This window comes from Humulus lupulus, chromosome 2, assembly GCF_963169125.1.
Source record: "Humulus lupulus chromosome 2, drHumLupu1.1, whole genome shotgun sequence".
NCBI classification, from domain to species: domain Eukaryota; kingdom Viridiplantae; phylum Streptophyta; class Magnoliopsida; order Rosales; family Cannabaceae; genus Humulus; species Humulus lupulus.
The window spans coordinates 285,893,302-286,026,218 of record NC_084794.1 but is presented as its reverse complement, the minus strand read 5'-3'; the positions used below and the strand labels follow the sequence as shown (position 1 = coordinate 286,026,218).

At 35.3% G+C, this 132,917-nt stretch overlaps 7 protein-coding genes and 1 long non-coding RNA gene across 12 annotated transcripts; 2 read left to right on the top strand and 6 right to left on the bottom strand.

Annotated features, from left to right (window-relative positions):
• The first annotated feature begins 12,494 nt into the window (after window positions 1–12,494).
• On the top strand, window positions 12,495–25,204 carry LOC133819634 (kinesin-like protein KIN-12C). 2 transcript variants are annotated; one of them, XM_062252930.1, is made up of 33 exons: window positions 12,495–13,134; window positions 13,243–13,326; window positions 13,426–13,545; window positions 13,622–13,735; window positions 13,835–13,927; window positions 14,008–14,168; window positions 14,273–14,347; window positions 15,131–15,218; window positions 15,315–15,373; window positions 15,458–15,521; window positions 15,905–15,970; window positions 16,055–16,219; window positions 16,307–16,411; window positions 16,567–16,802; window positions 16,893–16,962; window positions 17,038–17,091; window positions 17,171–17,229; window positions 17,333–17,399; window positions 17,982–19,587; window positions 19,668–19,741; window positions 19,900–21,192; window positions 21,270–21,377; window positions 21,637–21,800; window positions 21,878–21,965; window positions 22,051–22,125; window positions 22,535–22,759; window positions 22,919–23,017; window positions 23,108–23,182; window positions 23,265–23,323; window positions 24,410–24,521; window positions 24,613–24,729; window positions 24,825–24,955; window positions 25,048–25,204. In XM_062252930.1, exons 1-33 carry the CDS (start codon window positions 12,634–12,636, stop codon window positions 25,070–25,072), a joined length of 6,432 nt encoding a protein of 2,143 aa, XP_062108914.1. In that variant the 5' UTR covers window positions 12,495–12,633; the 3' UTR covers window positions 25,073–25,204. The 2 variants fall into 2 exon arrangements, with proteins under 2 accessions (XP_062108914.1, XP_062108915.1); XM_062252931.1 differs by having other exon boundaries at window positions 12,498–13,134; window positions 24,828–24,955.
• Window positions 25,205–25,652: 448 nt separating this feature from the next.
• LOC133819635 (calmodulin-binding transcription activator 3-like) lies at window positions 25,653–32,985 on the bottom strand. Of its 2 annotated transcripts, XM_062252932.1 has the most exons (12): window positions 32,795–32,985; window positions 32,151–32,270; window positions 31,643–31,758; window positions 30,978–31,066; window positions 30,424–30,469; window positions 29,940–30,207; window positions 29,390–29,688; window positions 28,726–29,124; window positions 27,961–28,601; window positions 26,937–27,510; window positions 26,277–26,585; window positions 25,653–26,107 (listed from the first exon to the last, which is right to left on the bottom strand). In XM_062252932.1, exons 1-12 carry the CDS (start codon window positions 32,832–32,834, stop codon window positions 26,081–26,083), a joined length of 2,928 nt encoding a protein of 975 aa, XP_062108916.1. In that variant the 5' UTR covers window positions 32,835–32,985; the 3' UTR covers window positions 25,653–26,080. The 2 variants fall into 2 exon arrangements, with proteins under 2 accessions (XP_062108916.1, XP_062108917.1); XM_062252933.1 differs by lacking the exon at window positions 32,795–32,985 and having other exon boundaries at window positions 31,620–31,758; window positions 32,151–32,645.
• Window positions 32,986–33,267: 282 nt separating this feature from the next.
• LOC133819633 (squamosa promoter-binding-like protein 12) lies at window positions 33,268–38,153 on the bottom strand. Of its 2 annotated transcripts, XM_062252927.1 has the most exons (11): window positions 37,804–38,153; window positions 37,562–37,664; window positions 36,945–37,428; window positions 36,707–36,873; window positions 35,923–36,542; window positions 35,746–35,820; window positions 35,568–35,675; window positions 35,355–35,472; window positions 35,105–35,246; window positions 34,208–35,030; window positions 33,268–33,969 (listed from the first exon to the last, which is right to left on the bottom strand). In XM_062252927.1, exons 3-11 carry the CDS (start codon window positions 37,388–37,390, stop codon window positions 33,520–33,522), a joined length of 2,949 nt encoding a protein of 982 aa, XP_062108911.1. In that variant the 5' UTR covers window positions 37,391–37,428; window positions 37,562–37,664; window positions 37,804–38,153; the 3' UTR covers window positions 33,268–33,519. The 2 variants fall into 2 exon arrangements, with proteins under 2 accessions (XP_062108911.1, XP_062108912.1); XM_062252928.1 differs by having other exon boundaries at window positions 34,208–34,792; window positions 34,877–35,030; window positions 36,945–38,146.
• Window positions 38,154–50,429: 12,276 nt separating this feature from the next.
• On the bottom strand, window positions 50,430–52,431 carry LOC133819632 (pyruvate dehydrogenase (acetyl-transferring) kinase, mitochondrial). Its single transcript, XM_062252926.1, has 6 exons — window positions 52,010–52,431; window positions 51,619–51,880; window positions 51,359–51,539; window positions 51,109–51,256; window positions 50,798–51,014; window positions 50,430–50,695 (listed from the first exon to the last, which is right to left on the bottom strand). Exons 1-6 carry the CDS (start codon window positions 52,247–52,249, stop codon window positions 50,637–50,639), a joined length of 1,107 nt encoding a protein of 368 aa, XP_062108910.1. The 5' UTR covers window positions 52,250–52,431; the 3' UTR covers window positions 50,430–50,636.
• Window positions 52,432–63,097: 10,666 nt separating this feature from the next.
• On the bottom strand, window positions 63,098–63,820 carry LOC133815628 (uncharacterized). The gene has a single exon (XM_062248444.1). The coding sequence runs from the start codon at window positions 63,818–63,820 to the stop codon at window positions 63,098–63,100; it is 723 nt and encodes a 240-aa protein (XP_062104428.1).
• Window positions 63,821–86,141: 22,321 nt separating this feature from the next.
• On the top strand, window positions 86,142–89,826 carry LOC133819630 (novel plant SNARE 13). Its single transcript, XM_062252925.1, has 10 exons — window positions 86,142–86,535; window positions 86,833–86,925; window positions 87,001–87,094; window positions 87,260–87,297; window positions 87,413–87,513; window positions 87,898–87,977; window positions 88,062–88,118; window positions 88,200–88,292; window positions 88,380–88,454; window positions 89,264–89,826. The coding sequence occupies exons 1-10, from the start codon at window positions 86,459–86,461 to the stop codon at window positions 89,366–89,368; spliced, it is 813 nt and encodes a 270-aa protein (XP_062108909.1). The 5' UTR covers window positions 86,142–86,458; the 3' UTR covers window positions 89,369–89,826.
• Window positions 89,827–90,055: 229 nt separating this feature from the next.
• Window positions 90,056–93,792, bottom strand: LOC133819629 (probable sugar phosphate/phosphate translocator At3g17430). Of its 2 annotated transcripts, none has more exons than XM_062252923.1 (10): window positions 93,503–93,792; window positions 92,820–93,144; window positions 92,611–92,718; window positions 92,311–92,342; window positions 92,146–92,196; window positions 91,723–91,784; window positions 91,370–91,631; window positions 90,949–91,214; window positions 90,771–90,865; window positions 90,056–90,601 (listed from the first exon to the last, which is right to left on the bottom strand). In XM_062252923.1, the coding sequence occupies exons 2-10, from the start codon at window positions 92,910–92,912 to the stop codon at window positions 90,428–90,430; spliced, it is 1,143 nt and encodes a 380-aa protein (XP_062108907.1). In that variant the 5' UTR covers window positions 92,913–93,144; window positions 93,503–93,792; the 3' UTR covers window positions 90,056–90,427. The 2 variants fall into 2 exon arrangements, with proteins under 2 accessions (XP_062108907.1, XP_062108908.1); XM_062252924.1 differs by having other exon boundaries at window positions 92,820–93,122.
• A 4,462-nt stretch (window positions 93,793–98,254) lies between these two features.
• LOC133816760 (uncharacterized) lies at window positions 98,255–100,431 on the bottom strand. Its single transcript, XR_009885452.1, has 4 exons — window positions 99,829–100,431; window positions 99,673–99,748; window positions 99,143–99,204; window positions 98,255–98,424 (listed from the first exon to the last, which is right to left on the bottom strand). It is a non-coding gene; the product is annotated as an uncharacterized LOC133816760 (long non-coding RNA).
• Between the last annotated feature and the right edge of the window lie 32,486 nt (window positions 100,432–132,917).

Here is a 132,917-nt window from a genome sequence, read left to right as displayed (position 1 = left end):
TGATTCATCTATTCCCATTTCCCTGAGAGCACTTAAAAATAAAATGTTAGCTGAACTACCATTATCAATAAGTATACGTTTAGTAAGACAATTAGCAATGTAAAGTGCAATGACAAGAGCATCATGATGTGGGTTGAGGAGTCTGGTTGACTCTGTTGTTGAGAAACTGATGGTTTGGGCTGGTAGGTTGATGGTATTCTTCTCTGTCTCACTGGACTCTCCTTTGATCCAGTTGGTCTGTCTGGCATGTCTTTTGGCTGCTGAATGGGTGATTCCGCTTACCTCAGAGCCACCAGTTATTACGTTCACCGTCCGTTCATGAGTAGGTGGCTTCGGCGGGGTTACTTCTCTTCGGACGACTGACCTGTCTGCCTCCTGCTGGAATGTTCTTTTGCCTTTGTCTGTAAGTAAGTCAGTCAGGTGACCACGTTTTAATAGGTTGGATACTTCGAGTTTTAAGGCAATGCACTCATCCGTTCGGTGACCGTGGTCATTGTGGAATTCACACCATTTTGCTTTGTCTCGCTGGTCAGACAGAGTCCTCATCCTTTCCGGCCATTTCACTTTGTCTCCGAGTCCTTTCAGTACGCCAATGACTTCGGCTGGTGAAATTGAGAGATTGTATTCTGGTATCTTCGGTCCATCTCGCAGACGTGTCTCGGACGACCGGTTGTACTCCCTCCTTCTGCTCTCTGATCTGTTGGGATATGGGTATGGCTCGGATCGTCTATCACTCTGCCGTCTACCTGCCCTTGAGTCTCTTCGAGTGTCTTTCCTTGGAGAAGAGTGATAATAGTTAGCTTCATCCTCCTCCCACTTGATCTGTGCCCAGGCTTTGGCGAGAACGTCTTCCATCGTCTTGCAAGGATACTTGGTAAGTTCTTTGTATAGGTCTGAGTCGTACCGGAGTCCCTTGCGGAAGGCTGAGATGGCTGTGTCCTGATTACAATGGGTTATAGAAACCTTTTCTTTGTTGAAGCGGCCTACGTACTCTCGTAAAGGCTCACCCCGTCGTTGAACTATGATGTAGAGGTCTTCTGCAGACTTTTCAAGTTTCCTGCTACTAGTAAACTGCTCAACAAAAGTGTCAGTCAATTGTGCAAAAGTAGAAATAGAATTATTAGGTAAATTAGTATACCACTGGAGGGCTGGTCCAATTAGACTAGAACCAAACCCCTTACACATGCATGCTTCCCTCATATCGCGTGGGATGGCAACGGTGAACATCCTCTGCCTATACTGTGCGATGTGATCATCCGGGTCAGACGTCCCGTCAAACATCTTCATATTTGGGAAGTTGAACTTCTTTGGCATTTCCACTAGTGCAATGTCGTCTACGAATGGAGAGTCTGCATAATAGCTTGCTGCACTCTTCTTAATCGGAGCCGGCATCCCAGGAATCCGTTGAATGAGTGCCTCCATCTCAGCTAACTTTCGAGCCAACTCAGGATCTTGGATTGTAAATGAGCTTGTGGTTGCTTGGCGGATTGGCTCGCTCACGACTGGGTGATTTAATCCGATTACCTGCTGCTCAGGTATATTCTGACCAGCTCCAATGATGATCTGGCTGGCTCCAATGGTAGGCTGACTAGCACTTGGAACCTGCTGCTGTCCGAGTCCAGTGGCTGGCTGACTGGCTCCTGGAATCTGTTGCTGTCCGGGTCCAGTGGCTGGCTGACCGGCTCCTGGAATCTGTTGCTGTCCAGTTGCACCGGCTGGCTGGCTGACTACCGGAATCTGCTGTGATCCGGGCGCAGATGAATGTCCATGTTCAGTCATGGTTACCTGTTCGCCTGTATTGACAACATAATTTTGAATGTTAGACATGTTGGGTGGAGTTTGATAATTCCTTACCGAGGGTGATGGAACTGTCTGATTCGGTCCATCACTGTTAGAGATAGGAGTGAGGTCTCCCAGAGGTTGCATAGGGCTAACTGGGCCTCGGAAGCGGGATGGCTGAGCCTCGGTGGCTTGAGAGGACATGGCCTCCATTCGTACGAGCAGGTCAGCATTCTCAGCTTCAAGCCTCCTCATTTTCTCGCGTTCTTCATTCATTTGGGCAGTAAGAGCAGCGAGTTGAGCAGACAGATCGGGTGTCTCAGTCACGTCTGACATGGCTCTCAAGTGAACTTCTTGATCTCTTTGTCGATCGTCTGATTGCTAGGGCCCCACGGTGGGCGCCAAATTGTAGAGGTGATTTCCTACAATTGATTAGAGGGGCACCAGCAACCTGTCAATAACAAAAAGAAGAGAGACGGGAGTTCAATTGGGAGCACCGGTGTGGTGTCAGCCAAAGGGACTCCGACGCTCAAGTCAGTCGGGTTGTAACGAGAGCTAATAGAAAGTAATAAAATTAAGATATAAATAGTCGAAATGATGATGGATGGAGGAATCGTAAAATGGTCAGAGCGACGGTGGCGATGACGGAGGAGTCAAGCGACTAGGTCAGGTCCAATCAGACTGGCTAATTAGTCTTGCTTGACTGGATTGCTCAGAAATAGAGTAGCCTTCGTTTCAATTAGAGAGTAAAGAAAGTTCAGTGATTATTTTATGCCTTTTCTCAATCTCTGATGGTCTTATTTATTGTCCTCCTTCTCGTCCCGTCCTCCTCCGTCTTTCTCATTCGTTTGACTCGCTCCAAGTGGTTTTATTCCGAGATTCTTGGCGAACGTGATGGGAGTCTTGACTGTTTCAAGGTCCCTGGCTGACTGAGTATATCCGAATTCGGGTCCGGGTATGGTTTTGGGTAATTGGATGGTACTTTGTATATGCGAGCCTATTTTACATGGGCTTTGGGCCTTCTTGGCTAGTTAGATAGCTTATTGGGCTGACTGACTGCTTGTTGGACTATTATTTTTCAAGTATACGAATTTTGTCCACTACAACTGTCAGCACCCCAAGTCGCAGCCTATGATACTCTAGGTTGCAGTCATGAGTCTTGATTCCCAGGTCGCGGCCTGGTATACTCTAGGCCGCGGCTTGGAGTGTTTTGTAATCTCCCAATTTCGCATATTTTCACAGAAATATCTCAAAGATTTCTCAATTAATTTGTAACCCCCATATATTTAATGGCAATCAAAATCATATATTCAACAGCCATATCACATAATGGCTCATGAAATCCAATTTTTGTAATGCGTCACTCTTAATCTACACATTATTTGAGTGATTTTTTGGGAGTTACAAAATAGTTAATGATTTTGTAAGATATGTAACTCCTAAATCATGTTACAAACTTGGACACATACATTTATTCAATTTATTTGTAACTCTCAATATTATGTTACAAAGTATAACAAACTCATTTTGTCACATTATATTATATAAAATAATATAACAATCCTTACTCAACATGATTTTCATTCAATTTTAGCTCCATTTTCACGTAAATAACACTCATATACATAGTGAGATGCTTATAATATTTTTGTATGGTTTATAAATAAGATTGCAATACATTATAAATTATGATTAATGCATTATTTCTCGCATATTATAAACTCGTTTTTGTCAGTTCTAACTCTGAATAATGTGTATAATTTTTACTCATTTACTTTTTCTCATAATGAACACTTGGTGTATAATAATTAGCATCATTCATAAATAAATAAATGAATATTAATTTAAAAGAGAAACTTCACCTTCTTATTGTCGGCCATGAAGAACGATAGCTAGTATTAAATGCTTTCCTACTTTTTCGAGATATATATACATAAAAAATCAAGTTTAATATAAGTTTAGAAAATTTAAAATTATAATAAAATATTTACAAGGTCAAAATTTTGCATAGAAATTTTGATGAGAAGTTAGGATTTTTTATTGCTTTTTATGCTATGCAAAAAAAAAAAACAAGAATTTAAATAGAGCTACTAATCTATTTTAGAAAAGGGAAAACATTCATATTGAAATTAAATAATCTTTTTAAATTCTCAACATAAAAATTGTAACATTTCAAATTTGTTAATCAGGCTTAGTGCCTTGATTAGTGTGCCCGAGAGGACTTAAATAGATATTATGTGCATTTTATGATTATATGAATTATGTAATTTATATTATGATATGATTATTGTAGCATGTTTAGGTGTATTAAATATGTATGTGAGCTTGTTTCTTATTAGAATGTATATTTTCATAATTTTGACCCGTTGATGGTGTTTGTAAATATATGTGTTTTGTGATTTAGACCATATTATTATGTGGATATATTTGAGTTATTCGGCATGAGACAATCCTAGTGAGAAAATTAGTGAAAAAGTCACAACGAGGTTAAATACCCAGCTCGGGGTGAGCCTAGGGGGTATTTTGGTAATTTAGTACATTACCGGGATTTATTGGATAATGTGAATTATTTGGTGATTACTTGGGAAAATTGAAATTAAATGGGTATTATAAGTGGAATTTGAGGTTTAGCGGGAAAGTGGTGGCAAATGACTATTTTGCCCTTGAGGGCATTAAAGAGCTAAAATTTGGGCAATGGGTATTTTGGTCTTTTCCCTAGCCTTGGAATGACTTAGTCAACTAGAAGCCTTTAGAATAAATCATATAACACTTAAACAACTCTCTTTCTCTCTCTCTCGTTTTCCCTCTTTCTCTCTTTCTTTGAGGTTAAGTATTTTTTTTTTTTTTGTGGAAGGAAGACCTTGAATTAAAGGCTTAGAGTTGGGAATTGGATTATGGTGCATCTTAGAGTCGAATTGCTCAGCTGAAGTAAGAATGTATACTCTGTTTTTGGTGAATTTCTGGGTTAGTTTTATTGTTCTTGAGTTGTGAACTCAAGGTTTGAATTTTGAGTTATGGTAATGTTTTGGCTTGGTTTTTGGGGTTTATATGCTGTCTATGATGTGTTGATATGAGTTTAGAACTCAATTATGAGTTTGGTTGAGGTTTGGGGACTGATTTTAGGAGTTTTGGTTCGGAGAAAATAGCTAGAAAACGCTAGAATTCTAGGTTCATGGGGTTGCGCCGCTACGCAGTTCTTGGAGTGTCGCGACACGCATGAACTCAGAGGCGCTGGGGTTCTTCTGAACCACATTGGTGTCGCGGCATTTGTCCTGTGCCTTTGTGGTTCGGGGCTCTCTGTCTAGAGGCATGTCGCGACTCTAATTGGGGAAAATGATCAAATGAGATTCTGAGTTGCGGAGAATCAAACCTAAAGGCTCGGGAATGATTCTACTACCAGGTTTAGTAGAATTTGAGGTCCCGGAGGCTAGGACTCTGTCTGGAAGCCTTTATTCGCTCATTATTGATGGTTATTCGTTATTATGGTTGTGACTAGGGTTCATCAATTGGCTCATGAGGAAAGGGGTCGTGCTCAGGGTCGTGATACGTGTCTCGTTAAGGACCTAAGGTAAGAAAACTACACCTAGTATGTGGTTAGGGCTTGAGCCCAGTCATTGAACATGGTTATAACTATGGTTGAGATGTTTTATTAAACATGTCTGATTGTATTGAGCATATATGTGATAGATGATTTATGCTTGTCTGTATTATCTGATTGAAAGACTTGACTTATAAGTCAAGAGCGACAATAGCGTGCTGAGTGCAGGCCAGCATGGTTAGGCCTATCCAGGAGCGTGACATACGCTTGAACAACCTAATGGTCACTTGGAACACAAAGCGCCGGGTACGCTTGTCTAGCCCTATGGCTAGTTATTAGTAAATAGGGTTATAGGCCTCGATGTGACTCTGTAACGCCCTATTACTAAGGGACCTTTACACTGTGTATTTTAAATAGTGTTAAACTCGCTAAACGAGTCATTTGACCATAATCGTGTAGCTAAACATGATTAACAGTTTAGGCTTAAACATTTTGGTCAAAGATACAAACGTTTCACTAAAACGTTTACTATATACATGGGATCCCAAAATACATTTAAAAGGTTAATTACAATAAAAAGTTACAACCAGCCGTCCTAAGCGGAAAAATAGGGTTTAACCCTAGTTCCTCTTTAAACCCTCGGCCGTGGTGGTCGAGCAGCTGCATATGTACACATCGTCACCTAAGCTCTCCAACTCAAGGATGGTCCAATTTTCTTTTACTTTTACCTGCATCACATAGCACCCGTGAGCCGAGGCTCAGCAATAAAACTTAAACATGCTGATAAACAGTTAATAACATGTCACCAAATCATAATAAGCATGCGTAGCAGTAATAACCCTACTCATGCATGCACACAGGTGAAAATAAATGATTATGGAATCATTCTGGCTCAACGCCCTAAGACATGGGACTAATGAGTCACCATGGGGCTCTTTGCCCTATCCTCGGTATAACCAGCTTTCGAGCTGATCTAGTGTACTCGACGCTAGGTTGTCTTTGACCAATAGGTCGGTCAAGTGTATAATGCGTTCCTAGCTAGGCTAGATCATATGGATCAGCGTTTAGTGCACTATTGCCCTGCTTGACTAATAAGTCAATGCCTTACGACCAACATTCAGTGTGTTATTACCGACTTTGACTAATAAGTTAGTGTTTTACGACCAACACTCACCATGCTAATGTCGTTCTTGACTAATAAGTCAATGCTAGGATATGTGACTATTAAGTCACCTCAGGTCTCTTAGCCATATCCTCTATATAAGCGTACCTGGCGCTGACTAGCGCTCCACGTGCTAAGGTCGTTCTTGACTAATAAGTCAATGTTAGGATATGAGACTAATAAGTCACCTTGGGTCCCTTAGCCCTATCCTCTATGTAAGCGTACATGACGCTTTTGGTTCGCCTAACAACAACGACTAGCGCTCAGTGCTATTGTCGCTCTTAACTAATAAGTCAATGCTTTTCGACCAGCACTTAACACTATTTTCGAACTTAACTGATAAGTCAATGCTAGTATATGGGACTAATAAGTCATCCTGGGCCCCATTTCCCTATCCTCTGTATAACCAGCTTTGGAGCTGATCTAGCGTGTCTGGCGCTGAGTTTTCCTCGACCAATAGGTCGGTCAAGCGTATGATGCGCTCATGGTTAAGCATAACCATAACGACCAGCGCTTAGTGCGCTATTACCGTCTTTGACTAATAAGTCAAGCCTTTCTCGATATGATAATGCAAAAAGGCATATAACATATGTAAAATATTCAGATACAAAACATTCAACATGCTTAGTTAATGATCACAAGCATAATCATAATCATGCACATTTACAGAGACTCAAGCTCTGATCAATTCCATATTCAACATTCAGGCCATGCCATAATCACATGCATCACATACTGAGTGTAGTTTTCTTACCCTTGGTCCAAGCACAGGTTACCAATAAACGACCCTCAAGGACGATCTTGATTATGATTCCCTAGCAATCACCTAGTCACAACCATAGTATAAAATACCATAAAAAACGAGTAAATAAAGACTTCCGGGCTGAGTCCTAGCTTCCGGGACGTCGAATCCTACCAAACCGGATAGTAGGATCGATCTCGAGCCCTTAGGTTTAAGTTCCCGCACTCAAAACCTCCCTGAGGCCCAAAAGCCCTTAATCGCCGCGACCCCCAACCATTTGATCTGCGACCCGCTCAAGTCAGAGGCCTGAGCCTTTTCTCTGTCTGCCTAAGCATCGCGGCGCCCACTCACAGGTGCCGCGACTCAAAAGCCTCACAGCCACCTGCTTCTTCTTTGTCTGATTTGAGCCGCGACGCCCCAAGAACGGGACTGCAGCTCAACTTGAAAAACTCAGTTTTTCTCCGTTTCTCTCATGCCAAATCTTGCCATAAACCTATCCAAACATACCCAAATCTCAAAAACAAAGTTCCCAAACATCCCAATGGCCCAAAACCATCAAAGCTTAAGCTTCAAACAACTCAAAAACTCATCAAAACATAAAACTCAATCAAAGCTTAAAAACTCGAAAAATCAAAACTTAAAACTTGGATTACCTCTGATTGAGTCGTTTCCCAGTTAAATCCTCAAGCTAATAAGCTTATAATATTCCCTAGAATCGTTGTGACTTTAACCTTGCTTGAATCCGAGTCCTAAAACTCGAGTTTCCTTCGAAAATGCTAACGACGTCAAATGAACGAACGGGGTAGAGAGAACATACTGAACGTTCTTTTTATGTTTCTAACAAGTTACTTCAAGCTTAAGTAACCTCAAACAAATCTCAATGCTCGGGGTCCCAAAAAGTCATCCGGGGTAAAATAGTCAAAATTCCCATAATTCCCTCATGATCTCACTAACTACCAATATATCATAAAATAATCATTCTCATTGCCCAATATCTCGGTAATGTGCTAAACACCCAATATACCCCTTGGCTCACTTTGAGTCAAATATGGGTCCCGTTGTGACTTTCCTACTAGCTTGCTCCCTAGGATCATCTCGTGCCGAGTAACCCAAATATATATCCACATAATAATGTGGTCCCACACACATATATCACATATATGCAGAATATACCATAACGGGCCAAATTACAACAATTGCCCAATTAATTAGAAATGGGCCCACATGCATATTCAATACACCTAAGCATGCATATCAAGTCATATTATAATATAACTCACATAATCATATAATGATACACATATATATATCACATAATCACATAATTTCCATAATTTTCCATCCTAGCCCCCTAATCAAGGCCCTATGTCTTATTAGGTAATTTGAGACATTATAGACTCTATGGTCACTTAGTTGGATTGTATGCATATGAGACGAGTTATTACTGTTAGGCATGCCAGATAAGATTATGAAATATGTTATTAACTGCTTATGAGCATGTCTATGTCTAGGCCGGCATGTTTTGTATTCATCTTTTGAGTTGTAAATAACTTTTTAAATGAGTATTTTTGGGATCCAATGTACGAACTTAAACTTTTTAACGAAAGTAAATATACTTTTGACCAGAATTTTTAACCCTAGCTCGTTAATTATTTTTAATAATACGTTTATGTCCAAATGACTTGATGAGCGAGTCCAACATTATTTAAAGTACATAATATAATGGTCTTGGCTATACAAGACGTTACAAAAACTATGTATTGTCAACAAGTCTAGGAACGTTAATATATGCTAGTAAGTTTATGAATTAATTAAAAGCTTCCTTTGAACTTTTATTAGGGCACTATTGATGATTTTAATCTTATTTAAATCATGCTCCATTTGCAGTTCACATTGTCCCTACCCTTTAAGACTTCACATTATCTTAACTCTTGGCTAACTATTGAGCACATTAGACTACTGGTGGTGGTGGCAAAGAAATTGATTACCGAACATATGATATGAACAAGCTTATAAGTTGAGAAATGGATGTAACTGTACAGTACATATTGGAAATGAACCAAGTAGCTCATTTCCAATATATAGACGGGGAGAGTTGGGAATAAAAGTTTTCTATTTCTAAATTACATGCGTTTTTTTTTTCATCATTTAAAATTTAACAAATCAATTATTTTCTTAAATTTACTACCATATATATATATACTAGATAAAAACAACGTATAATATGCACGTTTGCTTAATTTTATTTATAGAATTTATTAATTATTTTTATTAAATTTATTTTAATGTCATATAAATTTCAAATAAATATCATATTTTAATTAAATAATTTATTTATTTATGTTTAAGTTTATATTTGTTATAGTTTTTAAATTTGGGAGTGACAATAATAGATTATATATTATATATTTAATGTAATATTAAATATTATACGTGGATTTTAAATTTAAGTTTCTTGCTATTTTAAAAAAAAAATTATTGCTAATTGACAATAAATTATATTATATGTTTAATATGATATTATTCTAATAAGTAAGTTTAAGTTTAATTAAATTTTATTTAATTCATAAAATATATGATTTTATTATTTTTGAATAATTATCATCATAAAATATATCAAAAATATATTATTTTAATTTGTTTAATTATTTATTATTTGTAAATGATTATCATTATAAAATATTTCAAAAATACCTTATTTTAATTTTTTAATTATTTTTTCTATTTTATTTAAGTTTAAGTGTTTACAAACTACCGTTAAATATAAGAATATTTTATTAAAATTAACATTAAAAAAATAAAAAATCGGTAAAACTAAAAAATTTCGTTATCTACACACTTATTATATAGAAAAGATGTATATATATATTTATATGATTTGTTAAATTTTGAGTGGTAGGACATAAAGAATACGTGTAATTTAGAGACAGTTTACTTCTATTATTCAGAATGAAACTTGCTTTTGAGAAAATTGGTACTATGCGTGTTTTTAAACCGTCTTCAATGAAAGATATATAATGTAAAATTTAGTACAAATACTATATTTTGCATAATATTTTAGCATTTTAATAGCAAAGTCCATGAAGTCAAATAAATTGACCAAAAACTCCTTGAAATCAATTAATTTTAGTAAAGTCTCTTAAAATTATATAAATAGTTTTTTTTCTTCCATAGTTTTGTATTTGTTTGAAATTATGTCATATTTTTCTTATTAGTTTAGTGTTTAGAATTTTGTATTAGTTTTGTTAATTCACACTATTTAATTAAGGATAATTGTATAATTCTACATATATATTTACATTTTATAATTTTTTATAATTTATTTTTTATTGCAGGAAAAAAAATTCAGTTGTTTTCTTCCATGTATTTTTTTTTTTAAAATTGCATAATGTCTTTCAGATAGTTCTTTTCTCTTTTTCCATATTGAGTTACCATGAGGGTAACCTATTATTATTAGAGCAACTTAACATGTGTGTTTGATTTATGGATAACCCGTTACTTATATCTAATACAAATTTAGATAACTGGTTACTATGTAATATAAAACTAAAAAAAAATGATAAAATATTACTTGTAGGGTATGTGTTTAATTTTTGGGTAACCACTTACCATACAATATTCTGATAAAATTTTAGGTAACTTGGCATATGTATTTGATTTATGGGTAACTTATTACTTATATTTGATACAATATAAAACGAAGAAAATAATAAGGTATTACTCTTAGCATATGTTTAAACTAGTAACCATTTACTATGTAGTATTTTTTAGGTATTGGCAACTTAGTAACAGGTTACTACTATAAAAATTGAACAAAAATAATGGAAATTTAATTAATATTAAGACAAAATTCATAGTAGATTTCTCTTTAAAACAGATTTAAGCAATTGAAACTATCCCCGTACAGAAAGGGTAGTCTCAATTTTAGTTTGGAGATGACAATTTTCTCTTCTCAAAGCTTTCATGGAAGAGAAGTTATTTGCTATTGAATGGTGTGTCACCTTTGAAAAATCACAATCATAAAAAAAAAGGAATATTGATGGCGATAATACCCAATTTTTTTCAAAAGTTGCACTTTATTATCCAATTTTTTTTTGCGGTAATAATAGTTAAATATATAATTTTGGTACATCGGTTAATACTCACCGTTAACTACTCGGTTAGTATCTACGTGACATATTTTTATTAGTCTAATTGGCGGTGATAATGCTTAATTTTTTTCAAAAGTTACACTTTAAAGCCCAATTTTTTTGGTAATATCTAAATCTACAATTTCGATGTAGTTGTTAGTACTCACCGTTAAGTATGCACATGACACATATGGATTTTTGGATGATTTTAGACTAAATTATTTAAATTCTTCAAATATTATAAAAATTATTTTAAATTTTTAAAAATCTAAAATATTATTAAAAACTAATTAATAATATGAATTTTGAGATGATTTTGAGTTTCAATGTTAATTTGGGCTGTTTCGAATTTGTATATTTTAATTTTATTAATTAGTTTCTAATAATTTTTTAGATTTTTTAAAATTATAATGATTTTTATAGTATTCAAAGAATTTAGGGATATTGACAGTAATAGTATCCAAATCATTTATAAAGTTATACTTTAATACCTAAATTTACGAGTATACAAATATGTCATGTGGATATTTAACAGACAGTTAATGGTGAGTACTAATGGTTGTAATAAAATTGCAGATTTATGTGTTATTACCGCAAAAAAAAAAAATTAGGTATTAAAGTGTAACTTTTGAAATTTTTTGAGTATAATCTCCACTAATATCCCTAAAAAAAACCTAAATTGGAATCATTACTCTTATTACAAACTCTCCCAAACACGATAAATGAACTCTTCTATATTATACTTTCTTAAATCAATGAATGAAATATGTATTCAAACTAATGATATTGATAGCAAAGATTGTAAAAGATAGGACAAAGTCTACTAACACTAAACACAAATAAACTAAGGCTAAATTACACAATACAACCACAAATCTAAACAAAAGCAAAGTTGTTGTTAATTCAAACAAAAGGAAAGGGTTACATTATTTGTTAGTGATTAGAAGGAGGCTTTAATTCAAAATTTGTTGCAGCCAAGCCAATATAATTCAAATATGCAATCATCCAAAGTTTTAGGTTGATCTCTAATTTATAGCTTTTCTAATTGCCTAGGCGTGGCGTGGGTAGCACAGGGCCCATTTCGATACGATAGGCCCGCATAACGGACCAATAATGAAACGACGTAGTTAGAGTGAGCTAAGCTAAGCTAGAGAGCCTCATAAGTGCAGTTCAAAATGAAAATGGGCGGGCGTCTTCTACATCATAATATCTTCTTCTAGTTTCTAATTCCAACACAGAAAACAAAAAAACAAAAAAGGGAAAAAGAAAACAAATTCTACTCATGACGAAAGAACGCTCCAATTTCCGATTGGAAGCGAACGAGAACGAATTCGAGACCGAGAACGAGGTTGGGATTCACTTTCCGCCTCCTCGAACGCCTCTCAACACCATCGCCGATCCAGCTCAGTTCCATTCCCGTCGACATTCCTATTCCGATAGAAAGCTCGATTACGGCAACGCCACTCCTCCAAGGCCTTCCGCTTCCGGTCGTGGAGCTGGAGCTGGACCGAAGGCGAAGACTGCCTCTAAAGTTGCGCTGTTATCATCATCGTCGTCGTCTTCTTCTTCATGTGAGGTCGAATTGCCGCATTTTGAGCTCCAACATGATTCTACTTTCTGGGCCGATCACAATGTGCAGGTTTTGATTCGAATTCGGCCTCTGAGTAGGGTGGAGAGCCACGCTACTTGTTTGAGGCAGGAATCGCCACACACTTTGGTTTGGCTTGGTCATCCCGAAACTCGATTTACCTTTGATCATGTTGCTTCCCCCACTATCTCACAGGTGCTTTTCTCTTATTGTTACATTTCTCCTAGCTCAACCATTTGTTAGTAGTACGGTACTTCACTTATTACTGTTCATAACGGTCTGTTTCATTCGCCTCCTGTTTAGGAAACCCTCTTCCGGGTTGCTGGCCTTCCCATGGTGGAGAATTGCTTGTCTGGTTACAATGCTTGTATGTTTGCTTACGGTCAGGTATAGCATAAATGAATAAATGAATGTTCTTGTATCAATAAACTATCTAATCTATTTATAAATATATATATATATTAATTGTATTTGATTCTTTCACAGACCGGCAGCGGAAAAACCTATACCATGATGGGGGAGATATCCCAGATTCAAGAAAACCTCAATCTAGATTCTGGTCTAACTCCCCGCATTTTCGAATATTTGTTTACAAGGATTTCTGCGGTAACATACTCACTTTTCTTCTCAACTCCTTGACCCTTGCTCACCTTCCTCTTACTCGAATCCATTCCATTTGTAGGAGGAAGAAAGCAGAAGAGAGGAACAGTTGAAGTACAGCTGTAAATGTTCCTTTCTCGAGATATACAACGAGCAAATTACTGATCTTTTGGAGCCTTCTTCAACTAATTTGCAAGTAATCAATGCTTTTCCATATACCTATCATTATCAGGTGAACTTGAACTAATATTTTTTGTTTGCTTGAAACTTATTCATATTTCCTTCATTTTTGTAGCTCAGAGAAGACTTGAACAAAGGTGTATATGTAGAAAACCTTACAGAGTACAATGTCAGGAACGTTAATGATGTGGTCAAGCTTTTGCTGCAGGTCTGATTTTTACTGTGAAGTTATTTTCCTCCACTTCTTGCTCACTACAAGTTACAAGTTTTATTCTTCTTTTGTTTTAGGGTGCTGCAAACAGAAAAGTGGCAGCCACACGTATGAACAGTGAGAGCAGCCGATCCCACAGTGTTTTCACTTGTACAATTGAGAGCCGCTGGACTAAGGATTCTTTGGCCCATTTTAGATTTGCCAGGTTGAATTTAGTAGATCTAGCTGGTTCTGAGAGGTAAGTTTCTTTTCTATAATTGATTAATTTTTGTTTTGTTTTGTTTGTTTTCCCATTTTTTTTCCTTCCCATGACTTTTAGCTTGGACCAACTTGTTAATCTAGGCAGAAAAGCTCTGGCGCAGAAGGAGATCGCTTAAAGGAGGCAGCAAACATCAACAAATCTTTATCAACACTTGGGTAACTTTAAGTTTCATCATGTTAACAAATCTATATCCATGCCTTTACTTAGTATCAACTTTTAGCATTTATAGCCTTCCTTATTTCTTTGTAGAAATATTCTTGCTCGTTTACTAATTAATGATCTGTTCAAAATTCAAATCATTAAAAAATGTTTTTACTCTCTTTGGAATCAGCGATCAGACTAAATTTGTATAAACATTCCTCCATACTTTTTTCTCCATTGAATCAGTTGTGCTCCAACTATGCTGTAGAGGTCATACTTGTAGATTTCAGGTCGCTATTTATTAGTTCACTTCTTCATGATAAATTGACGAATTTGTGTCATTACTCGTTACAAGAAATAGTATAATCAACGTTTTGTGAGAATTCTTGAAGTCAGAGTTCTACAAGCCAAAAAAAAAGAAAAACCAAGCAAACAAACATTGACAAAGTCATTCATGTTTATGTGTAAAGAGGCTAATGGTTGAAAAGTGACCAAAATGTTGCATGGATTGCTCAATTTGATTAACATTTTTGTAATGATTGATCAGTCAGCCATAGGGTTGAAACTCCTTTAATCTTAGTAGCTAGCACTTGACTATAGACACTAATTGTAGTGACTAAACTGATTATATATTGGCAACTTTTTTTCTTTCACCCTGAAAGAAATTTTATTTTTTTTCCTAATAATTTTCTCTTGTTAGAGTTCTTCTGAAAATGAGATACACAAAAAGGCTAAAAGGTCCATTCTATTGCTATTTGAGTTAGTGTTTTGATTAGCTTTCTTGTTCTTTTCTTTAGCTTGGTGATAATGTCTCTAGTGGATTTGGCACATGGGAAACATAGACATGTTCCCTACAGAGATTCAAGACTTACATTTCTACTTCAGGTAAGAAAAAAGTTATGAAACATGTAGTGGTTATAATTATTTTCTGCAGTCTCTCATTGTGATGACTCAAATACATAATAACTTCAATGGATGTAGGACTCTCTTGGTGGAAACTCCAAAACCACTATTATTGCAAATGTCAGCCCATCTATATGGTGCGCAAATGATTCTGGAATTCTGTAATTGTTCCAGTGTTTTTTTTCTTTATAAAAGAGAGATAATTTTTGCTTTTCATGCAGTTCGGCTAATGAAACACTTAGCACTCTAAAGTTTGCTCAGCGTGCCAAACTTATTCAGAATAATGTAAGTACTATGCGATTATGTGAAGCAATATTAAAGAAAAAATTGATGGAGATATTATCATCATTGAGTATGTGCCTACTGATAAAAAATTAGCTGATATACCTACAAATGACTTATAGAACGTGTTTGATTTTCTCTTGGGCAAGCTTGGTCTTTTGAATATCCACAGCCAAGCTTGAGAGAGAGTGTTGGCAGAAAATCAGTATTATTTATGTTTTCTTGATTCTACAGATAGTATTCCACATTGTTTTGTTCTATATCTATATGTGTGTAAACTTTCTATCAACCAATATACAAAAATTATTATTCAGTATTTTTTTACTCACAAATTCATAGAATGAATAAGCAGTTATTGTCATTTTTACACTCATTTTCCTCCCTAGGCTAAAGTGAACGAAGATGCTTCAGGTGACATAAATGCCCTTCAGCGGCAAATCCAACAGTTAAAGGTACGTGTGTAATGGCATGTTCATGAGAATTTTACTGTTGTTTTATACTAGCCTGGAACTAAGGGATTTTTAAAACTTTTATAGGGTCAGTTGTCCTTTCTAATGAAGGATAACCACATTTCAAAGTCTTTGCCAAGTTTTGTGCCAAGTGCTAAAGAATCTAGATTCAGTGACATGTCTGAGGAATATGATTCTCTAGGGGACAACACGGAGTCTTATAATCAAGTGATTCATCCTGTTGAAAACAAGGTAATGTTAGCTCTTACCTTTATACTGTTTCCTTCAATCTTATATAATGTAGGACATGTTTGGTATTAGCACTAACACTCATAGCAGATAAAAACTTTGGAAGCTAATTTATGTGGGGCGTTAAGGAGAGAAAAAATATCAGAGACTGCAATGCGAAAGTTAGAGGATGAACTTGAAAACATGAAATGTTTGGTATGTATCTCATAATAAGGACTTACTATATTCTTTTTTTTTTAAAAAAAGTTCTTGATCAGTTTGCACATTACACTCTTTTTCTATGCATAATTCATAATTGTAAAAGCAGTATGTTATTGCGGGGTTAATATGTTGATACTGCATCTCTGTAGGCACGCCAAAGAGAAGAGGATGCTCAACACAGCAAAATTATGTTAAGGTTTCGGGAAGAAGAAATTAAACGACTTGAATTATTGACAAATGGAAAGTTGTCTGCTGAGAAGTATCTTGTAGAAGAAAATAAGGTTTTAATGGAAGAGATTCAGCTGCTTCGAGCAGAAATGAATAGAAATCCAGAATCCACCCAGAACTCTGTTGAAAATAATAGACTTCGAGAGCAATTACAAACGTAATTTCTATGAATAGATATGTATGCTATGAATTGTCCTTTTTGCTCTTGTTGGATGCTATTGACAATTTGCATCATTCTTCATGTCAGTTTCCAAAACTTTTATGAACATGGAGAGCGAGAAACATTGATAGCTGAAGTGTCAGAATTACGCAATCAGGTTATATTCTTTTTTTTTTCTCCTTCTAGTCATCTTTAATATGAAACATTTATCTAAATAATTTTGAATATGCAGCTTCTTGGTATGTTGGAAGAAAAGGTTCCATTATGCAGATTTACTAAAAATCAGGTTAGAAAGAACTATTCTATTGGTTAAGTAGTTATACATTAAATTTTAGAGGTAACAATTGATGTTATCGAGAATGCAGGATGAGGATGCATCAAAGGAATTAGAAGCTTGCAGGATTATGAATTCCAAATTAATGAGGTACCTTTTTTATTTTAAAGAAGGAATATATTACAGAATTACAGATCACAATTGACTAGTTTAGTTGAACTAGTTTTACCATGTTTATGATTTATGTCTGCAGAGATGTTGAAGAACTACAAACAGAACTGAGAAAGAATCTGAATTGTAATCAAGCTGCCTCTGATTCTGTAAGGATAATTTACAAACTATTGCCAAAATGGCAATGTCATGAATCATTACTACTTTTGTTTACTAAATGGAGAAAAGATTTATTGATTGGAGGGATGATAGGACCCTAAATCTTGTTAGGACAATAGTGCAGATTCTGCAGAAACTTAGAGAGAGTGAGCAGATGAAGGAGAAGATAGTGATAGGACTGAATGACTTTCTGTAACGAATAGGTGAAAATCAGATACAAGTAGTGAAGGTAATTCAAGAGACCTTCCACTCTCCCCAATCCAAATTAATAAGGATCCAATTACTCAATACCCGAATGCCTACTCAATCGCATAGGGTTGTTAATTATACTCCTAAAGGTCTAGCTGGAATATAACTATCCTAATACAAAAATAGAATAGAATACATACATCAATTACTAGAGTTAGACTTTCTTATTTCGCTTTGCATATGTTGTATTTATTGAAGGCCTATTAAAGGAGTACTCCAACTGATATCTTAGACTTTATTAGTATCAAAGTGCATATGATTTTGTATTTTTTTTTAAATTTTAATAGTAGATTTGTGTAATTGTTAAATTACATGTTTCACAGGTTAAGAGCATATCAATGCAAAGTGATGTAAATGAGATGGCATCTTATATCCAAACAAATGACAAGGCTTTGCAAAATGAATTCTTGGGACTTAATGATTTAGATAGTAAAGACAATGGCCTGGTAAAAGAAAGCAACAAAGATACTGAAAGAATGGTGTTACAAGCTAAGTTGGACAGAATGACCAAGGATCTAGAAGAAGTTAGGCTACTAAATAACCATTTTCAAGAAGAGAAAATGTTGCAGTTTTCTTGCAACCAAACAGCTGAACTAGTTCGTGAACAAGTTGAGATGGAGACAGCGAGAACAATTCTTCAATTACAAGAAGAGGTTGATGCAATTCAATGCAAGCTTGATGAGAAATTATTTATTATGACTCAAGAAAATGCAAAGCTACGAAATATTATAGCAACTAAAGAGGAAGAAATTATGGTAGTGAATACAGAGTGGGAAAAGGCAACCTTAGAGCTAACAGGATTCCTTGCTGATGGTTCTAGATCCCTAAAAAGTGTCTCCAACCAAATAGAAAGTATTGCTCATTCATTTCCCCAAGCTAATCTTCATATTAGCGAACATGTCCAGACAGCTGCTAGAATTTACATTGAGAAGGAAGAATCAATTCTGCATCTGAAGAAGAGCTTGGAAGATGCACAAAACACAGTAATTGACATGGTGCAAAAGCTGAGTTCCTTAAAAGGTGCAACATTGGCTTTAACTGAATTCCCACAGTCAGATAATGATGCAATCTGTAAAGAACATGTCAGCATGTTGTTGAATGATAAGATCAACATGGTTAAGCTGTTAGAGGAAAAACTCAATTTCAAAGAGGCTCAGGTTAATGAAGCAGAAAAATGTGCTACTCTTGCTTCCATTGTAATGAGCTGGCTCTTTGAAAATGAAAAGGTTGCCCACAAAAATGAAGCAAAATGTATTAACCCTCCTGCCGAAATGGCCAATCTTGAAATATCAAAGGCTTTTGCAGTGGAAGATGTTATGGCCGAAGCTGAGTCGATGGGGTTAGAAATATTTGAATCTGAAAAGGCTACGATGGAACTGAAAGATCAATGCAAGAATTTCGACTATAGCACAGATGATACACCATCAATGAAAGCATACAATTATCAGAACTTCAACAATCAGTGCCACATACTGCATCAAATACAAGACGAACTTACTAAAGCAAACTACAGACTGAAAGTAATTGAAGATTTCGTTCATGCTGAAGTAAATGTACTTGAATCCTCTGCAACTTACGACGATGTTGTACATGCAGATGTGTGGAGTTCTGATTGTTCTTCATCAAGCTCTGATTTCTCAATTGAAAGTGTAGCTTCGGGAAACATGTCAGATGCCTCTTCACCTATTTCCTCCTCTACTTTACCCAATAAACAAACTGGGAAAATGATGTTGACAATTGAAGTCCCAACGCCCACATCTGATCATCAACATTTAGAAAGTTCAAATATGCCTTTGGAATTTGACGAAGCAACAAATTTACACCTTAAAAAAGAACTTATAGTGCTAATTGATGCTTTTGACCTGCTACATATTCGTGTAGTCACACTTTATAATAGTTTGGAGTTTGGAGTTTGTTCAGACCAAGAAGGTACATATTTCCTTAACTTAACTTGAAATAATAATTATGTTATTTAACAAGTGTCCTAAGCATCTCAGGATGAATGGCAGGTTTCAAACAGTTTATTCCTTCCTCTGAGTCGACATTGGAGAAAGCTAATGTGTATTCTGATTATACTAGAAAGGTAAAATCATTATCAAATTACTCTTGTTGCATGATTTATTGGATTTGCATGATCAACTATATTTTATTAGGACAATACAGTATTGGTATATCACCTATATGTTATAAACAAGTGAGAGATCACCGGGATTATACTTTCGTGACATTCTCTATGTGCAGGTACCGGCTGATGAAAAAAATGAGCATGCTAGAAGATTCATCACCAAATTTGAGGAAGCCCACGCTACAATAAAGGAAGCCGATTTTATGTTAAATGCTTTGGTGAAGGCAAATGAAAATGCAATACAGTTGACTGGTGTTTGGAAACACACAGGTGAGGAATTGATGATAGAGCGAGCAAATTTGATCAAAGAAGTTGAACATTTGAAATCTACAATACTTGTGAAAGAAAATGAGAATAAATTACTTCATGATGAAGCAAATTGTAGTTTGGTAGAGATTGCAAGCTCACTGTCTTCACTCGAAGAATGTTATATGCAATTGAAAAGTGATGAGGAGAAATTAACAGCAACATACTCTGATGTCTTTTCTATGGGAATGGAGATGTTAAACTTCATAAGCAACTCAAGATCATTTCTAGAAGATATAGGCCTTGAGATTGTGGGGAAGAATTTTGCTGCATTTGTCCTATATCAATGTTGTGTTGGAGGGCTAATCAACAAAATCCCATCTTTGAATGTAGAAACTGATCTCCATCTATTCTCTCATCAAGAAAGCAATGCGCTAGTGAACGAGCTGCAAAGTATTTGTTCAGATGATGGTAATAAAATTATGGTTACTAGTAATAAGCTTGTTGGCGAAGGGGTTCAGAGAGAAGTAAACAGCAGCATGGAAGGCAATGATATGTGCTCATCTAATGATTATATGATAAATGAGAATATAGCACTCAAGAAAGAATTGAAACGGAAAGAAGTTGTACTGGAGGGTTTGCTATTTGATTTTAGTTTGTTGCAGGAATTAACATCAGACAAAAAGGAGATCAAGGAAGAATCTGATAAAATTGTATGTTCTTTAAGTCAAGTTCAACTTGAACTAGAGGCTAAAACAAGACAACTTGATGAAATGTTGGTTCAGCATAGAAAACTTGAAGGTCGCCTAATTGGTACCGAAGAGGCTCTTGTTATGTTGAATTCCAATCTTGCTGATGCTAATGACATAATCGACAGCTTATCAGAGCAAAATGCTGAGTTGAAGATGATTCTAAAAGAACTCTATCTCAACAAATCAGAGGTTGAAAGACAACTGGAAGAACAGAAAGAGATAGTTAATAGTTTGGAAGAGGAGGTGCTTCAGCTCACTTCTTCAATAGACAAAAAAATTGAAGATAATTTAAGAAGGGTCACTAGTGAGAAAGATCAACTTCAAGACGAAGTTCAATCCTTGATCGATAAAGTTGAGATGGCCTATGCATTAGTTGATGAAAAAGAAGCTATGATAATTGAAGCTCGCCAGGTACACAATTTAACAATTCTTTTTCCAAAGACATCCTTAAAGGTAGACTGCACCTCTTACAAACTAAACTCTTTTAGGTGTCTGAAGCATGTAAGATATATGCTGAACAGAAGGAAGACGAGGTTAAAATTTTAGAACGTTCTATTGAGGAGCTTGAGTCTACCATAAATGTACTCGAAAAGAAGGTAAGTCATAATCATTCTTATTTGATTTTTTTAATCTCTTTCTAGACAATTCATGTTTTGTTATATATGTGTAAATATATGTATACAAACTAATATAAACATTTCTGACATGTAAGAAAGGAAAAATGTCTTATAGTCTAATCATAATAGACACAGAGAAAATCATGTGTTTGTTGAACATTTTACATGGTCTACTTGTTAAATGAAAAAATATTTATCATAGAAAATTAAAAACCATATCATATATTTGTGATTTTAGGTGTTTGAGATGGATGATGAGGTAGAACGGCATCGGTTGAGCAGAGACTCGTTGGAATTGGAACTCAAAGCTCTAAAGCAGAGATTACTAAACGTTGAAAACTTAACAGAAGATGTGGATTCAGAAAACTCAAATGTTGAACATTCTGAAAATCAGATATACAGGTGAGAAGTATACCTTGCTATCTTGATCAAATAAATACTTTCTTTCTTGTAGATTTAATAAGTTCGTTTTAATGCAGGCAACTACATAACAAAGCCTTGGAACTTCACCAAGCTCAAACTCGAATAAAGCTTCTTGAAGAGGAAAGAGCTGAACAAGATAAAGAGGTACCATCTTGTTATGTAGCGTTTGTTCCCCACAGTTTATTATTTGTTAATTTCTTTAACTTAAACAATTTTTAACTATTTGAAGATCAACCAACACAAGGAGTATATCAGTGAACTCATGTTGCATGCAGACGCCCAAGCTTCTCAATACCAACAAAAGGTACTATTACTAATTATTGGGTATATGTGCTAGTTTATTAAATAGTACTATGGTGGAGATTCTAAAACTGAAAGGTACATCAATGCATATTCCCAAAAGTCTCATTGTCTTTCAGAATTCACCTCTGAAGCCTTCGCTCAAGTGTTTTGCTAAAGAGACAATATATATATATATTCAAGTTGAGCTCAAGAAGTTAGCCTAAAAAATCTATGATGTTGCTACTTGGTTTCAAGAGGATCTGATCTGAGTTCCCTTAGTTGTTTGGCTGATATTATTTTTTGATATAGATTTAGGTTGACTTTTAGTATTTCAGAGTCTGTTCATTAAAAGCTGATCACACATGGTTTTACATTTCTATATCGGCATACCTATTCGAAGTTTTGTAATGTCATTTGCAACCTTCTGACAGTATAAGACATTGGAGGCCATGGTTCATGAAGTCAAAATAGATTCAATGAGTTCAACATTGAACAAAGCAGAGAAAAGCTCAGTAAGAACAAGGGGCTCCAGCTCACCATTCAAATGCATTTCGAGTATAGTTCAGCAGATGAATTCGGAGAGGGATCAGGAATTGTCAACAGCCAAGTTCCGTATTGAGGAGCTAGAGGCAATTGCTGCTAGTCGACAGAAAGAGGTAAGGAAGCTGTCATTATAAAATACATTTTTCTCTAAATATTTACACACAATCAAATACAATCAGTATATGCATTGCATAAAATGGGCATGTGCATGAGTGTTCATGGTTAAGAGTAACCATTACTAGAACAGTACTTACTCCATCGTACTGAATCAGGTGTGTATGCTGAATACAAGACTAGCTGCAGCAGAAAGCATGACACATGATGTGATTCGTGATTTGCTTGGTGTGAAATTGGACATGAGTAACTTTGCAGTAAGTTAAAGACTATTACTCTCAAAGAAAAACAAGTCATTAACAGCTGCATTTCTCACTTGTTTGCGTTTTGCTTTTGATGTATTCTAGAATTTGATGGACCATTACCAAATTAAGAAGCTTGTGGAGGATGTCCATCAGCAAACTGAAGACTTTATGGAAAAGGTGCTTTCTCTAAAAGCTTAATGTGCAATTTTTTATTTATTGTTGTGCGTGGTCCTAACATACAGTTTTTGTCATTTATTAGGAGGAAGAACTTGTCCGCTTAAGGAAGCAAATTAAAGATCTAAATGAGGAAAGAGAAAGGTAAGACCTATTCCATCAATTCCTTTCTAGCTATTCTAAGAACTGATTTCTACAAATAGATTTTTCATTAGGGTGTTCCACATAGCCTCTCATCACCAATACCTCATTATTATTAACATAGTATTGGAGTCCAATAAAATTTTAACAAACAAATACGATTTAAGTTGGTCCAATTAGTGAGGTCAATATGAAAAAAATTAATAAAAAAGAAAAGGCCGCTTGAAATCTACGTAGTGCAAAGTCATCTAAGATCCAAAAATAGTGAGCTAAGAAAGAGTTGTGATACAGCAGTTCAAGATTGGTCACCATCTTAAGTAGATATTTAAGTCCACGCTAAAAATATGAGAATATTAATCTATTTATAAAAGCACAAGTCATTCCACTCATAACTGACTGTTTCTGAGATGGAATAGCACTCTTTATATTGCTTAGTATCACAATAACCTTTTTTTTTTATTATTCCACAAAATATTATCCAACGCAACAATAAAAGAGAAGAATGACAAAGAAAAGTTGACACCACTTTTATGTAAAATTTTCTATCCATAAAACTTACTCCAACATATTTCACGTCTCGTTTATCTGTCTAATTAGAAAGTCACTAAAGCTAGCTCACAGGTGAGAGAGGGATGAGGTATAAGGTTCAGGGTTGAATTAGGGACCTCCTTGAAATTAATATTTTTATGAGGACCAAATATGCTAACCATACCCAAAAAAAAAATCTCTCTAATTAACCAGCTACATATCCAATTCATTCATAAACTAGACTGCTCCTCCAGGTAGGAGAAAAAATCACCTCCAAAATCCACTCCCTTTTCCCTCTTTGCCAAATCTTCGTTATTGAAACTTCTGTTGCTGTGTCGTGACTGAGTAATCGATCGTTTATATGGCAATGTATGTTGACATTGTCAGTGGCAAAGCAAGCAATCCTTAAGCAACAACTTCTTGTGTATCTACTACTCAATCAAATCAATGTTCTTAGGTTAGAATTTCATTAATGAAACAATCTTTTCAAGTAACACAAAGCAACGTTCTTGTCATTGTAAGAATTCTGGGCAAGTAATCAAGTTTCAAATTACAATGTAGCTGCAAACTGGAAATAAATATGAAGGAAGACGATTTACTTAGTGCCCAGATAACTGTTGAACAACTCCAAGAACGGGAAAGCTTTCTTTCCACTCAGAATGAGATGCTGAAGGTAGGGAATGAATATGCTTTTGAAGTTTTTTTGATTTCATTTCCTTGAATAAAAATATTGGGTCCGATCAATCTGCATATGTTATGTATAGAGAGACAAGAACAATCTGAAGACAACGATAGCAGAACTGGATGAAATGGTGAAGGCACTTCTTGGAACAAAATCTAAACAAGAGCCAACTCACACTCACCCAACGTCATTGACCAAGGTAGGCTTAGGGCTTTAGGCTTGACATCTTGAACGTATAAACAATTAATTTTCAATTTTGAGATTCAACTCATGCCTCTTTAATGATACTTGTAGCAGAAGAAATTGAAATCGGTTGATGGTGATTTTAGCAAGAGGCTAGAACAGTCTGAAAAGCTTCTTTCTCGTGTAAACGGTGAACTTGCTCAGTACTATAAATCTCATGGCGCAGGAACAAGTTACAACAGGTATGGTTGTAAAAGCTGAGCTTTAAATTAACTATAAATGGTAGCCTTGACTTCTTCTCTAAAAGCATTATTTTTCACTTTTTATATAACAGCAAGCAGAAGAATCAGATTGGTTGATTTGGAACCTTAGTGGAATGCGGGTGTGTTTCGTGGTGTGATTTAGAAGTAAGAAGTGGAGAATTACAGTTCAATTGTAATTAATAACAAGAACAGTTCACGAGTAAATAATTGTTTCCATTCTTTAGGAAATGCGTGGCCTTGCTATTTTTTTACCACAATAATCTGTTGTTTTACAATTCTACTTATTAGGATCTACTATACCACGCAACCACAAAAAAAAAAAAGAAAAAAGAAAAAACCATTCCCCTCTATTTCTCACTTTGCCTTCACATTGTCATTAAAAACTACCCCACAAATTTACTTGCCAACATCAAGTCTTTGTTTGAACTTTAGATTTTAGTAAGAAAAAAATTAATGAAATAAATATAGTAGAGAAAAAATATTGAAAAATATTTTCTAAGCCCTAAGTTTAAAAAAATTATCCCACATTTCATAATTGTCGTCCCAATTAATAATCACTTTTTTTCCGTTTAGGTATTCAACAGAATCTAACAATTTAACGAACTAATCCTAACAATTTGTAATCAGTTTGTTAGCTCTCATGAGATCTCCATTTCCTGACTTACTTATTAGGATCTACAACGCAAAATGTATATATATATATATAAATATTTTCTTCCTTAAAGATTTCCATCAGAAGAAAAATATAGTAGTGTAATATATTACAGTTAGCTTATGCTAGAAATTATCAAAATATAGTAGTGTAATATGGTCAAAGACTCATTTTTGGTGTAAGAGCTGCTCTATCTTCCTACATCCGTGTCATTAAAATCTAACTATTAGTTTGTAAAGAAATTAAGATGCATACAAATAAAAGAACAAACCATGTACAAAACTCTATCTTCTCCCTATGTACTTTGATGTAATTAACAGTCTTCCAAGTAAACCATGTCACCGGAATCAGTTAGCAGTAAGATTTTACCAGAGCTGATCAACAACAGAAATGGCGCTCCACTCCATTAGTTCCACTGGGCAATAACACTATTTTGAACTATCAACTTTCTGTCATGCACTGCTCTCATCCTCACCAATCTGCTTAAATGTAACACATTATACAATTGGCTTCAATAAGAAGGAATGGCACAGGAAATAACTTGACAAATACTTTTCCAAATTCCATGTTACAACAAGGTTGGAGGAAAAATACACCCAAAGTGGGAGTTTGCAATAGATGGTATTTGATAAAGAAAACAAAAATTACCTCAAACTTCTCAAAATTAGTAACTAGCCTCATATATTGTTCGCGTGCTTCGGGGTGACGAACCATTGACTTGACTCTTGCAAGAGCCTTGTCTACTGCATCATACTTCTGTTTTCTCCCAATTATAAGATATTCATAATCATCACTTCTTTTTGTACCTCTTGATTCATCTTCAGTTGACTTTTCCACCCGAAATCCCCGCAAACCAGATCCTTTGCGCCTCCAGCGGAGTATTACCTTTTCCAATATACTGACAGACCACACAAGCTTCTTATACTGTTTACGAACTTGATGCCCTCTGACATGAGCCTGAAAGTAGTATAAAAAGATACAAGAGATATAGAACTGCATACCATCATGTACTTGTAGTAAATTTTAAATGTAAATAACACCCCATTATCACTCTTAACTCGATTATGGTACACACTTTATCTCAATGGAAAGGACAGGGGAATGGGGTGTATCAGAAAAGTTAAATGATTGTTCTTCACTCACAATTTTCCAGTGCTGGCATAAAAGCTTATATGTCAGCAAATTATGCAAAATAGAAGAGTGAACCAAAGAAAGTCCAAAATACAAGAGCAAATTATGCAATATGAAATTCAATTTAGCATGCACACACGAGATAAACATAACAAAAAACTACATAATTATAAGCACCTGAATCTTAACAATACGGCTGCGTATATGCAAAAATTCTTTCCTCCCTTTCCAGCCACGATATTTCTTTTGAATCTTTTTAGCTGCAGAATGAAGGTAATCCTCAAAATGACTTGACTTCTGTACCTTGTTTAAAGAATCCAGAACAACAAGGTCAACTGAATCGTTGGAAACATCATCCCTGCTCTTTGTTAATTGTTTATGACATAATAAATGATTCCTAAAGGCAGCTTGAATTAAAGCGGCTGTATGAGCTGATTTCCGAAAAGCAGCTAGAGAACCTTCAAGGAAATGATTATCAATGCCTAACTCTGATGAGACAACTTTTGATTCAGTATCAATTGCACTTTCAGCAGAAACAATGGCATCATGAATATCTGCTACATTTTCGTTAATGTTCAATGAAGAAAGATGACTTGTCAAATCTGCTTCTGCCAAATATCCAGCAATCCCTTTATGTCCATTAATTGATGCTAGATCAGCTGCTGTTTGCCCTCCTGGAAAAGCTGGAGTTGGGTCATTAACTGCACCTGGGGCAGCACCCAATCTGACCAGTGCTACAACTGTTTCCTCTCTAGATAAAGGATGAGATACAATTGATTATAGATATCCAACATATATAAATTGAAAATAGAGGCACTTGAAAATGAAGCAACTTAAAGAAAATGATAAAGACCAGGGCAGCCTACATATGAGAAAAGTAGACGGCTATGGCATATATCTCCTATAAGCATGGCATCCCAATAAGGAATTGTTGAAACTAGAGTCTTTTATCAATATGTTGCTCTTTATGCACGAGACAATAAGTATTCAACTACCCCACAAAGTAGCGTGTACTCATACCATGGTTGATCTTATAGTCAGGGAGGACAAAACATTAGAAACTATACAACCAATTGTGTGTGATTTAAATTTACAGGACGCTGTTTCTAACGTGTTTCACGCAAGTCTTCCAGAAATGGTGAATAGGTTGATAAAACAAAGCATTTGAAATCATATCAAGTACAAAAGACAGCAACCTCACCTCCCAAAACATGATGCCCAATGAAGAGCTGTTTTTCCACGTGCATCTCTAAAATTGGGACTGACACCAGCAGCAATAATGGGACCGATAGCCCACTGATAACCAAGAGCAGCTGCTAAATGGATAACTCCTAGGCCTTCATCATCAAAGACATTAGGCCCTTTACCTTCTTCGTGAGTTTTGAAAACCAACCACTGATGAAGTCTATCCTTGAGCAAATTTTGAATCAAGATATCACTCGATGTCAAGTGGTTAGTTTTAATTCTCATTGAAGGTTTTTTCCCTATAAGATTACATTTATCACAATTAAGGCCAGAACAATTTAATGACTTCATTTCTGGGCTTAAATTTAACAATTTTCCTAGCCGTATCTGTAAGCGCAATTCATCTTCTGGTGCTCTGTTCTCAGCAATCACCTGAGGTTTCTCCCGATATTCAAATTCCCTCACCTCGCTGCAGGCTAATCTATTACTGCATGTCACATAGAACGGAACACGTCCAGGTGCATGTAAAGGAGTTTTGCATCGAATAACATTATCAATGACAACTTCAGCAGGAACCTCAATTTCACCAAACATGCATCCCCACTTGGTCTCAGAAGAATGCTTATTGCTACCCAAAAATCTACCTGCTATTAAAACCTGAAAGTATAGCAAAGACGGTAAATGTTTAAATGACACATTATTGGAATCTTAAATTATCTTGCATTTGGTAGATAAAAAAATTGCACTTGATTTTTCCTTGGATTTGCTACTGCATAAATACCTTTGTCTCAACACCAGGATAAGTCCAATCTGGTGAAATGTCACAAATACTGAATAGCTGTTCCTGGGAAAGAGATGGGCCAAGCGAATCAATCTCCAACTGCATATGGTGTGATAAACTGGATACTTCTTTGTCATCATTCTCAGCATCAAGTGTATTCCAATAATTTCCAGAGTCGGAAGCCATCAAGGAATCATCACAATCCACACCAATTTCTTTGTCCATCCATCTGCCAAAACTATCTAATTTTTTCAGCTCTGCTGATTCATTGTTACATACAGTAACAACTTTATCTTCCGATTTCTTCTCAACTTCATCAGTGAAAGTTGCTACCATCTGAGGGTCAGAATAACACTGAAAGGGGGGCCGAGTGGAATTAAAGCCAAGATCCTGTGACACCTGAAAAAACAAAGTAAATCACTTGGTAAACTTCTACACAGGAAAAGAAAAAAACAAAATTGAGAAATAAAAAAAAAAAAAACAGCTAACTAACCATAAGATACATCACATTACATAAGATTTTCTAGACAAAACACATGAATACGTGTTACTTGAAACCAAAACCTCTTAGCCATGGAAGAATACAGATCCACATATATTATAATTTAAATAAAAATACAATTTGTCAGGATCCTTAATATATGGCTGACAGCAAAAAACATACCTGAATGTCTCTCTTAGAAACCAATGATGCCACCAGGATGCCTGTGCTTGGTATCAATTTATCACTGTAAGAAACAATATCATGAATTTTACTATCAACATCCAACTTAGAATCAGTAAGCTTATGAATTATAAATTCAGCTCCACCAGGTTCTTCAACATCACATTTCTGATCATGCATGCTTTCTTCGCGTTTGGTTGAGCCGTGACTTCCAGCCCAGAGCGATGATCCAGCAGAATGATATAACTTAAATCCGGGATACCATGAATCAGTATGGTTCCTGGATAACTCTGCGACTCCTGAAATGCAGCATAGAACCAAGTTGAACACAACAGTTTTTATTCCTTACACTTATTGTTACAGAATAGAAACCAATAAGTGCAACATGTATAACTCAGAAGGCATGAGAGGTGGGGAACTTGAAACCCAACACTTGTAAATATAAATTGCAGTAACAACTTAATAAATGGCCCCAGGGTCCATCCTGACCAAATCCATTTATAATTGAAAAAAGTGTAAATAAAACCTAGCACATTGCCATCCACTTTACCAGTAACTCCATCTGAAAGCAGTGGTGCATTATGTGATATGGAACCAAAAGCAGTTTGAGTGAGAGATGCTCCAGAATTTTCACCGGAATCCACATCCTCAACTTCTAGTGATAATGTTGGTCCATTCCAATCAACTCTGTTTGCGTTTGTTGCAAAAGAATTTTGAATTGTAGGAACAGGTGAGTTTGCTTGTCCACAACTATTTTGAAAGCGTTCAAATGGCGGCCTGGGTGTTGCTTGCAAACGGGAGATGCCAGACTTGTAACCCTGGAATGCATAGGGGAAAACATAGTTGCAACCACCAAAAAAACAGGGGGTCGGGTGGAATCAATTTTGGGTTTGCCATTCAAAAGAAGTAAAAGAGTCCAATCTTAAAGAGAGCAGGATGTAATAGTTACTTTTATTCCCAATGTAACTGCAAATGCAAAATATAGCAAATCCAACCAAAAAGAGAATAAAATAACAAAGATTTTGACTGTGTACCTCTCTTACTTCTCTATAATGCACAAGAACAATGTTCTCTAATAGCCTGAAAAGGAACAAATAAACATGTCGGGAGTGAAAGTGAAATTTCAAAGAAACATAATATTTATAAAGATGAAGTCTCTAAGAGTTTTTCAAAGACAAAAGGCGATGTGGCATTTAAGACACAAAAGTTCTACAATGTCCACAACTAATGAAGTGTGTCATAAAAAAAATCCCTTCCAAATACAGATATTGATGTAGGAAAAAGGGAGAGAAAAAAAAAAAAGAGAGCATAAGAAGAATAGGTAGAGAAGAACAAGAAAATATGAAGTAGATAGAAAATAAAGCGAAAACTCAACAATTTATATTTTCAGAAATTATCTGACTAGTCATGAAAATATCTAAGCCTATCTATAAATAGAATCTTGGATTTAAAACATATTGAAACTCTTAGTTCTCCCAAGTTCACAACCAAATAAATATATAAATGAAATAATCCTAAGATATTCCATTTTTAAATAAGCATTTGAATCCTAGTAATCTGATACCTATTTTACATCAGATATACTCACCCATCAAGCATCCAATAACTCCGCCGCTGGAAGCCCTCATTCTCCTCTCCATGGGCATAATAACAGTGAAGAACATCCACACTGCCAGCCTGAAAAGGGAAGCAAAAAACTAATTTATTAAAAGCACATATAACAAACACAATCTTTCTAGGCCACAGAGAATAAATTTGCAGGAGAATCAAAGAGAAAACGGTAAGATGGTAACAGATAACCATTTGCAAAGAACTACTAGGTGTGGCCTATAGGCATGACACATACATATTAAGGATATTTGTTCAAGTAGGCGATATATATTTGATTACTACTATAAGAGTGATCAGTGAAGAGGAGATAAAGGAGACACTAGGATAGGGAAAAACAAAAAAAAATATTATAACTTAACTTATTTGGAGGGGAAGATCAAGGAATAAAAAAAAAAAATTTACATATATATATTTTTTAATATTGAGAATAAACCATAAAAATATTTTCATTTCTAACCAATGACACATTTAAAGTGAGGAAAGGCTTCAAATCTCAGCTATAACCAGCATTAAAAAAACAAATCCTGCTATTCTCTAAATTATGATCATCTAACAAGGGTCCAACCACAAAGGCAATGACTAAACAGCATTTCAGGTCAATCAAAAAAGGTGAACTTACTAATAATAGATTGAACTGCACACCTTCAACTTTTCATGAGCTTCTTTCACAGTTTTCCCGTCTTTCTTTTTCCTCCACCTGTGACCATCCTTGCGAAAATATCGGAGCGCTTTTCGATCAAACAGGAACAAAGAGCCAGCTGAAAAACAACAAGGCTCAGTTGCTGATTGCATGTAAAGCATTAATAATTCCATTCATCTTAAGATAAACTTGCAAAAGCCTCCTTAAATCAGACATGAAGAAAAATATTCCAAAATCAAATGTAAAATCTGGCAAGGTATGCTTCTATTGGATTAACAACATCACAATTTCCGGGTAAAACAATCCCACATTTCTGTACAAAATTGTCAGCTAGGGTAACATCTAAACTAAAGTTGTCATCTAGTGTAACATCTAAACTTACACAACCAACACCATTTATGTTCTCTTTATTCATCTAAAACAAACAACATATATATAGCATAAATAATAATAATAATAATAATAATAATAATAATAATAATAATAATAATAATAATTTGAGTATAAAACCTGGAGGCCTAACGGGTGGATCTGGTGTTAGTTGGAACTTCCGATAGTTTCGAAGTATTTCACAGATTTCAGTGGGTCGGAGCCAACGATGTTGTGCTTCTTGCAGTATCTGCCCAAGGTCTGGCGTTCAAAGCAATGCATAAAAAGGGTTAAAAGTAAAAACAAGAAAAAGAGTAACGAGAACAGAGAGGGTTGCATGCGTCATCAAAAATGAAAGAAAAGCAAGAATGGAGAAGAAGGAGGAACGCTATCATGGGCCTAAATAGAATCAAATGGGTATGCAGTATGCAAGTTTGGTTGTGAATTCAAAGAATCATCATTGCCCATTTCGTGAATAATGCGTTCAAATCAAAACTGAAAGAAGTTACAGTGCATGGCCATGAAAATGTCACGAGTTAATTGATTTTGTTTCGTTTTCAATTATGATTAGCATGCTGACACCCTCTACGTCGCATTGGCATTGAGATGGTGATCAAGTGAAACATAAAACAGAAATATTGGATGATGATGATGATGATTGCAAGTAAAGATAATAACCACCACATCATGATAGTGATTCCATGAAAAAGAAATATATAAATTTTATGAAAAGAAGAGAAAAGAAAAGGGCATTAAGATTAAAGCAAGAGAGAGAAGAAAGTGACCTAATTGTTGATTAGGAAGAAATCTTTTGAGCTCAGCCATGATGGAGGAAGGAGGAGGAGTAGTAGGGTCAGGGAAACCCTAAACTGATTTCATGGACGAAACAAAAGATAACCAAGAAAATGAGGAGAATGGGAATCAAATCAATATGCAGAAGATGCAGAAAGCAACGAGCGTGTTCGATCCACTCAAAATTAATACTTTAATTAAAATTAAAATAAATAAATAAATAAAAAAGCTTTCTTTTTCTTTGAACCAAAAGACACACAAAACAAACAGTCAATGCCCTTTTTTTCTTTTCTTTTTTGAGACAACTTTAACTTGGCTCCACGTGGTACCTCTCAGTTTTAAGGCTATTTATTTAATTAATTTACTATTTTGGTGAAAAAAAAATATTTAAAAGAGAACTAAATGACAATCACTATTTATTTGATCATTCCTTTATTCCTTTTTCTTTAACAGTAGAGTCATTCGATACCATACAATTCAATCATTCATTATCATTTATGAATTCAATTCTAAGAGAAATTTTTTTGGTTTTATTGATACAAACAACACTAATAATAGTACTTGTACTAATAAATATTACTTTTACATCATCATGATCATCATAATTCATGTATGTATGTATGTATGTAAGTGTAGGAAGGTAATATTGTACAATTTCTTTCATAGTAACCAAAACAAGGCATGTCATCTCTTCTCATCTCATACTCAATGGCTCAGATCAGCATGATCCGTACTTCAACCGTTCCCACCTGAAAGGCTTGAACACATATAGTACTTCTGGCGAGCTCTTAAACAGCAAAGCAACACAAACACACACAGCTGCAATGCCCACCAAACATATCATCGCAGGCTTGTACACTAACGAACTTCTCTTCTGTTGCCTTTGCCTGTGCCAATGCCATCTTCTGCAATATTCCTTCATTTCATTCTTGTCAATCTCCATGTTCCCTCCTTTCCATCTTTGCTTCTGTTGATTGTTCGTATTGGTGCTGCTGCTGCTGTCGTCGTCTAAGATATCAACCGCCACATGCCCGCTTTCTGATGATGGTACTTGGCTCATTTTCCTCTGGACAAGATGAATGTAGGAGTAGTGGCCTCTCAGGCATGCATAATCGTTTGGTGTCAAACCAGTTTCATCTCTTGCATTTTTCCACACTTCAATTCCCACCTGAAGAAAGTCAATTCACACCACTTATGTTAATGTTGTTAGCTTCATCATTTGTTATGGAGAATTGGGTGAAAATTGAACCCTTTTTTAAAGTCATTTTGAAAAATAATCTTCTTTTAATAAGAGTATTAAGTGTGTCAGACAGGCCATAAAAAATTAAGTGACTATTAAAAAAAAAGTTATTTTGTCAAACACCACTTTATTATGTATAGTTAGTGTCTTAAAGGAACAAATATACCTTTCCGGGATCATCTGTCAGCGCATCTAACACGCCATCACAGCCACCTTGATTGGCTGCAACATGTAGAGGAGTTGACCCCATAGCCCCAACATGGTCAGCTTTGAACAACACCTGTGGCTTATTCATAATTTTCTGAGGGATGACAAATTTTAACAAATTATCCACCATAGGCCGGCTATTTCTCTGCACAGCTCTATGGAGAAGGCTCATATTTAGTATTGCAACCTCAATGGAAGAATGTTCTCCAGCATCAACAATACCTTCAAACAGAATGCACAAGAGTTTCTTTACAACAAAACACCAATCATGGTCCATGGAAAACTCCATGAGCCACTTGAACCGTTTGAAAGGGAATAAATCTGAGTTGGGATCCATGGGACCTAATCTAAGCTTGGCCTGACTTCTATGAAGCAGCCACCCCATTTCATGTACAAAGTCCAAGGCTTGATTCCTTGCCTTATCAGCATCACCAACAGTCTTCTCCACCTCTATTGCACCCTGCAGCATACATATCTCGGAACATACCTCTTGCTCTGCAACTATAAATGGAAAAAAACTGCTGCTGAAGCCATAATCTTCAACCTGAAGGGATAAGAAACACAGTCCTAATTTGAATATGCTATTCTTAAGCAACTTGGAAGATAGAAACAAACTATGTACGATCACCTCTATGAATCCTCGCCCTGTAACGGTTGGTATAGAACAAGAGAATCTAAGGCATTGGATCTCATCATGCTCAATGGCGGTGCCAGTTGTGTTGTCCATCAACCCATTACAAATTTCTTGGACCAGATACTTCCCATCTAATGCACACAGTAACCTGTCAAACGGTAGAACTCATCATCTGCAAACAATCCTCACTCGTTTTTAGTGTCACAAGAACTTAGAAAATACCTCATGCTGGGGTGAAATAAGTTGAAGCCTTTCACTTCAAATTGAGCTCTCTCGGACAATGCAACTGCAACCGGTTTGATGCTTGAAATTCTACAATTTTTGTAGCTTTTCTGAGGTAAGGGAGTGTCTAAGACAAGCTGACCTGCAAGACAATCAAAAGGATGATGTCTAGTAACTATAAAGTAAAAAAGTATGAAGACAATATGAACAACGTAGTTATAAATATGGAGAAAGAAAGGAAAGGACAAACCATTATGCATAAAAGCTACAGAATTCTGCACCCTTGAATACACCCATCCAGTTCTCCAGAAAGGATCATTGGATGCAGCAAGTAGCCTCTTCAAACTGGAACCTAGATCACAGTGTAACTGATGAAGCAAAAAAAAAACAATGCCAATTAAGATCAAACAAGTATTGAGTAGAGTGCAATAAAGATATCAGAATCAGAATTCAAATACTGTACCTCCTCCCAAGTGATTTTTTCTAGATGGAGATATATTGTCAAGATGACACAGCCTGGTCGTATGTAACTTTCGATATCAGTAGGACAAAGGGATAACCAGTTGAGGATCTAAAAAACAATATGAAAAATCAAACTCTAGTTGCAGTTGCACAGATAGACACCAAAGTGAAAGTTATACCTGTGTCCTCAAAAGGAAAGGAAGATCTTCAGGCTCTTTTCCAAAGAGTTTAAAAACAATTCGATCAGTTCGGCTCTGGAATTAAAAGAAGGAAACTTTTTAAAAAAAGAAACAAGTGTTAATAGAATCTGATGATAACCAAATGAACTCAAAGGAACATGAACCAAAAATATGCACCTGAATCTCTCCACTAGAACTAGATGGGGACCGAGTAGAAGTAGAATCCGAGTTCTGGCTTGGGTGGGATGAGCTTGGCTTATGCAAGTTATCATGTTGTATACATAGAGGATTATCAAGAGAATCAGTCTCTGAATTTACTGGCAAATGTGAATCATCATATACAATATTCAAGTCTATATTGTTAGGTTTGATAGGTCCAACTGCCATATTTAGTTTGATAGATTTGGCTGATAAGTTGTCTATTGAGCAAAGTGGATTAATAGACCCTAGACCTGAAAGTGTTTGCATACTGCCACCATTTGCATCAACTGCACATACTTTCTTGAGTGCCATATCTGATACAGATACTTCATTACATTCTCTTACACACTTCGAAGGAGCTACAAGGCTGATGGGATTATCACCAACCTTAGAGGCTGAACCAAAAAGGGTATCTGAAATCATTTCCATTGGCTTCAGTGAGGCCTCAACAGAAGTGCCTGCATTAATTAGACCTTGGGAATCTTGCAGCACCGCTGACATGTTCCTCCTTCCATCGACTGAACTAGCAATATTGGTCAAGTTCTTCAACAGACAAGATAAAAGATCCTGATCCCTCGGTTGATCAGAGCTGTTTGCTGCAAATCACACAAGGGCATAATCTGTAGAGTCAAGCAAGCCACTACAGCTTAATGTAGTTAGGGAAACTTTTAATGACAACACGTGAAGAGTTTGAAAAAAGTGAATTATATTGAAGATGAGACTCAATAACGCTAAGAAAAAGGGGAAAGTGAGAGCTCACAATGCATATTGGAGAGTATCCTTAACAAGCTTAACAACAGATAATTGGTGTTCTTTTCATCATGAAGGGTATTATCAGGGTGTGTCTTCCTCCTCCTCCTGTTATGGCCAGCCAAACGCCTGCGACAACTCCTCTTCCCTTGATCAAACTCTTGCAGAAGATGAAACCTGCATAAAAATATTATGTATGTATCTATCTTATGGGATAAAGACCAAGCAAATTTGATAATAACAGTAACCTGCTGCATTGTTGACAAAACCGCTGCATAGTATTTGAGATGAGTGCTTCAGTGGCCTTAGAATGTATGTCACAGACTTTATGCCTGCGGTGATAATCCTTGGCATTGGTGAGATCAGCTGTGCAATCTTCCACTTGACAAATGATACCACAACTAGTAGTCCCCGCTGTCTTCAGCTTCTTCCCTTCTGACTCTGCTATGCCTAGCTTTAAGTTGAGGGAGGCAGCTGCAGCTGTAGCTTCCTGATTCGACTCCTCTTCATTAACAAGCAGAGCCCTTTTATGATTATGATTATGGCTATCCTCTGAAAAAGAAGGCCAGGTTTTGGACAAGTGGGCCGAGGGGAGAGAGTTTAATGATGGGGTTGCATTGAAAAGATCGCCATCCCATCTCCAGTCATTTAAATCCCATTCCAAACTCCTCTTGCCACCAAATTTAGCCTCCATTTTTTTATTCTCAGACCTCACTCAGTAGAGACTAGAGACTACACAAGATGTTTCATATCATAAAACTACCCCAATTGCTAAAGATATCCAAAACCAACATGAGAGAAACCGAAGAATTGCCCAAAGGGTAGATATAAAAAAAAAGTAAAATAGATAGAGATTATTAGGGACCTTAAGATGGGACTTGGGAGAGACGAGAAAACTGTGAAAAAATTGTCATTATATCTTCTTTTCTTTCAGTAAGAAAGAGAAAGGAAAGAGCTTTCGTTTTGTTCTGTTATAAACAAATAAAGAAAAAGAAAGAAAACTTCAGTTACGCCATTGTAGTCTAGAAAACGAATCTTTTAACGCCACGTTCAATGTTCTAGAGTCTCTCTCTCTCTCTTCTTAAGTTGTAAATTTTCATTACTTACTTGACTGTTTCCTTCGGTTACGGCCGCGTGCATATACAGCTAGCCCAGTTGAACAAGACACAGTGGAATAAAATACAAAAAAAGTAATTATCTGGGGAAGGAAGAAAAAAAGTATTGTGTGTCTATCTAATGATTATTCATATATAACCAAAAAGCTTTAAACTTGGGTCATGTTGCATATGGTCATGTGACACTAGTGATTGCACAGTAGTGTGAAAATGAGAAATTAGGCCAAGATTCCAACTTTCACGCATAGCTCAGTTCTACTAAGAACCAAGATATTTTTAGTACCGATTTGAGATAAGAATTCAGCTGGAACAGGAGCAAGATAGATAGATGGTAGTGCTACTGCTAGTCTAGTCCCAAAGAAAATGATAATTGATAGATATTGTTGTTGAGTGAAGTGGAGCCAAAGGTACTGTCTACAGTAACCATTACTATTAGTATTGGTAGTATATATTAATAATGGAGGTGGAGGTGGAGGTGAGCTTTTTGTACAATGTTGTCTTGTTGTCAATGGAGGCAAATCACATTTTCTTTCCACAACTAAATTAAAGTAACGTTACATTACATTACATATGCATGTTCTCTTGTTATGGAAGACATGTAACTTCTTCTGCAACTGTTGTTGTGGACCATACTCACATATATATCTCTTTCTACTGCTGCACATGCCGAGAGGCGTGTGTGAGCGTGTGTGTGCGCGTTTATACCGGTGAAGTGGTGAGCATGTTGCGTGCCTCATATGCTAATATCTGGCTATAGAGAATTGGTAGGAGGAACTACAAGGTGGTGACATACTGTTATTGATGCAATTAAATATTGGGTCTCACATTTGAATTTAATAAGTATTATGAGATATCGCTAACCAATCATAAAGTGTCACCTCCTGTAGTATTAGGCACCTTAAGGAAATAAATAGCTACACTCTATATTATACATTATGACATCACTCACTTATTATTATAATAGGTGTAATCAAAGTGTTTTATCCAGAAATTTTAATAAATAAACATTATTATATATAAAGAATCTTATTAAACATATTGAAATAAAATATTATTTATGTTTTTTTAAAATAATAATATTTTATATCATAATAAATATTTATGATATTATTTAAATCACACTTCAACAATTGGTGAAGAAGTTTGTTTATTTCTGATAGATGAGAATTGTCATTCTAATTATTTCTTATATAGTTATACAATCATATTATTTGTATACATTTGATACTTATATATAATGTATTTATAATGAATTTATATTTATATAATTATTAAATATCTAGTTTTGTATTAAATATATTATTATAATAATATTTTATAATATTTAAATTTATATTAATATAATTACTAGATATTTATTCTACTGTATTTTTTAATTAATTTTAAAGATATATTTTGTTAAATATTTAGAATATTCCATTAAAGTTAATAAAAAAATCATTCAAATAAAGAAAAACAGTTAAATACATATTTTTTATATAGAATAAATATGGCTTTGGATTATGGATGGAAATTTCCCTATGAGATGGGAACCGCCTCTAATGGGGCAAGGATTCTCTGCTTAAATGAGGAATGGGGCTCGGCCGGGAATGGGGACAAGGATTATTTTATATTCCTAAATGTTAAACGGGGTGGGGATGGAGATAGCACTCCCCGCCTCAACGAGACTTATTTTTTTATTATTTTATATGTGATTTTGTAACATATTGGTATTTTTTTTTTAAGATTTTAAATTTAATTTTAGACAATATTTAATATATTGAACTATTAATCTAGTATAATATTTTTTTTTTTTGTAATCTATTTTTTAATTTTACTTTTAAATAAATAGATATTGATAGAGTAAGAAGTTATATTTTGTAAGTTACTACATCATTTACTACTAATTACACCTAAAATATATTTTTCGGAACATAACGAAATTTTATTGTTGAAGACATTGAATTCAAGCCCATATATATTATAGGAGGATTCTTCGGTGCAACCCCTAAAAAATGGTGCATCGGTGCACCCTTATGGTATTTTTGGCTCGAGAAGTATTTTTGTTGATTTTTTTATGACCGTGTACATTGTAGTTATTTAGAGCATTCTGCAAATTTTCAGAAAATTCTGAATAATTTACAGTGCCGAAAATAAAGTTCAAATAAGTTACTTTCCACACGCATAAAAAAAACAGTCACGCGTGTGCAATAAACTATTTGAATTTTGTTTTCTATACTATAAATTATTTAAAATCTCTCAAAAATTTACAAGTTGCTCTAAATAACTACAATATACATAGTTATAAAAAAAATTGTGCCAAAAATACTGTCCAAGCTAAAAAGTAAAGGAGGTGCACCGTTATGCCCATTTTGGGTGAACTGAAGAACTACCCAATATTATATCTAAGTTTATGCATAGTTGGTAACACGTGTGAAAGCTATACGTAGAATTAGACAAAGTAAAAGTACTGGCTTTTCTAAATTTGATATTGCAACAAAAACCAAATGAAATATAAAGGGCTGTTAATTAATGCAAGTTTTCTTGGACGAGGCGGTATGGTTCACATATAATAATAAGAATAATAATGACCCTTTTGAAAGAAAATTAAAAAAAAAAGTTAGTATCCAAAACATAGATTTTATTATTATATTCACAAAAGACAAACCCACATTCTCATATTATTTTAACATTTCAACGAAAACTCATGCCCACCTCCTACATTGGCTACATGAAAAATCATGTTCAGAATTGGTTCTTTTTTTCTTGCACTACCAACCATTAGTTCTTAAGTTTGGTATTGGTATTATGTGAGATTCTATTGTATTGTATTATACTGTATTATAATAAATTGTGTTTTATAGAATATTTTATATAGTAATATAGTTGGTATCGACTTAAACTAAAATATTATATATTTATAGGACAAATAATCTTCTAGTCCCCATCATTTACTATGTTTTGCATTTGTATCCACTTGTTCTATTATTTATAAAATAAATTATTATTTGCCCCATTTTCATTTTAGTCCACCACCAAAAAAGATAATTTTCCCACTTTAAATTTTTTAATAATTAAAATATAACTATATATATTACTCTTTAATTATATCTAACATTAAAAAAATTACCAATCCAACTTTTTATTTTTCTCATTTTTGCTTAGTTATATATATGAGCATGTATTTTATAAATTAATATATTATAATTATATACTATATTTTTCTTCTAAATTAATATATAAGCATAGCATATTGCTAAGCTCATTAATATATATGCTTATATATTAATATAAAAGAAAAGTATAAATTATGCTTATATATTGCTAAACAAAAAATTTAGGATGAAGAAAAGGGAAAAATGGACAAAATAAAAAGGAAAAATGGGCAACTAATATATATAGGAAAATTTTGTGGTAGGAGCATTAAAAATAGGTGCACTGATGCACCCTATCGTGTTTTTGGTCTGCGAATATTTTTTAGTTATTTTTTTCAATGACTGTGTATATTATAGCTATTTAGAGCATCGTGCAAATTTTTAGAAAATTTCAAATAATTTACAGTATTGAAAACAAGGTTCAAACAAGATGTTCCATGTGTGACTAATTTTTTAATGCGCGTAGAAAATAATATGTTTGAACCTTATTTCCGCAATTGTAAATTATTGAAAATTTTCTAAAAATTTGCAGGATGCTCTAAATAACTACAATGTACATGGTCATAAAAAAAGTTGTAACAAAAACTATTCAGGGACTGAAAATACCAAAGAGTTGTATCGGTGCATTTCTTTTTTATGCTCCTACCATGTAAACACTCTCTATATATAAACATATATATATTAATTTATAAAATATATACGAAAAAATATAAAAATATATTGGTGGTTTTTTAAGGGTGATGCAATTAAAAATCAATATAAACATATATTTATAGTTATTTTTTTAATTATTAAAAAAAAAGTGAGAAATTTTTTTTTTGGCCATGATCTAACATGAAAATGGGACAAGTGGATACAAATGCAAAACATAGGGGGTAAATGACACCTCTGAGGCTATTAGGTTGTTTGTCCGTCAATATAAATATAATACTATATAAATGTTGAAAAATCAGTCCATAAAACCAATTTGATTTTAATGACATGGCAAATAAGACCAATGGGGCAAAAACACTTCAGCAATGACTTGATCAAGTTAGCTTATTAACTATATATATATTTTTATTATTATTATTTGTAAAAGGCTTACCGATTTGTGGTAGCCCATATATATATGTATATATAAAGTCTAAATATATAATATACAGAGATAAGAAGAAACATAGATAGAGAGAGAGGAGAGATTATCGTATGGTGAGGGTATATCACTTGGTTGAGGGAGAAAAATTCTGGGAACTTTGAAGAACTAAATCAAGAAGAGGAAGAAAGAAGAGGATCTGTCTTGAAGGTGCTTCTTCAGTTCAAGACTCATCCAAGGGAAGTTTGACACCATTTTTAATCTCTGTAATTCTGTAATTGTCTACAATTTGTAATACATTGCCATTGATATAGTGAAAGAGAATTCCTAAGGGAGTTCAAAGAGGATTAGGCTCTCCACTATTGTGGAGGAAGTTCGAACCTCTATAAATTTGTGTGTGTTCTTTAATTTTTGTTTTTTATTTCCAATCTGAATTATGATCATTTGATTTCTGGTTTGTTAATTGTATTTTATGCTAGCTGAGATTGTTGGTTAATCCTAACAAATTGGTATCAGAGCCAGGTTCAAATTGAGACATCAGCTAGCAACAATCAAGAAATCACCAAGACTTGACAGAGTAGATAAGGTGTTCGGTTAAAGTTCTGAATCACAGCTTCAAGTGCTTCAAGATTCAGATTGAAAGTGATCAAGAAAGATGTCAACAACAAAAATGGATATTGAGAAGTTTAATGGCAAGAATGACTTCTATCTATGGAGGGAAAAGATGAAAGCTCATCTTGGAAATATGGGGCTGGATGAAGCTCTAAAAGGAGAAGACAAAATGTCTGCAACATTGGAGAAATCCAAGAAGGAAGAGATTCTGAAAAAGGCAAGAAACACCATAGTGTTGAGCCTTGAAGATGAGATCTTGAGGAAAGTGGTTCGAGAAGAGACAGCAGCAGCCATGTGGGAGAAGCTTGAACATACCTTCATGACAAAGACATTGCCTAGCAGGGTTTATTTGAAACAAAAATTCTATGGTTTTAGAATGGATGAAGGTAAATCAATTGATGATAATCTAAATGAATTTACTAAACTTCTCTCTGATCTTTGCAGTTTAAATGTGAAAATTGAGGAGGAGGATCAAGCAATTTATCTTCTCAACTCTTTGCCTCAACAATATGAACAATTCAGAGACACTATATTGTATGCTAAGGACACCCTGGTGTTGGATGAAATCATTGGTGCAATATATTCAAAAGAGTTATCTCTGAAGAACAGTGGAAAACTATCAAGATTAAATGGTGAAGTTAATTTCACAAGAGGAAGACAGCCACAAAGATCAAATAATCAGACCAGAAACAACAGCAATTCAAGGAACCATGGAAGATCTAACACAAGAGACTCCAACAAAGACTCTAACAAGGATGGAAAAGGATGTTACACATGTGGAAAGTTGGGACATTACAAGAGAGATTGTTATTTTAACAAAAACAGAAATCAGAACCAAAAGTATAAGAAGAATTATCAGCCTCACTCTAACAAGTTTGAATCTCAAGATTCAGCAAACTATAGTGATGGATATGATTCTGGAGAGGTCTTACTAGCTGCTTCTCACATTCCAAATGAGAATTGGATATTGGATTCTGGATGCACATTTCACATGACATACAACAATCAATTACTTAAAAATTTCAGGGCAACAAGTGGAGGAAGAGTAGTTCTTGGTGACAGCAATACATGTGAAGTGGCAGGAATAGGAAATGCTCATTTCAAGATGTTTGATGGGGCAATTCGAATTCTCAAAGATGTGAGGTATGTACCTAGTTTAACTAAAAACTTAATTTATGTTGGTACTCTTGATGATGCAGGTTATACAAACAAGATTGAATCTGGTATAATGAAGATTAGCAAGGGATCCATGGTTGTTATTAAAGGAGAAAAGAAACATGGACTGTATTATTTGATTGGAAATACAGTGACAGGAGATGTATCTATAGCATCCAGTAATGAAGATTCAAATGCCATATTGTGGCATAGGAGGCTAGGACACATCAGTGAAAAAGGGCTCAAGGTAATACATGATCAAGGTCTGCTTGGAAAGGACAAAATCAGCAAAGTAGATTTCTGTGAAAGCTGCATTTTGGGAAAACAACACAGGCTGAGTTTTAGTGTTGGCAAGCATTGTTCCAAGGGAATCTTGGACTACATTCATGCAGATCTATGGGGCCCAGAAAGAATACCAACACATGGAGATAATTCTTATTTCCTTTCAATAGTTGATGATTTTTCAAGAAAAGTTTGGGTGTTTCTTTTGAAAACTAAAGATCAAGCTTTTGAAAAATTTAAACAATGGAAATTATTAATTGAAAATGTAACAGAAAGGAAAATAAAAACACTAAGAACTGACAATGGACTTGAGTTTTGTTGTGGAGTATTTGATGAGTTTTGCAGGAATAATGGTCTCCAAAGACATAGAACAGTAAGGATCACTCCCCAACAAAATGGGGTAGCAGAGAGGATGAATAGAACTCTGCTGAATAAGGTGAGGTGCATGATGTTCAACTCAGGTCTTGCAAAGCCATTTTGGGGTGAAGCTTTGATGACAGCAGCCTATTTGATAAATAGGAGCCCATCAACAGCCATAAATCTCATGACACCTGAGCATAAATGGACAGGTAATCCTCCTGACTTGTCAAACTTGAGAATGTTTGGTTGCATTGCATATGCACACCAAAATGAGGGTAAACTAGAACCAAGGTCAATTAAAGGTGTTTTTCTAGGATATCCTCAAGGTGTTAAAGGATACAGAATTTGGCTTAACAATGAAAAGGGGTTTAAAACCATTAATAGTAGGGATGTAATATTCAAAGAAGATGTATTTCCTTGTTTAAAACCTACTAACAATAAAAATGCAGGAAATGAGACTAACCCTGCAGGTAACATTGAAAGTCACATTCAAACAGATGCAAATCAGATGGAAAGAATAGAAACTGATCAAGATATAGATCAGGTGGAAGCATCAAGAAATCAGGATCATGTTGATGACACAGATCAGGTGGAACTAGATCAGGAGACCATCACAAATGTCCAAGACTATCAACTAGTCAGAGACAGAGACAAGAGAACTCCAAAACCAACTCAGAGATATGGATTCTCAGCTTTTACAGATATGCTGGCATATGCATTCATTACTGCAACAGAACTTGTCAAAGTTGAACCAAAAACATACTCTGAAGCTGTTTCAAATAAAGAAGCAAAGTATTGGAATAGGGCAATGGATGATGAAATGGAGTCACTGGAAAAGAATAAGACCTGGATACTAGTTCCAAGACCAAAAGGGAAAAGAATAATCAACTGCAAGTGGATCTATAAGCACAAACCAGGTCTAACAACTGAGGATATGCCAAGATATAAGGCAAGACTTGTGGCAAAAGGTTTTAGCCAACAAGAAGGAATTGATTTCAATGAAATTTTTGCACCTGTTGTGAAATATAAGACAATAAGAATTATGTTGTCTTTGGTTGCTCAATTTGACTTAGAATTGGAGCAAATGGATGTTACAACTGCTTTCTTGCATGGAGACCTAGAAGAAACTATATTTATGGAACAACCTGAAGGTTACAAGAAAAGAAAAGACCAAGATCTAGTTTGTCACTTGAAGAAATCCTTATATGGATTAAAGCAGGCCCCAAGACAGTGGAACAAAATGTTCAATGCTTTTATTACTCAACACGGGTTTAAGAGAAGCATGTATGACACATGCTTATACTACAAAGGCACTAAAATGTCAGAAGCTGAATATCTTCTACTTTATGTTGATGATATGCTTTTGATCAGCAAGGAAAAGTCACATGTTGAGGGAATGAAGAAAATTCTAAAATCTGAATTCGACATGAAAGATCTAGGGGCTGCAAGTAAAATTCTGGGAATAAACATCCAAAGAAATAGGAGTAAGAATCAGCTATTCCTTGGTCAGAAAGATTATTTGAAAAATGTGATTGATAAGTTTCAAATGAATGGCTCTAAACCAGCAACAATGCCTTTATCAAGTCAATTCCAGTTGTCAAACACACAGTGTCCCAAAACTGATAAAGATAAGAAAGAAATGAAGGAAGTACCCTACTCGAATGCCATGGGATCTGTGATGTATGCTATGGTCTGTACTAGACCAGACCTAGCATATGCAGCAAGTGTGCTGAGCAAATACATGGGAAATCCTGGAAAGCTGCATTGGGCTGCAATGAAGTGGTTACTCAGATACATAAATGTCACAACAAAGCTTGGATTACGCTTTAAGAAGAACCAGGAGACAATTCAGGTGGAAGGATATGTAGATGCAGATTTTGCAGGAGATAAAGACTCAAGAAAATCTACTACAGCTTACTCATTTCTCATATCAGGTAATTGTGTAAGCTGGAAATCACAAATACAACCTGTGGTTGCTCTATCCTCCACTGAGTCTGAGTATATAGCTGCAACTGAAGCAATAAAAGAAGGGTTATGGATACAAGGCTTGCTGGGAGAACTGAATTTTTCAAGGGGAAAGGCTACTGTCTACACAGATAGTCAAAGTGCACTATATTTGTGCAGGAATCCTGTGTTTCATGATAGAACGAAACACATAGAAGTGAGATATCATTTCATAAGAGAAAAGATAACACTGGGTCAAATTAACATTGAAAAAGTACCAAGTGAAGAAAATCCAGCCGACATGGGAACTAAGACTGTGCCACTTAGCAAATTTCAACACTGTTTGGAATTGCTAAGTATTGAGGAAGGTTAAAGCAGCTGGAGGTTGGAACAATGATCTTAGGAAGAATCTTTCACATGGTTTTATTTAGTACTGAGGTGGAATTTGTTGAAAAATCAGTCCTAAATAAAACCAATTTGATTTTAATGACATGGCAAATAAGACCAATGGGGCAAGAACACTTCAGCAATGACTTGATCAAGTTAGTTTATTAACTATATATATATATATATTTTTATTATTATTATTTGCAAAAGGCTTACCGATTTGTGGTAGCCCATATATATATATGTATATATAAAGTCTAAATATATAATATACAGAGATAAGAAGAAACATGGATAGAGAGAGAGGAGAGATTATCGTATGGTGAAGAACTAAATCAAGAAGAGGAAGAAAGAAGAGGATCTGTCTTGAAGGTGCTTCTTCAGTTCAAGACTCATCCAAGGGAAGTTTGACACCATTTTTAATCTCTGTAATTCTGTAATTGTCTACAATTTGTAATACATTGCCATTGATATAGTGAAAGAGAATTCCTAAGGGAGTTCAAAGAGGATTAGGCTCTCCACTATTGTGGAGGAAGTTCGAACCTCTATAAATTTGTGTGTGTTCTTTAATTTCTTTTTTTTATTTCCAATCTGAATTATGATCATTTGATTTCTGGTTTGTTAATTGTATTTTATGCTAGCTGAGATTGTTGGTTAATCCCAACAATAAAAATAGGGAGTCACTTCGATGCAATCACTTTTTGACTGCACCAGAGTCACTTTTTTTACTGCAATGCTGCAGTCAAGTGGCTCATTAATTTTGGTACTTAAATATATTTTTCATAATTTTTTTATGACAATGTATATTGTAGTCATTTAAGACATTATGTAAATTTTTAAGAAATTTGGAATAATTTCCAATGCTGAAAATAAAGTTCAAGCAGCTTGTTACACGCGTGTCTAATATTTTGTATGTGAGTATAAAATTCAATTGTTTGAACATTATTTTCAGTACTGCAAACTATTCGAAATTTCTTGAAAATTTACATGATGTCTGAATTAGTAAAATAGATGCACCGTAATCGATTCCTATAAAAATATGTTATAAAATATAATTCATTATAATACAATACAATAAGACATAATACGACACATCCAAAACACCCATTAACTTATTTTTTTTATTTATGAAAATTTTAGGAGTTAATATGAATTATTCAATATGTAGATCTTTTAAAAAGTTCCACTTGGGATGTATAGTAAATTCTAACAACACTTTTTTTTTTACTTCATCAGTTTATTCTTTATTTTTTACTTACTCATTATAAAAGTTGCAATTTATATCTTCTTCTTTTTAATTCCTTTGACAACACAAGTTCCTTTCACCACTTAATTGATGTGGTTGTTGATGGAGCATAGATTAAAAAAAGTACTAATAATAAATAACTAATTACCTGTGCTAAAAATATATTATCTTTGTCAGATGTTTACATTTATATATATTTTTATTTAATTATAAAATTAAATGATTTAAAAACTAATGTTATTTTTTCAACTGACCGAGTTTGCTTTCACTTTAGGTTTTGACAAAAAGCAATAAATTGCATCTTGTATTTATTTGATTAATCTATATTTAATCAAATCTTAGATCATAAAATAATAAATTTATAACATAATCGAATCAAATTTGTACTTTCGAGATTTGATTACCTCTTTTTCTTCCCTAATTTTTTCCTTGTTAAGTATAAATCTAGCTAAGATCACCTGTTATGATGTTTTGATGGAGAGCTTGCATCATCTTTTGATTCTATGGCTTTAAAACGTGTGATTTGATTGAATATATGAGCTTCTTTTTCTTAATTGAAAACAAAGTTTATTAACTTTTTATTATTCAAATTCGTTTTTCATATTAGAATTTATATTTCATAAATTTTTTTTATATAAAAATATTTCAAAGAATGAGAAGGTACTATATGCTAGTAGATCACGTCATTAATTAATTAAGAGTGAAAAACATATATTTGCTCTATATTTTTAAGTTTGTACATGTTTATAAGTTACTTTGAATTATAGATGGTAACTTGACTATTCAATCAGTTTTAAATTATGATTGAGTTAGGTGATGTTAGTCACATAAATCATAACGAAATATGTTGAGCATTTATGGTGTGTTGATAGATTCTTGGTCGACCCACCTCGAAGTGAAATTTTTGATCTCAAACATATAACTTGACCAATAGGTAAGGTAGGCACAGGCCTAAGAACCCTAATTTTTATAGATATTTTACAAAATATCTATATTTGATCTCATCATGTCATTTCGACTTGACCTCAATTATCCTGGACCAACCCTGAATATGATTGAAAACTAGTATTATTGTGAAATCAACCTAAGTATATTCTAATTCTTATTAGGGACAACTATTCACAATGTACCAAACCTAGATGTCTCCATAAAAAAAGAGTTTGAATGCTTCATTTTCTCCATTTCCGAATATTTAAAAAAGTAACTTGATTTAATTTTAATTAAATAAAATCTTGTGTTAACAGGTGAGTTAACGAACACTGACCAATGTTTATCAAATTGGTTAAAAGGGATCATTTTAATTGGTAATTTTACTCACCTGACCAATGTTTATCAAATTGGTTAAAAGGGATCATTTTAATTGGTCATTTTTTTCTTTTTGTTTTATAGGTTTATATCTTTTTAGACCATGTATTTTTTCTTATTAATTGTTTGGACCATGTGCTTTGATAAATTATTTTTTGGACCCTATATTTTATAAAATAGTTTAAATAGACTCCTAAACCTAATTTTGATGAACAAAAAATTGAATATAACAATACAATTCTTAAGCAGAATGACTATATTTTTGTTATGAGTTATTAGTTTGATGAATTATTTATGAATTTAGTTCAAAAAACTTTGATTTAAGAGCCTATTTGAACTATTTAAAAAAATATAAGATTCAAAAAATAATTTGTCAAAACACAATATCCAAACAAACAAACAATGACTTTGCATTTTAAAAAACATCAATCCCACGTTATTTTGTAAATATAATATTTTTAAAAAATCAAATTTATCATATTTTCAAGTTTCTTCCTTTTTTTTTCCTTCGTTTTATATGGGATTGTTGGTACAATAATTAGGAACTCATTACACGTGTATATCTCATTCTAATCAACTACAGAACTATCCATCTAATCAACCACTTGAAGCCTGTCGTTATTTTAGATTGTACCAAAAAAAAAAAAACCCATGAAATTCAAATTATGAAGATCTTGATCAAGGAAAATTCTAACTCCGTCCCTACATATTAATTCATCATCTTTCGTATGCTAAATGCTAACTCTCTTGAGAAAATGAATGGCTTTGCTTCTTCTTCTATTCGAGATACGGACGAATTTTCTAAGGGCTAATAATTGTGTCCTTTAGAACAATAAATGCTAGTGTTAAAGCAATTCTACGTAGACTAAAATTTAAAGCACAAAAATGAGGTTGGCTTTATGAAAAATCAAAGACTTAGGCCTAAGATTCAACAATGCTAGGTGACTTCAATGGTGGGGTGATAGTTTTTTCTATTTCAATTCCCCAGATTGGCTTTTTTTTCAAATATTCAAACACCAACTAAAAACTACTACTGTAGAGTGGGCTCTACTATGAATCTATGATCTGGTAGATGCTTTTGTCAAATTAAAGGAGAGGTAAGTAAAAGATTACAAGAATAAATCAAAGGGTCATTATGCAATTGCTTGAGAAGTGGATATTATAGTCATCATACACCTTTGTGAAGTGAAGAAGCATATAAAGAATATTCACAACTACTCAATGCTTTTTTTTTTTTTACTTTCTAAATTAACAGAATAAACAAATGACAGTAAATTAACCTCCCTTTTCACAATTATATCTTAGATATGGAACTACTTGCTTACTTATGGCAAAGGTTCTTGTGAATCTCCCAAGCGAGACAGGTGAAGATACGCATCCGTTCCTGTTTAAGCACCACAACACAAATGTACACAAACATATCAGAAGGAGGATTTCATATTCAAGCCGTTGAAGTTGAATTCCATACAGAGAAGAACACACTCACCATATCCTTCCATAGAGATAATCTGCAAATCTCCTCCAAAATACCGAGCATACAAGCGACTTATAGGGAGCCCATATCCATATCCAGCCATGGTGACCACCGTATCAGCCGTTCCAAGATCAGCGTGCTCGTCCAGAGGGTTCTTAGCAGTACTGTAAAGATAGGTGAAGATTTTGGGGAGACCACTTCTGGGAATGCCACCTCCTTCATCTGAGACCTACAAACCATATCTGGGGTAAGCAAGCAAGCAAGAAATAAGTTGGTGTTTGTTGCTGTAAGTTGTAATGGGGAGAGTTCTGAAATTTGAGTACCTTAATAGTGACATCCTCATCTCCATCTGCAACTATAATTCTAATGGGAGGTGGAACTTTATCCGAGTCCAAGAAGCGCTCTTGGACTGCACGCAGGGAGTTCTTGACCAACTCAAACACCATGAGATGCAAGTGAGTTGGGACATAGCTGGTATAAGCAGGCTCAGATCATATGTTCATATCATATCATATCATAATAACATCATCTGAGAGCATAAGGTAAGATAAGATATGATATGATTTTACTTACGGGAAAGTAAAATCAGGATCCCCATAGATGTTAATATCAGGTGCAGAGCCATACTCACGCAAGCATATGCAACGGGCATCCTCACTGGCATGGCGTGCAACCTCCACAGGGGACATTCTTGTGTGAATATACCCCACACAATTGGGTGGTGGATTGGGATTGTGCAGTTCTACATGCTGACCTGAGTTTTTCAGTTTATTATTAATTTTATGAAAAATTAACCCCCAAAAAAAAAGTTTAGAACAAGAAGAGGAAGATACCAATGAGCATTCGAATCCCAATTCTTGACATGTAGAAACGATCGAGGAATTGATGAATCTCGTGAAGATCTTGGCTGGGAGTGCGAGTGGGAGAGAGCTGTTTCTTCAACTGTTGAACACCCAAAGCCATCATAGGAACCACATTGTTGTGTCTCACTTTAATTGCTTTTATCATTTGGGTAAAATCTTTTTCGTCATTTGCATCTTTTATCTCCGGAAACGATCTCAGATCACGGAACGAGTCCATGTACCAATCTCGAACCTAATTTTTTATTATTTGAATTTAATTAATTAAAAAAAACAAAAACAGAGAAAGTGGGTCAAACCAAAGTTGTCACAGTATCATTATTAAACCAAAAAAAAAAATGAAAAAGGTTGAATCTTTTTTCACCTTCAAAACAGCAGGCTTAAGGGAGAGGCCATAAGGGAGAGAGTCGAGCTCGATAGCGCGCCTGGCAATCCGAATGGGAAGCTCCTTGTGGAGAAATTGAGCTGAGATAAGCAAATTGCGTTGGGTGGGTTTGGAGCCGAACTCCATCATGTACCTCAAGCTCACCCCTGTCTGTTTCATGCACCCCCATTTCTGAACCTCCTCTATCAACCTCTTCGAAAACGCCTCCAACGCCGCCATCTCCAACCCAGACCAGAGCTCGCTGAACTCAACTATCTTTACTACTATGCTTCATACATGAGATGGTGGGGCTCAAAAAAAAAAAGAAAAAATTCAATTCAATCCAAGTCTAGGGTTAGATTTTTAGATGATTATGATTATTATTATTATTATTTCAATAAAGAAAAAGAAAGCTTCTCACTCGCGTTTGTGGGTGGTGGTGTTGTGGTGCCATGATATGAAAGTGACAACTCTTCTTGCTGCAGTTGGAACTGAATTTAAACGTGTTCTAGTCAATCGACACGTGGCATACTTCTTTTTATCTCCTTTTTGGGCCGGCCACTAATTTTTAAAATACGGTTTTTTAATAACCAATTTTAATAAATACGACTTTCCTATGGTTTTTTTTAACCTATAAATTTTCTTATAATAAAAACTATGGTTTATTTTCATAAAATTACATTTATAGTGTATATTTTCTTTTGACAAAAAAAAGAAATTTCAGTAAATTTTTATAAGATTTTTTCTTACACATTTTTTTTTCTATTTTTTTTTTAAAAAATACATACTTAATTTTTTTAAAATACAATTTTTAAAATTTTATAATTACGAAAATACAACTTTAGAAGAAACAACTTATTAGATCAACTAAATATCAACACAAAAAACTGAAAACAACGTAAAAACAAAAAAAAAATCTAAAAACAATATAAAAATAAGTTTAAAACAATAAAATAAAAAAATAAAATTATAAAAATGTAAAAATTTCTTTAAAAATATCTATAAAAACGTAATTTTTTTATGTAAAAATATCAATTTTTATTGGATTCCAAAGCAGGCCCGTTAAAGAACTGGTGGCTGCTGCTCTCTTCTTGGTCTTATCCTATCTTATTCAACTCTATATTTGTTGTACGATTGGATTGATTTTCAATTTTATCTTCAAACTCTATTATTACTCTTGGAAAAGGCTACTTTTGTTGGTTAAAACAATAGATTAAAGAGAATCAATCAATACGAATGTTTAGAGTTTGAAAACTAAAAGTAATGAAGCCTCTTTTTGTTTTTCTTTCTTTCCGTTTTTGGGTAATTCGAATTATTTAAGCTTGAGCTTATTAAGATAAGAATAAGATCGATGTGGATTGTGGAGTGGATATATACGCAAGTTTGACTCATATTATCCCATTAGTTATTATTTCAATTTTAATGATGGTGTTGAATGTGATCATACTCATCCTTACTTGGACAAGAACAAACTATTTTGAGGATATCTTATTTAAAATGTTTTTTTTTTTGAATAATTATTCAAAATGTTTTTAATCGTATGGAAATAGAAATTAAAAAAAAAAGTACATATAAAAATTTTAAATCAAAAAAATTAAGTGGGGTTATGGCTCCCACCTCCCTTTTTGCACTAAATGAATATTCAATCTGCAATATAATTATAAATCAATCCAATTCAATATTCATTATTAAAAAAAATCCAATTCAATTCAATTCAATGTTAAATTATTAATTTTGATTTTTGTAATCAAATTGAAACAAAATTCATAGTTTCACTTTTTTTTTAAATAAAATTATTGCTTATGGGTGTTCATTGGTTCACTTCCAATAATTTTAGGTTTATCCGATCCGATTCAATTATTCATTGGATGTTAGTTTTTTTACAACTGATCTAATTCAATTAATTTGTTTCACTCAATATGATCTTATCCAATCCAATTATCCATTGGAATTGATCGATTTTAACCATTAGATGTGTCCTCATATTTATGTATTTAATCGGATTGATCCATCCAATATTTTGGAGCTTTTATTTAGCTAAATTTGTTAAAATAATTCATTAAATTATAAATAGAAACACTAGTTTGTTCAAAATGATACAATACTATACAAATTCAACATAAATTATAAGCATAATCTTAATTAAATAAATAAATATATATTAAAAAATATATATTTGTTTAAATAAATAAAAAACTTTAAAAATATATACATATAATTGGATCGGTTCGGTTGTATTGGATTTTTGCATATATCATCCAACAACCAATTTGATCCAATTTGGATATTCAAAAATATGATTTGTTCCAATCATAATTGGATATCCAATTATCCATTGGATGTTATATTTTTTTACAACTGATCCAATTCAATTAATTTGTTTCACCCGATATGATCTGATCCAATTCAATTATCTATTGGATTGAATCGATTTTATCTATTAGATGTGTCCCCATGCTTATGTATTTAATCGGATTTGATTCATCCAATATTTTGGAGCTTTTATTTAACTAAATTTGTTCAAATAATTCATAAAATTATAAATAGAAACACTAATTTGTTCAAAATAATACAATACTATACAAAGTTATCCTAAATTATAAGCATAATCCTAATTAAATAGATAAATAAATATTTTTAAATAAATAAACTTTCAAAGTATACACATATAATTGAATCGGTTCAGTTCTATTGGATTTTTGTATAAGGGTTTTATGCACATTGACTATTAATAGTGTGTTAAAGTAAGTAAATGTTCATGTTTTTAATTTTGTAAATAGCCTAATCACATTTTTAATATTACATATTGCCAAATATGCCCCTTAGCAAATTACTATTTTGTTCTAAATATTTAAATATTATGGTATATGTATATTAGTTTTTATTTTAAAATTATTTTAATTTTTTTAAAGTGTGTAATGGGTTGTTGAATGATATATCATACCACAAAATATATATACTAAGTTGAAATATAATATACCAACAAAACTTACAAAATTATTACTAAAATATGTGCTAACAAAATTATATACTACCATTAAAATGTATATACAATGATACAAAATTATATAGTACCATTATGTATAATAAGATATAAACTAAATATCATAAAAAAAAATTGATATACCATACCACAAAAAATATATACACTAGTAGTTGGAAAATAATATACTAACAACTCATAAAAAACTTAAAAAATCAATGTAGCTTTAAAATAAAAACTAATTAAACAAAAATAATATACATATATCACTATATTAAAGTCATACATTTCCTAAATAAATAAATAAATTTATAGAAAATGACAATTTAGGTAATAAAAAATATAAAATAGTCATTAGTCTACAATTTTATAAATGAGGATATTAGCTTCTTGAAGCTATTGTTTTGAGACATTTACTATAATTTATTTTTTTGCATATATCATCCAACAACCAATTTGATTTAATTTGGATATTCAAAAATAGGATATGTTCTAATCATAATGAAATTCAATTTTTGATAGTCAATTGTACTTATATCGGATAATTTTTACATCCTCCTAATTGTTTATATAAATATAAATAAACAAATTTTATGGTTATAAAAAAGCATATGTATAGATTTTAAAATTTCAAATCAATTCAGCCCACACTTATAAAAAATTATATTTTATAAATTAAATTAAAATATGCAAATTGGATTATATTAAATTAATCTTGACCAATTTCATCTAATTGTAAACATGAGATTTGGTCAACAACAATTTTTATAACAAACGATAAAACTTATGAACATGAAACTCAAGAAAAATAGAAAAACTTTTACTTGGTTCACTTGAATAATTGACATACGTCTAGGAGTTACTTTTACTGGTTTTTTACTCAAGAACTACATAATTAGATACTAGGTATAAAATACGTGCAATGCACGTTATATTTCGGTGAAGCAAAATATAGAACATGATGCCTCCATTTGGTGCCTTGTTATGTGTACGTACAAGGCACGTGCTATAGCATTATAAAATAATCATCATTATAAAATTATCATAATCATATATAAAATCCAACGAAATCTTCAATAATTTTGGGCACGATCGAAATTCTACTGCTGTTTGACAATATCATAAGTCCTCTGAAATCGTTCATTGGGACGTACTTTCTCCATGTCAGTGAAGAATTGAATCAGGTCATTCTTCAATGGATTTTCATTGCTAAACACCCCTGCCTCCTTCTGTGTTATATATAACACATATAATTAATTATTATCTTGTTAAAAATATATAAACAATTAAATAAAAACAAGAAATGGTGGCGATGATTGTTTTACCATCTTAGTTACCGAAAAGTCGATTTCAGTGTGGAACCTATCCCAGACCTGAAAAGTAAAAGAAAAAAAAAACATCAACACTTAAAAAATAAAAAATAAAATAATTTTTCTTTTTCTTTTTCTTTTAAGATAATTGGAACATATATATATATATATATCATGGAACAAAAGATAATTGATATTTTACAAATATCAATTAATGAATGATTTTCTAGATGTAAATGCGCTGCAACTTTCTCCACACGAGCAAATATTATCTGAAGATATCTTTTGTATTGTTCTAGCTCTGTCCATTGTATCACAATTTCAATCATGAACTCTTCGCCGTACATATCTTCCAATGAAGGAATCACCTACACCAACACACAAACTTAATAATATCATGTTTTTAATCAAGAATCTATATGATTTCATTTTTATTCTAGTTAAAAAAAAAACCTATGAATTAAGTCACGGAGCTTACATAGTTTGAAATCCTTTGTGTCAAAATGCTCTCATATTTATCATAAAACTCACGAATTACATAATGCCAAAAACCATGTATGTCTTTCGTACAGAAAACGTTGTAAATAGCTCTGTATAACATGGAAATGGGTAATATGTTAAAATATAATTAACTCAATCTATTATTAATATATGTTTAAACTTTGAAAATCAAAAGGGAATATTATATTTACATATATATATACTTACGTGTATGCATTCATTCTGTCCTCCATATTCCATTCGTCTCTAACATCTTCATCAAGTTTCATATGTATTTTACGAATCGATGCATTCACAACCACCATTGTATCTCTTATAATTTTCGTAACCACTTCTTCACGATTGTTTCTTCTAGTCTCTTCATCATCAGCAGTAGTAATTATCAACAACTTTGCCATACTTCTTGATTTTGATGAATTGAGTACTTCTTGCTAATCACCAAATATATATATGAAAACAAAATCAGGGAAATTTTTTATGGTTGTGTACTCTTGAAAGGATGTGTACTTCTGAAGGGTTGTGTACTCTTGAAAGGATGTGTACTTCTGAAGTGTTGTATTGTTTAATTTTTTTAACATTAATTATTTGATTGTGTAAAGAACCAATTATTGTATTTTTTGGGAATAGAAGCAATTGTTCAGTTTGGATGACTTATCTAAATTTAACTTTTTTTTTAGCATATTCTGTTAAATTCGTAACAAATTCTGTTAAAACATACCAAAATCCGTTAAATACTAAACTCTGTTAGATAGCCACTTATATAATAGGTAAGAAATTAGAGTCAACAGAGTTTTCTATAGGTAATGAGTTTCACAGTCTTTCGGTATGCAAATCACTTGCGAAAAATTTACACAATGAATTCTTTTATTTATAGAATCATTTATGTTACACTTGAATTTAAACATGTAAATAAATCCTTAAAAACATGTAAAATACTATTTAATCAAATAAAATATAATAAATGATGAGTTTTAAGTATAAATAAACAAGTTTCAACTTTCAACCTATTTTGCTCGACGAGGAGCCCAGCGCTTATGCAACTAGGTCTTAATGCTCCTTTAATCTGCTCATTCAACTATCTATAATGAGTAGAAACAAGATATACATCTTGATAATCCAACTGATAATCCATTTATCAAATGATTTTTTTCAAGTATCTGATGATGTTATAGCAATTTAAATTTTTTAGTTAGAAAATTGGTTACTCAATATATGTATATATTTATATATGAAAAATTCATCAATGGTTATGATATGATTAGCATATATTACTAAACAAATTTTTGATGACGAATGATTTTAACGATGATGAAAATAAATAAATAAATAAAATATATAAAATTAATAATTTTGAATTTTTTAGATTAATTAGGTAATAAATATTGTTCAGGGGTTCTAACTGAACATTTAATAATAATGCAAACAATATAATAAACTATTGATTATATGTGCTCATGATGAATAAATAAAAATAAAAAATAAAATAAAACAACACACATTTACGTGGTTCAGCAATATATGTGTGATTATTGCCTACATCCACGGTAGCAAGAATTGTCTTCTTATTATTAATAGAAGATTACAACAAGGGAGCATAGCCCATCATCTTTATCGCTTAAAGAGTTTAGAGAGATTTGTGGTATAGATTGCTTTTCGTATCTTAGGACGTTTATTTTACTGGATGTAGCTAGCCTGTAGTAAATTTGTAACAAGCTAGGTTATGCAAGGTTGGAGGATGCATATATATATATTTATTTTGCTAGCTAGATTATGCAAGGTTAGAAATATATACGATCTTATAGTAAGCTAGGCTATGCAAGGTTGGAAATATAAGCAAGTTGGATTATGCAAGGTTGGAAACATATATGAATTTGTAGCAAGCTAGGTTATGCAAGGTTGGAAATATATTGGTAATCGAGTTTGCAGTCAGGTTTGTGCAAGGGTGGGAAATATATCTATATGTGTAAGGGTGAGAAGGCGTGGTGTAGGTTATGATGATCAACCTAGTCTGCTTGAGAAAAGATGGCTTAGGCTAAGAAGAGCTAGTTTATGGAGAGGCACGCTAATGATGAGTTTGGAGGTTATCTTCCTTTCTGTCTGTCCCATTGCTTCTATTAGCCGTCCTTTTATAGGCCAGGGCTGCTTGCTAGAGAAGCTAAAATGTAACTTGCAGGAAAATGCTAGAATGCAACACATAGCTTGCAAGAAAAGGTTAAAATGCTACACGTGTTATCTACCAAAGCTTGTCTATTTCTGCAAGCTTCCTTCATGGTATTCTTGTAATAAAGGCTATGTATCATGGACATTCTCATTATTGCACAATTCCCTTTTTAACCCTGTCTATTATTTTACGCTATATCGTCCTGGTCGTGTGGCTAGACAATTTGGTTTTGATCAACATGTCCCTCATCATCGAAAATTGGGGGACTTAGAAAAAGCTAATAATTCATGCCTGTTAAACTACCTTCAGTCTTTGAAACGCTCTCGTACCTTGTTCTGCCTTCCTTGTAAAACAAGGCATGGTGGAGTATCTTCAATATTTGTTGATTTATGGTTGAAGGAACTCGAGAATCGTTTGTCGGAACATGTCTCAGTTCATGCTAATGTCCCTACCCAATCTGTAGGGCTTACTCCTGGAGAGAATATTGTTCTATCATTCATGGACCCTCAAGAAGTAGTGCCTTCAGCGTCCATTGATCTTGGTATATTGGTTGAATAATGCAACATTATTGATTTTAATCACTGTTTCGTGCATTGGCTCACATGCTCACAATATTTCAGGTCGTGACAACTTGGAGGAGGCAACTGGTGAAGATGGGATTAATCGATCCAATACTGTTTTCCCTTGCGACGTTAGGCCTTCTGAAGTTCAAGGAGCTACTAGATCTGGTACATGTTCATTAACTTGATGTCGCCGATATATGTATATATATATATGTTTGCTCTTCAGTTTATATATAAATTTGCTTTGTTTGACAGATCTTCCAGATGAGGGAGATACTATGGGTGCAACAGATGTACGTGTCCCTATTCAGGAAGCATTGTCTTCAGGACTTGATGCTCGCTATTACCATGTCTCTTCTGGCTTCGCCAATGGGTCTTTACGGACTGATGTCATAAGAGCCTTGGCAGGGAATTTAAATGACGCATTTCGGGGTGATCGTCGAAGTACTGAGAGAAGTACTAGAGTTCAATCGAATCTTAATGAGCCACAGATCCTTCTTCCCCCGCACATTAGTGGTGACAATGATAACATCACAACCCAGGTGCGTGCTCTTGACCTATTAGTTCTTGAGTCATGACATATATATATATATATTTATTTGCTCTCCATTTTCTTGCAGGCCACTATGGCCTGTATTACTCCGACCCTTCATTGTAGTTCCAGCGAGGATATCAACGCAGTTGGGACTGTTATGGCACCTGGTATGTCTACTTTTCCTTCTTACAAATGAGAAAAGTATTCACGTTATCCCTTTGAAGTTTGCTAACAGTTTACCACCTTTTTTTTTCAGCTTCTTTTCATACTTCATCGATGGTACGAATCTTTTTATACCCATGCGGCACATATTTATATCTAAAATGCATATAAATTACCTACTTTGTTCTCTTTCGCAGTCAACAGAGTTCCCGGATTTTACTAGAGCTTTTGGTCCTTTATCTCAACTCCAGACCATTACTTCAAGTAACATAGCACCAAGGACTGATGCTGGCCAAAATATTCAAGAGACATGTTCATCAGTTTCTTTCACCAACCTCCTCACTGCAGACCTTACCGAAGAAGAATCGGGGCAGAGTCTTACTTTAACGGAACTGATGCGCACAGATGTGCTTCGCTTACGCCATCTTGAACCTCAAGCATCACAATTTTACTCACTTTATTCAGCTTTGGACAAAGATTTCGCGCGTCATTTCAAAGACATCTCTTCCTTTAAAAAATTGCACTTTATTTCCTTAGCCTTGATCACACTGCCGTTACTTCAAATGAAACATGAAATTTCCGAAGTTTATTTTTTTCAAATGTTAGAGCAATGGGAGGTAGCGTGCTTATCTCTTCCTTTTAAACCTCTTATATTGAGCAAGCTAGTGGAGTCCTATAGTGAGGCCGTCCGTTCTTCCATCGACCGTCGCCATATAGTTGAGGAACTTGCTAGTGCGCGAGAAGCACGTGATGCCAAGCTCAAGAAGATTGAGCAGTTGTCTAAAGAGGTAGAAGAACTAGATGGCAAAGTAGCAATTTTATTGCAACAATACCAAGAACATGGACCTTCTTCGAGCATTTGGTCATATGTTGCTTGATGTTATGCTAGTTTTTTTTTTCCGTATACTCTTATTTGTCAATTTATTCATTTTAAGCACACTAATTATTGATAGCTCTTTATATATACCTATTTTTTTTAATGCCATTGATAGTTTTTTTTTTGTGTGTTTCATGTTTGTATGCATACATATGTGCTAGCAAAATAAAAAAAAAAAATTGTTCTTATGCATATATTTATGCCTACATGCATCTATATATATATAGATGTTTGTACTTTACTTGTCTTGTATGTACACTTTTTACAAGTATGAATGTATGTTTTTTTTTTGGCAATTTATAATCACCTTGTATTTGGATACTTGGTAAAAAGACAATCTTGTTTCACATGTTCGTGATATATAAAAAAAAAACAAAGTTATGTGAATCACACATTTTATTGCTTGTAGTTAAGATTTTGTATCGTACTAAGAGAAGTATTTTTTCACATACTTGATATTTGTAGGAGGAAGTGTCGATCCACTGTTAGGATTTAGGAGAATGCAGTAGCCACTATTCTTAATTTCTTCAATAACATAGGGCCCTTCCTAATTTGGCACAAACTTTGTTGCGTGCATACCTCTCATCACATGATCTGTAGCTTTTAGGACTAGCTCTCCCTTTTGAAATATCCTTGGACGCACTAGTTTATCATAGGCTTGAGCCACACGTCGTTGATATTGTAGCAGGTTATCTTTGGCTTTTTCCCTTCGTTCATCCACCAATTCCAATTCTTCTAGCCTTGCTTGATGCACATCCATTCCTGCTGCCATGGCTAACTTGGCGGAAGGTACAGCTATCTCCGCAGGTAATACTGCTTCTGACCCATATACCAAGGAGAATGGTGTAAATCCGGTCGATCCCCGTTTTGAAGTGCGATAAGCCCATAGAGCAAGAAGGACAAATTCATGCCAGATTGCTGGACTATCATGTACCATACGACTCAAAACTCGTAATAGTAACTTGTTAAAAGCTTCAGCAATACCATTCCCTTGAAGGTAGTACCTAGTTGACTTTCCATGGGAAATTTGATAATATTCTAATAACTTCTTTGTCGCTTTTCCCGTAAAAGGTGTACCATTATTTGACAAAATTCTTTTTGGTATTCCAAATCGACAAATAATGTGTTCTAGAATAAAAGTTGCCACAGTTTCTGTAGAGGCCTTTTTCAATGGGATTGCTTCCGCCCATTTTGTAAAACATTCTGTTGCTGCTAAGATCCAAATTCTTCCTTGAGAAGGTGGTGAAATCAGTCCTATGAGATCCATGGCCCAAGTGTGGAATGGCCAAGGAGTAGTCACAGATTGTAGAGAGATTGCTGGAGCATGTATTTTGTTCCCGAAAATCTGACATTTTTTACATTCTCTTGCAAACTTCATGGCATCCATCTCCATGGTTGGCCAATAGTACCCTATGTGCACCACTTCTTCATACAGCTTTCGTCCTCCTTGATGTTCACCGCAATCCCCATGGTGGATTTCTTTCATAACTTCCTTTGCTTCTTCATTGCTAATGCAACGCAACAACTTCCCGTTGAATCCTTTACGATAAAGGTCATTGTTGTCTTTTAAACAATACTTGCTTATATGTCTTAGCAACTTTTCCTTTTCTTTCTTATCACAAGGAGTCACTTTATCTCGAAAATACTCTTGGTATGGCCTCCTCCAGTCATCGATTTCGGTGATTAAGATCGCCTCAGTGCTATTAAATATGAGTTGACAGTTCGGGCAATATTTTTGCAAACTTGCAGCATCTTCTTCCATATTTTCCCAATAGTACCCCGCTCTTTGCAGCCTTCTTGATAATTTAGGGCCCTCTATCCCACAAGTAATATCATGAATTTCCTCCATTCATGCACTAGCTTCTTCTTGCTTTAGACATCTTGCCAATACTCCATCCGAGGATCGGTGATAAAGTGTATCTTTAATCATAATGAAATGTCGTCTTTCTTTGAAACTGGTCCTTTTTGGTTTGGTAAGTTTATTCACTATTTGTTTCTACCATTCCTCGAGTTCAAACCCTCTTTTGTATCCCAAGATAACTGAACACTTTTGATTGATTATTTTGCATACCAAATTTTGAGTTTCAGACACCTCGACCTTAGAAGCCATGGTAGCTAAAGCATCAGCATATCTATTTTGCGTTCGAGGCATGTGTTCAAACTCACATTCCTGAAAATTCTTTGCTGATTCTTGGACCATTGCTTGATATATCGCCAGTGATGGTTCTTTCACATAAAATTTTCCTTTGACTTGCTGGATGACGAGCTTAGAGTCTCCTTTAATTACAACTCTTTTTACTTCCATGTTTAATGCAACCGTCATACCCAAAATAAGTGCCTCATATTCAGCCTCATTATTAGAACAATCAAAAGACAATTTGTATGCCTGAGTATGATTCTTACCTTCTGGGTTGGTCAATACTATTCCTGCACCTCCCCCATTGGAGGTTGATGATCCATCAAATGTTATTACCCATTTCTTTTGTATTTCGTCATCGCAAACCATAGCTTCGGGTAACCCTCCTGGGATCTCTTTTGGGGTCCAATCTTCATCATTATTTGATGAATATGTTAGCAAATCAGACAAGGCTTGACTTTTTTGTGCTCTTGGGTACATGACGCTGATATCGAACTCGCTGAGCATTAGTATCCAGCGAGCTATTCTACTAGAAGGTATGGGTTTATTCAGCATGAACTTTATGGGGTCTGCTTTAGTCATTATCACTACTTTATGTGCTACCAGGTAGTGTCGCAATCATTGAGCTATGTACACCAAGGCCAAACACTGTTTTTCAACATACGGATAATTTATCTCGGCCCCTTTCATTCTCCTGCTGAGGTAATACACAGGCTTCTCTTTCCCATCAACCTCCTATGCTAATAGCGTCCCAATAGATGTTTCAGTAACGACCAAATATAATAGCAGTGGAACTTTTGGTAGGGGCGTTATCATAACCTGAGGGGACGATAATACAGTTTTTATCTTGTCAAATGAGCTTTGCTGTTTTTCTCCCCAGCCAAAGGGCACTCCCTTTTGCATTAATGTTTGGAGCGGGCTTGTGAGTTCGGATAAAGCTGGTATGAAACGTTGTAGGTATGATACTTTCCCAAGAAAACTTTTCAATTCTTTGGATGATTGTGGTACCCTTATGGCTAATATAGCTTTGGTCTTGTCTTCGTCAATGCTTATACCATTCTTATGTACGACGAATCCCAAAAATTTCCCTGCATTTACGCCGAAGGCACATTTGAGGGGATTTATCTTGAGTTTGTACTTTCTACATCTTTGAAATGCTTTCTCAAGGTCATGAATTTGGTTGAACTTGCTCTATGATTTGACGACAATGTCATCAACATATACCTCAATACTTTCATGTATCATATCATGGAATATTGTTGTCATTGCTCTTTGATAGGTGGCGCCAGCATTTTTCAAACCAAATGGCATAACAGTGTAGTAAAAGTTTCCAAATGGTGTTCGAAAGGCTGTTTTTTCTGCATCTCCTTTAGCCATTTGAATTTGATTGTACCCACTAAACCCATCCATAAAAGAGAACGTCTCACAATTTGATGTAGCGTCAATTAGAGTATCGAGGTTCGGCAAAGGAAAGTCATCCTTTGGACAAGCTCTGTTAAGATCCCGGTAGTCGACACAAATTCTTATCTTCCCATTCTTCTTCTTTACTGGCACAATGTTAGCCAACCATATTGGATGCTTGCATGTACGAATGAATCCTGCTTTTAGTAATTTTTCAACTTCTGTCTTGATCTGAAGCTGAATTTCAGGCCTATAATTCCTTGGGGTCTGTTTTATAGGCCTAGTCTCTGGTAAGGTACTTAAATTATGTGTAACCAATTTAGGATCTAATCCAGGCATATCTTCATAAGTCGATGCAAAAACATCTCGATATCTGTATAATAACTCTATCAACTCACCTCGCATTGCCACAGGTAAGTCAGCCGATATGAACACAGGTTTCTTTTCTTCGGGGTTTTCTGCCAAATTAATCTCTTCCAATTTATTGATCTTATACTTTGGCTCTTTGTGTGAGGTTGACTAGTCCTTCATTCTTACGCCATTTTGAAGATGTAATGGGGCCAAGCCACCCTCAATTTTGTCTACTACAGCAATGGTGGGGTCAGGTATTGATGCTGACCCCACACACCGTCATAATCGATACTCCTTTTTTCCGTTGGGTAACATGACCTTTTCTACCTTTCTTTCTTTTTTGGGTTTAACAGTTGGAGGCTCGCTTATCATATCATATTCTTCCCATTTTGGTAAGCGCACCCCTCGTGGTCTTGTTACCATTTCCATGTTATTTTCTGAGAGTTCATCAAAGAACATTGCTTCGGCCATGTAAGCTTCCTCCCTAGCGAATGGTGCTTTGGTAGCTGTGATATGAATGTCCTTTCCACGAATATGTGCCTTGATACATTGGTGCAACGTTGATGGCACACAATTGTGTGTGTGAATCCATTGCCTTCCGAGTAAGAGATGATATGATGTATCTGCTTCTATCACATGAAACCGAGTGGGACTTCTTATTGGTCCCACCTCTAGCTCGACAGTAACATAGCCCATTGTTTTTACTGGCTTTGCAGCAAAGCCAGTCAGTGTGATTGTTTGCGGAACAAGCTCTCCTTTCACTATTTTCATGGCAGAGTAGATCCCTATTGGCATAAGATTCACTGAAGCCCCATTATCTACCAAGGCGTGTTTGAGTTTTAGTCCATTAACCTTGGCCTCAACATATAGTGGACGATTGTGAAGAAATGGAGATGTTTGTATGTCAGCACTAGTAAAAATGATTGCTCCTTCAGACTTTTTAGCAATATTTTGTATCGGGTGTCGTACTACATAACATGAAGGACCATGACGTTGAGCGATTTGAACTAATGCTTCTGTGGCCTCTTTTTTTGCATCTTGCCCGAACTCTAAGCATTCAAAGAAATTTCGAAATAACTTAGTTTGTAGTAATGGTTCAACCATGTTTTTGTACTCACTTGTGTTAGGAGGCTCTTCTTCGACTTCTTCGATAAGTATGTCTTGAGATATTCCCGTGAGGATGAGAGGGGATTCCTCTGTGCATGTCATAACAGTTCCTCTATTTTGGTGTTGGGGAAATGGCCTTTGTTCCACTGTATTTGGATCTATGATGATTTCCCCTTTTTCTAGTCGCTCATGGAAGATCTTCCTAAGAGTGTAACATCTCATTGTTGGATGATTAATTTTTCGATGATAATGACAATATAAGTCATGTTGTTTTTCTTCTGGTGTAGGCAAATTTGCAACGAACGGCAAGGTTACTTCCCCATCTCAAATCCATAATTCTAACAAACTACAAACTCTTTCTTTGCTGCAAGGAAATTCAGGCGGCTTATTATTTTGCCTGGTTCTTTTGCATGCCTCAAAATCTTGCCTTCCTTGAGCTAGTGCTATGTCAACACCGCGTTTTGCTCCCTTCCATGGACGATGTGCTTGATCGTTGGTGTTTGTTGGTTTGGCAAGGCGAGATACTGTGGCTTCAGTATTCCTTGATTTGGCAATAAGTTTTGCAAAATTATAGATAGCATGATTCTCAATATGCAAACGGTACTCATCAAGCATTCCTTTGATGCACATCTTAACCAGATCTTTTTCAGGCATGGTTTCGGCACAGTCGAGGGCCTTTTCTTGGAATTTTTGCATGTATTCAATAAGTCTTTCTCCTACGTTTTGTCTTTCTCCTGAGAGATCAGCTATACTCCACTTATCTTCTATCATAAAGAATTTGCACAAAATTGAGAGACTAAATCATCCCAACTTCGTATACTTCCTGGTGGTAGGCTCGCATACCAGGAATAAGCCCGATTAGTGAGAGACTTTGAAAATTCGCGGATCCTTAGCTCAAAATCATGTGCATAGAGCCCTAGATCATCAATGAATTGAATAACATGTTCTTTGGCATTGCCAAATTTTCCATTATATTTTCGAAATGTTGGGCTCATGTAGCCCCGTGGATATGGTTTCACCGCTACTTCCATAGGGTACGGTGGATGAAAATCAATGGAAGTTACTATCGATGATGACTTACCTCTTTCAGCCTTAAGAAGGCCGATTAGTTCATCCTCTGTAACAAATTCAGAGACAGATCGTGTCTCTTCACCAATTCTTTCAGCAATTTCAGATGTTCTATTGCCTCTTGCATTGTCAGGTGTTGTTTGGATACGCTGATCAGTAACGTTTATATGCCTCACTGGAGAGCCATTTGTCCCGCGCTCATCTGGTAGGCCAATTCTTTCGGCAATAGCTTCTTGGTGTGCTTGTGGTAAAAGGGTACTTAGTAATTGCATCATGCCATCTTGAGCCCTCTGAAGTTTTTCGAGTCTTGCCAGCACAACGTTGTCTGCATTCGTTGCATTAGTATTGTTGGTGTTGTTGTCATTTCGTAAGTTCTCTAATTGATTTCGAGTTTCCTGCTCACGGATGTCCATAGAGGAAGACATTTGAATTCAAACAAGAGAACAAACTTGAATACCCTACCTTGATTTAGATGTAAGTAGATTAATAATATCCCCAGTGGAGTCGCCAGAATGTTCAGGGGTTCTAACTGAACATTTAATAATAATGCAAACAATATAATAAACTATTGATTATATGTGCTCATGATGAATAAATAAAAATAAAAAATAAAATAAAATAAAACAACACACATTTACGTGGTTCAGCAATATATGTGTGATTATTGCCTACATCCACGGTAGCAAGAATTGTCTTCTTATTATTAATAGAAGATTACAACAAGGGAGCATAGCCCATCATCTTTATCGCTTAAAGAGTTTAGAGAGATTTGTGGTATAGATTGCTTTTCGTATCTTAGGACGTTTATTTTACTGGATGTAGCTAGCCTGTAGTAAATTTGTAACAAGCTAGGTTATGCAAGGTTGGAGGATGCATATATATATATTTATTTTGCTAGCTAGATTATGCAAGGTTAGAAATATATACGATCTTATAGTAAGCTAGGCTATGCAAGGTTGGAAATATAAGCAAGTTGGATTATGCAAGGTTGGAAACATATATGAATTTGTAGCAAGCTAGGTTATGCAAGGTTGGAAATATATTGGTAATCGAGTTTGCAGTCAGGTTTGTGCAAGGGTGGGAAATATATCTATATGTGTAAGGGTGAGAAGGCGTGGTGTAGGTTATGATGATCAACCTAGTCTGCTTGAGAAAAGATGGCTTAGGCTAAGAAGAGCTAGTTTATGGAGAGGCACGCTAATGATGAGTTTGGAGGTTATCTTCCTTTCTGTCTGTCCCATTGCTTCTGTTAGCCGTCCTTTTATAGGCCAGGGCTGCTTGCTAGAGAAGCTAAAATGTAACTTGCAGGAAAATGCCAGAATGCAACACGTAGCTTGCAAGAAAAGGTTAAAATGATACACGTGTTATCTACCAAAGCTTGTCTATTTCTGCAAGCTTCCTTCATGGCATTCTTGTAATAAAGGCTATGTATCATGGACATTCTCATTATTGCACAATTCCCTTTTTAACCCTGTCTATTATTTTACGCTTCAACATATATTAGTTAGAAAAATAATTGTCACATTTATTATTCTCATTAATTCCAAAATGGTTTTTTTTTTCATGTAATGGATAAAATGAATTAATCAAGAATGAATAAGGAATGGAGAATGGATATTAAATAAGATTTTTTTTATTCTTTAATTAATAAATATGTGGCTGTCGTGTCATCATGTAGCTCTTCCAAAAGTTTGAAAAAACAATTATAAATATGGATCATTAATCTTAATCTAATGATTAATATTAAAGTAACAGTCTATGGGTCGTAATCATTAAAAATGTCATCATTTATATATATATTTAACGTATATCATGGTACTTTACAAATTTTTATTTGATTTTAAGGTGGTTATGCATTATTATTTGGTGAGACTTAGTTAGGACCAAGCTTGCAGTCTTCCATTATTTCTTAGTTTTTTAAGTTTTATTCTCAGATTTTCTGAGGGCATCTCTTTGCATGATAATCATTAATCACTTTATTTATAACTGGCTCATGGATTGTCTTGTCATGCCCTTTGACTAGATATTAATAACATGTTAATTAATCAGTAATGAGAATCATATCTGTTGTAATCATTCACTTTCATTTGTTTACTTTTAGGCAAATTTACTAATCAGTAATTGTAATCGGAGTAAATGAATGGAGAAATTAATGAGAATAAAATATGGAAGAATCATAATCATTATTTGTATTATGTTGTTTACTAAAACTGATTGGAAAGAGAATCAGAACTATTTTATTATGTTTACATAATTGGGAAACGGAATCGGAATGTTAAATTGACTAAATCATCATTTTTTTTATTAAAATAAATAATGTAGCATTTTTTAAGGACAAAATTGTCTTTTATTTTTAGTTTTTAAAAAATAAATAAAAAGAAAGAGAAGTCATTGAGGGTAATGGGATTCCCTTGGTATTTGTGAGGAGAAGCATTCTCATTCTTTTTTCCTGTACCTCACTTATCTCTCTCATCTCTTAGTTTAGTAAACATATGAATGGAAGTCATTACCCCACATATGATTCCCATTGCCACTAAGTAAACATATTTAGTAATAGAGAAATTTACGGCATTAATCCTTAAGTAATTCATTTTGTTTATCTTAAATCCCTATGTAAATTTTTTGGCGGCAAAAATCTCTGCCACTACACATTTGATGTGTATGTTGGTCCCTCAATAGTTAAGTGTGTCAAGTGGTACATGTATCGGCACCCGATTGGTGATGAAATTTACTTTTGAGAAATTCGGGGCATAAATACCTATATAGCTGATTTTGTTGCACTTTAATGCCTAAGTAAATTTTTTGTTGCCAAAAATTAAATAAAATAATTTATTCACCTAAAAATATTATGAAAATCTAAATAACAAATTATTGATCTTAAAAAAATTAAATTCATCTTAAAAATTGATTAAATTCTTAGTTTTTTTAAGATGATTTTTTTATTATTTTTATTTTAACTGGCATTTCAATAATGTTGATGCAATTTTTCGTCAACTTAAATATGAAGAGCACTAAACAAAAATATAGAAAAACTAGAGGATTCATTGGCTTTTTACGTGGTTCAACAGTTAAAATTTGTCTAGTCCACGAGTCACTATTATTATTCTCACTACTCTCTCAAAGTTTTTTCGGAAAGCAATTTGGCAAAATATTATCTCATACAATATTTGTTGTCTCTACAAATGAATTACTCTAGGCTATTATAGACCTGGTTATGAGAATATCTTCATCTAAGTCAGGGAAGTTACAATCAATTAAATAAATGTGAAATAAATACATTAATTATGTAATATCTCATGACAATAGGGATTTAATATATGATAATAACCAATCCCTATGAAATAGGGATTTCCTAACAGTCTTTCTGCATACCAGACATGTCACTGAGCTTAATCGTTGTGCTGACACGCTTTCGAGATTGGCCAGGCTTTGAGTTTATCGTTCATGTTATAACCTCCTCTTCATCCAGTGATTTTTTCAAACTCATCCCTCGGAGAATATTGGTGTCTTTGAGCCTGCAACTTAGGCTCGAACAATGCGACTCGTGCTTGAGTGCTAATAACGGATCTGGAACCACTTGACAATTCGTAAAAGGGTTCTGACAACATTTTTTATTTTCGAGCTCACTCTTTTCGAGCCTACATTTCGAGTCTATTTATTTATTCTCGAAATTTGGGTGTAACATTTTGCCCCCTCAAAAGTGTTGGTTCGAATCCTTTGAGAAAGAAACTTTTGAACTTCACTCTCGGAAAACGTGCCCATATACCACACTCGAGTGCGAACACGTGTCACTGGGGGATTGCTTACCGGGAGTACTTGAGTACCCTCTTACCCGCGCACGTCCTCTCCTATTCCCCTTTTTGCTGCCATTGTCAAGATTGAATAGGATCCGTCAGAATTTTCCAAATCATCATGCAACATTCCAGATCCATCTGACTTTTACCATTCCTTTTGCCTATATATACCCTTTCTTTTTCACCATTTTATTCACTTTTTGAATTTTACCTTTTAGAAACAGAAACACGAATCAGAGCCCTTCTCATTACATATTTTCCAAACCGAAGAAGCAAATAAACCTCACCACCTTCGGCTCCATGATATCATTCTTACTTCCCCTTCTTCAGCCGACGATCTCCACGTTTCCACAACACAACCTTGTGTAAGTTTTTTGGTCTTTACCTCTCATAATTTTTTTTTATGTTTACGTTTCCTATGTACGTACAAATTTTTTTTTTTCTGGTTTCTTCTAGTTATCTTGAAATTCCGTTTACAATAGATAGCTTCTAATTGTGTAGACTTGCATAGATCGGAAATACGTTTTAGGCAAAAAATTATGGTAAAAACTGATAAAAATGGGACCTTTTAGGTTATGGGGTATTAGGATATAGGTTTCGTGTAGCTTAAGAAAAAATAGTTTTGGATTGGGGTTTCAATGCATGCATCCCAATAGTATCTCCTTTTTTGGGCAACTGTCCAATTTTCCCTAGAAACTCGGGATACTCTAAACCAACACTAACCATCCCACTCTCGCATGGGTACACTCTCGATGCCCCGAACTTTTCAATAGTTTGGTGTTGGAATTTGGGTTAATCTTGCTATTTCAAGACTTCAGGCTCAATTAAGGATATCTCATTATCTCGAGCTTGCAAACTTGAATTATCATGATCTTAATCTTTTCCACTTTGTTTTTGTAATGGGCCCTCACCTTTTTCTTTCTTGTTAGATGTTGCAGTCTCCAGAGAATTAGTGGGGGGTCGAGCTTTCCATCCCTAACTATCCACCTTCTCCTCGTCCTGAATCATTATTTACATGAAACTAGCTGCTAATCCGCGAGCACAAAGAGCAGCTCGAAAAAAAGGACATCAGAGCCCATTTCCGACGCCAGATCGACGAGGTTGAAAAGGGAAAAAGAAAGAAGCTTTGGGTTGATGTGTATCCCGATCCAGACCCCGAGACCCCACCATTTCCACTAGATCATAAGCTTAGAGTCACCGTAGCCTACTCCCCTGGTGTTCTCTCATTCATCCTCATGGAGAATGTTTCAAAACAACCAACCACCTCTATAACGCCCTATTACCTTAGAGTCGTTACAATGTGATTTATAAACGTGTCATTAGCTCGCTAATCGAGATTTTAGGTTAAAAAATATGATTACATCATAATAAGGACTCATTTAATGAACAATGAGTATAAAGATCTCTCCTTTGAGGAGCAGCCAGTTCAGATACTTGACAGAAAAGACAAGGTCCTCAGGAATAAGACGATACCTTTGGTTAAGGTATTGTGGAGGAATAGCAAGGACGAGGAAGCGACCTGGGAGCTGGAGTCAGATATGTAGAGTCAGTATCCCGAGCTGTTCAGGTAAATTTTGAGGATGAAATTTCAGTAAGGAGGGGATAGTTGTAATGCCCCGAATTCTCCGATGTGGTTTAGTGGCGGTTTAGTTGGCCGGGAGGGCCGTAATTGTTTAATTACGCCATTAAATGATATATGCATGCATGTGGGTCCACATTTGATATATTATGATGTTTTGATAATTTGGCCCATTGAGGGTAAATTTGTGTATTTGGGTGCATGATGTGATTTGTGAATGAGATTCCATTATTATTGAGATATATTCGAGCTATTCGGCATGAGACGGTCATATTTAGTGGATTAGCGGTTTTGTCATAAAGGGGTCAATTTTGGGGTAATAGGAATGTTTATTTGATGATAAATTGGGAATATTTGAGATTAGGGTGAAATTTCGGAGATTTTGACTATAATGTCCCCGAGGGTGTTTTCGGGACCCCGAGCACTAGGTTTTATTTGAGGTTACTTAAGCTTGAAGTAGCTTATCAGATAGAACGTACGTTAGAAAACCTCTCGTTCTCCTTTTCGTTAGTTCGTTTCACCGTTTGAGCCTTTTCGAAGAAATCTCGAGTTCTAGGAGTCGGAATCAAGTGAGGATCGAGGCATAGCGATCCTAGGAAAGATTAGAAGCTTCTTAACTGAAGGATTTGACAGAAAACAACCCAATCAAAGGTAATCTAAGTTTAAATTTTGAGTTTTTAGAGTTTCTAAGCTTTGAATTGGACTTTGTGAATTGTTGAGTTTTTGGTTGGTTTGAACCTTGGGTTTTGTGGGTTTTGGAGCTTTGGGAAGCTTGGGAACTTTGTTTTGATGATTGGGGAATGTTTGGGTATGATTTTGGAAGCTTTGAGAAGTTGAAAACACGTTTGGGAATGGCCCAGGGTTGGGGGCCGCGGCCCTGTTCTTGGGCGCCGCGGCCCTAGCTCGATGAAGAAGGAGAGGTGGTTCTATTTGTGCTGGGCGCCACGGCCCTTGGTGTTGGGTGCCACGGCGCTTGCTTCAGGAAATTCTGGGGGCCGCGGCCCAAGGTGCCAGGGCCGCAGCCCTTGCCTTGCTTTCACCCCGTTTGCTTGTTTTGACCCCGGGAACTTAGTTATAGGCCTCGGAAGTGTTCCTACTACTTGGATTAGTTTGGATTGATCTTCCGGAGGCTAGATATTGGTTTGGGAACCTATGCTGATCATTATTATTAATGATGTCCCGTGTTTGGTTATGATTAGGTGACCGCTAAAGGACTAAAGTGTAATGCCCAAATTTCCTAATAAGGTTTATGACTTTGATTAGGAGGCTGGGAGGGCCATAATTGATCTATTATGCTATTTAATAATCATATGCATGTTCATGTGAATTATATTATTATATGGTGGTAAATGCATGCATATGGGAGTATTTATAGTTATGAGGGCATTTTGGTAATTTGGCCTGTTGATGGCATATTTGTAAATTGGGTGCATATTGTAATTTGTGAATGAGATTTAATTATTATGGAGATATATTCGAGCTATTCGACATGAGACGGTCATATATAATGGATTAGCGGTTTTGTCATAGCAGGGTCAATTTTGGGGTAATAGAAATGTTTATTTGGTGATAGATTGGGAATATTTGAGATCAGGGTGAAATTCTGGAAGTTTTGACTATAGTGTCCCCGGGGGTGTTTTCGGGACCCCAAGCACTAGGTTTTATTTGAGGTTACTTAAGCTTGAAGTAGCTTGACAGATAAGAACATACGTTAGAAACTTCTCGTTCTCTCTCAAAACAGTCAGTTTTACCGTTTGAGCCTTTTTGAGGAAATCTTGAGTTCTGGGAGTCGGAATCAAGCGAGGGTTAAGGCATAGCGATCCTAGGAAAGATTAGAAGCTTCTTAACCGAAGGATTTGATGAGAAACAACCCAATCGAAGGTAATCTAAGTTTGAAGTTTTAAGTTTTTAAAGTTTCTAAGCTTAGAATTGGACTTTGTTAATTGTTGAGTTTTTGGTCGGTTTGAGCTTTGGGTTTTGAGGGTTTTGGAGTATTGGGAAGCTTGGGAACTTTGATTTGATGATTGGGGAATGTTTGGGTATGTTTTTGGAGGATTTTGAGTACTTGAAACACGTTTGGGAATGGCCCAGGGTTGGGGGTCGCGGCCCTGTTCTTGTGCGCCGCGGCCCTAGTTCGATGAAGCAGGTGTCAGGAATTTGTGCTTGCTGGGCGCCGCGGCCCTTGCCTCAGAGAACCCTGGGGGCCGCGGCCCAAGGTGCTAGGGCCGCAGCCCTTGCCCTGTTTTCACCCCGTTTGCTCGTTTTGACCCCGGGAACTTAGCTATGGGCCTCGGGAGTGTCCCTACTACTTGGATTAGTTTGGATTGATCTCTTGGGGGCTAGATATTGGTGTGAAACCTTTGATTATCATGTTATTGATGGTGTTTCATACTTGGTTATGATTAGGTGACCGCTAAGGGCTTAAAGGTTGATCGTTCTCAAGGATTGTTCTTATATTGGTACTAGCTCGAATCTGAGGTAAGAAAACTGTACCCTGTGTATATGAGACATGCATGGTTATTATTGATGCATGTCGGTTGATTATTATGTTGACATGCATGGTTATTATGATGCATGTTGATTGATTAATGAGTATGACATGTGTGGTTATTATTGATGCATGTCGGTTGATTATTATGTATGACATGCATGGCTATTCTTGATGCATGTTGGATTGCTGGATATATTGCATATGATGCATGAGAAACATGTGATTGGGACATGCTTTATATACTGAGTAAGATATCGTTCAGAGCTTGAGCCTCTGTGTTTATGCATGGTCCTAATTGTACTAATACCTGTTTAGTAAGCATGCTTAGTACCTTGTTTATGGATATGGAACATGTGATATATGATTGGCGGCATGACTTACTTGTGTATGACACTGACTAGTCAGGGACCGACTCTAAAGTCGAGAATCACGCATTGAATGGCTCTATGGCGTTAATGCTAGACCGACTCTAAGGTCGATGAATCATGCATTGAATGGCTCTATGGCATTAATGCTGGACCGACTCTAAAGTCGAGAATTGTGCATTGAGTGGCTCTAAGGCACTAATGCCAGACCGACCCTAAAGTCGATAATCACGTATTGAATATGTAACGCCCCAAACTCCAGGGACCGTTACGGTGTGCCTTGTAAACAGTGCTAAACTCGCTAATCGAGTCATTTGGCCAAAAACGTGATCTAGGTATGATTAGCGATTTAGGGATGAAACATTTTGGTTAAGATGTAACGTTTCACTAGAACGTTTAATATATACATTGGGATCTCGAAAATAAAGTTTCAGAGTTTATTATAGAAAATATTTACAACAGGCCGTTCTAAGCGGCAAAACAGGGTTCAACCCTAGTTCCACTTTAAACCTCGGCCGTGGCGGACGAGCAGCTGCATATGTACACGTCATCACCTAAGCTCTCCAACTCAATGATGGTCCAGCTTCCTCTTGCCTTTACCTGCACCACGTAGCACCCGTGAGCCAAAGCCCAGCAAGAAAACACAATAAAGCGTGACATAGTCTCAACAACGATCATAATAACCATTCGGGACTATCAGTCCAAGCAAATAGGTGACAATAGCCAAAAGTCACAATAATGAGCATCGCTCCATCTAGCCATGTGACGATAGGGTCACCAGGGCTTAACTGACAAGTGATCCTTTCGTAAGTTTGATTAGGGCAGGTGCATGGTGAATGATCACCAACATAACCTTCCTCCCGACCCTAGAGTCGTGCAATGGACAGCGTCCCTTGGCCATGTGACAAACAGTCACCGGGGTCATATACCTTGGCCATAAACATCTGGTCATAGACCAGGCAAGCGCTTATAAGTTCTCATTGACCTTTCGGTCGGTCCAGCACTAATACCCCATATGAGTCATTCAATGCCGACCTCGATTGGATCCAACCTTTATTTGGCCCGGCGTTTACAACGCACTGCCACCTCTGACCCTTGGGTCGGTAAAACACGACCAGTGCTCAGCCCGTGGTGAACTTAACTAATAAGTCACAGCTTCACAAACGGATCTGACACCATTGTCGATTCTGACTAATAAGTCAGCGCCATACACAAGTAAGCCATGCCACCAAACATATATCACATGTCCAATATCCATAAACAAGGTATTCAGCATGCTTACTAAACAGGTACCAGTACAATTAGGACCATGCACAACCACAGAGGCTCAAGCTTGAACAATATCATACCCAGTATACAAAACATGTCCTAATCACATATTTCTCATGCATCATATGCAGTATATCCAGCAATCCAACATGCACCAATAACAGCCATGCATGTCACGTTTAATAGCCAATCAACATGCATCAATGATAGCCATGCATGTCATACTCAATAATCAACCAACATGCATCATAATAGCCATGCATGTCATACTCAGTAATCAACCATCATGCATCATTAATAGCCATGCATGTCACATATACACAGGGTGCAGTTTTCTTACCTTTGGTCCAAGCACAGGTTACCAACAAACGAGCAACAAGCACGATCCTGATTCCAAGCCTCTAGTGATAACCTAGTCACAACCACAAATGGTGATCCAATGAGTTCAAGTTCTAAAACCAATCCTTGAACTAAAACTTAGTCCCCAAGACATCAATCCTCACTAATCCGGGTAGTAGGAATGATCCCGAGGCCTAAGGTTTGAGTTCCCATGACTAAAAACCCATTTTGGTCACTTTTCCTCTTTTGAGCCGCGACCCCAACCATTAGAGCCGCAGCCCCACTCAAGTCAGGCCCAAAAATCCTCTCTGACAACAATTAGAGCCTCAGCGCTACCCCATAGAGCCGCAGCTCAAATAGCCCATCAGCACCAAATCAGCAACTTCTTCAAGCTTGAGCCACAGCGCCCAAGAACTGAGCTGCGGCTCAACCTCAAACCCAACCAAAAATCCTCCATTTCTTCATCTAAAATTCTTTCATAAACATATCAAAACATCTCCAAACTCAAAAATCAAAGTTCCCAAACATCCCCATGATCCAAAACCTATAAAACCCAAGTCTCAAATCACCCAAAAACACATCAAAACACAAAATCCAATTCAAGCTTAAAAACTTTAAAAACTTAGAACTTAAAACTTGAATTACCTCCGATTGAGTTGTTTCCAACTAAATCCTCCAGCTAATAAGCTTCTAATCTTTCCAAGGATCGCTATGCCTCGATCCTCGCTTGAATCCGAGTCCTAGAACTCAAGTTATCTTCGAAAAAACGATCGGGAGACAAAAAGGGAACTTTTAGGGAGAGAGAACGTAGAGAACGTTCTTTTTTATTCTTTTAAAAGGTTACTTCAAGCTTAAGTAGCCTCAACCAAATCCTAATGCTCGGGGTCCCGAAAACACCCCCGGGGACAAAATAGCCAAAACCTCCGGAATTACCCCCTGATCTTACTAACTCCCAATTTATCACCAAATATTAATTCCCATTACCCAATAACCCGGTAATGCTCTAAATACCCCTTGATTTACTCCAAGTCAAGCTTAAATCCCGTTGTGACTTTCCCACTAGCTTACCTCCTAGGATCGTCTTGTGCTAGGTAACCCTGGCATAACCAAATAATAATAAAGCACCACGCCCATTTCACATATATGCCAAAAATGCCCGAAATGGCCAAAATATGAAAATCACCCAATTAATCACAAATGGGTTCACATGCATATTTAATACACCTAAACATGCATATTATCATTAAATAGCATAATAAATCAATTATGGCCCTCCTGGTCTCCTAATCAAGGTCTTAAACCTTATTAGGAAATTTGGGGCATTACAGAATAGCTCCATGGCATTGATGCGGGACCGACCCTAAGGTCGAAGAACTTATAAGCGCTTGCCTGGTCTATGACCAAATGACTATAGCCAAGGTATATGATCCCGGTGACCGTTTGTCACATGGCTAAGGGACGTTGTCCATAGTTTCGACTTTAGAGTCGTGAGGAAGGTTATGTTGGTGACTAATCACCTTGCACCTGTCCTAATCAAACTTAAGAAAGAATCACTTATCGGTTAATCCCTGGTGACCCTATCGTCACATGGCTAGAAGGAGCGATGCTCATTATTGTGACTTTTGGCTATTGTCACCTATTTTCCTGGACTGATAGTCCTGAATGGTTATTATGATCGTTGTTGATATTATATCATGTTTTATTGTGTTTTCTTGCTGGGCTTTGGCTCACGGGTGCTACGTGGTGCAGGTAAAGGCAAGAGGAAGCTGGACCATTCTTGAGTTGAAGAGCTTAGGTGATGACGTGTACATATGCAGCTGCTCGACCACCACGGCCGAGGTTTAAAGTGGAACTAGGGTTGAACCCTGTTTTGCCGCTTAGAACGACCTGTTGTAAATGTTTTCTGTAATAGACTCTGAAACTTTATTTTCGGGATCCCAATGTATATATTAAACGTTTTAGTGAAACGTTACATCCTAACCAAATTTTTAATCCCTAAATCACTAATCTTACTTAGTTTCACGATTTTGGCCAAATGACTCGATTAACGAGTTTAGCACTGTTTACAAGGCACACCGTAACGGTCCCTGGAGTTTGGGGCGTTACATAAAGGTTGATCGTTCTCAAGGGTCGTTCTTTTAATCATTCTAGCTCGAATCTGAGGTAAGAAAATAGTGTATGAATACAATTGCACCCTGTATATGTATATGACATGCGTGATTGTTATTGAGGCATGTTGGTTGATAAATGTGGACATGGATTGCATATTATATGCTAGCGAATGTTGCATACTTGTATATGTACTGACTAGTCAGGGATACTGACCTAAGAGTCAGAAATGGCATAGCGTCATGAACGCAAGGCCAAATAAAGATTAGATCTAATCGATATCAGCATTGAATGGATCTATGGCATTAATGTTGGACCGACCCTAAGGTCGATGAACTTATAAGCGCTTGGCTAGTCTAGGACTAGTTATTCAGAGCCAGGGCATATGGCTCCGGTGACTGTTTGTCACATGGCTAGGGAACGCTGTTCCAGGGTTATGACTCTATGGTCATGAGGAAGGTTATGTTGGTGACTATTCACCATACACCTATCCTGATCAAACTCATGAAAGGTTTACCTATCAGTTAAGCCCGAGTGACCCTATCGTCACATGGCTAGAGGGGGCTGTACCCACTTTTGTGACTTTTGCGACTGTCACGTATCTGTTTTGGACTGATAGTCTTGAATGATTATTATGATCATTGTTGATATTATATTATGCTTTATTGAGTTTTCTTGCTGGGCCTTGGCTCATGGGTGCTATGTGGTGCAGGTAAAGGAAAAGAAAAGCTCACCCAACCTTGAGTGGAGAGCTTAGGTGGTGATGTGTACATATGCGGCCGCTTGACCACCACAGCCAAGGAGTTCTCAGAGGAACTAGGGGGTTCACCCTATTTTGCCGCTTAGGTTGGCGGGATTGTAAATTTGAAACAGTAATGACCATTTTGTATTGAGATCAACTTGTAAATGTTTTGATTAGCTCTGCAGAGCAGTTTGTAATGAAAAATATCCAATCCTTTTTATTAGTTTTCCACCTTAACCTTTTAATCACACTTAGAGCACGTTTTTAACCAAAGGACTCGGGTAGCGGGTCAAATTTCCGGTTCACCGTAACTGTTTTGGGGTAACCAGGGCGTTACACTAAACCTTAGGTTATAATAATTATCATATTTATAACCAGTAATATTAATCAAACCTTATGTTAAAATTAATATTCTTAAACTATAGGTTAAACTTATAAAATCCGTAACTATTACTAGGATTTTCCAACTAAGTCCCGGTTTGAACCAAAATCCACGAAATCTAAAATACTACAACTACTACTAGCTAGCTAGCTAAATAAGTAAACATTCTGGGACTCTACAATTCTCCCCTACTACAAAGAATTTCGTCCCCAAAATTTACTTACCAAACAATTCTGGATACCGAGCTTGCATATCCTCCTTCAACTCTCACGTTGCCTCCCGTTCAGAACTATTTCTCCATAAGACCTTGACTATTGGAATACTCTTAGGCCGTAACTGCTTCATCCCTCTATCTAGGATGCTAACCGGCTGTTCCTTGTAACTCAAGTCTTTCTGGAGTGCTATTGTATCATACTTGAGGACATGAGATGAGTCTGACACATATCTACGCAGAATTGAGATGTGGAACACATTGTGATTATCTATTAATGCTGGCGGCAGGGCTAATCTATATGCAACTGCTCCCACTTTGTCCAATATCTCAAAATGACCTATAAACTTGGGACTAAGCTTGCCTTTCTTCCCGAACCGCTTCACATCTTTCATAGAAGATATTCTTCAGAAAACTTGATCTCCGACTTTGAATTCCACATCACGCCGCTTGGCATCCGCATAACTTTTCTGACGACTCTGAGCAGCGAGCATATGCTTTCTAATCAGCGCTACTACATCCTGAGCTTCTCTAATAACATCAGGTCCAAGTAGTTGCCTTTCTCCTACCTCATCCCAATGTAACGGTGATCGACATCTTCTTCCATAAAGGAGCTCGTAAGGTGCCATCCTGATCGTTGACTGGTAGCTATTGTTGTAGGAGAACTCTATCGGTAGCAAATACTTACTCCATGATCCTCTGAAATCAAGTACACAAGCGCGCAACATGTCTTCTAAAATCTGTATGGTACGCTCGGACTAACCATCTATCTGAGGATGAAATGTTGTACTAAGACTTAACTTGGTACCCATAACTTGCTGCAAGCTTCTCCAAAATCTCGATGTAAACACCGATCCTCTATCGGGCACTATTGTCTTGGGGATTCCATGCAGTCTTATTGTCTCTTGAACATAAATATCTGCGTATTGCTCAGCCATGTATGAAGTCTTAACAGGTAGAAAATGAGCTGACTTGGTTAATCTATCTATTGGCAGGGGTTTCGCATACGCGTGGAAGTGGATGGTTGAGCGCAGGAAAACAAAGTGATCGCCAAAATAAAAGGTGTTACCTTTATCCATTATCGAGTGTCTCAAATGGAAAAAGGCAAGGGGCAATTGTATAGGAGAAATTTTAACCATAGTTGACATGGCATAATTTTGTAATAAAAATAAAAAGATCGGATTGATGAGCCCTAAGCTCAATATGATTGAATAGTTAGATGAGCTCTGGGCTCAGTTGATTGAATAGTATGATGAGCTCTGAGCTCAATTGATTGAATAGTTAGATGAGCTATGCGCTTAGTTGATTGAATAGTTTGATGAGCTTTGGGCTTAGTTGATTGAATAGTTAGATGAGCTCTGAGCTCAGTTGATTGAATAGTTAGATGAGCTCTGTGCTCAGTTAATTGAATAGTTAGATGAGCCTAGAGCCCAACATATTGAATAGTTAGCTGAGCTCAGCGCTCAATTGATTGGTTAGTTAGCTGAGCTCAACGAGTGAAATGAAGAGGAAAAAGAACGAATGGTAAGTTAGGTCCAACACGTGGACAATAAGGATAAGTGCTCTTTACCTTACCATTCATTATTTTTCAATAAATAGATGACAGAGGGACCATCGACTTTAATTCAGTTAAAGTTTGTGAGGATTGAGAACAAAGAGAAGGAACGTTGTGCTGACTTAAGCATCAAAGTGTCTTTTGTAGGTACACTCCTTATGTTTTTCAACTCATTCCAAGGAAGAATGCATTTATTCCATTGATTAAGTCAATAGAATGCGTAAACTAAAAGTGATCAGCACCAACGATCCAATGATCTGAAGTTCATGAGTGCAGAAGATTTACGTGGAAGGTTTTGAACCAATATATATATTTAGGGGAATTCTTCAATCCCTCGGTTTGTTTTGAAGGACTTAGTACTGTGTTGATTTTGAGCCTTTGGATTTATTGTTTTAGAAAATGGATGGTCAGATTTAGTTGCTGAGTTTATTGGGTGTCAAAGTACCGTTATGCCCTTAGTCACCCCTTAGTAACCGGTCACCTTTTTTTTTGTTTGATTCGTGTCTTCGCCCGTTTAGGCCATTCTTCTCCTTTCAAAGAGAAAAGTCCCTCCGAACCCAAACAATAACTGTTTGGAAGGAAAATTCCCTCCCATTTAGTCCATTTTTCTCCCTGATGAATTCGGGGTAGATTTTTTTGTTTGGAGTAGTGGGGATTTCGATTGAGCTTGATAATTTTTTCCGGCATGGTTTGGAGGTGTTTGATTCTACATGCGATGTTGTTTGCTGTGAGTTTGAAGGACCGAGTGCCCACTTTTCTGATGTAAAGCATAAATCCCTGCATTTTTGTGTCAAGTTCTTCGGGTAAGTTCTTATAGCACATTTACTCAATATGTTTTGGGCATTAGCTATTTAGGCAACAAATTTTGTTTGGCTTCATTTTTTTTTGTAATGGTGCACTCGAGTATTCAGTGCCCGATCATATATAATGGTGACCACCTCATGTTTGAATTTTTGTTTGAGAGAAATTATAATAGCAATTCCGTCAAAATGGAAGTCAAAATACATGAAAAAACGTCAAAATGGAAGTCAATTCTGTCTCCATTCTTATTTTTCTCAGGTACTGTGCTCCCAAAGGTCCTCCCACATAATACCACTCACAACTCACGTGACCATGACGTGCTGAAACGCAAATTCTAATTCTCCCCACGTAATACGTGACTGCTTCCTTATGTTTCTAATAATAGCATACTTTATGTAATTTTGACTGATGTGCAACCCTATTTTTGATAAGTGACAGTGCATTAACTACTCCACCATTTACAGGAAGACCTCACCTTACACTTACTTGATCCACTCCTCCATACTTGTGTTTTCTATATGTATATATATGTGTGTATGGATCATGTTGACCTCAATTCAATCTCCACCACCCTACATGTATACTTGTCTATCCTCTTTTTCTCTCTAAAATGGACTCCACGCCTTTCCCAATGAATAACATCGTTAACTCCTCGTCGTTTGATGACAATCATCTTGAGCAAATGTAATACATTAACTGAATTGTGCATGACAACGTCAGGCTGGCCACCGAGCGGAACGAATGGGAGAGGAGATACAATGCGTCCAACATCCAGAACACTCTCCTTAAGTCTGACCTACAGTCCATCAAGATGGTGGTATTAGAGCTAAAAGAGAAGTTGGTTGCAACAGAGATGGCCTGGAGAAAGGAAATGGAAGTTGTGGCAGCTGCGATCGATGAGCTCCGGAGTGGCTATATCAACATGTACCCACTATACGTCCAAACTCAGAAGCCACCTAATCAATAAATATCTATTTTGTTATATGTACTCAGTTTGGTCTACACTTACTATCAATGGAATCACTGAATAGGTATCTTTTCAAGTTTTAATTGCTTTACAAGTCACTTTGCTATAATACGGTCTTTTGGATCGTACTTTTGGAAGCTCTTCTCTTTTGTGTACCCCTACTATGATTAAGGCTTTTTGATCAATGTGTAAGGGGCTCTTGCATGGGTAATGCAAACTATCCTCTATGTATATATTAAATGTTATGGTTTCAGTTTTAACAAGTTTTCTCCATTTGACTTCGTATGTATTGTGTAACACCGACTAATACCCTGTATGGCCGATTACTCTTAGTATTTCTCAACTCCTATAGTTTCTAAATGAATGTTGATTACTAGATGACATCTACCATTAAAAAAAATATGTACTACCTTTTACACATTAAAGAATAAAAATCTATATTTGTAGGTATATGTATATATATGGTGTCTATATATCATCCACCACTTCATGTAAGAGTCCCAACAGTTGTCACCATTTCTATTTTCAACTCAACAAAGACGATTCATGTAAGTCAATCACTACACTTAACCTCTGTAATATATTAATTCGTTTTACATTGGGTAACCTCTGTAATATATGTTGTTTGACCGAAGAGAATACGTACTACAATAATTAGTTGATCCTCTCATATGGTAATTTTGAGGATCCATGATCTTACGCCAGTATTACACGTTAAGGATTGATCATCTCAGATATGTATTATAAATGCATCACTATAAGAGATAGAATGAGTGAATTGCCAAGTAAATTACGATTTTTGAGACCTTTAAAACCAATTTTTTTTTTTTTTTTAAATTTTCAGATACATATATTAGGAAGATACGTTAGCGAGTAAGAGCTGATAAGTAATTTGAAAGTTGTAGTGCGTAACTCATAACTCTTACCCCGTAATAAAAACTGCTACTTTATAATTGTTCAGTATGACCATTCTATTTTATTTACGTGCAAAGGTTTTATTTGTGTGATTTAGGATGATTGAATCACCAACTATATTAGTTACGGGACAATATTTTATATATTATGGTTATATTATAACTCGTTATATATCTTTGTTCTCCTGTGATTGATATCTCAATTTGAATTAATTAATCTATGAAATTAGTTGACCAACATTAACTGGAAATGATAGAAAATTTAAGTCATGATTTTTTTTTGATAAAACAAAAGAAATTCCTAAAAGAAACGGTGACGTATAAAAACAACTAGTAAAATGTTACGAAGAGATTGCTTTTCAAATTGATAAAAAAAATGTAAGTTAAACCATGTCATGAAATGCATTAACAACAGAACATAGTAACTGACATTCATAATAACTGAATTGGTTCATTGCGTACATGCTTATAAAACAACTTCAAAATAGCCCATTGAAATAAAACTACCAACCTAACTGTTTCGTTCCTCATCCCACAAAACTATAATAAAGGACTGCAATAAACACAACACCACAATGAACAAAATACATTTCGCTTCAAATCATTGATGATATATATATATTAGTTTTACTTACGTGGTTATTGTTGCGTCTCACTCAACATAACATATAAATTACTTGGCGGAAGCACAATGCTTACGTTACCAAAATCGTAAATATCTCTCAAATTCATATTAAGTTTACGATCAAGTTCTTAACTGTACATATATTTTGGACAGGGAATTATTTTTTTGCCCCTACTTTTTATACCCACATCACCAGCAACTTTCCAACCGGTTCACACAATCGATCATTGCAAGTCAAAAGCAAATGTGAAAAAAAGACTTACTCCTGTAAAATTTGGACAATTGGCAAAAAACTGAACCCCACACTGAAGGACTGAGTCCTGTGAGGAACTGAAGAATTCGCCATATATTTATATATATATATTTAAATTGGTGTTTTGTCAATGTTTTTTTTTTTTTGAAAGGATGCTAATCATTATTATAAGAGAATTTTTTTTTTCATAGGAATTGTATTCGAGTATGTGTAACTTTTTTTAGGGTGAAGTTTGTTTGAGAGTCGTTGACGTGAGAAATTTAGGAATATAGTGAGTTTACTTTAAGTTAAATTTAGTGTATTAAAAGAAGGGGAAGGTATATATATGATAGGTGCCTAGGTGGTGTGGCAGTGGTAATACTAATGATGAAATAATATTGTACCAGTTAGTTCAATCCAGATAAGCGAGTATGACAGCCTATTCCATCACATTCTATAATATATCGTCTCGCCCTTCTATCATATCATATCATATCACGCCCAACTACCCACATTTTCTCGCGATAAATCGCGTTTCGCGCCCACTCTTACAACCATCTCGTCTCACTTTTTTTTTTAATTTTTTAATTAATTAATTAATTACCAGAACAGACACCGATTCCTTCTCCTTCGTCATTCTCATTCTTTCTCTGCTCTGCCCTGCCCTGCTCTGCTGTGCTTTATTCTTATTCTTCCTTTGTTTGTAATAATTTTAATTTTGTTTGTCTCACCATTTTTGTATTTTGAGGTATTGAAATTGTAAACATATATAATAAAAAAGAGAAGAAATTGGGGCAACCAATCATCACCAGAAGCAGAAGTAGGGTTAGGGTTTGGTTGTGGAATAGTAGACAGTTTTGGAGGGCAATCCAATCCAATTCAATCTAAAGGCTGATGCTTTAGAACAACACCAAATCAATGGCGAGCGAGTTGGCGATGAGCCCCCAGTTGGAGCAGATCCACGGTGAAATTCGCGATAATTTTCGAGCCCTTTCGTATGTCTTCATCCTTTTTATGTTTTTTTCTTCTTATTATTATTGTTGTTGTTGTTATAAATTTGAATTATTTCGCACAATCACAATCACAACCAGAACTACTATTAGTATTACATTACAGAATGGAATGGAATGGAATTGTAGAAACAAATATTATACCTTTAGGCATTAGCTGAATACGTATATACCATATACAATGCAATGCAATTGGGGGAATGAAGCACATTACAGCAGTGCGTCCTACTAGTCGTCTCTACTACTTTTATTGACAATTTTGTGTTGTAATTTTGATATCAGAAATGGGTTTCAAAAGCTGGATAAAATTAAAGATTCAAATAGGCAAAGTAAACAGCTTGAGGAGCTTACGGCCAAGATGAGGGAGTGCAAAAGGTTGGTCTCTCGTTTGCCTGCTTTTTATGTGAACAACAACAACTTCTTTATCATTTGTCTTCTTATTTCTTTCAGATTAATTAAAGAGCTTGACCGCGAAATCAAAGATGAGGAACCCCGAAATCCTCCTGACCTTAATAAGCAACTCAATGATGAGAAGCAATCCATGGTTTCTCACTTTTTCTTTCTCAGTTTATTTATCATAACTGAGCATTCTACTTTGACAAACATCCTAACTATATTTCATGATATTGTAACATAAACTTAATGGTTTAGTTGGTTTTAACTTTTAAGCCCTCCATTCAAACTTATGTGATTATATTTCATTGTGCAGATCAAAGAGCTTAATTCATACGTGGCTTTGAGGAAGACGTAAGTTCAACTTTTATTCATATGGTTCTCTCCATATAGTATTGTCCAAACTCATATCCTCTTTTGTTTCCCCGTTTTAAAATGTAAATTTCTTACTTGTTTGGCTGGACCGCAGTTATTTGAATAGCCTTGGGAACAAGAAACTTGAACTTTTTGATATGGGAGCAGGAGTTAGTGGTGAACCTACAGCTGAGGAAAATGTTCAACTGGCATCAGGTAAGATTTTATGTGTATCTACAGTTTAGTATAGGACGTTATTCAGTGCAAAGAGGGAAAGATAGAGCTCTAGTATTTTTAGTTGTGTCTGAAATAGAAGCTAATTATATATATTCTAATGTTCTGTTACTATGCATTGATAGAATTTAACTTGCTGATTAAAATATGTGTAAATTTGGTGGGATATATGTTACTATGGATATGGTCAGCCTCATAGCTATGGTCTGTAACTACGCATTGATAGAATTTAACTTTTTGAATAACAAATGTGTGTAAATTTGGTGGGACATGTGTTGTTGTGTAATTCTATGTGCTCTTATTGTTTGCATGGTTTTGAACATAACATAAGAGATTTTGATCTTACCACAATGTTCTGCCTCATAGATATGTCAAATCAAGAACTAGTCAATGCTGGGATGAAAACAATGGATGAGACCGATCAGGCCATTGAACGCACGAAAAAGGTACTTCTGTAGCAGCAATTTAAAGCTCCTTTTTTTTTGTTATTACCAGCAATTTATTCTTAAATCTTTGACCTTTACCATTAGGTTGTGGAACAAACAATTGAAGTGGGAACTCAGACTGCTTCTACATTAAAAGGCCAAGTATGCTTACTTCAACTTGTCATCATAATTGTTGAACTTTTCATGGTTTAGCCTTCTAAACCTTAGTTTTAACTATTGCAGACTGATCAAATGGGTCGCATTGTTAATGAGCTGGACACAATTCAGTTCTCAATCAAGAAGGCCTCCCAGCTTGTGAAGGAGATTGGTAGGCAGGTTAGTCTTTGCCCCTTATGTAACTTATGTTTCTCTTGTTGTTTAAACTAAATTTGTGTACTTATTGTCTTTTTAATTGGTTTTCAGATTGCAACAGATAGATGCATCATGCTTTTTCTATTCCTTATTGTCGTAGGTGTTATAGTAATCATTGTGGTGAAGGTATGCACTCTAAGGATTATGTACTCACTATATTTAATGAATCACGAAATGTAATGAGATTTTATATTTACTAATTAAAAGAATATATAATTTTTATAATTAATTATATTATTTGATTTGATTTTATCTATAACCAAACAATTTAATTTAATTCACCCCTGTGCACAACCAAACATACTTTACAAGTTTTCGGACAATCATATTCTTCTCCTTAAAATATTTTCATTAATCAGATAATTATTAACTCCTTATACCACATGACACCTAACTGTTTATATTTCCTTTAGAAGCTCTGATAAAAACTCTCCTTTCTAAAAACTACTAAAAATGCACCTTAGAAGGTTCTCTATAATTACATCTAAAAAAAATCAGAAAAACAGAATAAAAAGCTCTATAAAATGTTAATAAATTTAGGTCAAATATTTAATTTAATTATTTTTAAATTTATTATATATGGCTCCCACAATATTATGTTTGAGGGAAATATTTGATATTCACCCATTTAGAAGACTATAGAGTACTCTTTCATGGAGTAAACTGATTTCCACTAGATTAACTTTTCTAGGCTTACAAAAAGATAAACCTCATACCAATTAGCCTCTTAGGTTTCTCTTCCTCCCTCCCTTTCCACGCACATGTCCAAATCGATCCTCTCTATGCTCACCCTTAGAAGCTAAAAACCCAGTGCCCCTCCTCAGACCCCTGTTTGGTAGGTAGTTGGAACAGTCAGATTGTGCTCCTGCAGTGACATATTCTCAATTGATGTATGTTCTCTACTTTCACTAATCTTGTGTAATGTCAATATCCAGATTGTGAATCCAAATAACAAAGACATTAGGGACATCCCTGGATTGGCACCTCCTGCTCCAAGTCGGAAGCTTTTATCTCTGAGGACTGCAGATTATTTGGAATAAGACATGTTTTTACAAGATTTATTTCGTCCATCCCATTCCTATGGTGGATGGAAAGGAAGATCAAAGGGATGTTATTTGTGAGCATCACTCAGTTCTTTTCATTTATTTTTCTTAGTTGAATCCATTCTTGCTTGAGTTGTGCATATCCTGTTTGTGATTCTGTGTAAATCACATGCGAGTTCTTCTAGCTTTGTTTTGAATTTGATGATTCGTTCTGTAACATTTCAAGATTGTTTTAGTAGTGCCAGAGATGATGATGTACCTTTTTTTTTTCCTCCTGTGAATCCACGCTGTACATGTCCCACGAAAGGATATTGTATGATCTTTGCGAATATGTATGTATGCACACTAATTACTTTAAATCTTTTACGTGGGATGGGTGGATTTGGAGAAGTATTCTTTTTTGTTTTTCTTTGGCTCATGGATTTCATTTGAATTCGATGTGGATTTTGCTTCAAGTCAAGTCATTGTTATCAGAATGGATTACGGCCATTTTCCCCGTGATTGATTCACTCTTAACAATGATAAACGTCTGACCTTACTTTCGCCATTTTTTGTCTACATGCAATAAATGATTGGGTCTATTTTTCCCGTGATTGAGTTCAGAATTTGAGATTGAGTGTTTGTACAAGTACAAATAGTACTACATTGCCCTGATATCTAGATTTATGGTAGATGCCAAGAAGATGCACAGAAGGGTGCTGTATTGTGTACGAGAAGAATTTATATTTAATACAAACTACTTCAGAAGCAAACAAGTTCACCTGCTAACTAATAAGAACAAGTGTTTTGGGTTACCAAAAAAGAAAAGGAAAAAAACACTTGGTTTTCATTATCAAGAGAGGTGGTCAACTTGTTCATGCACTCTAAATGGCAATTTACCTCTCTCACAAAACAAAATTTAAATATTACAAAACGAATTTCCTAAAGGCTTTCTAAGAAAGAATCTCTCCCAACAGGAAAGAATACATAGTTGACATTGCACTATAACTGCCTCATCTTTGTTTCCTGGTCCGGTTTGGTTCTTCCCTTGCAAAATGTATATATATAAAAATATATTTATATATTTGGTTTGCCAAGCTGTGTTCTTCCAAGATAAGACAATCTTGCCGACGGCATAAGAGGTGCTTCTTCATCGCCAAATGTTTCAGTGGCCGAACCCACCCCGCCACCTATATCACTACTGTCATTTGGCACGAATATATCTGATGATTTCTTCTCTAACTTCCAGTCCTGTATTACAAATTGGATCATAGTTTCATTTGGTTAGCTCAAAGGTTTTGTTAGCTATATAAACCCATTTCGCATCACCTCACCAGGCATCATTGAGTTTATGAAACTTAAACACTTGAAAGTAAAATTCAGCTTAGTGCAAGACAAAGTCCACCTTGAGTATACCAACCTTAGTGATTCTTTCAGGAAGACCTTCAGCGGGCAGTTGAGACGCACGGACGTCCTTAACCTTTATGTAATTGTACATGACCACACCGCACAGCGCTGCCAAAGCAAAAAGACTAGATGAGAAACTCTGGTGAACCAAAATTTTCAAAATATAAAAGAATGTGAAGTTAGAGATTTACCTATTGCATATCCAATGATGTTCAACCCGGTTATAGTTGACTCTGGAAATATAACAGTCGAAAGGGCTATGAGAATCCAGTCCTTTAAGACTCCAGCGACACGAATTGTAACTGCTCCAGTTCTACCAATCACTAAGAAAATGGAGAAGTTCAAGGCCAGTGCACAAAGAGCATTGCTAAAAAAGATCCAGAAATTGAACTGAATCTGAGATACTGCTATTTCAGGCTTCTCCAGCAGAAACCATGGTATGAACAGAAATACAAAACTGCATTCACAAAATAATGACAGGCAACAAATATTAGCACCACCACTTGTAATAACAGGTGCATCACCTCTTCAATTCCCCCCTCCCCACTAATACCAAGATATAATATGAAAGTATGGAATGAAAAACAAGTCCAGAGTAATCAAAATACATACCTGCATGGAGCAATATAATATAAGCTGGTGATAGGATTTAAAGTCAAGCCCTTTTTCTGCAGAAGGACTTGTGTTAGGACCAGCCTAAGAGCTTCTGCAAAGATGCCCGTTACCTGGTAAAGTGTACCAACTACATTAAAATGAATCTCCCCGTATGACGAAATGACAACTCCAACACTGACTAGCAGCATGTTCAAGAAGACGTCACACCTTGGTTTGTCGGTGCCACACATAACTGCCATTATAAATGTTGCCACTGGCACTGGAAGAACAAAATTTAGAGACAAGTCAATACTACAATTAAGAGTATTGCAATGATAATCAGAGAAAATAAATCGTGTCTTCGCACTTACTTAGAGCTTTGAGCATCTGGATGAAGGCTACCGAAATATGCAAGTATGCAGTATTCCCAAACCTGTGACCACCAGAAGGAAAAATTTGAGAAAATGGAAAATGAAAATCGATATTTCTTCAGCTTTCAAGAATTTTTTTTAAATAGATCTAGCCTCAAGTGGATGGATATCCAACTTTTGACCATATAATGAATATAAAATTTCTTAGTATCTTGACATAACACATGAGAATGGTTAAAGTTCTTCCTCAAAAATCCAACATCTACTTCAAGATATAAAAGAGTTTGCAAGGCTTTCTATTAAAAGATATTGTACACTTTCAGAAATTAAACAAATAGTACACATGCTTGTGCCCCATTATGATCACATCAATAGGTTCAAACATCATATAAGAAGTAGGGTAATAAGCATTTTAGTGCTTACCAAAGACTTGAAGCAAAAAAGGCACTTATCGGTATTACACAAGTTGCATATCTGCCACATGTGAAAGAACAGTTTAGAAAGACAAACTAAAGAAATGGAAACCAAAACAATAGAGGCTTAGGATGAAGAAATTATGAAAAGGAAATATCACTATGTATGACTTACATTTCAAATGTCATTTTGACAGGAGTTGCAACCTGCAGATATAAAAGACTATCATTCATACAAATAAATGAACAATTTGAGGGGAATCATTTATTTATTTTTTTAACTGAAAGCAAACTAGTAGATTTATATAATATCACTGCTTCATTAAAGCATAGAAAGAATAGTGATTCCTCAGAATGATGTGATCAAAATGAATCATTATCATTACGCTAGATGTAGTCATTAAATGTATGCATTGCGCCATGGTTAAATATAAGCATTTTCGGAAAGAAAACATTATCAATGACCATGTCATACCTTGAACACGCGGACAAGAAAAAATGCCACGGCTCCAGAAAATCCCATGTGAATCATAGTAAGCGTTATAGGAAGTGGAAAATTGAAATATTTTGGGGAGAGAACCCACTGCAAAGAAAGTCATTCAAGTAAAAGTTTAACAAACCTTGTACCACAAACAAAGATAAATAGGGGTAAAACACACCCAGGTGATTGAGAAGGAGCATTACCTTGTTGTATAATATAACTCCAGAGGAAAGCAGAATGTAGATAAATAGGTAAAGATAAGTCAGCACAAGCGGTTTGTTGATCATCTTGGACATTCTTTGTTTTTCAAACTGGCCACAACGTATTGACTCCTAGCAGTAGCCACTAAATCACCATCTCAGGCACATATAAGTTCCACCTAAAGCTAAGAACTAACCAGGAATGCCGTGTCCTGATCACTTGTCAGAATGGGGAAGGAGGGGAGACCATCACCTCAATAACTGACAAATCATCAACTGTTGCAATGGCAGCTCCGGTTCAGACATCTAGAATAGGAAAAAAAAAAAGCTGACAATGACAATGAAGTTAGCATCATAAAGTGGTGTAGTGATGCCCTAAGAAGAAGCAAAGAATAACCCATGAGTTGAGTTGAGTCAATAAAGATATATATATAAAAAAAAAAAAACGTAGCAAATCGGCATTGTAAATGAAGTTTTGACGAATTAATCAAATGGGTTAGTCGAGAACTGATCTAAAACAAATGGGTCAGTCAAAGAAAGGATTTTTAACAAGAAAAAACCAAAATTTAGAAAGTCGGCAGGTAAGTTAATCGATCTAGACAGCATAACAAGCATTCATTGAAAGATGTGATCTAGAAGAGGAAACCCAAATCTTGAATAAAATTATGAAAGAGTAAGGAACCAACCTCAAGGGAGATGAATGAAGTGGTTGGAGGTCGAATCTGAGAGTGAAGAAATAGAAATCCGAGATCCCCAGCAAGAAGACTGACACAGAGAGAGAAAGGTCAAATGAGTCGTGGCATGTCACAGATATAATCAATAGTATTTGAGGTTGTGGCCCTGGTGGGGCTGGGCTGCTATCCCATATGGATTGGATGGATTAAGATTAAGCAGAGTAACGTGAGCCTTGGCAGAGAAGAGGAAGAAGAAAAAGTTACTTATTACTGGTGAGATCAGTTCAGAGATGAAAGCTGTATTATTAGCGTACCCTATTTTAACATTACTATCTTTACAACTTTCAACTTTCTATTTATGTATGTGAACTTCCAATCTTACTGTTTCTTTTTGTTTTGGCACAAACACTTGTTTCACATTTTCCTCAATTATTATTATTTTATTTATTTTGAATTGTATCTTTTTTTCCTCCTAGGCAGGATCTTCAATTCTGTAAAAATAATAATAAAAAATAGGATACTTGTCTTGAATAAGAACAAAATATTTTAGGGGTGTTGGGTGTAAGGATTTCACTTGGTGAGTTTTAGTTGAAATGAGTTGATAATTAGGGAAATTCAAACTTAATGTAATGTTTAATATGACGAGTTAAAAATAATCTGATTAATTAGAATATTTGTTGTGTTCCTAAAGGAGGACCAACAACCAAATGATCTTGTTCATTCATTAAGGATAATACAATTGTTTGAAAACTTGTAAATTGTGTTTGGTTGTATATGAGAATATTTAGTTAGATTTATATTGATTGAATTACAATATTTGGATAAATACAAAAATCTTATCCATTATTTTGAACAAAATAATTATATGTGGAATCCACTCTATTGAGATTGATGGGAATGTATAGAATCCACATATTTAAAATGGTTCAAGAATACTCTTCCATGGGGTAATCTTTAATATATTACTCTTAGTTCAATCTTATGTTGTGTTTAATTTCTTTTCTTATTATTGTTTTGTTATTTTTTTTGTTATTATGTTTTCTGTCTTGCTTATCATATGATAATGTATATGGTCTCTTTTCATATTTATGCGGTTATTGGTTATTAATTCTTTTGTACACTTAGAAAAGGTTTTTTTTTTTTTTTTTTTTCAAAAAAAAAAAAGAAAAGGTTTTTTATGAATGCTTGTGGCTCTAAGATGCAACTATAGCACCTGGATCTCTTTGTTCGTGTACAACATTTATCATAGATAAGTTTTTTCATTAATAATTTTGATAACTAATTTATTTTTTATTGAGTTAAATGTAACGAGTTATTAGATTTTTGGGGACTTTAAATGATCTTTTTGCTCGAGTACAATATTTACAACATATAAGTTTTTCTTTTATTGTATTTCATTTTTATTGCAAGGATAAAATTTAGTTTCTTTTTATTTTATTATTTTTTTAATATAATGTTTGTTTGTTATTTTGTTTTATAAGCTGATTTACAGTTATATAAGTCGAATATGTGGCCTTAGTAGTAGTACTGGATTAGAGTATTTCCCTTAGTCTTTCTTCATACATGTCAAAACAGATTGGTTGGCAGTTGTGATCGTTTTCTCTAAGAGATCATAATTTTTCAATGATTTAGGGTCTTTGTTAGAGGAAATAACAAGTTTGTTGTCCAATTTTCCAGGAGTATCTTTGATTTATGATCGTCGTACAACTAATAAGGTTGTTCATAGATTGCCAATGCATATTCTCAGGGTGGATGATGAACTTGTTTAGCTAGAAGATTTCCCTTATTTTTTCTAGGGATTTAGATTTCTAGGTAGTATGACATTGTGATATTTTTCAATGAATAAATTTTATTGCTATAAAAAAAATTAGGGCTTAAAAACAAAAAAAACTTTATATCAACATAGTAATATTGAAGATTACCATTCCTGTGAAAAAAATATACCATACCAAACAACCCCTAAGTGTGTATAAATTAAAAACATAATTAGAAAAAGACAATTGATGTATATTCATATATAATTACAAATAAACAAATATATTTTAATAAATTAAAAAATAAAAATATTTTTAATAAAAAATTAATTAAAACTAAAAATAAATCTGATTTAATTTCTAGTTATATCACATTAATAATCTGATAATAAAAATATAATTTAAAACCCTAAAAATTCTACTTTTTATTTTTTTCTTCTTTCTTCTATCTTTTTTGTTTTTTTTTTCTTCTTCATATTTTTCTTGCAGATGACGATGAGAGGCTTGGGGCAAAGAGGAGCATCACGAGTGGGATGACGACAAATCTTGGAGCAAGAGTTGGGTGTTGGCAAGTTTGGACATCAACGAGCCTAGGTAATGTTTGTCGACAAGTTTGGGTCTGTGATGGGCTGGTGTTGGGGCTTTGGAGGCCTAGGTTTTTCGTGGTTGAGGCATGAATTCGACATGGCTGAGGAGTGGCTGAGGTTTAAAGAATTAAGAATTTTGAGCTGATGCTAAACTTTTTGGTCATGTTTTAATGAGTTTTGAAGATAGTGAAGTAAGTTTGTGTTATTTTGATTGTAGCATTTCTATGGTAGGAGTTAAGTTTCTGCTCAAAATGAGAGGAAAGATAGTGATTTTTGTAGGTAGTTCACTTGGATGGAATATGTTACTCGCATTTATCAAGTAGGTCAACACGTGCGACCGCTCGAAGAAGCACGTGACCTCTTCGAAGACATGTCAAGACATGAAGCCTAGCGAGAAACTAGCGAGTGAGGAGTGCCTAGGGTTTCGAGAACCATGACATGCATGACCTCCGAAAGGCCATCGAAGTCCTCAAAGGTCCGACCTTTACTAATGTGACAGTCAGAATCTCGTGATCCGTAAGGGGAAAGACCGGGTAAACTGTGCAATCCCACACCGCCTGGGGAAGGTCAAGTGTAATGATTTTAAGACTGTGTAGGTATGGGACTACACAGTTGAAGATGACTTAAATGGATTGATGGGTACTACCTATATCAGGAAGGTGCATCTTCTTTTCGGTAGCCCATCACTTGAGAACTCCATGGTTAAGCGTGCTTGGCCTGGAGTAATCTAGGGATGGGTGACCTCCTGGGAAGTTTTCCCAGGAATCGTGCAAGTGAGGACAAAGCACGCTGGAAAGACTTGTCTTGGTTTGTAGGGCCAGTCGTCATTCCAGAAAGCAGCCATAGTGATGTGGGGCGTCACAACTAAAGTCCAAGGGATGGTGCCTGAGCAGCAGGGACTTCTCAAGGACTACCTCTAGCTTGCGAGTTATACTCATTCACATGTCCACTCGTGAAAGACGGGTACCACTCTGACATGCGTCCCCATCTACCTTTGACATTGGTTGTAGTTTCCTACAACGTGACTGTCCCTTCCACACAATCGACAAAGATGATGTTAGAAGATCAAAATTGCCCTAAAAAACAGGCAATATGCGGCATGACATTGACACCATTACCACGATCGTGGCCATGCGCACGTGGTCCCAAAAGTCTCTGAGGAACTGCTTAAAGGGGAAGCTTTACTTGATAAAGGTTTAGAGCTCCTCGAGGACCACCCTAAACATATTGTATTCCAGTTTTCCATTGTAATTTGGGATTAACCAATTAATTGTATTTCTCTTGTATTAAACCCCTATTAGGGAGATACTAATATATTCCAGCCGCCTATAAAATATGGTTGAAAATTCATTGTAAATATAGGTCAACTTGTGCATTCAAAAATACTACCACATTGTAAACCTTAAGAGAACTTGAACCCGTGCAAGTTCTTCATCAATACAATAGACTCGTAGACTATGCTTAATTAATAAGTCGAACCACGTAAAAATCTTATGTGGCTTGCAGAACCAAACTCCTTTAATTTGTGTTCGATTTTTAAATTTGATTTTTTATTTTTATTGGGATTTGAATATAAATTTTTGAATTTTGGATTTGAATATAAATTTGAATTTTTTAAATTTAATTTCTAGGTTTGAAGAACAAGAAGAAAAAGAAGATAGAATAAGGAGAGATTGGAGAGAGAGATAAGAGATTAATTTTTTAATAGGAAAAATACTATTTTGGACAATCTAGTTTACATTTATACTCGTTTAGATCCTCTGTTTTGAAAAAAAAAATTATTTTTGGACCTCGTGTTTTGTAAATTCAAAATAGTCAATCTTAATTTTGATCAAAATATTTTATTAATACTACTAAAATACTCTTTAGTTCTATTAATTAATGAATTAAAAAGGGAAATTTGAATTTTAATGCATTTAAGGGGATTGTATTTAAGAAATACCCTATCACCTATATGAGTCTCACTTTGGTCCTACTATTTGCCTAAGTACCCAAAATACCCCTGCCATTTGTTCTGACTCTCTCTCTCTCTCTCTTCTCTCTCTCTCTTCTCTCTCGGTCTCTCTATATTTACTCTCACTCTCGGTCCCGAACCAAAAAAACTCTCAAAGCCCACATTTGAATCCGTCGCAACCCAACGAAATCGGAGAAGAGAAGCATTGTCGGAGAAGGTCTTCGGAACCAGGACTTGAACATCGAACCAGAAGCACCCAGAGGCAACCAAACAACTCCGAAGTAGGCAAAACAACTCCCATGTAACACCCTCACTTATTTTAGTTAAAACCATATTTGAGGTGTTACGTTTTAAAACTATATCATAATTTATTACTGCGGAAGTCTGAACATTTTTTTTTTTTAAAACTTGAAAACTTATTTCACATTATTTACATTAAACATAAAGTGTGTCTCAAACATATTATACATAAGTATTAAATAACCCAATTTATTTTCAAAACATAACTTCACACTTTATTACAAACATCTCACTGATAACTAAAATAACTCACAAAAGGTCGATATGTTCATATGTACAAATTAGGGTCAGGACCATGCTTCAGTTCTCCTCATGTCATTCACACATTTCTTTCTCTACCTACAACACAAGACAACTGTGAGCCTAAAGCTCAGTAAGCAAAGTAATGCATGCAATGCTAATGATTACCCAATATCAATGGACATACACAACTTCTTTTTAAATTTTGGGCCCCTTAATATTGTGCACACTGTTTGAATTGGTCAATGCCTGCAGGGCTTGTTACACATACAATACAAAATCCCATGGGTTCTCCTCCGGCTAGCCATCACCACAGTAGGGCACATTAAAAACATTATTCCATCGTTGCCCCGTCAGGCTCAAGAGTTAAGGCGGCCACACACTGTGGTGTCAATACATATAACAATAACTCATATGGAGGAGAAATAAAAACGGAAACATGGCAAATAATATAATTGGTTCACTAAAACCTAGCCCAAATTATTGGGCAGCCACTATAAGCCTACTATAGGCCTCCGTTTACACTTATTAACACTTTCATTTGCCTTTTCAAAACAGTGGCACTGAACTTAAACTTCTTATTACAACTTTCTTTTATGTTGCACAAAACTTGCAAAGGCATCATATAATTAATCATCATAATATCATGCATGGTCTTATATCAAATAATAATTTACCATATCACTATTATGCCATGCATACAAATTTATGATGAAGTGTCACTGTATGTTAATACCACTTACTCACAAAATATTCATATAATGCATACTTTCACATAACACATAATTCTTGTGTTGCAGTTGAGTACTTTACTTACCTTTTGTCCAAAATATATTTTACCGTGTAACAAGTGATGTCTTAGGTGTTGATATGCTTATCCTGACAATGGCATGGATTTCTCATCATAATGAAGGTAGTAAGACATTGAACTCTCATTTAAAAATACCCATAAAACATCATATCAAATTTCATATCAAAATCATGCCTAAAATGCCTTAAACCACCTAGATCGAGCGTTAGATTTATCTTAGACACTTAGAGAAATTTTGACAGAGTTTCCCCTTAATTTTAGCTATCCTCAAATATCAAAATCATCCAATAATCAACATCAAATAACCTGCCATAACCATATATCCCAAATACCAACATAATTCATCATAAAGTTATCATATACCGATTTTGATAAAATTCTAATTTCCTAGATCATCACCCAAATTAAATGAGTCTCCACATCTATTCAAACATTTATAAGCATATCTACCCTCTTATAAACTCCATAAAATAACCAAAAATCAGCTTGTAATCCAAGAACCCCAAAAACCTCATAAAACACAAAATTTCACTTACCGAGCAAATTTTCGGCGAAAACAATTTCTTCAAGCTTTTTTAAACCTCAAACCACTTGGAAACCACCAAGAAATATCTTTAAAAAGATAAAACACCATAGATAAGCTCTTAGCATAATTCAAAAACATGGTTTAACTTCCAAGTACAAGAACTTACCATAAAAATGCTAGAACTAAGCTTAATCCACTTCTTTGGCTTTGATTTCACTTGGATCTCCTTAGAATTTCTTCAAACCATCCAAGAAATGGTTTTTGGTTTTCTTTTCTCTCTGTTTTTCAGAGTAATGGTCGTGCAAAGTGATAAGGTTGATGACAATCCCTTATTTTCAATGATTTAGCCTTATTGTATCAAAATTTAACACCTTTCATCTCATCATTTCACCTTTTGACTTATGAAAACCTTATCACTTCAATAATTTCGACTTAATCATCTGCTAGGCCTATTATCCTTATGTGTAAAACACTCACACCAAACCTTAGGTCCATATGACTTCATACCCAATAGTTATGCTTACCCGATCGAGCGTAGCACACTTATGCTAAGCTCGTTTTGACTTTGCATCAATACCACTGATTATGTATACCTCCCATCAAGAATTGATCTAATGGTTCTAAAACCATTTTTACATCATCAATGAGACCTTAATCATACCTCGATTACATTTGGTAAATCCATAAATACTCAATTTTACACCGAAATACTAGTAATCGACATTGTACTATTTTTCACTACTTAACCTATTTTGCCTTCTATATCTCACTTTCACCACTTATTCCATGCCTTGTCCATATTTTTCATACTTTCTTATATCTTGAGCACATCAAACACCCATAAAAGACAACTCAAATGCCACAAGGTTAATAATATTGAGCATACATATAGACATCACATACACAACTTTTATACTTATACATGAAAACACTTATAAGAATATGCATATGCTCAAATTATACATATTGTATGATATGTAATGCAATGCAATCATGTGATTATTGGCTATATTATATCAAAATAATGTGGGTGCTACATCCCAAGTACGCGAAGGTGAGGGTTTTCTTTTTAATCTGCAATGTCTGGTTTTTTTGTTGATGTTTTGTTCATAGGATAGATCGGGGCTGGGTAATTGAGAAATCTGGGTTATTTTTTTCAAAAATTTGGACCCAACTCGATAGGCCTCGATAGAACTCGATAGTATATGTTAGGTCTGTTTTTGAATGTGCCTCGATTGACCTTGATAGGACTCGATGCTATTAGATATTTCAGTTTTAGGGTGCCTCGATAGAATGAGACATAAACCATGATTTAGCATCTGCCTCGATAGGACTCGATAGACCTCGATAGGCCTCGATGATAATAGACATATGGCTGATTCTAGCATCTGCCTCGATAGGCCTCGATAGAATAAGACTTTTGGTTGTTTTAGCACCAACCTCGATAGGCCTCGATAGAATTAGATATATTATGATTTTTCCTTACCTCAATAGGCCTCTATGAAAAAAAAAACGAAAAACTGTTCAACCATGGCTTGTGCTAGCCAAAGAGCCAAGGTTTAGACAAAGTTTTCTCCTATAGCTCCCCATTTTTTCAAGATTATTCTTGAAGAGAATATTGGGAACACCAAGTTAGTAAGTAGCCAAGGTTTAGACCAAGTTTTCTCTTATGGCTCCCCGTTTTTTCAAGATTATTCTTGAAGAGAATATTGGGAACACCAAGTTAGTAAGTATACTACTTATATATCTACTACTAACTTGGTGTTCCCAATATTCTCTTCAAGAATAATCTTGAAAAAATGGGGAGCCATAGGAGAAAACTTTGTCTAAACCTTGGCTCTTTGGCTAGCACAAGCAATGGTTGAACATTTTTTTGTTTTTTGTTTTCATAGTGGCCTATCTAGGTAAGGCAAAATCATAATATATCTAATTCTATCGAGGCCTATCGAGTCCTATCGAGGTTGGTGCAAAAACAACCATAAGTCTTATTCTATCGAGTCCTATCGAGGCAGATGCTAGAATCAGCCATATGTCTATTATCATCGATGCCTATCGAGGTCTATCGAGGCTTATCGAGGCATGTGTAAATCAGCCATATGTCTAATATCATCGAGGTCTATCGAGGCACCCTAAAACTGAAATATCTAATAACATCGAGTCCTATCAAGGTCTATCGAGGCACCCTAAAACTGAAATATCTAATAACATCGAGTCCTATCAAGGTCAATCGAAGCACATTCAAAAATAGACCTAACATATACTATCGAGGCCTATCGAGTTGAGTCAAATTTTTTGAAAAAAAAACCTAGATTTCTCAGTTACCCAACCCCGATCTATCATATGAAAAAAACATCAACAAAAAACCAGACATTGAAGATTAAAAAGAAAACCCTCACCTTCGCGTACTTGGGAGTTGTTTCGCCTACTTTGGAGTTGTTTGGTTGCCTTTGGGTGCTTACGGTCCAATGTTCAAGTCTTGGTTCCGAAGACCTTCTCCGAAAATGCTTCTCTTCTCCGATTTCGTTGGGTTGCGACGAATTCAAATGTGGGTTTTGAGAGTTTTTTTGGTTCGGGACCGAGAGTGAGAGGAAATATAGAGAGATCGAGAGAGAAGAGAGAGAGAGAGAGAATTGGAACAAATGGCAGGGGTATTTTGGATACTAAGGTAAATAGTAGGACCAAAGTGAGACTCATATAGGTGATATTGTATTTTTTAAATACAATCCCCTTACATGCATTAAAAGACAAATTTCCCATAAAAAATAAAAAATAAGGATGAGACATAAAGAAAAGAAGGAAGAGGAGGAAATAGAAAGGAAAGAAAAAGAGGAATAAAGTTCAATTAGAATTTATGTTTCAGTTTAAAAAGTTTTTTTAAAATTATTAGGTTTTAGTTTGGTTAGTTTATAAAATTGATTTTTGTTTTTTTTCTATTAATTTTATATTTGGAATTAAAATATGTCTATTTAATTAATTACTATAGTTTTTATAATTATTTTATATTATTATTTTTATTTGACTATTTATTTTTAATGATTTAATTAATTCATTAATTAATAGAACTAAAGATCATATTGAAATATATTTTGAACAAAAATTGTATTTGTAGGACTATTTTGAACTATTTAGCAAAACACAAAGTTCAAAATTGTATTTTTTGAAATAGAAGATCCTAAACAAGTATAAAGGTAAAATAAAGGGTCCAAAATATATTTTTTATTTTATGTTTTTAATTAAATAATTAATGAAATTTGAGAGTATTTTGGTCTTATTTAAAAATATGTTATGTCTTTTTTTTACAAAATGAAAGGTCCCTTTGAAACTAATGGTCCAAAACTAGTATAAAAATAAAATAAAGAGAAATAAAATAGTATAAATTCTTAAAAAAGTCACTCATTTCCCATTAAAAAAAGTATTTTCTTAATCAAATTGCATAATAATTTCCTTTCTCACAAAATGATATTCTAAACACACTAAACATCCTATTGAAAATTCTTAACACCCTAACTAAATGCAATTTTATAAAAAAATTATCGAAAAAAATATTATTTTACCAAATGACATTACAAAAATTGTTTTTTTTTACAATTCACTTTGTTCAGCTATGTTTAATTAGTTACAAATAATTTGTTATTAATTATTGATGGCGGGTAAAAAAGTAAATAAAAAAGAATTAGAAAAGAGAACTACGAATTTTAATTGTGCTAAGTTACTTTAAAAGAAGTTTCAAATATATACGTTTTGTGTTCGTTTATTGCAATTAAATTTTATTATGTTGCAACATCGTCTGTTTCTTACAGCACAAGTTTCATCATTCGTTTTCTTTTTGTGGCACTTATTTCCAATAGATTCCAGAATTATTATGCACACAATTTTGATTTATTTTCTAAAAAGATAATTTGTTCTCATTTCATTGAATAAGTTTTGGAAAACTTATATTGGACATGATTATATTGCATGTGATAATATTAATTTCTCTCATCTAATATACTAAATCTCTTAGTGAGGGAAACCTTACTTGTTACCTGATTTATGATTGAGAATCTTTGGTTACTCATTTTTCTTTCTTTCCTTATTCATATGTTTTGGAATAATCTTCAAGGAAACCTACCTTGCCAAGTACAAATACCTGCCCACCCACCCTCTTTAAGTGACTTTTTTGTTTTGTGTGTGTTTCATTGAAGGGTTTCTCCAACGGAGCAGCAAAATATCATTTTGGTGTTGATCCTATACTAAATAACAATCCAATGAAACGGCAAATGAGACACAAAAATGGTAGAGATAAACAGTGCCACGACATTATTGATGTGACACTGTTCACCACGACACATTTTTTTGTTTTGTTTTTGTATTTTATAAGTATAAATATATAATAATATAATGTGTATTTTGTGGGGAATATAATAATAATGTAGGATATTTTTTTTTTTGTAATTTTTAGTGTTGTATTTGGATTGAAAAAAAAATATGGTGTTAAAATTCTCTCATTTCGATGTTAGTTCAACACTATTTTGGTTCATGGTTAGACTTGCCCACCTGAGAGCTTTTTGTATGTTAGTTTTAGAGTGGCATACTAAGTCTAATATTTCATAATAAACTTGTGTTGTCTAAGCTCTATGTTTATCATCAAAGTAATATGAAGTTCTTGAGAGGAAGACAATAAATCTTCAAGTAAAAGAAAAGATATGCAAGATCTTGGAGATGGTTCAATCATCCAGGATCATTAACATGAGGGGATCTCACAATACTTGAAACTACAGTGTTGATTCTCTTAGAAAATGATATAGTAATATTCCAAATTAATAAGCTACAAAATAAGCAAGCATATATGTGATAAATAAAATAGACCCTAACTAGCTATATCATTATAATTATTTGTTACGACGATTATGTTAAAGAAATATTACAATGGAGAAGATTATAATCAAAATTAACACAAAATATATAATATTAACTAATAATATTAGATAAATTAATGAAAATATGATAAGAGATTACATAATTTATGTAAATTATCATAAGGATAAGAGGTAGAAGATGAAGATCTCAAGGCTTTAAACAAAATTCAAAATATTTGTCCTAAAAGTTATTTTATCCATCATAAGAATACTTTGAGAATATTCTCGCTAAAAATGTTTTTAATGATTTATTAAGGCTCTAAAGATGATTATGGGCTTGCTTGTGATAGTTTTTAGAAAAGTTAAAAATTATTTTATAAAAAAATTGTGTAATAAAAGTATTTGATAAACAATATTAAATCAGCTTATTGAAGAGTTTATGCAAAAACTACAACTAAAAAACTTTCCCAACTTTTAGCTTTTCCAAAGGCAGCTTTTTGAAAAAACTTTCCAATAAATGTTTTTTTTTATCTAAATATATTTACCTTTTTATTATATATTATTCAAAATAAAAGTATTTAAAATAAATTAATAAGATAATATTTAAATTTTAAATATTTTTTATTTTCTTCAAAAAATATTTTTATAATTTATGTTTATTAGATATTTTTAAATATTTTTTTTTATTTTAGTAATTTTAAATTGACAAAAGAATTTATTATACATTATAATATTATCTTTGCATCTCATAGTATTTTTAAATTATAATTTATCAAACATATATCAATTTCATGTTTTAGAAAAAAAATATTATAATTTTAACATGTTTAAATAAATACAATATTTATATTGAAATCCATTGGGTATGTTTAGTATTTGTGAATTTGTTTTAATAAAATAAATATGATATCTATTTTGGTCTTTTAATATTTAACTACACTCTAATCATATGTATATAGTTTACCAAATATTCTGATACAACTTTTCCAACTCACAACACTTATTTATAATTTACCAAACACTTATCAATTTTTCCCCACAGCACAGCTATTGCTACTTTACCCCACAACACAACTACAACTGTTTTTCCCACAACACAACTGTACCAAACTTGCCCTATGTCATCACAAGTGTGTTTTAAGCAAAATAGTATCTATTTATAGAGTTTGAGATCACCAGTTGATTTTCAAATTCCACCAACCCCTTGGGTGTTACAAATGATAAATTGAGTGTTTATGGAGTTAAATTGATCATCTGGGGGTTACTTGGGTTGTTACAACGTTCAAAGCATCAAAAAGTTGCTTCAAAACCGAAATTGTCAGGTTACTGATTTGTAACCCCAAGTAACAACTTTGGTTACAAACTGGAAAACGTCCTAAATCTTCTCTCATGCAATTTTGTAACATTCCTAACAAATATAAAACATTATAGCACATGAAAATAAAATCAAGAGTATGTAACTTCTTTTACATATTGATTATAGTGATATTTTGGGAGTTACAAATTATCTCCCCTTTGTATGTTACAAATTGACAAAATGACATGATGTCACACTCATTTAATCAACATTATATTATTTATATAAAATAATATAACATTCTCCCACTTGATTAAATGATATCTCTTTTGTAAAAAATAATTTGTAACATTTATTTAATCAATAAAAAATTATATTATAAAGATAAGAATTTATACATTTTTAGACTCTGTGTGTTTGTCTCGTTACCTGTGTTGGACCTTGTGTTTTGACAAGATCCCTAAACCTAATTTTGATGAAGAAAAAATTAAATACGAAAACACAATTATTTGGCAGAATGATTGTGCGCTTTTGTTCTGAATTGTTAGTTTGGTGAATTATTTGTGATTTTAGTTCAATTTTTTTTTACCAAAAATGAGTTCAGGGGTCTATTTGAACCATTTTACAAACACACAATGTCCAAAAAGTAATTTGTCAAAACACAGGATCCAAACAGGTAATGGTACAAAACACATGGTAAAAAAATATATAAACCCTATTATAATATTCCCCTACTTGATAAAATAACCGCACTCTTTATTGAAACCAATGTATTAATGCATGGAGTAAAATATCTTTTGACTTGAATTTTACCTTAGTATATAATTATCACAAAATTTGTTGAAATTTTGGTTGCTGAAGCATTAACCACTATTCCTTGATAACAAATCGGTGATAATACACATACCTTTGCTATGTTCACTTGAGAACCTCGTGACTCGCTTTTGTATCGTTAATGGCCATGTGCACAAATCCATTCATGGACTTTTCTTGAGAATGAACTCCTGATTTTCATGAGAGGCAACACCACCCCTAAGTCCATATAGGTGGAACTTTTATAGTATATTGTTACCCTTAAGATACTTGTCATCTTAAGACTAAGTTCCATTAAAATAACCTTTTAGTTTTTAACCCTCCAATTAGTTACACTTAGTACTTATATCTCATATGAGACAATTTTAAAAACTAACACGTTCACTTAGTTGACTTGTTATTACATATTCAACCTAATACTAGTTTACGTAACTAGTTTTAAAATAGATTACCATCAATAGTGAATCTCTTTTGGGAGCTTTATTCTCATCCCTCGAGATATACTAAATCTTTTATAAAAAATTTAATTATTTGTCAAGTTTTCACTTAACTTCTCAAAATTTTGATTCCATTTTGAATCATTTCATTTTCTCACGTATGCATAGTTAACGAGTCATCTCTCTCTTGTTATTTTATTCAAACTTTGTGCTAGCTATAGTTTGAATAAAATATTTAATTTATCAAAGTAGCAAGTTTGACCCAAGTCAACACCCCTACTATTTTCACACTTTAATACTCAAGATAAACATTTTTTTTTTAATATTGAATTTAAAAAAGAAAACTTGATGGTTTATGCATCATAAGATACCCTATTTTTTGGGTATGCAAATTTTAAAGAATATGACAAAAGTAGAGTTTTTTGAATAATTGGACAAGATTGCACTTTCTCTCCCTCTCCCTCTCCCTCATCCTCTCTCAAATTCTCCCTCTTTCTCTATAACCGCGACACCACCACCACAACCTCTCCACAGCGTCAAAGCACACCACCTCTCCACGCTGCCACTTCCATCGACGCCTCCAACTCCCACCACCATTGAACCCGCCACCTCTTACCACCATTAAATATCTCTTTCATCATTTTTTTTATTTTAAGGATGAAAAATTCAATCCAAAACTTAAATCGAATGAAAGATTCGCCTAAAATAATAATTTATGGATTTTGAACACTTATGTACAAGATTTTTTGGTTTTGTTTGCATTGGCTTCCTAACAATGCATTAATGATGCATTAACGATGGTGGCTTGAAAACATGTTTTTAGGCCAAACAATGTCTAACGATGCATTAACAATGCGGTAATGAAGCATTTGCGATGGTGGCTTGAAAACATGGGTTTTAGGCCAAAACGATGTCTAACGATGCGATAACGATGCGTTTCAGATGGTTGCCTCCTAACGTTGCATTAACGATGCATTAGTGATGCAATAACGATGTGTTTGCGATGGTGGCTTGGAAACATATTTTTAGGCCAAACAATGTCTAATGATGCATTAACGATACGGTAACAATGCATTTGAGATGGTGGCTAGAAAACATGGATCTAGGCCAAAACGATGTATAACAATGTGTTTGCGATGGTTGCTTGAAAGCATGTTTTTAGGCCAAAAAAATCGATGGTTTCAACCCACCATCGCAAATTCATCGTTATCACATTGTTAGACATCGTTTTTGCCTAAAACTAGGGATGTGCAAAATATCATACAATCCAATAGAACTGACCGATCCAATTACAATCGATCGCCAAAATTTGGATATCCAATTATGATTGGATTAGATCAGTTGTTAGATGATATATGCAAAAATCCAATATAACCAATCCGATCCAATTATATATATATATTTATTTCTTTAAGATTATGCTTATAATTTATGTTTATTTGTATGGTGTTGTATCATTTTAAAAAAATTAGTATTTCTATTTATAATATTATGAATTATTTGAATAAATTAAGCTAAAAAAATGCTAAAAAATAGTGGATGGATCCAATACGGTCAAATACATTAGTAAGGGGACACATCCAATGAATAAAATTGATCCAATCCAATGGATAATTGGATTGAATCGGTTGAGACAAGTTAATTGGATTGGATCGGTTGTAAAAATCTAACTTCCAATGGATAATTGGATCAGATCGGATAGGCCTAAAAAATTGGATGTGATCCAAGGAACACCCCTACTTAAAACTCATGTTTTCAAGCCACCATCGCAAATGCATAATTAAAACATCGTTAGTGCATCGTTAGACATTGTTTGGCCTAAAATATATTTTCAAGCCACCATCGCAAACACATCGCTAATGCATCGTTAGGAGCCACCATCTCAAATGCATCGTTACTGAATCGCTAGATCGTTTTGACCTAAAACCCATGTTTTTCAATACACCATCGTAAATGCATCATCGTTAATTCATAGTTAGACATTGTTTGGCCTAAAAACATGTTTTCAAGCCATCATCGCAAATGCATCGTTAATGCATCGTTAGGAAGCCACAATCTCAAACACATCGTTAAGAATTGTTTTGGCCTAAAAACTATGTTTTTAAGGCTCTATCGCAATTGCATCGTTAATGCATCATTATACATCATTTTTCTGCAAATTTTTAAGTTTTAGATCTGAAAAAAAAAAACACAAATAAAATCAAAAAATCTTGTACATAAGTGTTCAAAATCCATAAATTAGTGTCTTAGGTGAATTTTTCCTTCGATTTAAATTTTGGATTGAATTTTTCATCATTAAAATAAAAAAACATTGATGAAAGAGCTTTACTGGTGGTAGGATGTGGTAACTTCAATGGTGGTGGGAGGTGGAGGTGTCGATGGAAGTGGCAGCGTGGAGATGTGGTATGCTCTGCCTCCGTGGGGAGGTGGTGGTGGTGGTGCTGTGGTTATAGAGAAAGAGAGATAGTTTGAGAAAAGAAGTTGAAGGAGAGGGAGAGAAAGGGCAATCTTATCCAATTATTCAAAAAAGTCATACTTTTGTCATATTTTTTAAAGTTGGCATACTCAAAAAATAAGATATCTTATGATGCATTAAACATCAAATTTTCCAATAGAAACCTCTTAGTTTCTATAACTTCATTTATTTCAATGTTTTTAAAAGAATTACGCTTACTTTTCATATGTTTGAGAGTTGCTAACAACCAGGCACCTTTGTTGTTCTCCTAACAATTCAAACCAAAAACTATCACCAAAATCACGAACAAGAAGGACTAGGAGTGCTCGACCATCAAGAGAGTTGAATTAGAGAGGATCCTCAACTAACAACTAATGATCCTTACTGCCACATAGCGAAAGAAGAATAAAAAAATTTCAGATTGTGAAAGTGTGGAAATGAATAGACTAGCTCTCCTCTTATAAGATTCAAGGGGAACAAGGCATTTAAAGCTTTGCAAGTTTCTTGCATTAACCATAAAAGTTACATGCAATTAATTATGCGGTTGTGACCAAGGCCAAAAAGCTTTTACATAATTTGTTATAGAATATTCTGAGCCTTTTTGAGAGAAGAAAAAATAGTTTTTTTTTTTAATGTTTTTATCACTTTTTTAAGGTCCTAGAAGGTTTTTTTTTTCTTTCTTTAAAAAATATGGACTTGAACTTACAAAAATACTATAAGAATTTTTTATTTAAAAGTTAATTATCTCAAGTAGGTACAAGACATATACCAAAAGTATACTAAAAATATATCATAAAAAAACTAAAAATATAAAAAAAAAAAAAAAAACTTAAAAAAACAAAAATCAACAAAAAAAAGCCAAATATTACAATTTTTGAATAAAAAATTAGAGTAGAAATTACATTCTATATGACCTTTTTTATCATTTATTTATTTTTTTAATTTTGGACCATATATTTTGTAAAAGTTACTGATTGGACTCTGTGTTTTGTTAAATGACAATTTAGACCATGTGTTTTGCAAAATGGAACAAAATAATACCGTGGGTTCGATTTTGGTCAATTTTTTTAAAAAAATATGACCAAAATACCCTCATATTTTATTAAAAAAATTAATATTAAATATATTTAGTTAATTTTAAAATAAAAGGTTAAACTAAAATTAAAAAAATATAATATTTTAATGTGAAAAAAATTAAACAAAACATAATTAAAATATTAAATAAAACTAAAATAAATCTTAAAAACAAAAATCTTAACTAAAACTAAAATGAACTAAAGTTAAAATATAGAAACATGTATTGAAATTTTTCATAACCCTTTTCTTCTTCTGTTCAAATTGGGTCGCCTAGGTGCTGGACATAGTTGAGACGAAGACTTGGGCGACCAGAGGCATCGGATCTAATAGGATTGGGACGAAGGCTGGGCGACTGAGGGTCGCTGTTCAAATGGTGCTGGGACGAAGGTTGGGGTGACTAGGAGCGTCAATCTGAGTGATAGGGTGAATGGGGATGTCGAGCACCTCCATTTCTTCCCATATGTTCTTCTACATCTTCACGGGTCTTGATCCGAGCTATTTGACATCCCAAGCTCCAAAGCCCCTTTTTTTCCCTTAAAAAAATACAAGAAAACAAACCCAAGTTTTTAACAATGTCAGTTTCAAATAACTTGTCGATTTTGCACAGTAGGGGGTGAACAAAAATGGGTTTCGTTGAAGCAGAAAAGATGAACAAACAAAAGTAACAGAAGAAATTTACGATTAGAGTGCAAATTAGCAAAATTTGATGGGCTCTTGGTAAAGGGTGTGAGTAATTGATGTGGAACAGGAACTGATACACCAGCCCAACTAGTAAGCCCAATTGCTCTGGACCCGAACTGTGAATGGGCCACAACCCAAGGAACAATAGAGGAGCAGCCCAACCAAGAGGTTACCAGCATTGAAGAAGGAAACAAGGAGGTTGAACGCAGCAAGGGAAGAGCACGCGTGAAGCCAAGGTGGATGAGGGACTACGTGATGTTCTTGGAGCGTTGAGAGAAGAGAGAGAGAGAAGTAACCGATTCGGTTAGGGGAGAGATAATTGTAATAAGAGTATAAATAGTTAATTGTAAACAATGGGATTTTTCAAGTTGATTAATGAAATAGCTTTGTGCTGGTGGAGACTAGCTCTGTCTCGAAGAGAGCCATGCATTACTGGTGCTTTCATTGATTTGCCTTACCATGAAGAACGACGAAATTGCATCTCTTCTGCAAGCATTGGACCTCAAATGGGAGCAACGGTCGGAATCCCAAATGGAGAATTTCAAACTTCTTCTGGAGCAACACATCGCGAAAACAGAGGAGAAGTTCGCTCAGGTATCTCAATCTTCCTCTCCAAGCTCTGGTCGGGAGGGGAGTACTGGTCGGGAATCGGGGCATGTGGGGGGACGTCGTTCGGACAGTGAAACAGATACAAGGGATGTGAACTCGATTCTCAAAACTCTGCGAGTCAAGATACCTCGGTTTGATGGTTCGGGTGTGGATGATTGGGTCTATAAGATCAACAAGTTTTTTGATCTCCATTATGTGGAACCTGCGATCCGGCTATCTATGGTCGCCTTTCACTTGGATGGGGCACCATCAACCTGGTTTCAGTGGATGGAAAAGGGAGGATCATTTGTCGACTGGGAGACCTTTCTTCGAGCATTACAGCTGCGTTTTGGAACATCTATTTACGATGACCCCTTGGGTCGAATTTCCAAACTAACTCAGACTGGTAGAGTGTCGGATTACCGTGCGGAGTTTGAATCACTTATGCCAAGGATTACAGGAGTCCAAGAATCTATGTTTCTGAATTTTTTTATTTGGGGACTAAAGTTGGAGATTAGGCGGGAGCTCTTGATGGCCAAACCACTTGATCTTGCTGATGCTATGGCTAAGGCCCAATTGTTTGAGGATCGACATGATGATTTGACGGGTCGGGGACGTGTTGATTTTGGCCGCTCGGGGTGGACACAACGCACGGGAGCAACATTCTGCGAACCAGTAGTTGCCTCACCATCAACGGTAAAACACAACCCAGTTTCCACAGGAGGCATTTCCTCGAAATCCAGTAGCCCAGGTAATCAACAATTGCCCATCAAACGACTGTCTCCTGCTGAGATTAAGGATAGTAGAGATAGAGGATTTTGCTTCACTTGTGACGAGAAATTCAATTTCGGGCATAAATGTAAAAATCGAATGCTCATTTTGTGTGGACAAGAAGACGATGACTGCGAGACAGATATGGAGGCCGAATTGCAGGAGATAGAAGAGATAACTGAGGAAGAAGTGAGCCTCAACTCCCTTTCGAATTCAATGAACTTGAGGATCTTCCGTATTATGGCAAAACACGGTTTTGAAGTATTGGAGGTCCTTATTAACACAGGCAACAACAACAACTTCATTCAGGAGGCCTTGGTAGCTAAGTTGAACCTGCCTTATGAGGATACTAATCGATCATCGAATTTTCTTACAACCCGGTTCAAAACCAGTCAACGTGAGGCCCTACCGTTACCCATATTTTCAAAAGGACATAATAGAAAAGCTCGTCAAGGAAATGAGTGATTTGTGGTTTATTAGGCCAAGCACCAGTCCTTACTCGTCCCCGGTATTGTTGGTTAAGAAAAAAGACGGATCATGGCGATTTTGCATAGACTACCGAGCACTTAATGAGATTACAGTCAAAGACAGATTTCCCATACCAACAATAGATGAATTGGGAGCTGCAGAAATTTTCTCAAAACTGGATCTTAGAGCCGGGTACCACCAGAGTCGAATGAATCGCAACGACATCCACAAGACCGCCTTTCGTACCCACGAAGGCCACTATGAGTTCATTGTCATCCCCTTCAGTCTCACAAATGCCCCCTCAACATTTCAGGCAGCGATGAATCAGTTGTTCAGACCTCACCTTCGGCACTTTGTTATTGTTTTTTTTGACGACATACTGGTTTACAGTAACACGGTTCAGGAGCATATTGACCACCTTCGATCGGTGCTGCAGTTGTTAAAAGATCACAACTATTTCGTCAAAGGCAATAAGTGTCAATTCTTTCAGACAACTATTGAATATCTGGGGCATTTGGTATCATCACGAGGTGTGAGAGCTGATCCGGCCAAGATCACAACCATGGTAGAATGGCCGGTACCGAAAACAGTTAAGCAACTGAGGGGATTTCTTGGGCTCACAGGGTACTACCGCAGATTTGTCGCACAATACGCCGCCATTGCCGCCCCCCTCACGGAGATGTTAAAGAAAGACAACTTCAAATGGACAACCGAAGCTGCTATGGTCTTTGATACTCTTAAGTCGAAGATGATAGAGACACTCGTTTTACGGCTTCCAGACTTTTCCAAGGAGTTTATCATTGAGACCGATGCATCAAATGTCGGAATTGGCGGAGTATTGATGCAAGAGGGACATCCAGTCGCGTTTTTCAGTAAGAAGTTGGGACCACGGTTTGCAGGGGCTTCAGCGTACAGTCAGGAAATGAGGGCCATTGTTGAGGCTGTGACTAAATGGAGACAATACCTATTGGGTCGGCATTTCACCATCCGCACGGATCATAAAAGCTTGAGGGAGCTACTTACACAAGTGATTCAAACCCCCGAGCAGCAGCAATTCCTCTGTAAATTGTTGGGTTTCCAGTTCTCTATTGAGTATAAGGCAGGTAACGCGAACTCAGCGGCAGACGCCTTGTCTCGAAGGCATGAAGGGGTACAGTCAACCATTTACATGGCAGTAAGTTCAGGCTGTTTTGACTTTCTGGATACACTGAAACAGGAAAATATAATTTGCCCAGATTTGAGGAGGTTACACGACCAGTGGGACAAGGGCGAATTGGAGAGGGGATTGTACACCATACACGACGAAATGCTGTATTTTAGACACAAATTCTTCATAAGCGCACACTTTAGTTTGAAACCTCAATTACTACAAGAATTTCATGCATCTTTGAGTGGAGGGCACGCGGGTGTCGAAAGAACATACCGACAGCTGGGAGAAAATTTTTACTGGGTGGGTATGCGTAAGGAGGTGTGCCAATTTGTTCAGGCTTGTTTTGTTTGCCAGATGGTGAAGTATTCCCCAGCTGCCCCATACGGACTACTACAACCACTAGAGCTGCCCGAGCGAGTCTGGGAGGATGGACTACATTGGTGGGCTGCCAAATTCCAACGGGGTCACAAACATTCTAGTTGTCATTGATCGTTTGACGAAATACGCTCATTTCGGCGCTTTGCCTAACCACTATACAGCCACGAAAGTTGTAGAACTCTTCACAAATATGGTAATTCGTTTACATGGATTACCTCGCACAATTGTTTCAGACCGGGATCCAATTTTTACAAGTGCCTTTTGGCAGAAGTTATTTGAGTTGATGGGCACTAAACTCAAAATGAGCTTCGCATATCACCCACAAACAGATGGACAAACGGAGGTCACTAACCGTTACTTAGAACAGTATCTCAGAGCTTTCACAGCGGAGAATCCCAAGAAGTGGAGTCGGTTTCTGTCTTGGGCAGAATATCACTACAATACTAGTTTCCATTCATCAATTGGCATGACACCTTTCCAAGCAGTTTACGGTCACCTGCCTCCAACGATTCCGGCTTATACACGGGGAGCGACGTCCATCCAAGCGGTAGAGGAAGACCTCCTTTCATGTGATGACATCCTCCAGCAGTTGCGCATTAATTTGCAGCAAGCCCAAAATCGCATGAAACAGAAAGCTGATAGGAAAAGAACCGATATTGAGTTTAACATAGGGGATTTGGTGCTTGTCAAGTTGCCACCATATCGGCAGACTACAATTGCTCACCGCTTGAATTCGAAGTTGTGCCGCAGGTACTTTGGACCATTTGAAGTAATCGACAAAGTAGGTCCAGTAGCATACACGCAGCAGGTAGTCGCATTCACCCAACATTCCACGTTTCACTGCTCAAACCATACATTGGAGACACACCTCGTCGATACTTTCCTTTACCAGAATTGAACGTGGCAAACCACCCCCTTTATGACTCCCTCGGCAATCTTGGCTACTAGAACTATAAGGATGAATGACAAGGAGGTCCGGCAGGTCTTGGTGCAGTGGACTTTGAGCTCACTTGAAGACGCCACTTGGGAAGACTTTTCCAAATTCGTGAAGCTATACAATCTGACCAACCTTGAGGACAAGGTTGTTTTCGGAGAAGGGGACAGTGATACACCAGCCCAACTAGTGAGCCCAATTGCTCTGGACCCGAACTGTGAATGGGTCACAACCCAAGGAACAATAGAGGAGCAGCCCAACCAAGAGGTTACCAGCATTGAAGAAGGAAACAAGGAGGTTGAACACAGCAAGGGAAGAGCACGCGTGAAGCCAAGGTGGATGAGGGACTACGTGATGTTCTTGGAGCGTTGAGAGAAGAGAGAGAGAGAAGTAACCGATTCGGTTAGGGGAGAGATAATTGTAATAAGAGTATAAATAGTTAATTGTAAACAATGGGATTTTTCAAGTTGATTAATGAAATAGCTTTGTGCTGGTGGAGACTAGCTCTGTCTCAAAGAGAGCCGTGCATTAGGAACAAAGACCACCGTGTACTTGTAAATCATGGTTTGTTTTTCTTTGATCAGTTGTAAAAGGATTCATATTTGAGTGAATGAGCTGGGCTGAAAACTGGGGGAAGGTGAGAAGCAGAGATGACTCTTTTGGGTTGCAAGTGGTGAGGACGCGGTGATGGTGATATGAAGAGTTAGTGACAGTGAATAATGTTGAATCACAGTAGCCAAGGAAACAACCCATTTCCAGATTTGTTTTTTTTTTCTTTTATTTCAATTTGTTAGGATTTGAATGTGTTTGGTTGATTTGATGTTGTTGGTAAATTAAAGTTTGAATATTGGTTGATTTTATTGTGTAGCTTTTGATATTTGTACATGTTTAGATTTTGACTAAGTAATAGATTTTGTTTAAATTTTGATTTAATAAAAAAGTTTTTATTAATTTAATAATGTTTTATTTCATAAAATTAATTTATTAATTAAAAAATTTGAGGGTATTTTGGTCATATTAAAAAAAAGTTTAATCAAAATCGAATTCAGGGTATTACTTTTTTCCATTTTGCAAAACATAAGTCCCAAATTGTCATTTAACAAGACACAGTGTTCAATCGGTAACTTTTGCAAAACACATGGTCCAAAATGATATTTACCCTTATTTTTATGGAAATTTTAATTTGTTAATGTTTTTATATCTTTTTTTTTTTTTTAGTTTTCAAATAGACGCTATTTGATTCTCATATAAATATATAAGTCAACAAATAAGCCATAATTTTTGTATAATTAAGTTAGAGTAAATGGCAGCAAAAATACTCATTATTTGTAAAATGTTGTACTTTTATACCCATTTTTTTTGCAGTAAATATACCCAATATTTTTAGAATGTTGTATTTTTATACCCAATCTTTATTTTTGCTAGTAAATATATCTAATCTGTTTATACCTATTTTTTTTTTAATTATTTTGAGAAATAATAAGAAAGAAAAGGAAAAATATACATTTTTAATTATTTTTAAAATTTTAAATTATGTTGACCGCGTTTTTGGCCAACGACGTGTAGACGTCAAAAACGATAAAAACCTTCAAGAGAAATAAACGACACAGACGATTTTATAGTGGTTCAGCCCCAATATGTTGGTAATAGCCTAATCCACTTAGAGTTGTGATTATAGATCTGCACTCAAGATCAGATGAACTTGAGTCAACTGAGTTTCTTCAGTGCAGATTACAAGAATATAAGAATTCTCTCAAATACAAGTACTCTCTCTCTAGAAAATAAGAATTTGAATCAAAAGTTCCCAAAGTCCCCTTTATGATGCCATAAGCCTTGTATTTATAGGCTTAGGATCGTACAGATGATATCCCCCATAATCGGGATATTTTATTATTCTCATTATATTAAAATTACAATAATATTCAAAATATAACAATACACTAAATTTGTGGGATAAATTGAGAGATTCCCGCGTATGCCAAGACCGATTCTTGTTGAAGCCGTTTCTGGGAATCTTGACGTAGTCCTACTCTATCTAGTCGATCCATATCACATTCAGTCTGGTCGGCCAAACCTTCACTGGGCAGACACGCACTTAATTGGGCAGACATGCACTTGACTGGGCAGACAGGTCATGACTGGGCAGACATGCACTTGACTGGGCAAACATGCACTTGGCTGGGCAGACAGGTCATGACTGGTCGGACATGGTCATGACTGGTCGGACAAGGTCATGCCTGGGCAGACAATCATATGACTAGTCGGACAAGGTCATGCTTGGTCGGTCATGACACTTGACTGGCCAGTCAAAATTCTTCATTTGGTCTACCGGGTCACTCCTAAGCCAGATCACTTTATCACAACTCTGAGGAGCCAATATATTTATTAACTATTAATGTGTCGTTTACGAACCATGCACTGCCACTTGTCACCTCTATTGCCACGTCATTGATCTCCAATTTTTGGGGATAACAAATTATTTTCACTTTCTTACCCTTTTTCAAAATAATTATTTTAGATTAAGAATTAATAATTTTTTTTTATTTAAAATGAAAATAAATTATTAAAAACTTATATTTTTCCTTCACTTTTTGTAAAAAATATAGGTTTTTAATTATTTTTTATTAATTTTAAAATCTTAAATAAATTTTTATTATTTTGAGAAAGAATGAGAAAGTAAAAATGATTTAAAATTTTAAAAAATAAGTAAAAATTTATATTTTTCCTTCAATTTCTTATTATTTTTCTAAATAATAATAAAAAATTAAGTATAAAAGTACAATATTTTAAAAAGATTAGGAATATTTACCGTAAAAAACAAAGATTGGATATAAAAGTATAACATTATGAAAACATTTGGTATATATATCGCAAAAAAAAAAGAATAGGTATAAAAGTACAACATTTTACAAACATTGAGTATTTTAGTTGTCATTTACTCATTAAGATATAAAATTTAAATCTTAATTGTTTAAAAATAAAATTTCAGTTTGGCCCTTGTATTTTTTCCAAATACCCAATCAACTTTTATGTTTTGTTAAATAACAATTTGGACTATGTGTTTTACAAAATTGATCAAATAATATAGACTCAATTTTGGTCAAAATATTTTCAAATATAATATTTTTTTATTATCTCCAACAACCAAATAATTGATCTTATAATTGAAAACATTTTAACAAAAATCAAATCTAAGGTAGTATTTTTATCTATTTTGTAAAACACGAGCTCATGACTAAATTGTTATTTAACAAAATACATGGATCAATTGCATAATCAGGAAAAACATAAAGGCAAAATATTACATAGTTTTTTTAAACTATAATTTGAGAAATTTAATAATATGATAAAGTCGTATTTTTATACATAAAATACACCAAATATACTATAAGAGTATACCAAAAAAAGAAAAACAACTAGATACCAAAAAAATAAACTTAAAAAATCACTGAAAATCATAAATGTTTATTTTACTAAATTATACTAAATAACTTCCAAATAAGATAAAATAAATATAAACAACCTATGTCTTAATTGTACCAGAAAATGTACATAGCATATATTACAAATATATCAAATAAATACAAAAAATAATTTTTTTACCCATAAAATAATGTCAAAATAATGTGTCAATCGTATACCAAAAGTTTATCAAATATTGAAATATCTTGTGTATCTAACATATTATTACTAACCTTTTTTTCTCTCTCAATTTTAATTTTAATGGAATCTTCCAAATATTTAACATAATATACTTTTAAAACCAATTAAAAAGAAGAGTAGATTAGATATTTAATAACTATATTAATATAAATTTAAATATTATAAAATATCATTATTATAATAATATTTATAATTAATAATTATATTAATATAAATTCAAATATTATTAATAATATTATACTATTGTTTAATAGATAATCCTAATTATTTTATTTATTTATATATTTTTTATAAATATATTGTAACGCCCTATTACCCAGGGACTGTTACATTGTGCATTTTAAACAGTGCTAAACTCGCTAACCGAGTCATTTGGCCATAATCATGTAATTTAATGTGATTAATGGTTTGTGGTTAAAAATTTTGGTCAAAGATAACAACATTTCACTAAAACGTTTACTGTATACATTGGAATCCCAAAATATCTTTTAAATGTTAATTACAATAAAAGATTTACAACCAACCGACCTAAGCGGCAAAATAGGGTTTAACCTTAGTTCCTCTTTGAACCCTTGGTCGTGGTGGTCGAGCAGCCGCATATGTACACATCGTCACCTAAGCTCTCCAACTCAAGGATGATCCAGCTTTCTTTTGCCTTTACCTGCATCACATGGCACCCGTGAGCCAAAGCTCAGCAAGAAAACTCAATATGCTCATGAACAGGTAATAATATGTCACTGAATCATAATAGGCATGCCTAGCAATAATAGCCTTATTCATACATGAATCATAATATGTTACTGAATCATAATAGGCATGAATATGGCTATTATTGCTAGGCATGCAAGCAAGTCAAAATAAATGATTATGGGCCTTGCCCCAATATAAATGACTATCAAGTCAATCTGGGAATTGGTTCCCTGAATAGATGACTAATGAGTCTATCTTTTAATATGTGACTAATGAATCACACACTTGGGCTCTGCACCCTAATCAGATAAGTGACTAATGAGTCACGCACTTGGGCTCCGCACCCTAATTAGATAAGTGACAAATGAGTCACGCACTTGGGCTCTGCACCCTAACCAGATTTGCGACTAATGAGTCGAACACTTGGGCTCTGCACCCTAATAAGATAAGTGACTAATGAGTCACGAACTTGGGCTCCACACCCTAAGCCATGTGACATTACAGTCACTTGAGCCTTTTGGCCCTGTCTCTGTGTGACTAGCCTTTAGACTAGACAAGAGCTTTTATTTTCATCGAACTTGAGATCGTTCAAGCATTTAATGCTCATGATGATTCATTTAATGCTCATATTGATTAGATATAATCATTTCAGCTCTGCATTCAGTACGCTTATACCGCTCCTGACTGATAGGTCAATTCCATACGACTCGTGTCATTTCTGACTAATGAGTTAGTACCACTCACAAATAAGCAATGTACCCAGGCATATATCATATGTCAAATATCAAAATATAAGGCATTCAACATGCTTACTCAACATTCACTAGCATAATTATGATCATCCACATTTACAGAGACTGAAGCTCTGAGCAATCTCATATTCAACATTCATGCCATGCCCTAATCACATGCATCACATACTGGGTGCAATTTTCTTACCTTTGGTCCAATCACAGGTTACCTGTAACGCCCTGGATAGCCAAGACCGCTACACTGTGTACTTATAAAGGTGTATGACTTGCTAATCAAGTTATTTAATTAAAAACGTGTCACTAACCATGAAGGTGCTAGGGTTAAAAAGGGTTTTGTTCTCAAAAGATACATTTTATATAATTAAATAGTTTTACACATGGGATCCCAAAAAGAAACAGTGTTTAAAAGTCGGTTTGCAAAATTTTCAAAATACAGACAACCATCAACCATTCTAAGGCAAAACAGACATTTCTGTTTCCCCTGTTCTTGCCTTCCCCTCAACCGTGGCGGCTGAGCAGCTGGTCATGTACAATCAGCTCACAGAGCTCTCCAAGTCAGGGCTAATCAAGTTTGCCCTTGCCTTTACCTACACCACGTAGCACCCGTGAGCCAAGGCCCAGCAAGAAAACATAATATGCATCACAAACAACAATAACAGATAATTAATCCTTTAGGCATGATCAAATACTTAACACTCATATTAACCACATAACATGTACTCAGAATCAAAGATGCAATTAAACGATAATAACAATCAAGCTTCATGATTATCAGGGCCGACAACTTAGGCCGCACCCTCTGTTTACCCCACTGACTCCGGCCCGCTTAAACCGAGCTCAGTGCATTATAAGCTGTCCTTGGCTACCAGTGGCCAAGCCACGCCCTGTGCGCTAGTGTAACCTTGGCGCTCTTAGGCCGTTGGTTTACTGTTTACATGGCATAATACCATCATTTCAAAGCATACATATTAGGGAACCCTTAGTCCCTTTACAATTACACAACCGGGTGTAGTTTTCTTACCTTTAGTTTCCATGTTCACTGTCTACAAGCGACGTCTCTCGAGCACGATCTGCTTCCCGAGCCCTAGCTTAACACCTAGTCACAACCAAGGTAATGGATTCCATTAATATTCAAATAAAGGTTTCCGGGTACAATGCTAGCTTCCGGGACATCAAATTCCACCAAGCACGGTGGTGAAATCGATCTCAAGCACCCTAGGTTAGGTTCCCGCGCTTAAAATCCCCAAAAGATCAAAAAATGCACCTAAGGGCTGCGACCCCTGAAACCTAGCCGCGGCCCGCCCCTGAAACAGAAACCTAGCCCCTTCAGAAGACAGACACGCGCCGCGGCGCTCCCCTTCGACCGAGCCTCCCTGTCTCCTTTGCTTCGTAGGGGCTGCAGCGCTCTAGAACAGAGCCGCGGCCCACCCCTTCGTGCCCAAAAAATCCACCATTTCTAACATCCTAACCTTATTCAAAACCACCCCAAAGCACCCTAATACCAAAACCCATTAATCACAAGACTTTTGGCACGATTCTAACAGCATAATCCAACAGAATTCCAGCTTAAAAACTCATTAAAACTCCATTTTGATTTCTGAAACCCAGCAACTAAAGAACTCAAAAAAACCAGTCATGCAAACTTGGAATTTAAGCTCTAAACTACGAATTGAAGCTTACCTTCTTTGATGGACCACTTCCTTAACAACTTTTGAGCTAAAACCCAAGCTTCTCAGCTTCAATTCAGCCCTTAAACATCAAAACCATAAACACCTTAATATTCAACCAAAACTCAGAATTCTAACACCCAAAAACAAAACTCAATTCTTACCTTGATCCTGGTTGAGTGTCCCTCAGTCAGAACTAAGCTAATCCTTCATAAATTTAGCTCAAACACAGAATTTCCAGTTGAGTTATCCTTAGATTTTCTGTAGTTTCCTTAAGAGAGAAAAGAAAGAGAAGAAGAGAAGGAGAATATATGCTAAAGGGTCGGTTGTGTCTTTTGTTCTACTGCTTTCCATTAACTTAGTCTAATCTTAGTCAGTTAAGTCAATCCCGAGGCTCAGGGTACCGGAAACGTCCCCGAGGGCAAAACAGTAAAATTCCCCAATATTCCCACCTAGGCCTCCTAACCTCAAATATATCTCCATATATTTATTTCCACAACCCGATAGTCTAAATAATCACCCGATACCTGAAATTCCCCTGACTTGCCCAAAGTCAAATATTAAACCCCGTTGTGACTTTCCCGCTAACTGGCTCCCTAAGATCGCCTCAAGTCGCACGCTGCAGACTTACCCACATAATAATGTGGTTCTCATAGATATATCATTTAACCACAATTACATTCATATAATCATTCAAGCATGCTTATCATATAATCATGCATTAAATCAGTAAACTCACACATAGACCAATGATGCCCTCCCGGCGCACTAATCAGGGCCCTTAAGCCATAATAATAATTTTGGGTCGTTACATTACCAATAAACGACCCTCAAGCACGATCATGTTTCCAAGCCCCTAGCGATAACTTAGTCACAACCATAATATAGCACCCAGTAAAAAATGAGTAAATAAATACTTTCGGACTAAGTCCTAGCCTCCGAGATGTCGAATCCTACCAAACAGAGTAGTAAGATCGATCCCGAGCTCTTAGGTTTAAGTTCCCATGACTAAAAACCCATTTTGGCCATTTCTGCCCTTTTGGGTCGCGACCCCAAAAACTAGGCCGCGACCTGATCAAGAACAGGGGCTAAACCCCTCTCTATCTGCGTCGTGGGCCGCGACCTGACAAAAAGGGGCAGCAGCCCAAAGTGCCTCCAACAGCCAAAAACCTCATTTTTTTTCAAGCTTGGGCCATGACATACAATAAAAGGGTCGCGACCCAAACACGAACACAACCATGAAACTCTGATTTTCCCATTTTAAATCCTTCCAAAAATCTATCCAAACATACCCAAATCTCATAAACAAAGTTCCAAATCATCTCAATGGCCCAAAACCATCAAAACCCAAGTTTCAAATCATTTAAAACCACACCAAATAACCACTTCAAAGATTAAACCTTCAAGTTCAAGAACTAACTTAAAAATAGAGCAAAACAAGAAAATAAAGCTTAGAATTCTTACCCCTAACTTGAATTGAACCCCTTCCAATGGCTGAACCAATAACCTAAGTTCTCAAGCCTTGATTCCCTAGTTTGAATCCTCAATCTTGCCTCAAAATTCCAAGCCTAGAAGAAGAAGAAGAGATGATCGTGGGAGAGGAAGAGAACTCTGTTTTTTTTTGGCTGTCTAATTCCTTCTACAACCAGCCACCTAGTTTAAATATATCCCTTGGTCGAAAGACCAAAAAGCCCTTATGTCCATTTAATCCCTTTGTAAGCCACCAAGGGCAAAACAATCATTTCCCACTTATCCCGCTAATTATAATTGACGTCATCCAATCCCCGTTATTCCCAATATTCTCAATTAATAATTAAATCATATCCCATTACTCGTTCACTCCCGGTAATGTACTAAATTACCAAATTACCCCTAGGCTCGCCCCGAGCCCGATATTTGACCCCGTTATGACTAAACTGATACTTTGCTCGCTAGGATCGTCTCGTGTTGAGTAACCCATGCATAACCAAATAATAATGAAGTACGACACACATACCACATATATGCCAAGTATACTCATAACGGGCCAAATTATGAAAATCGCCCAATTAAACAGAAATGGGCCCACATGCATATTTAATACATCTAAACATGCATATCAAGTCATATTATAATATCATTTACATAATCACATGATAATACAGATAAATATCATATAATCGCTTTATTCCATAATTTACTATCCTGTTCCCCTAACCAAGGTCCTAAGCTTTATTAAGAAATTCGGGTCGTTACATATATTGTTATTGTTGAATAGTTTTTTGGCTAACAACTAATTAAACAAAAACTTAAAGAAAAAGAGATTGTAACACATAATTTTATGTGGTTCAGGTTATTAATAAACCTTAGTCCACGAGTCACATGTATTAGGATGCTAAGAACTTGCAAAGCTCAAACTCTCTTGGTTTTCAGGCAGCGTATATGCTTACTTTGAAAGTAGAAATTAAGTTCATTTACAATATGTGCCCTAGTCCTATTTGTAGGTTGTTGGGGGCAATTAAGCTCATTAATTGGAGCTGATTACAATTATTCTCCCTTAATGGAGATTTGTTACATAATAAATATACATTCTATTAGTGAATGAGCTGGTGGGCCCAACATGAGGAATGTCAGCCCACTATTTTGTTGGGGGAAACGTCCCTGACACTGTCATATTGGTTGTTACACGTTTTTCCATGTCAGGCAGCGTTGTGGGATATCCATTTTGCCTCTTGTACAAAGTCGACACTCGACACCATGATCCATGTGACAGTGTGCTTGACACCTGACTACTGTTATTGTAACACCCTACTAATCCATGACCATTGCACTGTGTGTTTAAAATGGTGCTTAGCTCATTAAGCGAGTCATTTGGACTCAAAAGTGTAATTACAATTAAACAATGGTTTAGGTACTAAAAATTTTGGTCAAAAGAATTAGACTTTTCATTAAATTTTTTTAACATATACAGGGGATCCTGAAAAGGTTTTAAACAAATTACAAATATAACCAAGATTACAAAAATAGCTGACCTAAGTGGTAAAACTGGACTTAAACCCTAAGTCCCTCAAAAGTATCTCGACCGTGGTAGCTAAGCAGGCTGAGTATGTACACACCGCCCTAGAGCCCTCCAAATCATGCCTGGTCCAACTTCCCTTTGCCCTTACCTGCACCACAAAACACCCGTGAGCCAAGGCCCAACAAGAAAACTCAACTAGGCACAACATATATCCAATTAAGCATAACCATAAATAACATGCTTCAGAAGTTATAAACAAATTCATGCCAACATCTAAATCATTTACACGGCCTATGCGGGGTGAGTGCATACCGCACCCCCTATAATGGTCCTGCCATCACGACCTATATTCCGCATGATCATCGCCGAATACGGCCCATGCCGATCTTTCATAAACAAATATATGACAATAGATATAACATATGTAATCATAGAACAAGAATATATAACTCTAATCAGAATCAATACATGGTTATAACCATGTTCAAAAGTCGGGGCCAATGCCCTAAACATGGTGCATGTGCCAATTTTCTTACCTCGAGTCCTGCGAAGAAAATGAAACGATCCCGAGTGCGATCCCCTTCTCGAGCTTTGTGGAAATCCTAGTCACAACATAAATAACTAATTAAGAACTATGTCTAATAATGGGGTCCAATACTAAACACTAGCTCTCGGGATCTCCAATTCCATCAAACCGGGTAATGGAATTATTCCCCGAGCTTGATTCCTAAAACCTAGAAAAATTGTATCCTAAAAATGCATCGGCGTCGCGGTTGGCAGAGAGGAATAAATTGCGCCAATGCTAGTATCTGTGCCGCGGTGTCGCTGCGAAAACCCAGAAATTTCCCCAACGACTTCTCACGCCTAAACTCGCCAAAATTGATATAAAACCCCAAAATTCAATCTCAAAACAAATAAAATTCAGAATTCAAGCCACAAGATACATATTATATCCTTAATGCATCATTTTAACCCCAACCAAACCATAAATTTCAATCAAACACATGCATTGAAACTTTGAGTTATAAACTCAACTTTCACCTCAAAGAAACCCAAAAATTCAACTCAATTCATTCAAACTCAACAACAATAAGGTTTCTAAATAGATTACAAACCAATTTCTATCATCTAAACACCTAGCCAAACAACCTAAACCTCAAAGATTTCGAAAATCATCACCAAGCCCCAAATACTTAAGATCACAAAAGCTGAAAGATGAACAAGATGAAAGTTCTTACCTTTATGAAGAATTCAAAAATTCTAGGTTGAAAGTGTCCCTTTGTTGCTGCCAATTCCCTTCCTTAGAGCTCTACTCACCCTTGAATCCCACCACAAAAATCAAGAATTGGGTTCTAGCCTAAGTGTTTGTCTTAAAACCCTTTGAAGAAAGAAACTATGAGAGAGAGTAGGGTGGACGTGAATGACCCATAAAATATCAACACTTAGCTCCTTGGTCTATCTCTAAGGTCAAAAGACCATTTTACCCCTTGCCTTCACTTAACCTCAAAATTAACTCCAAGGGCATTTTGGTCATTTAACTTAAATTCTCACTAAACCTCAAATTTCACCATAAATTCCAATTTTAATCCAATAAACCCAAAAAATTTCCCCAATTAATTCCATTTACCAATAAGTCCCAAAATATTAAAAATTCCCAAAATACCCCTAGGCTCGACCTGAGCCAGACATTTATCTCCGTTGTGACTTTTTCGCTAAAACTACTCGAAAGGACCCACTCATGTCGAATATCACAAATATATTCACATAATAATGTGGTCTCAAGCATATAGTATATAAAATTACAAATATACCCTCAATGGGTCAAATTACGAAAATGCTCATTTTTAACAAAAGCGGATCTTTAAACACATTTAAAACACATAATCATGCATACTCAATCGTATAATCATATAAATCACATAAATCAATTAATTCCCACATAATGTAATAACCAAGGTTATTTTTTTTCTTATAAGCTCCTTAAATATGACCTTAGGTTAAGTTTGATTAGTTTATAAATATGACTTGAGTGGTGGAAATTAAAAGATTGCTTTAGGTTTAATTATTTATTTTAAGGTATGATCTTATGACTTAGAAATAATTATAAATTAGATAATCATAATTATTATAGCTAGAATGTATAATATTTTAGTGTATGATTAAATTAGAGTATAGTTTTAAGCCTTTTATTAAAGAATAATGTACACATGTTTAATGGTAGCTTAAGAAGTATACATGTGGCCTAAAAATAAGTTACAAAATTTGAATTTTAAAGTTTATAGCCGAAATTCCCTATAATTTTATTAGGTAGAATTTTTATGAATTAATTTAATTAAGTATTAGAGCTAAATTGAAGAACCAAGTATATTCTTACTTAGTCATAGGCGTGTAACACATAAGTAGGAAGGGTTTTTGACTCATTTTGAATTTTACAAGATATGTGTCACACTAAGCTTGAATCAAGTTACCAAGTTGAAGATTGATTGAACCATTTGGAAAATATTTGAATTGTAAATGTATAGTTATGGGTGTGTAGGCTATATAGGAGGATAAGTTGGGACTTTGCCTCATTTTTCAATCAATTAGAGGCTATGTGGCATGTTGAGAGAGTTTGAAGCACATTGAATGAGCAATATAGGGCTGGCCAAAACTACCTAAGAGAAGAATGAGTTTGAATTTTGAAAACTAGTTGAACTAGTGTGGAAACAATCAAGGAAAAAGTTTAAGGTATAGAGCCTATAAATAGAGCCATTACCATCTCACTTTTTCACACTAAAAAAGCTCTCAAGAAGCATCTCAAATTTTCAAAATTCTATAGTCCGCAAAAGCTCTCTTATTTTTGCCCACAAACACCTTATAGCCGAAATCTTATAACATTTACAAGTGCTCGGGAAATCTATTTTCTTATTAAACCTCAAACACTTGAGCCATTATAAACCGTACATAGCCAAAACACTAAGCCTTTTTAAACCACTTTATAGCCGAAAATATCCCAAGTATTAAAGCTCTTGGTGTCGTGTTGGAGATAGACATTATAGAAGGCTCGAGATTTTGATCTTTTGATTCTAGGGTGAATGTACGCTTTTATGAGGTTTAGAATTCTTGGAAGTATAGTTTTATTGTAAGTTTCTAAATTTAATTCTTTTATGTTATATATAAAGTTTTGGGCGATTCTCTATAACAAAAGCAATATCTTTTTTTTCTTCTCATTCCACACTCAAGGTAAGGAAAATTAGGTAGTTTTAGTTGTGACCTATTAAGTGATTTGTATGACCTTAACATTCTAGGTACAAAAGAGATAAGTGTGGCTGGACCTAAGGTGTTCAGAAATGTATGACGGACCTAAGTTGATGTTCGGTAGTTACGGTTGCCAAATTTGTACGACAGACCTAAGTTGATGTTTGAGGCTTAATTGCCACCCCTTTATAAGCACTTGTAACGCCCTGGATAGCCAAGACCGTTACACTGTGTGTTTATAAAGTGCCAGACTTGCTAAGCAAGTCATTTAAGTAAAAGCATGATACTGAAATGGTAGAGGAACTAGGGTTAAAAGTGTTTTGGTCTCAAAAGTACGTTTTCATTACTAAACATTGTTTACGTACATGGGATCCCAAAATTGACAGTTTAAAAGCCATTTACAAAAGTTACAACGTTTAGATACATCGACTGGCCATACTAAGGCAAAAGCGAGCTGTTAGGTAATCTCTGTCCTGACACACTCCTCGACCGTGGTGATCGAACGGCTGGCTATGTACATTTCACCTCGGAGCTCTCCACCTCAGGCCTGGTCCAGCTTGCCCTTGCCCTTACCTGCACCACGAAGCACCCGTGAGCCAAGGCCCAGCAAGAAAACACAGAAACAACAGAGCATGAACAACTAGCAACCAATCAATTACACATATAGCACCTCATCAACTCAAGTGTATCATCAATCAATTATCTCATATACTAAGCATCTCAGCTCAAATACATAATGCACAGACGATAACCAGGGCTAGCGCTCACAGGCAGCTCCCTCTGTTATCCTATTATTTCCGGCACCCAATGGCCAATTCACGCTCCGTGCGCTAAACTCATGAACGGTACTCTTAGACCGCTTATACGTGTCCCTTGGCATAATACCAACGATGACACAATACAACTTTCGGGAGCACTTAGTCTCATTCACAACCATACATTCGGGTGCAGTTTTCTTACCTTTCAATTCAATAGCTTTAATCACTCGACACCTTGAGCACGATCCCACTCGAGCCCTAGCGCTCACCTAAACACAATCATGGCCAAAGTCAACATCAACCCTCAAGTTCAAAACCTAGCCCCGGGGCCAATCCCGAGCCCCCGGGATGTCCTAGTTCCACCAAACAAGGTGGTGGAACCAAACCCCAAACCTTAGGTCAAAAACCCTTGCAAATTACCCTAAAATCCCCTTCAGAAGGCAGGGTAGCGCTACAGCGCTCTTGGGAGGGCGCTATAGCGCTACAGACAGAAACCAAAACCCTTCCAGCAAAATGGCCTAGCGCTACAGTGCCCAAAGGCTAGCGCTGTAGCGCTAGTCACAGACAGCCCAACACCAAATTTTTCCCTTATGCGATTTTCTCGAGCCAACCTCAACCAAACCTCTTCCAACTCTTACCCAAACTTAAAAACAACCTCATGACCACACTCCACTCATCCCAAGCACCCTAAACATCTAAAACCCAAGCACATGCAATCACAAACTCAAAATTCACCATAGCCACCTCCAAACTCTAAACCCAACATAAACCAGCTGAACAACAGAATTAGAGCTTAGAATTCATACCTTTGATAGAATTTCGCCCACAAGCTATCCCTAGGCTCTCTTGGCTTGCTACTCCTCAGCCTTAAGCCTGAATTCCCCAGAGTTCCATTCAATTCAACTCAAGTACCACAACTTAAAAACCAGAAGCAGAAATGGATGAACTCTAGAATCTTACCTCAAGTGTTGGTGAAACCCTGCTAAACCTCTGTCAATTCCTTAGTCCTAGGTCAAGATCCTTGATGTTTAGTTATCCCAGCTCCCCTCTAAGCTTTACTCCATAAATTCTCAAGAAACAGGTGAAGGAAAGTGTAAACCGACTTAGAGAAACTCTCTCTGTTTTCCCTCTTCCTTTTCCCTTCTTTTTCAGACTTCTTTGATATTCTATAAATTCCACTAACTTAAAACCTCAGTAATACCCATCCTCAAAAGTCAAATGACCTTTATGCCCTCCCAATTAACTCTAATCCTTTAGTCCACTTAAGGGCATTTTAGTCATTTTACCCAATTCCCGCTACTTCCTCAAGTGTCTCTATTATTTCCCGCTTAGTTCCCGATACCTTACTAATCACCAATAGCATTCCTCAATGTCATAATAATCTCCAGCTTACCCACTAAATTCCCATTTACACCCCTGAGCTCACCCCGAGCCGGGTATAAATCCCAGCTATGACTTTTCCGCTACTTTGCTCACTAGGATCGTCTCGAGTCACAGATCGCAGATATATCCACATAATAATGTGGTCTCAACAATTATCACATATATCAAAGCAGTTATGCCCATAATGGCCAAAATTACGATTATGCCCTTCTACCCTAATCTGGGCCTATATGCATACAAACACGCATAGTCATGCATCTCAAGTACTCAAGTAATCATATAACATGCTTTAAATCATAATTATACATCTAAATCACTAAAATCACACGTAATCTCCATTATGCCCTCCAGGCATGCTAATCAAGGCCCTTAAGCCTTATTAGCGAATTTGGGTCGTTACAGCACTTATCTTTTCTTATACATATCTTGTTATTATGACCTATGTTTATGACCTAGGATTTTGTTATAATCTTATATGATTAGCATAAATAAGTTTTGTTATGAACTCTTGTATGAATTTTATGATATGTCTGTTATGACTATCTGTTTATAATACTTCTGTATGTATTTTCCTTACTAGGCTTAGAAGCTCACTCCTTATGTTATTATTGTGCAAACAATTGAGGTTAGAATGCCCGGTGGCGAGTGTGATCTAAGGAGCTCAGTGTTGTGTTCGTGGGGACCATATAGTCGAGTTATGATCAACGGGCCTATGATTTTAGTTTCAAAGCATTTCTTTTTTAAGTATCTTTATTTTTAATATTCGAATGTTGCTATTTAATTTTGTTACAAATCTTATTTTATTTTTGTAAAGACATGAGATTCTTTTGTTTATTATGATTTTCTTAAATAAAGGAGCAATATTTATGTTTATGATCCAATATTGTGCTCTCGGTAATATTATGAGAAATTAGGGTGTTACACATAATTACCCCACGTGCCCTCCTGACACGCTAATCATCAAAGTACTTAATTCTATTAGAAGTTTCAGGACGCTACTGTAATGCCCCAGATTCCTTATTGTGGTTTAATGGCCGGATTAGTAGGCCGGGAGGGCCATAACTGTTTAATTATGCCATTAAATGTGTTTATGGAGGTTGATGAGAATTATATTATAATATGATATTAAATGCGTGCATGTAAGACCACATTTGTTTACAAGGGTATTTTGGTCTTTTTGGAAGAATATATGTAACTTAAGTGGCTTAGAAGGCTGTGGAATAAACAGAGTAAAAACAGGGGTTTGCTTCCTTCATTCCCGTACCTTCTCCTTGCTTCATCTTCTTCACTCCTCCTTTGATGGTTTTGTGTTCTTGGTGGTAATTCAAGCTAGAGGAACTTAAGGCTGGGTTGGAGCACTTGTGTTAGCCTGTGTGGGAGGTTTAAAGCTAGTCTCAAGGTGAGTTTTGGCCATTAATTACAGCTGGTGCTCTGTTTTGCTTATAGCTTTCAATTCATGTTTTTGATGTGGGAAGTGAGAATCAAGGGGGGGTTTTGGTGTTAGTTGATTGGGGTTTGATGTGAGTGAGCTAAGGTTGTTATTTGGGGGTTTAATTACATGTTTGGAGGAGGTTTTATGATGGTTTGAGAGACTGGTTTGAGAGAAAAACGCACAGGGGGAAAATCTGGTTCGTGTGTGGGCTTGTTGCTGAACTGGGCTGGGCGCCGCGGCGCAGCAGGGGTGCGCCGCAGCCCTTGGCGTCTGACGGATGGGGAGGCTCTCTGTTTGGGGGCGCGCCACGGTGCAGCAGAAGGGGGCCGCGGCCCTTAAGGCCAATTTTGCTAAAATGAGGTTTTTAGCTTAGGGATTCAAACCATAGGCCTCGGGGTTGGACCTAGCACCCGGTTGGGTAGTATTTGAGGTCTCGAGGGCTGGGATTTGGTTTGGGAACCCTCAGTTATTATCTTTTTATTGATGAATCCTATAATTTGGTTATGACCAGGTGACCGTCGAGGAATCTAAAGGTTGATCGTTCTCAGGGGTCGTTCGTATAACTTTTCTCACTCGAACCAGAGGTAAGAAAACGGTGTATGAATACAGTTGCACCCTGTATAGGTATATGACATGCATGGTTTGATATTGGGGCATGTTGATTGATATATGTGGACATGGATTGCATATTAAATGCTAGTGAACGCTGATTACCTGTTTAAGACACTGACTAGTTAGGGACCGACTCTAGAGTCGAGAATTATGCATTGAATGGCTCTATGGCATTA

Coding starts and splice junctions, on each gene's coding strand:
- LOC133819635 (XM_062252932.1), bottom strand. CDS start 32,834: ATGGCTGAGCTCAAAAGATTTCTTCCTAATCAACAATTAG. Junction 30,470..30,977: donor AGTTATTGGATGCTTGATGG/GTGAGTATATCT, acceptor GTTCCTTTTCAG/GCTATTAGAGAACATTGTTC. Junction 29,125..29,389: donor TTTCTAAGAGAGACATTCAG/GTATGTTTTTTG, acceptor TTGTTTTTTCAG/GTGTCACAGGATCTTGGCTT.
- LOC133819634 (XM_062252930.1), top strand. CDS start 12,634: ATGACGAAAGAACGCTCCAATTTCCGATTGGAAGCGAACGAGAACGAA. Junction 17,400..17,981: donor ATCAAGCTGCCTCTGATTCT/GTAAGGATAATT, acceptor CATGTTTCACAG/GTTAAGAGCATATCAATGCA. Junction 24,956..25,047: donor GCAGGAACAAGTTACAACAG/GTATGGTTGTAA, acceptor TTTATATAACAG/CAAGCAGAAGAATCAGATTG.
- LOC133819629 (XM_062252923.1), bottom strand. CDS start 92,912: ATGTCCAAGATGATCAACAAACCGCTTGTGCTGACTTATCTTTACCTA. Junction 92,343..92,610: donor TTCTTGTCCGCGTGTTCAAG/GTATGACATGGT, acceptor TTATATCTGCAG/GTTGCAACTCCTGTCAAAAT. Junction 90,602..90,770: donor TTCCTGAAAGAATCACTAAG/GTTGGTATACTC, acceptor TTTGTAATACAG/GACTGGAAGTTAGAGAAGAA.
- LOC133819633 (XM_062252927.1), bottom strand. CDS start 37,390: ATGGAGGCTAAATTTGGTGGCAAGAGGAGTTTGGAATGGGATTTAAAT. Junction 35,676..35,745: donor CTTTCCTTTTGAGGACACAG/GTATAACTTTCA, acceptor ATTGTTTTTTAG/ATCCTCAACTGGTTATCCCT. Junction 33,970..34,207: donor TGACAGATGATCCCGGAAAG/GTATATTTGTTC, acceptor GACTTTCTTCAG/GTGGGAATTGAAGTGTGGAA.
- LOC133819630 (XM_062252925.1), top strand. CDS start 86,459: ATGGCGAGCGAGTTGGCGATGAGCCCCCAGTTGGAGCAGATCCACGGT. Junction 86,536..86,832: donor GATAATTTTCGAGCCCTTTC/GTATGTCTTCAT, acceptor TTTTGATATCAG/AAATGGGTTTCAAAAGCTGG. Junction 87,978..88,061: donor CCATTGAACGCACGAAAAAG/GTACTTCTGTAG, acceptor CTTTACCATTAG/GTTGTGGAACAAACAATTGA.
- LOC133819632 (XM_062252926.1), bottom strand. CDS start 52,249: ATGGCGGCGTTGGAGGCGTTTTCGAAGAGGTTGATAGAGGAGGTTCAG. Junction 51,257..51,358: donor GATCCTGATTTTACTTTCCC/GTAAGTAAAATC, acceptor TGCTTATACCAG/CTATGTCCCAACTCACTTGC. Junction 50,696..50,797: donor TATCTCTATGGAAGGATATG/GTGAGTGTGTTC, acceptor GTGCTTAAACAG/GAACGGATGCGTATCTTCAC.
- LOC133815628 (XM_062248444.1), bottom strand. CDS start 63,820: ATGACTAAAGCAGACCCCATAAAGTTCATGCTGAATAAACCCATACCT.